This window comes from Lissotriton vulgaris, unplaced genomic scaffold, assembly GCF_964263255.1.
Source record: "Lissotriton vulgaris unplaced genomic scaffold, aLisVul1.2 SCAFFOLD_2326, whole genome shotgun sequence".
Taxonomy (NCBI): domain Eukaryota; kingdom Metazoa; phylum Chordata; class Amphibia; order Caudata; family Salamandridae; genus Lissotriton; species Lissotriton vulgaris.
This window is the reverse complement of record NW_028244456.1, coordinates 150560-294738: the sequence shown is the minus strand read 5'-3', so window position 1 is coordinate 294738 and position 144179 is coordinate 150560. Positions and strand designations below refer to the sequence as shown.

General features: G+C 47.0%; 1 protein-coding gene across 1 annotated transcript; it reads right to left on the bottom strand.

The window, feature by feature from the left end:
* Nucleotides 1-53012: 53012 nt before the first annotated feature.
* Nucleotides 53013-121360, bottom strand: LOC147667241 (14-3-3 protein zeta-like). Its single transcript, XM_086948821.1, has 6 exons — nucleotides 121030-121360; nucleotides 119170-119480; nucleotides 111117-111237; nucleotides 56318-56481; nucleotides 56139-56234; nucleotides 53013-54086 (listed from the first exon to the last, which is right to left on the bottom strand). Exons 2-6 carry the CDS (start codon nucleotides 119467-119469, stop codon nucleotides 54018-54020), a joined length of 750 nt encoding a protein of 249 aa, XP_086804947.1. The 5' UTR covers nucleotides 119470-119480; nucleotides 121030-121360; the 3' UTR covers nucleotides 53013-54017.
* Between the last annotated feature and the right edge of the window lie 22819 nt (nucleotides 121361-144179).

The following is a 144179-nucleotide window of genomic DNA, read 5'->3' as shown; positions in this document are numbered from 1 at the left end:
TCACTCACCAACTGACATTCTCCACACACACCAGGCACACACACATTCTATTCACTCTGACATCACGCACACCAACATTCCACGCAGACATCTCACTCATTCTGGCTGAGCAACCTAAAGGAGATAAATCTAGTTACAACACTCCTTTATCCTCCTCCTCCTCCAGACTCCCCCCTATCCATTTCCCTCAAGGCGATGGCTGGATTACGCAGAATTAAGAAACTGTCGCTTCGTAGACGAGTCCCCTCAAAAGAAGTGGGACTTGAATTACTGACTATATGCTGATTGCAGACAGTTACTTCTGATATTGACACAAGAGGCTGCCCTGTGGGCCTTCACTTTAAGAACAAGATGCGGACAAAAAGTGGAACAGGTAATGAATAATGAGATGGCATGCAGTGGACAGCACTGGCTGTCTGGCTCTGATGAAAGCAATTGCTGTTTGTTGTGCAGGAAATGAATCATCAGATGTCTTCTGTTATTATTTAATCTTTTACACACTAAATGTAAGTCAAGTCTGCGATGTTTAATTAAAATTGTACTTCTATTGCAGGGGCCACTACGTTGCATTTTTTAATATGCAAAATGTCCTTGGACTCACTGTGTGTGTAGACTGCGACTGCATGAACAACATTGAGTTTGCCAATATACCATGATGATGAGTCTTGATGATCAAAGTTACATAATATCTTTTTCTTTACAGTCCCTCACTGGGATGGATCATCATCGTCGGCTTACGGAAGAACTATGGCCATTTCGTGAGTGGCAAACAGGTAAACCAGTCAATAACAACTACAGCAGAACTACATGTCTGTCTAGTCGTGGTATGGAGTGGTCGAACCAGTGTAGTGTTGTTATGCCAGAGTCCAGACAGCAGTTCATGTAAAATTGCGGCTATGTGGCTTGCTGCATACTATTAGATATGCTTTGTCTGTGTCAAAGAGGTATGCTACATCAGGTTGTTTCACTCAGTGGTGCCTGCCTTGACCGTCTGCATGGCCCTGGCCTGCTGTGCGCTAATTACTATCCTTGAAAAGGAGACTCAGAGTACGCACTTTAGAAATGATGTTTGTATGTAATACTACTGTCGCCTCTGAAACTGAAACTGTTATTTTAGCACTACACACACTGTAACTTATATTTTTTCTCCGTGGTGTTTTCTAATATCACTTCCTGTTTTTCCATCAACAATTACAGGCCGGCTTTTACCCTGTGCGATGGGAAAAACGAGTAACTCAGGCTTACCATTAGCGATCCGCAATTCTGCATCCGCCAGGCAGGCAGTAGAGAGTCTGTCTGTCTGGTCACCAAGATTGATCGACGGAGCGTCAGATGGAATGGAGGAGTACCGTGAATAAGAGGAATGGCTGGAAGCATGCAACTTCCCAAATTGAACATGACCACTACAACATACATTTACAGTATCCTCTTCACTTCTCCTTATCTTTTAAATAATGTTATTGTTGTGAACTTCTATGAGTGTGACTCTGTGCGATTGTTTGCTCTCTGCTTCAAATTCATCCCTCCAGCTATTTGATAAGTTTCTTTGCTATTTTTAAAACTAATTTAATGTACTAATAAGTGTTTATTCTCTCTGAGGGCAGATAGGCAGGTGAAATTGCGTAATTACTGCAGCCCTGTACTGTCAAATAATGTTTCTTCATAGTAAGTAAGTTGTAGTAAGTCCTACTTTTCAGTAACCTAACCATCCATTTAGCAAACAACTTCATGCATGCAGTAGTGTACTTCCTTTATGTCCCTTAAAGATTTATGGATATCTTCGTATCCAAAGATTTGTTTTTCTTCATTTGTTGTTTGTCCATGCTGTGTTTTTTTCCTCTCTCCCCAAAACTTTCCCAAAAAACCCCATTCCCATCCAATTTTCAAACCCTAACCCTCTTCCCCCGGGCTGTGTGGTTTTCATTGAGGTGTGACTAATTAATAACAATAATTCCACACACTTGCTGGGGAGCATAAGGTCAAAGCAACAGAAAATCAATTTCAAGGCTGGTGAAGGAATCCGAGGATATATTCTTACTGTGTACTGTACTGTCTATCGTAGTGTTCTAATGCTACGCTCAGGCCACTCAATGTTTCATTCCTTTTTTTTCATATGCTGCTACTGCCAGTGTGTACCACTACTACTACCACCACCACCACCACAACAATGACATTTCATCTGTCCAGGATTCCATAGCCAACCTTAATCACCATTTGCCATGCACCCAGCCCTGTGCCTAGCCCTATACTCAAACACGAATCACAGGTAAGATAAGCATTTTGGGGGAGGAAGAATAATGAAGGAGAGGAGAGACTGACGGTAGTAGTAGTAGGACAATTGAATTCACTACTCTGTCAGTGGCACTTGTGTACAAATTTAGGCGATTAGACAATTTGAATCAACCAGCCAGTTAAGTTTCAGGAAAACAAACGTACAGTTAACCCCCGCCTCCCCACAAAACAGTAAAAAAATGTGTATGCTATGTTTAAGTAGAGAAATAAATAATTATTGGAGCCCTAACAAAAATAAACAATCCCACAAGAAGACCCAACCCACCCACTCCCTAACCCCAACCAATATCCATGAATCAAATCAGTCCCCAAAAGTCCATAAACCCCAACGCCCAATTTCCCCCCCCCCAAAGTCTTTAAAAAAGGGGCAAGGGACAGTTTCTCCTCTGCGTCCGCCAGCGGTGTCCTTTAGCCTGGTGGTCACGATGCTCTCTGCGGAGGTTCTTGAGCAGGGTTTTCAGCCTCACCACCTCCTGCTCAAGTTTGGACACTCTGAGGGTCAAGCGGTGCAGACGAGCCTTGCACCTGCTGTGGGAGGCAGCTGATTTTTTTGCTGCTTGGCATGGCGGGTGGCTGCGGGACCATGGCTCCGTACCGCTGAAGGCTTGCGCTGACTGGATAACCCAGGGTGGGCGGAGGAGGATGCAGCTGTCGTGGATGTTGATGTCGACTGTGACTGCGTGTCCTCCTCCTCATAGGCCACCAGCCGCCGATATTCGGCGACAATTGCCTCCAGCTTCTGTTTCTGGGCCCGTCTAGCCAACTCCTTCCTTGTTAGTTTGGAAGGAGCATCTATATGAAGAAAGAAAACATACTGTAACCAATGCTTTTTAAGATTAACACAAAATAATTTAGCAGAAAGGTGTGTCACAGTAGCACTAGCAACTTGCAAGCACAGTACATAACATTTGTGGCACATATCTATCTAACCTCCCCCTTCGTCGCCCTCTGCTCTAACATTAGTGAGAGTTTCAGGAATTCTACTAGCACTATATGGACTCACTACATTAGACTCAGACAGTACACCAATCTTCTTCTCTCTTGTTTAGCGAAATTGGTACGTAAACTTGTGGAAGCCAGCATAATGCCAGCACAGTCAACCTGCACCCGAAAAAACAGACGCAAGCCATGATGACACAGACTTGCGTTACTGTTACCAGTCCAGTACATGCAGGTGGTGAAGCTTTTACTTTTCTATTATGTGTGGCACTGGCCATACTCTGTTACAAGGGCTACTGCTTAATTAATTTAACTTTCACCCTGCCCTGCCCCTGACTACTACAAAAGGAAAATGAAGAAGATAAATAATATGATCATCTATCCCTTCACAGGATATTTGCTTACATATGGAATGACATTTAGGTGCTTTGTTTTTGATTGAGTGAACACCGATAGGCAACACATGAATGACAGAGTTGTAAACAAATTATTAACAGAGGTAGTGAGTGAGTGGTCACCGTAAATCGCCGGATATATGCTGTGCTTGCAAACTACTGTTACTATTCATGGTAGTATTCTGGATAATTACAACTTCTACTTTCCTCGGCTTTGCTACTCTGGTACGGACGTGCGGTGTTACATGCTCTTCAAAGTAACATTCTTCATCCAGTGACCGTCTACTCTGTCGACATACACCTATGCTTACTATGAAGAAGACTCCATCCATTCAAAGTAAATGCCAATCATTCTTCTTAATGTCTGACTCTCAACTGGACAAACGAACAAGTTACTTACCTTCGGTAACAATATATCTGTAAGAAACAGTAGTTAGTATTAGATTTCTCACCTTAGAACAGGGGTCTCCAAACCGGTCCTGGAGGGCCGGATCCATGCTAGATTTTTAAAATAACTACATGTATCTCAATGGGGATATCCCAAAAATCTGGCATGGATCCGGCCCTCCAGGACCGGTTTGGAGACCCCTGCCTTAGAATATCCCCAGGCGTCAGACTGGATCCGGAAATTTTTGCGTAGCAATACCCCTGCACGTCGTTAGGCGTCGTCTGCGCCGGAATGACGTCATCGGAGTACTTAGACGCCGCCCATGCACGCTGACGTCAGTTCTTAGACACAGCTTTTCCGCGCCTGATACGCAGAGCCATGCTAGAACCAACACTGGTGCCAAGAAACTAGGGCCCTGAAAGGGGATGACCTTAACCCTAGGTATCAGTTCGCAGAACGGGGAGGATGGGTGGGGCGGTAAGGAATCTAATACTAACTACTGTTTCTTACAGATATATCGTTACCGAAGGTAAGTAACTTGTTCATCTGAAAGAAACAGGTTAGTATTAGATTTCTTACCTTAGAATAGATACCCCAGCAATACCAACCCCGGTGCTGGGTCTGCGAACCAATACTCACACCTGAAAGTCCTGGAGGACGTAACGGCCAAAGAAGCCATCCCTCCGGACTTGACTATCCAGGCAGTAGTGCCTTGCAAAGGTGTGCAGCGAGGCCCACGTAGCCGCCTGGCAAATGTTCTGCAGGGGGACTCCCCGACCCAGGGCAGTAGTAGCCGCCGTGGCCCGAGTGGAATGGGCCTGATGCATAGAACGACCCACCAAGAAATGGTCCGCTTATGCCCCGCCCGTCCTTTCTTCGCACCCACGTAGCCCACAAAGAGTTGGTCATCCACCCGGAACTGGCGTATGCGATCCATATAAAATGAAAGCGCACGTTTTGGGTCCTTACGATGGAGCCGCTCTTCATCCTTGGAAGGATGCGGAAGCGGGAAGAAGGAGGGCAAAGTGATGGACTGCGGAAAGCAGAGACTACCTTGGGCAGGAAAGATGGTTTTGTACGCAGCACCACTTTGTCCGGATGCACAGACAGGAAAGGGGGTTTGCAAGATAGAGCCTGGAGCTCACTCACTCTCCTGGCAGAGGTGATGGCAACCAGGAAAGCTGTCTTCAAGGTGAGAAGACGGAGAGGACAAGAGTGAAGTGGCTCAAAGGGAGCGCACATCAGGGAAGTAAGAACCACGTTCAAGTCCCACTGAGGCATCACAAAAGGAACAGGTGGAAACATGTGCGTGATGCCCTTCAGAAAACGAGTTACTATAGGGGACTTGAACAAAGAAGGTTGATCAGGCAGCCTTAGGAAGGCCGAAAGGGCAGAAAGGTAGCCCTTGATAGTGCCCAGAGAAGAGCCCTGCTGGGCAAGAGAAAGAAGGAAGAGAAGAACTTCAGAAAGAGGGGCAGAAAGGGGATCCACAGCCTTTGCTGTGCACCATGCCACAAATTTGTTCCACCGGCAGGCGTATACCGACTTAGTGGAGGGACGCCTGGCTGCCAGAATAACAGTACAAACTTCAGGAGGCAAGTCAAATGGCCTCAAATGCTGCCACACAATCTCCAAGCATGGAGGTGGAGACGACAGGTTCGGGTGGAGGACCGTCCCCTGCTGCTGCGACAGAAGGTCCTCCTGAAGAGGCAGACGGATCGGGGGACCGACTGACATATTGAGCAGCTCGGGATACCAGAACCTTCGAGCCCAGTCCGGAGCCACAAGGATGACTTGGGCCCGGTCGCGCCTGATCTTCTTCAGCACTCTGGGCAGAAGTGGTATAGGCGGAAAGGCGTATAACAGACCGCAACTCCACTCGCGACGAAATGCGTCGCCGAGCGAGTGCCGCCTTGGAAACTCCAACGCGCAGAACTGATGACATTGCGCGTTCTCTTCGGTGGCGAATAGATATAACCAAGGCTCTCCCCACTGCAGAAAGAGGCCTTGCGCCATGTCCGAGTTCAGACGCCATTCGTGATCCTTCGAGCACCGTCGGCTAAGTTCGTCCGCCCTGGCGTTCAGAGAACCTGCCAGGTGTTGAACCACCAGGGTCACGCCCTGATTTCCAGCCACTGCCAGAGCCACAGAGCCTCTTGACAGAGGGTCCAGGACCCCACACCGCCCTGTTTGTTGCAGTACCACATGGCGGTGGTGTTGTCCATGAACACCTGCACTGCACTCCCTCAGACAGAGGGGAGGAATGCCTTCAGTGCCAGACGAATCGCCCGCAGCTCCAGAAGGTTTAAATGGAGCTGGGACTCCGCCGGAGACCAGAGGCCTCTGATCTCCACCTCTCCCATGTGGCCTCCCCAGCCCTGGAGGGGCGCGTCCGTCACAACCACGTGCTCCGGTTGGGGAAGGGAGAGGGATCTGCCATTGACCCAATCGCGGTCCGTGAGCCACCACTGCAGCTGTCTCGCAGCGCCCTCCGAGATCAGGACATGGTCGGACAGGTTGCCCTGATGCTGGGCCCACTGAAACTTCAGGTCCCACTGCAGAGCCCGCATCCGCCACCGGGCGTGATGCACCAGAAGGATGCAGGAAGCCATCAGCCCCAGGAGCCGCAGCGTCAACCTGACCGAAACCCGGGATAAAGGCTGAAAGATCGGAATCAGAGCCTGAATATCCCGGACTCGCTGCTCGGGAGGATAAACCCGAAACTGCGCCGAGTCCAGAACAGCTCCGATGAAGAGGAGCTTTTGGGAGGGGCACAGGTGTGATTTTGGCACGTTGATGGAAAACCCCAGCAGGTGCAGGAGATCCGCCGTAATCTGGAGGTGGTTGACGACTGTTTGGAGCGAGCCCGCCTTCAACAACCAGTCGTCGAGGTAGGGGAAGACTGAAACCCCTAACCTGCGCAGATGAGCTGCGACTACCGCCATCACTTTCGTGAACACTCGTGGGGCGCTGGTAAGGCCAAAGGGGAGCACGGTGAACTGAAAGTGCTCGAGGCCTACCGTGAACTGCAGGTAACGTCGGTGGGCCGGCAGGACGGGGATGTGAAAGTAGGCGTTCTGCAAGTCCAACGCCACCATCCAGTCTTGCGGGTCTAGGGCAGCCAAGACCTGAGCCAAAGTCAACATCTTGAACTTCTCCTTCCGGAGGAAGCCGTTGACGTTCCGTAGGTCCAAGATAGGGCGTAGGCCCCCTTTGCCCTTCTTGGGTACCAGAAAGTAGTGGGAGTAGCAACCACACCCTACTTCTGGCCCAGGAACGCGCTCGATGGCCCCCTTGGCCAAGAGGGCCGTAACTTCCTCCTGCAGAAGTCGCAAGTGGTCCCCCGACACGCGGTGGTACTGCCGTGGCATGGCTGGAGGGGTCGCCTCAAAGGGGAGGGAGTAGCCCCTTCGGACGATTTGCAGCACCCACCTGTCCGATGCGACTGTGCGCCAGTGGCAGAGGTGATGGCGGACCCTGCCCCCCACTGGCGTCACATGGGCCCGAAAACTCGGACTAGAAGGGTTTTGAGGCGGATGCTGCGGGAGCGGGTGCGGACTGGCCTCGCCTTTGACCCCGACCGCCTCCCCGGCGGTTTCCACGGTCGCCACCGCGCTGAAGATTCTGTTGCGGCGTGTGGCTGGCGGTCCGTGTGGGGACGCCCCTTCCTTGGCCACGAAAGGAGCGAAAGGCACCCATTTGCTGACGCCGGCCCGAGAGCCCCAAGGACTTGGCCGTAGCCCTGGAGTCCTTAAAGCGCTCAAGCCCGTGGTCTGCCTGGTCGCCAAACAGGCGACGGCCATCAAACGGCATGTCCAGAAGTGTAGCCTGTACATCGGCCGAAAAATTGGTGCACCGCAACCAGGCGTGGCGTCGGACCGCCACTGTCGTGGCCATTGCTCTGCCTAGTGTATCGGTGGTATCCAGTCCGCACCAGATAGAGTACCGTGCCGCATCTCGACCCTCCACTAGGGCTTGGGCGAGTTTAGCCCTGACCTCCTCAGGGCATTGTGGCAGCACGTCTGCAACCGTGTCCCACAGGGTGTGGGTGTAGCAGCCCAAGAGGCATGCGGTGTTGACTGACCGCAGTCCCAGACTAAGGGACGAGAACACTTTCTTGCCAAATTGTTCAAACCTCTTGGATTCCCTGTCGGGAGGTGCCGACGGGAACGCGGTCTGGGAGTTAGAGGCCTGGATAACCAGGCTCTCGGGGGTAGGGTGGGTCGACAGGAAGCTGGGGTCACCCGGAGCCGGGCGGTAGCGTCTGGCCACGTTCCTGTCCACAGGCTGTCCTGAGGCGGGCTTGGACCAGGTGCCCAACAGAACGTCAGATAGGGCCTCATAGAACGGCAGCAGAGGCTCGACCGAGCTTGACTGCGGTTTGAGGACCTCGGTGAGGAGATTAGTCCTCACGGCCGCTGAGGGGAGCGTAAGGTTCAAGGCATTAGCCGCCCGCATCAGAACTACGCTATAGGCTGCCCCCTCCTCCGTAGCCACGGTAGGAGGGGAGACAAAACCAGTGTCTGGAGAGAGATCCAGGCCGCTGGCCACCCCAAGCTCCTCTGTCCAGTCCGCTTGGTCCTGACACTCCCGTGTCAGAGGAGCTTCAGACCCCTCCCAGTCCTCTTCGTCACCCAATGCCTGGTAGCCAGGATCAACAATCGGGGCCCGTTCGTTAAAGTAGAATGTACCCATAGCTGTCTCGTACGGCGCCCAACGGGGCCGTGTCGACGGCTGAATGGGATCAATAGAAGGACTGGGGCCGGCGTCGACCGAAGTCGGCGCCGGTGGTGACACCATTGGGGACGGCGCCGGCGAGGTCGTAAGGTCGACCGGCATCGACCCGGATCCGGCCGGGGCCTGTGGCGCCGGGACCGAAGTCGCCGGCGGCACCGGGGCCGAAGCCGCCGGCGGCGTCGGTGCCGAAGCACCCGACCTGCTAGGCCACGGAGCCGGACCCACTGGGCCGAAGGCGCCATGGGGCCCGGTGGAGAAGAGAGCGACCTCATGGCCATGAGGTACTGCTCGATCTCCTCCCGCGTCGCATCTTGCTCAGGGACCAGAAGGTGTGGGACAGGATGCGGCGCTAGCGACTTCTGCGGAGCCGCGTGGGTGGTGCCACCTAAAACCCCGGCCGCGTCGGGCGAGCGTCGGGGGCGGTCGGAGGAGCGATGACGCCGCTCCGACCTCTCATGCCTCTCACCTGAGGAACCAGAAGACCGATGCCGACTTCCGGAGCTGCGAGGGCTCCGTCCCCGCGACCGATCCCTCGACCTCCCATTGGACCGGGACCTCGAATGGCGCGGGCCGACTGCCGGAGCTCGAGCCGCTTGCGGGACAGCTCCCGCCTAGCCTTCGACGTCAGGGCTCGACAGTCGGAACAGGAACGGTCGTCGTGGTCGAGGCCTAGGCATTGCAGACACCGGCGATGGGGGTCGGTATTAGACATCAGTCGACTACACTTCGAGCAGGGTTTGAACCTGGGCATCCCTACCGGCACCTGAAGAGTCGAGAACGACTTGAAGAAGATCAAAAATGATCAAAAAAGTTTTAGTCAAAAAGTGACTAACGGGTAGAGCTTCTCTGGATCTGCGTCAGCGCGCATGGGCGGCGTCTAAGTACTCCGACGACGTCATTCCGGCGCAGACGACGCCGACGACTACGCAAAAATTTCCGGATCCAGTCTGACGCCTGGGGATATTCTAAGCTAAGGAATCTAATACTAACCTGTTTCTTTCAGATCTTACTTTTTCTCACTGAAAAACAACCTTTTGCTTTTTTTTTAAAACGCCAGCCATGCATCCGTGCTTGACTTGCTTTTGAATGTGAACCAAAGGATATATTACACACAGATACAGTTTCTGTTTCACCCAGTGGAGAAGTGTGGCTCACTGGTTAGAGGAGGCAGACCTGGAAGCAGCGGTCAGCCCGGGACCAGGGTTCAATTCCCGGCTCGGCGGGGTCTTGAGTCCTAAAAAAACCATGGACTCGACAATTCTCGCTCCGGTGCCTACTCGATTCACGGGTTCACACTTTGCGACTCTGGGCAATAGCTTGCTTAATCTCCACAACGGCCCCTCGAGGCGGGATGCCTGGCTTTCACCTTGCGGATACCCTGCCGGGGCTATCTCACAGGGGAATACCAGGACGGGTTCCCTAAGCAAGCGCTTAGAAACCGGTTGGTGATTTGCGCTATATAAATTCCTGTACATTTACATTTACCCAGGCAGTCCTCTTTTCTTTCTCCTTCCACCCATCCTTGCTTCAGCCTTCAACCGGCCATGCATCAGACCATGCATCAGATTCCCAGCCACCTCGGGCAGCATTCAAAAACAAGTATCATTCTTTGCCAGTCATTATTTTCACTCGCTCGTCCTCCCTTACTCCCTTCTTTCCCTTTTCGTTCATCCCATCCATCAAGTTCATCTCTGATCTGACTTGGCTTCTCGATAAAACGTTCACAGCTGAGTTGAAGTCAAATTTAGAGGAGGCCATTGGTTACTCGTCAACTCCCGCCGCTATTGCTAATGAGAAGTCAAGGATGACTGTCTTCTACCTGGTTGACAAAAACTTAGTTCTGAATTTGTAAGTCTTCTTAACAGTAAAGTCTATTTGTACTGTACAACATATACACCCCTACAGAGAGCCCACTCTGCAATCTCAATAGGTAAGGAATATAATAGCTTACCAATGACTGCCACTACCGTGGCATCCCTCACAGCAGTTCCTGCTGGCTGTGGCACTGCATCCGACCCTAAAGTGCCCACCTCCGCGCTGGCCCCGGCACTGGTGGTTGGCTGTGTTACGCCTAGAAAAAACATTTAGTATTTTTAGATGCCATATACACCACTCCCTATTTTGTCTAGGAATGAAAAAAAGTTACTAGTACTACATAAACAAATTTAATAATTTGTGACTCTCAGGTCTAAACTAAACATTTCCCTTTCTTTAGGGAAGGGTGTTTTTTATTTATGCTTAGCCACAACATGTGATGCTACACTTTTTTACACAACTGATGAATGCTTGCTTTTTAACACGCACCATTTTTCTCATAACAGACAGAAGCTTCCCTTCTACGAACAAGAGCAAGATTTTTTTTTTTTACTTTTTATTTGCGACTGTAGAAGGACATACATCTTGGCATTGCCATCATTTACAAAATACAGTCTTTTTAACTTTTCGCCCCTACTATTCCAAAACCGGCTTACACAGTATCGGCTTCACGCTTGCATTGTCTGAAGTAATCAGGAAAAGGGCAAGGGATCTATATTCTTGGTACAAAGCGTGCAAGAAAACCTCAATTAGAAAGTCATTATTATGCAACACATTATTATACACAAGACATATTTTGCAAATCGTGTAAGAGATTAAGCCCATAACCCGTCCTTCCCCCCTCGAGCCCCCACCCCTCAACCTATAAGTCTCACACCAATAGCAACGGGCAACACTTTGTGTCATGGATAACAGGCTAACTTTAAATGTTGCGAAGAAATACTTCAGGGACCACCATCCTATTTATGAGATCCTGTGCCCACACACTACTCGCTCCGACACTCACAAATAAGTCTCCTACTTACAACCCATCAACCTGCGATAGCCCCAGTTCCATCTCTTCCAATTCTAACAACATAAGTTCCCAGTCTTGTGCAATTGGATACTTCCGCCGTCCTTTCTCATCCTCCCGGCGTAAGGCCGTCCCTTACCCCCTGCTCATCTCAACAGGTCAGCTTGCCACACAGCTACTCCAGGTGATCTGGGGGACTTCCATCGCATTGTTAAAGCTCTAATTGCCAATAATAGAGCCAGGTCTAAGAATTTCAATTGAGCCTTATGGAGTTTAGGACGTTTACGGTGTCCCACCAAACAATACAGCGCCTCCTCTGGCACCGGCAGAGCAGTGACAGTATGTAGGATAAGGCAAATTTCCCTCCAATAACCACATAAGCGCGGGCACGCCCGAGCATATGAAGGAGGCCAGCCTCATCCGCCCTACAACGAGGACAATGGTGGGGGAATCCTGGAACATTCGATGTAGTCTTTGGGGGGTAAGGTATGCCCTATGCAACACCATCACCTGAATAAACTTAAATTTAACGTTCCTAGACACCTTTCTGGGGTGCTCGAGGACAAACTTCCATGCCTTATCTGAGAGAGCCTCCCCTGTGTCTTGTGTCCATGTGTTTCGAAGTGTGGTGAGGGATGTGGCTGCATGTTCCCTAATCCCAGTATAAAGCCACCGCACCAAGTGGCCACCTGCTCCCATATAATAGAGTAAATGCACCAGTTCATGTTGTGCAGGTTTGATCCGCTGTGGGGCCCATGTACATCTTATGTAGTGTGACACAGTGGCATGTAGTAGGTATAACCGTTGGGGAGCCCCTGTAGTTTGCAGAAAGGATTCGTGATCTAGTAAAACATCATCCCCAAAAAAAGCCCCTACATCCTCCACCCCAGCTTCCGTCCAGGGCAGTAGCCTACGTTGGTTCAGTCGTCCCTGCGGTGTTGGAATGCCTAACAGAGGAACGTTCTCTGCAAAGGGCGTAGTCGCAGAAGAATATTCCAGTGCTTTCCTCTAGCACATCACAGCCGTGCGCAGGAGAGGGTGGCAATCTGGGAGAATCCGGGCCTTAGGCAACAACAGGGAGTGTAATTCGCCACGTGCCAATTGATCCGCTGTATAATTAATCTCGTGCAGGTTCCTGCCCGCCACCCATCGCACCAGCCACTGAAGCTGGCTGGCATAATAGCCGCATAGGTCAGGCACTCCAAGGCCTCCCAATCTGGTGTCAAGTTAAAGCTTTCGGAGGCCGATACGTCTCCGCAAAGACCCCCAAACAAGAGTGATCCAAATCATATTTAGGGTATCAAATATCTGTTGTGGAAGGATGACCGGCAAGATAACAAAGTAGTATAACATGAGGGGAGCAGGACCATCTTTGAGACTGCGATCCTACCCATAACGGACAGGGGCAAGGACGTCCAGAACCCCACACTACTGCGGAGGTTAGTGATGGCCCTCCGAACATTACCCTCAATCTGGTCTTCGGGCTTTCTATATACCTGGATGCCCAGATACTTAAACATGGTCTGGGCCACCGGAATCCGGTACTCCCCGAAATGAACTAGTGGAGGGCATGGTAATTCCCTGAAGTAAAAGCCAATAGACTTTCCGGGGTTAATAGCTAGGCCGGAAAAATTCTCAAAGCTAAGAAAAATGTCGGCTATTGCCAAATGATCTTCTTCCAGGTCCCGGAGATACAATAAGATATCATCTGCGTATATTGGTATCAGGTTGTGTGCCCCACCAATAGGAATACCCATCCGCTCTACCCAGGCCCGGAGGGCTATGGCCAAGGGTTCCAGCGTTAAAACAAATAAAATGGGTGACGGGGGGCAACCCTGCTGGGTGCCTCTGTATACTGGGTAGCTATCTGAAATGTAACGACCGGTAGGCGCTCGGGCCGAGGGATATTTGTATAATAGCCACACCCATTTTAACAAAGAATCCAAAAAACCGAAGCGCAGCAGTACCTCAAACATGAACATCCATGATAATGAGTCGAACGCCTGTCTGAGGTCCAGCACAATACAGCCAGCTTGGGGGAGTTCCCGCTGTGTGGCAGTCATAAGTGCGTGGAGTCTCCGCATGTTCTGGGACGTACTCCTACCGGGGAGGAAACAACACTGATCCTGGTGTATCAGGGCGGTGAGGTGGGGTTGTACCCTCAGAGCGATGGCTTTACTGAGTATCTTGTACTCTGTGGAGAGCATTGAAAGAGGCCTATAATTAGTCAGTTTGAGCGCATCTCTACTGGGTTTTGATATAGACACAACCAGGGCCTGCATCGTTGAGGCAGGTAGGTGACCTTCCTCATATGACGTCTTATATATCTTTTCAAGAATGGGCCCCAGGGTTTTGGAGTATGTCTGGTAAAACTCCACTGGGAGCCCGTGCATGCCCGGAGTCTTATTACGATTAAGGGCCCGGATCGCCGCTCGGATTTCCTGTTGTGTAATGGGACCGTCCACCTCATCCTGTATATCTCGTGACAGGGTTGGGAAGGGCAGATCATGTAAGAATTCCCAAATCCGCCCTGGGTCCTCTGCGGGGAAGGGAGCATATAACTCTTGCAGATGATCATGGAACGCCTTATTAATCTCGGACTGTGTAACTACGATGTCGCCTAACTGATCACGGATCTGTGTAATTACCGGGGGGTCGGGCCTATCGCGTACCATGCGAACCAGCAGAGCGCCTGACCTATCAGCTTCGGCTTGTTGACGGTGTAAATACTCTTTATGGTCAATGATCCCCAATGTTTCTAACAGTTCTGCATGTTCTATATTCCCTGCTTGTAGGTCCCCCCTTCTTTCCTGGGTCTACACTCGCCTCCCTTTCCAGTAGTTTTAGGCGGGTCTCAACGTCGCAAAGTCTCTTATGAATTTCTTGTGTGGCCCCCACCAACTGGCCAATGGTGGCAACCCGCAGTACCACCTTCATAGCATCCCACACCACCAAATTGGATGTTGCGGAATCCCAATTATCTCTAAAATAATTAGTTAAAGTTTCAGAGAGGGATGTAGGAAATGGAGCATCTTCCAACAGTGTCGGGTTAAGTCTCCAGGTGGGCACCGGAGACGGCACCCTACCTTAAAGAAGGCCAATCGTCAAGGGTCTGTGATCGGAGAAAGTTTTAGCTAAGTATTCTGATGCATTAATCTTGGACACTAAGGAGTTGGAACACAGAAATCTATCAATTCGGGTGTGTAAGTTGTGTACGGAGGAAAAATAAGAGTACTCCTGGTGGGTCGGAAGTAGTGCCTGCCAAGCATCCACTAGCCCCCATCCCTCAACCCAGGTCTGGAAGGTCTCAGTCAATTTAGTTACCCCGGCCATCTGGAGGGGGGGGGTGGGACCTATCCAGGCCCACATCTAACACCATATTCCAGTCGCCACCCAGGATCCAGGGAATATCCACCCAATCTGACAGTGCCCGTCCTACCTTACAAAGGAATGCATCATGGTCAAAATTCGGGGCGTAAATACTGCCAAGGACCAGCAGAGTGCCATTCAGCGTGCCTTTCACTAAGACGTACCTCCCCATATCATCCACTTTCCTCTCCATTTCTACAAAGGGTGTTCCGTGACATCCCCAAATTGTCGCCCCTCTGGAAAAGGCGGAGTAAGAAGTGGAATAAATTGTGCCCCTCCATCTCTTCCTCAGCGTATGAATGTCAGATGTTGTTAGGTGGGATTCCTGCAGGAATGTAATTTGTGCATGGTGTCGCAGCAAGAACGCATGCATCCTGTGTCTCTTTTGTATTGCACCCAGCCCACGCACATTCCAGGTAGCTAGGCTATAGGTCCCTGTTGTGTAACCCTAATCTCGTTTGGGTTGAACCCGAGGTGTTACCAGTCCCTTTCTAATGCATAGGGTTAAAGTTGGCCAGGAGACGTACCCTTTCCCACCCAAAAACAGAACTAACTTGGCGCAGCTGAAGAGCATTGCTGAGCCGAACAAAAAAAACCTAACCAGAACTATCAAAGTACTGGTGCGTGTGCCAGTGGGCTGTATTAGTCATCACAACTGTTCACTTAGGTGAAGCTGGCTCAACGGTGTGCCAGCCCAGGGGTACCATTGTCATCCATTGTCATTGATCTTCCGGAGGACCCTAATAGGGGAACTGCAATGTCTATCGGGACCCAACAGCCAAGGTTGTCTCACCCTCCTTATATACACAGTCTTAAATCCAATGTATCTGGGACCCACCTCGCAGGATCTAAACTAGAAAAAATTACTCAGTCCCCCCCGGTCCCTCCCGCATTATACATCTACAAGCATCAGCTAGATGTCACAGAAAAAGGATATCAAAGCTCTTCGGGCGAGCCATCTGCTCCCACCCGGGACTCAGAGACTCTTAATTGTCCAATATGTCATCTGCCTCTTTGGGCGTTACAGTTGGGAATAAAAGCACGCTGTTTTCCAAACCCGAATGGATCGTGCGGTCGTCCGTGTCCATGTTGATCTTCTGCTGATCTTCCCGAAAGTTGCCCACTAGTTCAATAGCTCCCAGTTGGTCATCCTTCTGCTGCTCCCGCGATGATCCGAGTCGTCCTGATCTCCTCTCCAGAGAAGGAGAATTCCCAGCTTCACGGTCCGAGCTGTTCGAGATCCGCCAACCGATGTGTCCTGAGTCGCCTCCTGACCACCTTCGATGCCCATCACTTCGAGCCACTCCTCCACACCTGTGGGGCTCTCGAAGAAGTGCGTTTTTTTGTCATACACGATCTTTAATCGGGCAGGGAAAAGCAATGCGTACTTCAGCTTGGCCTTTTGGAGTTTCCTCTTTATTGCCAGGTATGAGGATCTCTGTTTTTGCACCACATTAGTATAGTCCGGTAACAGAGATATGCAGCAGTTCTCAAATTGTATACGTGATTTCTCTCTTACCTTTTGCAGGAGTATGTCCCTGTCCCGATAGTCAAGTATCCTTACGATCAGGGGACGGGGCGGGCACCCCGGTCTAGGCCTTCCAGTGGGGATGCAATGTGCTCTTTCCACACAAAAGTATGGAGACAGATCTTCCACGGTGACATGGTCTCGGAGCCATTGTTCCTTGAAATTCGCAGCGTGGGTCCCCTCACATCGCGCTGGAAGGCCAATGATGCGGATGTTGTTGCGTCGATTACGGCCTTCCGCATCCTCCACGCGGTCCATCAAGGACGCAACCTGTTGTTGCAACTGCTGAATAGATGTAGTGTGTTCCGCCACTGTTGGTGTGAGATCTGCCACCACAATGCCCTGATCCCTAACTTTATCAGCCAGTTTATTGTGGTCCGCTTTGAGCAAGGAGAGATTGGTGGTAAGGGCCCCTAGCTGTAACTCCATTGCTGACCTGGATTCCCTAATCTCCTTTAGGATCAAATCCAGTTTGTCTGCTTGGTGTCCCCCGGCGGGGTTCAACGCAGCTGCCCCAGACAGTGCCCCTCCATCCACAGTGTCCTGCATCTGCTGCACAGCGGCCGTGCCATCCCGGCCCTCCATCGCCCTCACCCCTTTCTGGACCATGGCCAGTCCAATTGAGACACCAACACACTGCGCGTTTGAGTTGACCAGCGCAGGCACTGCCGACCAAAGTTGTCCGTGCGTCCAGCACTCTCCTACACCACACCACTGGCTCCGTTATGTTAAGGCATAGGGCACAGCGCTAGGGTCCCCCACTGCAGTTCTGCGTCAGTGCCGCACATTAACGGGCTCACAGCCGCTCTCTTCTTCCTTTGGAGCACTTGCCCGCTGTCCAAAGAATAGCCAACTATGGCGCAGGCCTCTGATCCTGCAGGGTGCACACTCAGGGGACGTGGGGAGAGGGAGAACTGCGACACTCCAATGCAGTACCCAGCGATTATAGCATGCCCCAGCTCTGTCCTAAGTTGAGAGCTATTATGCTGTATCCACCAGCACCACCCGGCAGGGGGGCCTCCATCAGCGCCGCATCAATAGGGGGGAGGGAGGAGGGGGGGCTGGGAAAAAGGTAAAGAGCCACCCCCCCCCTGAGTATCGCCATCCTCGCCCCCAACCTCCGGGTCCAGGTCTTCAGGCCGCCACAAAGGTCAGCAGGGCTCAGAGCCCCGGCCACTGGCAGGGCCGGCCGGCCGCGTCCACCGAGATTCTTTGAACCAGCCGCCCCGCAGTGACATCCTCTCACCGGGCGGCTGGTCAGCAGGGGCACAGTCGCAGGCAGCACCGCACTTCGACGGCGCTCCGATATCCGAGCGCTGTCGCGGAATCACTGGGCCCGAGACCCGGCACTTCCGGTTTTGCACACCCGGACAGGCCCGGGCCCAGTCAGCAAGCCAGCCCCCGGCTTCATTAAAGGGAGTAGGCCGCAGCAGGCCCAAGCTCTCCCACCACGTCTCGCGGCTCCCTGCGGTTCCCGGTAGCGCCCAGAGGGTAGCGTCGTCCTGGCCTCTCCGCTGGGATCTCCTGGGGCCCTCCAGAAGCGCGTCGCAGGATAACAACCCCCAGGTGGCACCGGAGCACTAGCTTCTTCCGACCGCCATCGCGGCTGGCTAGCCACACCCCCCAAACAAGAGCAAGATCCTCATCATTTCTTAGTCTGAGTCGTCAACGATTCATCCCCACCAAGACTTTAAGTTCCAACCAGGTGAGGGCTCTCCCACAATTAATGTGTGAAATCAGCCACTTTTCAGTCTTCTCCGTTTGTTATATGACATTGATTTTAATAAATGTTTTTATATAATGCACAATTTAAATTTTCACATAGTACACACAGCTACTTGTTTTACTTTTTATAAAGCTTTAAAACTTACATAGACTGGTTTTTGGTCATGAGTGAGCGAAAGGGTTTGCAATTTGCAAGCATGAGTCCGTGACTCTGAGAGGTCGGGACTCTGACTCCATAGTTTTATGTTCTCTGGGTTGTATAATCATTGGGGATCATCGCTGCATTCGGGAGCAAAATAATTACTCTCTGACACACTAGCTAGTCAGTAAGGAGATTGGGGCTTCAACTTCTGGTATGACTGAGGTATGTGGAAAGTCTAACTGCGCCTATTATAATTTATAACCAATACCCTATTTCTTGTCCATAGTTCTGTATGTGCAGAATAGTCCCTGTAACAGTAGTAATATGTCCTCCCATCAAATCAAAAAGTAAACTAGTATCTTATTCTTGGTGGCCATTGACATTTTATTGTTGGGAATTGTCAAAGCATAAACATTTAGAAGATTTCAATAGACATTATGAACAACCCAGATGGCTGCACTCAGTGCCTAGAGCTATTGCTGAATAGGAGTTTTGTTTAACAGTACACCTTTTGCCAACTGTGCAAGCTTAGCTTGCTATACAGACAGACTAATAATAATCTAGTAGTAGCACAGAGAGTGATAGTAGAGGCAGGATAAGAATTCAGAAACAGTCTACAAGAAGATCAAAGACGATTTAGGAAAAAATAGAATTATGAGGAACGTTTAGAATAAATAGGTGCTGTAAAAGATAGGGAAGTATAATTAATAATATTAACAGGAAAACTTACTGGGGCCAGCAGAGGAGCCCTCGGCGGACCTATCCTGGCCTTCCTGCTCCGCCGGCGCCGCTACCTCCACCTCTGTCCTCTTGCCCCTGGGGGAATCTGATGTACATGAAAAGAAAGACACAAACATGGGTGATTGTTGTCAACCAAATCAAACATTTAAAAAAAAAAAAAAAATTATTTCGGGGAAATAGACAACAATTGCACTAAATTTATTGACCTATCTGATGTGGTCTACTAGGATATTAGTATTGCTGGATTCGCGGACAGTCTACTTGGAAAGTTATGTAACTCACTAAACCAACTACAAAACGGTTCTACTAGGACTGGCAGGCAGCACTCCGCAGCACACGAAGTGAGACACAGTCAGTCATGATTGCAGACCACTAAAACGTTTCCTACTAAATAACCAGTCATAATATACTCAAACTATCAATCCACCACCACTATCTCTTGAAAGGAGTACAAAGGAAGGACTGGACTTGAGTCTCTAGTGTCTAGCATTACGCAGTTCTGTAAAGTACTCACTCATACATAATCACTCAGGTAAAGTCGCACAAAATTGAAAACAAGTAAGCATAGTAGCACCGTCAGTGAGCAGGCGAGCACCCTGCAATCACAGAAGCTTTTGAAACATAAAATTTACCTGCAATGTAATAGGCATCATTCTTGCTCTTCGGAAAAAACTAATTGCAATATCATAACACAGAGCAGGAGAAAACAAAGTAGTGAATAAATACTAGCTACTACTACTCACCAAGGCCCGGGATCTCGACTCCAAGCAGGTCGAACAGGTCGAGCAGGTCTTGCTCCCGGTCTAGGATGTCGGAAAACCGGTGCGTCGCCTGGTTGTAGGTGCGCCGGACCCCAGACTCCAGATACACGGCCCGGCACACCTTCCCCCAAACCTGGCGACGCTCCCGGAGCCCATACCCAGCACCTGGCCTGCCGCAACGGTCTTGGGGAGGTGGAGCTGGACGAAGAAAACCAGTGCGGCCACCTCCACCACTCTGAAGATCTCCCGGGCTACTACTACCTCCCCCCTTAAGCACCCGCAAGGGAGCCGGGTACGGGCTGCGGGACCCTTCCCTTTCATGTTCTTCCCGGCTCCCTTTGCCATGGTCCTGGACAGGAAAGGAAAATAAAATAGGAAAGAAAGAATAGGGAAAAAGTAAATAAAAGAGTTTTTTAAAAAAAAGTAGTTTTAAGTAACCAAAAGTAGAAAAAACCCAAAATATAGATGTAGAAAAATAAAGATATAATGAGTAAAAAAAATAAAGTTAAAAGAAACAAAGGATTGCAAAGATTAAGGGAGGATTGAAAAAGCAAGCCCAGAACCAAAGCAATGAATGAAAAACAAGATTGCCACGCCCATTGAGACCGCATGGGTAAGTTTGCGTGATATTTCCCCTGCGACCACGCAAAAACGGACGCAAACACGTAATTGCGGCCCACACGTAGGAAATGCACAACACGAGCATGCAACTGGCGCCCGGAAACGGAAATACGCAACGCGAACACTGAAAAAAAGTTGACCGCGCCCATGAACCACCGCATGGGTAACTTCCTGGTCGCCGAGATGAGAAAAAAACCTCAGAACACGCAAAAATAAAAAACACAAATTCACGGATCGCGAATTTGCTTTCACGCGAATTCGCAAATTTCACCCATATTTACCTGTGTGGTTGCCGCAAATAGTAGGCGGCCATTCAGGAACCAAACCAGGGCTGATTGTTTTTCAGGCGGCATCCCCAAGATGCCCTCTGAGCGCATTTTGCATCAAATCGCACAATGGCATCAGTGTGGGTATAATGTCCTTGGAAGATTGCTACCAAACTTCTCAGGTTTTAGTAAACCCATTATGTAGCTGTGGAGTTCTTAAAAACCAACTCCCAGACTATACACTTTCTATAGCTCTACTGCACTTACAATGTGTTAGAATGGACTTCAACACTGTAGGGGTACAGGGCTCATGCCATTGTACCCTCACCGTAGAGCTAGTGCACCCCGCTAGAGGGGTCAGCTGCCTAGGCTTCAGGCAGTGGGTTGTAGGCATGTCGACTTCACTTTTGTCTGCACGAAGACATGCAGCCAGCAATGGAAGCGTGTGGGTGTTGAGGTAAGGGTGGCACAATAGGTGCTACAGGCCTTCTCTGGTCACAGTGGCCTTGGCACCCAAGGTACTTTTTTACAAGAGGCTTACCTGTGGTCAGAGATGTGCCAATTGAGGGTACAAAGGTACAGTCGTAGGAAAGAACACAGGACCTGGGAACCTGATTGGCAGGGACCCAGGGCACATCAAGTCTGGTTGCATCAGAGGTCAGGCAAAATATGTAGCGGGGGTAACCATGGAAAAAGGGCTTCTTTCCTACAAGCCTTGACCCTAAAAACCTGCCTACATTGTGGGGAGGATGGGTGAGTCTGTAAGCAATCTGCAGCTATATCATGTCTTTACCAGATAAGGCACTACTGAAGGTAAGTAAGTTGTCCAACTGATCGAGACATCTAGCCGCAATTCCCTTACCTTTAAATAGATACCCAAGCAATACCTTCTTTGGCAGTCGAATGCTATCAACTGTATCCGCTCAATCTCCACGCAAGAAGGCAAAGAGTTGACAGGTTCTGGTGGAGGACACTCCCCTGCTACTGCAACAGAAGATCGTCCCAAGGTGCAGCCTGATTGGAGGATTGATGCTCAATTGGAGAAGCTCGGGATACCAGACTCTCTGTGCCCAGTCCAGAGTCACAGAAATTACTTGAGCCCGGTCGCTTCTGATCTTCTTGAGGACTCTGGACAGGAATAGTACTAGTGGAAACACTTATAGGAGGTCTGAGCTCCACTCACAGCGAAAAGCATCTCCGAGCAAGAGCTTCCTTGGAAACTCCAGTGCACAAAACTGCTGACACTGCATGTTCTGGGTGGCGGTGAGCAGATCTAACCAAGTCTCTCCCTACTGTTGAAATAGACCTTCCGCCACCTCCGGATGGAGACGCCATTCCTGATCCATTATGCATCGTTGGCTGAGTTAGCCTACCCTGGCATTTAGAGAACCTGCCAGGGAAATGCCCTGCTGTTTCAGCCACTTATAGAGAAGCAGGTCCTCTTGACAAAGGGTCGACGACCCCGCCCAGTTTGTTGGCGTGCTACATTGCGGTGGTGATATGCGTGAAGAAAAAGTTACTTACCTTCGGTAACGCTTTTTCTGGCAGATACTATATCTGCCTGTGGATTCCTCACCTTGTGAATATCCCCCTTGCGTCAGCAACATTCGGAAATTCTTTTCGTAGCCTCGCGCCGATGTGGACTTGGATGTCATAGAGACACGGCATCGCTCGCAAGTCCGCTGACGTCACTGACGCCTACAATAGGCCCACGCCGGCGTGATGACATCCGTTCTGCCCTTTTTTCCGAGCCATCGAGGCACACGGACGGACCAATGACAGTAGAAATATACATAGTATACACAATACACAATAGCCAAGGAGAAACACACAGTGTGAAGCAAATGCAAGAAAGCAATGGAAACAACTCCTTAGCAGTACAATATATAAACAATACATTACAGTAACTCTGGTAAAGAAGAGTGGACAACGGGGAGGCGGGTGGGTCAGTGAGGAATCCACAGGCAGATATAGTATCTACCAGAAAAAGCGTTACAGAAGGTAAGTAACTTGTTCTTCTGATAGATACATCTGCCGTGTGGATTCCTCACCTTGTGAATAGAGTCCCACAGCAGTCCCCACTCCCGGAGGAGGGTGTCCACTCTTCTAAACCAAGAAATCCTGAAGGACAGAGCGTGCAAAGTGGCCGTCCCTCCTCACTTCAGTATCTAAGCAGTAATGCTTCGCGAAAGTGTGGAGGGAAGACCAAGTTGCCGCCCTACAAATGTCCGCAACAGGAACACCTCTAGCCAATGCTGAGGTTGATGACTTAGCTCTAGTAGAATGAGCCCTTATACCCTCTGGAGGTTCCTTACCGGCCAAAGAGTAGCAGATCTTTATACACAGAACGATCCATCTTGACAAGGTTCTTTTATGGACCGCTCTTCCTCTTTTGCAGCCAGCAAACCCAACGAAGAGCTGGTCATCCAAACGACAGTCTTTAGTTCTGTCCAGGTAAAAAGACACCACCCTCTTAGGGTCCAGACGGTGCAACCTCTCCTCCTTGGATGGATGTGGGGGATAATAAAAGTAGGGAGGGTAATGGATTGACCAAGGTGGAAAGGAGTCACCACCTTAGGAAGAAAAGCAGCCCTGGTCCTAAGAACAATTCAATCAGCATAAATGGTCAAGAAAGGTGGCTTGGAACTAAGAGCTTGAAGCTCACTTACCCTCCTCGCCGAGGTAATTGCAACGAGGAAGACTGCCTTAAGAGTTAAAAGCCTCATAGGACATTTGTGAAGAGGCTCAAAGGGAGCACCCATCAGAAAGGTCAAGACAAGATTTAAGTCCCACTGAGGCACAATAAAAGGAGTAGGAGGGAACTTATTTGTGAGGCCCTTCAAAAGCCTTAAAACTACAGGACACTTAAAAAGAGATGGCTGGTCAGGCAAACAGAGAAAAGCCGACAGCGCCGAAAGATAGCCCTTAACCGAGGCAACAACAAGCCCTTGCTGCGCCAGAGAAAGAGCAAACTGGAGAACATCAGACAAACGGGCTCTCAAAGGGTCAATAGAATTCCCACCACACCAAGTGACAAATTTTGACCATCTATATGAATAGACAGATTTAGTGGAGTAACGCCTGGCTGACAAGATGACATCCACCACGTCAGATGTGAGAGAAAAGGAAATCAGGTTGCCCCGTTCAATCTCCAGGCATGAAGGTGCAATGTCTGGAGGTGTAGAACCTGCCCCTCCATCTGAGAGAGGAGGTCTGCCCTGAGAGGGAGACGGAGCGGCGGGTGAGAGGAGAGGTGGAGAAGATCTGTATACCACACCCTTCTTGGCCAGTCCGGGGCGACCAATATAACTTGGGCCCGGTCTTGGCGAATCGTCCTCAGAACCCAAGGAATCAAAGATATGGGAGGAAACGCGTAAAGGAGTTGATTTCCCCAACTCAACTGAAACGCATCCCCCAAGGCTCCTTGCATCGGATACTGGAGACTGCAGAAGGACGGGCAGTGAGCATTCTCGCGAGTGGCAAATAGGTCCACCTGAGGAGTCCCCCACGTCCGAAAGACGTGACGTACCACCTCCGGGTGAAGCCTCCACTCGTGGTCGGCAGAGAACTGCCGACTGAGACTGTCTGCACGCACGTTCAGAACTCCGGCCAGATGATTTGCCATCAGACAAATCTGGTGGTCCTGAACCCAGGACCAGAGACGCAGAGCCTCTCTGCAGAGACACTGCGACCCCACTCCTCCCTGCTTGTTGATGTACCACATTGCGGTCGTGTTGTCCGTCAGGACTTGGATCGACCGACCGCGAAGCGAAGGGAGGAAGGCCTTGAGCGCCAGACGTATCGCCCGCAACTCTAGAAGGTTGATGTGAAGCAACCTTTCCTCTGGAGACCAAAGACCCTTGACCTCCAGATCCCCCAGATGAGCACCCCACCCTAGAGTGGATGCATCCGTTATCACTGTGGCCACCGATGGAGGTAGTTGAAAAGGCTTTCCTTGTGACAGATTGCCTTCCACGCTCCACCAAGACAGATCCACTGCAGTTTCTCTGGAGATCCTCACTGACTCCCTGAGATCTCCGTTGTGCTGATACCACTGCCTGCGGAGGCACCACTGGAGTGCCCTCATGTGCCAGAGTGCATGGTTGACCAACAGAATGCAAGAAGCCATCAGACCGAGCAGGCGAAGGACCTTCAGGACTGGAACGACCGCTCCATTGAAAAATAAAGGAATCATTTCCTGAATGTCGCGAATCCTTTGAGGAGGAGGGAATGCACGACATACAGTAGTGTCCAGTACAGCACCTATGAACAGGTTGCGCTGGGAGGGCACCAGGTGAGACTTGGGTACATTTATTGAAAAACCCAACCTGAACAACAACTGAGTTGTCACTTGCAGATGATGGAGCACCTTCTCTGACGACTCCGCTTTGATCAGCCAGTCGTCCAAATAAGGGAACACTGGTATCCCCGACCTTCTGAGATGAGCTGCCACCACCGCCATCACCTTGGTGAAGACTCGAGGCGCAGTAGTAAGACCAAACGGAAGGACCGCAAACTGGTAGTGCTGCGATCCCACCGTAAAACGGAGATACTTCCGGTGCGACTTCAGGATTGGGATGTGGTAATACGCATCCTGCAAGTCGAGCGACACCATCCAGTCTCCTTCCAGCAGCGCTTGAAGAACCTGAACAAGGGTGAGCATCTTGAATTTCTCCTGTTTCAGATAGAGATTCAAGACCCTGAGATCCAGGATTGGACGAAGTCTGCCATCCTTCTTGGGAATCAGGAAATACCGGGAGTAGCATCCCTGACCCCTTTCCTGCTCTGGGACCACCTCTATCGCACCCTTTCGTAACAGAGTTAGCACCTCCTCTTGCAGAAGAGACAGATGTTCCTCGGTGCAAAAGCCTTGACAAGGAGGGTAATTCGGAGGGAATTCCCGAAAGGGAAGGGCATACCCATTTTCTACAAGATTGAGAACCCAAAGATCTGATGTAACCGATTACCAATCCTGTAGAAAATGGGTAAGCCAACCCCCCACTGGACCCACATGATCCTGAATAGCGGATCTAGAGCCATACATAGCGTTAAGAAACGCCGAAGGGTCCTGACCTGGGGCAGGAAAGGGCAGTTGAAAACCCTCAGGCCGGTCCTGAGGAAGGATCGGATTCGGCTCTTCGACAGGCGCGGAATCCACATCCTCCTGGGCCTCTTCCTCTTCTCGGGCCGGGGACGGCGCCGAAGACGGATTCGGAGCCGGAGAAGGATTCGGAGCCGGAGTAGGAGACCGCCCATGCGACTCCGAAGGCGAGGCCTCACCTTCAGGCTCAGAGACATCCAGAGTAACCACCTTCGAACGTACCTTCTTCGGTGACCTCGACCTCGAGCCCGACTCCTTACCGGAACGACGTCGGGACTCATGTCTCCTCTTCTTATGTTTCTTCTTCGACTTCGAAGCATGATCTGATGCCGACCTCTAAGACGACCCCTCTCGAGATCCAGACCTCGACTTCGACCTCGCCCTTCGAGAACGAGACCTCGACGATTTCTCTTTCCCAGCCTTCATCTTCGCAACCAGGAGCTTGGCCTCTCTCTCCCTCAGGGCCTTCGGGTTCATCTTCCGACATGAAGAACAATCTTCCACATCATGGTCAGAACTCTAACACCAGATGCAGTCATCATGCGGGTCGGTAATGGACATCATTTTACCGCATTCCCTGCAGGGCTTGAAGCCGGTCTTCTTAGATGACATCGTCGAAGAGACAGGATACAAAGAAGCAGAAAATGGCAACAAAAAGGCAACAAAGTACCAGTTGGCTACAGAGATTCCCGATAACCGTTAGCGTCGACGACGCGGAAAAAAGGGATCTGATATCATCACGCCGGCGTGGGTCTATTGTAGGCGTCGGTGACGTCAGCGGAGTCGCAAGCGATGCAGTGTCTCTATGACGTCCAAGTCCACGTCGGCGCGAGGCTACGAAAAGAATTTCCGGATGTTGCTGACGCAAGGGGGATATTCACAAGGTGAGGAATCCACACGGCAGATGTATCTATCAGAACACTTGAACCAGCTTTTCCTTGATTGAAAGAAGAAAAGATTTCAATGCCAAGTGATTTGGTGGGAGATCCAGCAAGTTGTGGAGTCAGGATTCAGCTTGAGACCAGAGTCCTCTGATCTCCACCTCTCCCACATTGCCGCCCCAAGCTAAGAGTGAAGCTAAGAGTGAAGCATCTGTCACTGTGTGGTCTGGTTGGGGAAGAGAGAAGGCAAGGCTTTACGTGGGATGAAAAAACTAAGGGAACTCTCAAAGGACCGTGGCCAATGTAAATAAGAGCGTAGCTTTAAAACACACAAGCTAAAAACCTGTGCTTAGCAAAATGTGCCGCCAGACTTGTATTTTGCTGTTTGTCATTGCATCCAGATATAGGATACAACAAGTAACATCATACCTACAAGAAGTCAGGACTATTAGCTTTGGCAATGGTTGTTAGTTGCATAAGATAAATAAGCAGCAACTATGGCTTGTATAGAATATTGAAAAGCTTCCACTTAAAGCCCTGGTGCCACCAGGATGATGTTGGTGCTCCTGCGATTCAAAAAGGGGACAGCAATCCAGAGAGAAAATGACTCTTTAAAGGATTTCCCTTCCCCTACAACGCTCACCTGGCAAGACATCATGCCGTAACTTCTCCACTAGTGAGGAGTAGTGCACATCGATGTGCCTGCTGTCACTGCAGTCCGGGAGAAAACAGACCGCCTGTGCCAGGGCCCCAAACAGAGCACAGTAGAGACCCGTTTCGAGGCCCCCTTTAAAAACCTGCAGGTGAGACCCGGCCCACTTAACCCCTTCGCTGCGGCGGGAATTCCGCTGCAGCGCTAAGGGGGTGGGGCGGCCGAGCAGTGCTCGCATGCTCGTGACGGAGCCGCTCCGTCACGAGCCGCGATTGAGCTGTGCTCGTGACAGCGCGGTTCCGTCACAAACGCGCCCGCTCAATGGAACGCTCAGAGCAGGCGCGAAATTCGCGCCGCGCAGGCGCGCCGAGCGGGCCATGACAGAACCGCTCCGTCATGAGCACAGCTCAACCGAGGCTCATGACGGAGCGGTTCCGTCATGAGCATAGAACGGGTTAAAGCCCTGGGAGAGGGGTCTGCCTCTGACCCAATTGCAGTCCGTTAGAGAGGACCAGCAGTGGTGGTTGAGCTCTAGATCATGTTGCAGAGATTCTCCTGATGCTGCGCCCACTGAAACTTAAAGTCTCACTGCAGAGCCTGCATATGCTATCTGGCATGTGTAACTAGCAAGATAGAGGAGCCCAAGAGGCCCAACAGCCTCAGAGTCACTCACAAAAATCCAGGATAGAGGCTGAAACATCGCTATCATAGCTGGATTATCCAGAACTTGCTGTTTGGGAGGATAGACCCGAAACTACACTGTGTCCAGAACAGCTCTGATGAAAGGGAGCATCCGAGAGGGAGTCTGGTGTGAATTTGCTACTTTGATAGTGAACCCAAAAGAATGCAGGAGTTCCGCCGTAGTCTGGAGGTGGGAGACTACAGCCTGGAGATAGCACGCCTTCTACAGCCAGTCATCAAGCTAGGGGGAAGCCTGGCACACCAATCTACACAGATGAGCTGCGACCACCGCCATCACCTTGGTGAACACCTGAGGGGAGCACAGTTAACTGAAAGTTTGTGGCCTATCGTAAACTGCAGGCAGCGCCAATGAGCAGGCAGGACAGAAATGTGCAGATAGGAATCCTACAAGTCCAACGCTATCATCCAGTCACCTAGGTCCAAGGCAGACAAGACTTGAGCTAGAGAGATCATCTTGAGCTTCTCCTTTTTGAGGAAGTAGTTGAGGGCTCGCAGACCTAGGATAGGGCATAGACCCTTTTCCGAAAGTAGAGGAAATAACAACCACAGCCTACTTCTAGAGCCAGAACCCTCTCTTTGGCTCCCTTGGGCAAGAGAGTCATGACTCCCCACTGAAGCGAAGTCATGGGATCCTCCATCAGCCAGTCGTAAGTTGGAAGCATGGAGGGAGGGGCTGTATCGAAGAGGAGGGAGTAGCACTTTTGGACTATCTGCAGGACCACTTGTCCGAGGTGATGCTATGCCAGAGGTAAAGGGGATGGCTGATCTGGCCACCAATGGGCCACCCTGATTTTGAAGGGTCGGACTACAAAGGTTTGGAGGCTGAGGTTGCAGGGTGGGTGGTGGACTGACCCAAACTCTTCCCGCCGTGCCCATAACTGCGCAGAGTTGGTTGAAATTGCAGTATTGTCACTGGGGTATGGCTTGCGTGACTGAAAGCCCCTTCCGTATCTGCGAAAGGCAGACTGGGGTCGCCACGTCTGGTTGAAGACTTTTGTCTTTTTAGGGATGAAATGACCTTTTATGATACCCATCTCTTTGGAGACAAAGCAGACATGGCGCTGGAGCGCTTTAAGGACTCACGGGCTGCGGTCAAGTCCTTGGGCATCTCTTTGGGCATCAACCAGACGTGGCGTTGAATAGCCATAATTGATGAAACCGCTCTGCCCAGCGAGTCGATCATGTCGAGACCACAACAAATGGCAAACTTTGCTGCATCTTCCCATCTGATACTGCTGGGGAGAGGTTAGCCTGGGCCTCCTCCGGGTCTTGTGGCAGCACTTGTGCCACTATTCCCCACAAAGTGTGGGGATAATGGCCCAATAACCATGAAGTAGTCACTCGCCACAATGTAAGGCTAGCGGAAGAAAACGTTTCATACCAACTATCCAGCCTCTTCGATTCCCTATCTGGGGGGCCCGGAAGGTAACACGCTGTGGGAGTGAGATGCGTGGACCACCCAGCTATCAGTGGTAGGGAGGAAATTTGAGTTACCCGGTGCAGGGCGATGGCAGCAGGTAATTGTCCAATTCACAAGAGCCCCTGTACTGGGCTCGACAAGGTTCCTCGAAGGAACTCAGTGAAAGTAGAAGGGGCTCCAAGGAGAAGACACCAGGCTGCAGCACCTCTGTCAAGATATTAGACTCGACTGGCACGGAAGGGCGCTAAAGGCCCAGGACCTCAGCTGCCCTTCGCACCACCATATCGTATGACGCTCCCTCCTCTGAAACCATGTTAGGAGGAAAAGCAGGCCAAAATCAGGCTGGTCTTGTAAAGGGTCCAGCGACTCCTCCCAATCTTCCTCCATTTCTAGTCCTCAAGAATAGGGCTGAGGAAACTAACTAGAACCTAAGGGTTCTGTTGGCACAGTTAGGCACCAATCCGGCTAGTCTAGGATAAGAATAGGGCTGGCACCGCCAGTTGGCTTCGAGACAACCGCCTGGGGAAGGTCACAGTGGTACGACCAGCGTCGGTCCAGATCCATCGCCAGATTGACGTGGGGTGGGGGCGTGTGGGAGATATGGGGGTCATCAGAGCCACCGGCGTGGAACCTCAATGGAGACCCCTGTGAGCCTCTGGGTCCTGAAGGTGCAGCAGTATGGTATGGCCGGCCAAATAGGAGGCACATGGAATCATAAACTTCTTTGATCTGGGCAGGGGTTACTCCAGCTCCCGGAAAGGCTATCAAGTGTGGAGCCGATCCAGGAGCAGATTACAAAGAGGCCTTAGAGTGCCAAGACTCCTCAGTCACATCAGCTGACGGACATAGAGAAGTCTAAGCACGCTTCAACTTCTTGCATGACCGACTAGATGACAGAGTGGGAGGACAGAGTTAGGATTCTCAGAATGGTGCCCAGACCTTCCTCTCAACCAGGACCTTAGAGGAGACCTCCAGGGAGAACAAAGCAGTGCAGAGTGTCGTGCCGCAAACAGCTTTAGGGACTACTCTCTCAATGCTCAGCAGTCGGAGCCCGACTTAAAGTTGTGGCCGCACTACAGGCACCAAAGACAAAGCAGGTGTGGGTCCGTAACAGACATGGTGCGGTGACAGGCACTGTACGACTTGAAACCAGAAGTTTTTCTTGACATGAGGAAATACACAACAAAAAAGGGTCTACACAATGTCAAAAAAAGCCTGTCAAAAAGAGACAGAGGTTGGCTCTCTTCACGGATCTGCACTGGCTGGCGCGAAAAAAACCAGACTCAGTGCGCCATGGTGGTGGTTATTTATTTATTTTTGAGATTTGTAGAGCGCGAACGAATGCCCGTGGGCGTCTCGGCACTATAGACTCAGTGCGTGACTCTCCAGATGCTAGTTCATGAGAGGGATTACTGGTTAAACAACCAGGTCTTTAATCTTTTACGAAATAAAAGGAGAGTGACTTGACCTAATCGACAGTGGAAGGGCATTCCAAAGTCGGGCTGCAGTGACCATGAACCGTCTGTCTCCCCAGGAGACTGTCTTTGTGCGTGGTACAGTTAATTAATGCAGAGTCGTAGATCTCAGTTCTCTGGTAGGGCAGTAGAGTGTTAACTGATTTCTAAGAAACTGCGGACCTTGATTATGTAATGCTTTGAATGCAAGGCAAAGTGTCTTAAATTTTATACGATTTTTAATCGTCAACCAGTGATAATTCCGGATCGTTTGGGCAATTGGTTTAAATTTGGGGGTCCTGGAGAGCAATCTTGCCGCAGCATTTTGTATCGATTGCATTTTGTTGACAACCCGAATTTGTGCATTGGCAAATAAGCTATTGCAGTAGTCCAGCGACGATAATAAAAGTGTGCTTACCAAAGTTTTACCGGCACTGTCTGGTAGGAACGGGATGATTTTTCTTATGAGTCTTAGCTTATGAAAAGCTGTTGCCGCTATTTGATTGGCGTGGGCGGCGAAATTGAGATGTTCATCGAAAACGACTCCCAGATTCCTAACCTTTGGGACAGGATTAGGTAGAGTTCCGAAAGATGAAGGCCACCAGGCGGATAAACATCCTGGGGAGAGTTTCCCAAAGAGGACAACCTCCGTCTTCTCTGAGTTAAGTTTAAGGCAGCTGGAGGCCATCCACTCTCCAATTGCCAGCATGCCTTCCTGGAAGCGCTCCGCCACCTCTTGTTATGTTATGTTACTTTTATTTGTACAGGGCACAGCTGCCCCAGCGAATGGGCGTCCTGGCGCCATGAGAAGGTAAACACAACACAACATCAATAAAAGAGAGGAAGCGATCAGAAGTTAAACAAACAGGAAAGTTTTAATGGCCCGCCTAAACTGAAGTAGATCATCAATTGCCCGAATCTCAGCAGGAAGGAAGTTCCACCACTTCGCGGCTAACACTCGAAAGGAGCGGCCGCCAGTTCTACCAGCCTGAAGCGCGGAACCACCGTCAAGTTCTGGCCCAAGGATCTCAAGGATCGCGAAGGGACATAAGGTATTAGAAGGTTCGCCAGAATTTGTGGGGACATACCTTTGAGGATTTTAAATGCCAGACAGAGCACCTTGAACTTAATCCTCTGGCTTACAGGAAGCCAATGAAGCGAGTGCAGCGTTTTAGAAACTGGACATCGCCTGGGCAGACCTGCCACTACTCTGGCTGCAGCATTTTGCACTCGCTGCAGTTAAGTGAGTTCAGCTGGATTGATCCCCGCCAAAAGCGAGATGGCATAATCCAGCCGGGATAACACTGATGCCTGAACCACAAGCTGTCTGGTGGGGGCATCAAAAAATTTAAGTATTGGCCTAAGTCCTCTAATTATGCCATAGCAAGAAGCTGCCACCCTCTTGGTATGGCAAGTAAAACTGAGTGCCGGGTCGAGCCAGACCCCAAGATTTTTTATCTCCGATACAGGAGAAGGGGTCATACCCAGTTCAGGAGGCCACCAGTTGTCATTCCACAACCCCACGGGTAAGATTTAGATTTGCCGGGTGGAATAGCAACCTGGAACGATCTATCCGTAAGGAAAGACCGAAACCAGCACAGAGCAGACCCCCTAACTCCCACTTCCTCGAGTAGCTGAAGTAAAATCCCGTGCGAGACCGTGTCGAACGCGGCACTCAGATCTAATAGCAAGAGTGCCGCAGTCCGACCAGCGTCAAGCACGGAGCGCAGGTGTTTGACCATGGAAAGTAGGGCTGTCTCCATGCTGTGGCCCGCACGGAACCCATTTTGGGTGGGGTCTAAGATGTTAGCTCAGGCGAGATGGTCTGCCAGGATACCATTCACATGGGCCTCAGCAACTTTAGTGGCCCAGGGCAACAGAGAAATGGGGCGGTAGTTCTCAGGTTTAAGAGGATCCAGGGTAGCCTTCTTTAAATTAGGTGTGACTACAGCCTGTTTCCACCTAATGGGCACAATACCTGAGGACAGAGACAGGTTAATAAGAGACAGCACTGGGGTACGACAAAGCGGCAGCATGTTCCTAAGCTGAACCGGTTTAAGTGGATCCGCAGGGGAACCCGACTGAATTTTTTGGCTCAAGGAATCAAATGCCTCCATAGACAGGGGAGGCAGGGTGTCAAGGCCCACATTATCATCCATTGTACAGCTGGCTAGCTGTGGATTCAGCGAGTCGGTCGGGAAAGTGCGATAAATCGCTTGCACTTTTTCGCTGAAAAAAGATGCCAGACTTTCACAATGGGAGTCCGAGCATATTTCTGCTGCAGTAACCCTTTTAGCCGTGAGGTCTTTTAATACCTTGAATATCAGTTTAGAGGGATTGGGGCTGTTCAGAAACTCTTGAGCATAGTAGGCTGCGTGAGCTCTGCATACCGCTCTATGATATATTTTCATTTTAACAAAGTAGCAGGCTTTAAGCGCAGGATCAAATGATTTTCTCCATCACCTTTCAGCCTGCCTGCAGGCTCTCTTAAGGGACGCTAAAGTGCTGTCATACCAAGGACTATGATCTTTAGAACGACGTTTAGACCAGACCAGGGGAATCAAGGAGTCAAGGGCGCGGGAGATCCACTCACTTCTTCTCCACCATTATTGATGGCGAGGACTAACTGGGTGTCATCGGCGTAGGAAGTAAGGCTCATCCCATAAAGTTTGATAACTCTAGCTAGGTCCGACACATAGATGTTAAAAAGTGTCGGACTTAGGGATGAGCCCTGGGGAACCCCGCACGGTAGAGACGAATCGGCCGACTGGAATGGTCCTAATGTAACTGCTTGAGTTCTGCTGGATAGAAAGGAGGCAAGTAGGTTCTTTGCTCCAAGTTGGATGCCCATTTTTCCGACACGGTCGATCAAGATGGAATGATCGACCGTGTCGAAAGCCGCAGATAGGTCCAGTAGTACAAGTACTGCTGTTCCTCCCTGATCTCTGATGACTCTGATATCGTCAGCGGCTTTAATGAGGGCCGTTTCCGTGCCGTGGAATTTGCGGAACCCAAACTGGGTGTTGTCCAGCAGGTGTTGTTCCTCAATATATTCGGACAGCTGGTGATTCATTGCTTTCTCTACCACCTTTGCCAGAAAAGGAAGGCTAGCTATTGGTCTGTAATTTTTTAACTCATCTTTATCCAGATGCGTTTTTTTTAGAAGTGGTTTTAATAGAGTGTTTTTCAACGCATTTGGATATATCCCTGATATGGTATATGTGATGCGGACGTCTCAGTGGCACAGATGCCACCAATATTATGTGGAGCCGGCCGATGCTATCTACCGGCATGCAAAGGTATTGCTCAAAGAAAATTCTTCCGGTTCAGGTCTAATGCCTGAGAAATTCAAAGGTAAGGAATCTGCAGCTAGATGTCTATCAGGTCACCTGCATCAACCTTTCATTGATTGAAAGAAGAAATGCTTTCAAAACCAACTGGATTCCCGGAGATCTATGTTGATGTCAAGCCAGGATCCACCGGAGACTAGCATCCTCTGATCTTAACCTCTCCCAGGTGGCCACCCCAGCCAAGGAGCAACGCATCGGTCACTAAATTCAGCTCTGGTTGGTGAAGGGAGAGGGGCCTGCTGCTTACCCAATTTCAGTTGGTCAGCCACAAATGCAGGTCTTTTGCAAGATCTGGACTAGGTCAGAAAGAGCCCCTTGATGCTGCATATGCCAATGGGCATGTGTCACTAGTAGAGTGCAGGAGGCCATGAGTCAACACCCTCACAGTCAGTCTGACCGAAATCCAGGCTAGAGGCTGAAACATCAAATACCCCAGACCTCCTGTTCAGGAGAATAGGCCCAAAACTGCACTGCGTCCAGAACAGCTCAGTAGAACTGGAGCATCTGAGCGAGTTAAGTGTGACTTTAGGCCCCCAGTGAATGCAAGCGGTCCACTGTAGTCTGGAGGTGGCAGACAACTGCCTGGGGCCAGTATAGCCAGTTGTTGAGGTGGGGGGTGGGGGAGACTGGAAACATTGACCTCCACAGATGTGATGCAACCACCGCCATCAACTTGGCTAACAACTGAATGGCACTGGTAAGGCCAAAAGAGAACACATTAAACTGATAAAGCTCCGGGCCCACCGTGAACCATGGGCGTTGCTGTAATCCAGTCTCCAGGATCGAGGACCCACAGAATCTCAGCCATCGTGAGGATGTAGAACTCTTCCAGCAAGAAGTTCAGTAGGTGCAGGTCTAGGCCAAAACAGAGGCCTGCGTCCTTTTTTGGCATTAGAAAGTAACAAGAATAGCAACCACAACTTGCTTCTCGTACTAGCAACCTCTCAACAGCTTCTTTCAACAGAAAAGCCAGCATTTCCTGACGGAGCAATGAGAGATGGCCCTCCATCAGCCGGTTGTGCAAAGGCAGCATGAATGGTGGTGGTTGGGGAAGGGATAATGACTTGCAAAACCCACTTGTCCGATGTGGACTGCTAATGGCGAATCCTGCCTCCCACTTGATGCCCATGCTGATACAAGAACAAATTAAGGGGGTTTGGATGCTGCAGCTGCCCGGGGGTCAAAGTGGTTCTATGTTGTCTGTAGTAACCGCGCCCACTGATGGAAGCCTGAGGGTCTTGGAGATGGGGTGGAAAAGGACACAGTTTGTTACCCTTACTGTAGTCGCAGAAATGGCAAAAGATAGACTGGGGTTGGCGGGCCATGGATAGGCCCAAAAACCTGACTGTAGCTCTGCTTTCTTTGAAGCATCCCAGCGTCTGCCTTTTTGTCAAAAAGGCAAGAGCCAGCAAGGGGCATGGCCATGAAGAAAGCCTGGACAACCCACAGATAAGCCAGTGTGTCTCTAGCAGGCATAGCGTCTCAGTGCAATCGGTGACGCAATCACGCAACCTAGCCAGTCTGTCATGTCCAGTGTACATCTAATGGTAAACTTTACTGCATCTCACTTGTCAAAGCTTTGGCCAGTATGGCTCAGGCCCAGAGACCATGAGCAGTACGTGGCCAACCCAACCCCACAGTGTGGATGTATTGCCCCCAAAGACAAATGGTGTTCGCTGACCGCAGACTATGCTGGGTGGGGGTGGGAACATCCTCTTGCCAAAGGTATCAAGGAATCTTGATTCCTAAGGTAAGGAACCTGCCAGGGTTAACATGAGAGGTACAGGCTTGGATCACTGAGTGAGGGGTGAGGTGCTGGGAGAGGAAACTGAGGTCCCCAGGAGCTGGGCAAATGGCAATTGTTCAATGCACAGAAACCCCTGCGAAGGGCTGCCCCAGCCTCCTGCCCACGTATGGAATCAGTGGAAACGAGACAAAGCATAGGCAAAGATCCCCGACTGATTCATCAACAGAGTATTGCTCATGGACTGACAGCGTGAACTTTTCAGAGAAGATTTGGCATTTTGACATTTTCTGCTGCAGCCAATACATCTATGCCTGGGGTGCCCCACCTGCAGAAGTAAGGGAGCAGGTCTTGCAGGTGGAGCTCTCATTGGTGGAGTTTTTGCTACGTTATGCTGAGCAGGTCAGCAAATTGGTGGTCCACCCCTTGTAGGTCCTCTAGCAGAAAATGAACCAAGAGATGGATGGGCCAGCACCAGAACTGTTGGACTATGGCCGACAGGGGAAGCGAGTGCCCCCTGCACCTTTAACATGGTGGTCAGGTTAGTGGTAAGCACCAGGACTACCTTGTATTGAATCTTAAGGAAAAATTCCTTGAAAGCTAGTTGAATGGTCAATAGCTCAAAATGGAGATGTGAAGACCCCCAAAGATGAGATGGCCACAGACCTTGGATTGTCATGTTGATTAAATGGACTTTCCCAGCCAGCTAGGGATGAGTTTGTGGCCATAGTTACTAGTTACCTGCAGAACAGGGTCTGCAAAGGCCCTGCAACACATTTTTGCTGTTCCACCACTGCAGAGAGCAATGGGTGCTGGCCCATACTAACACTAGATCCTCCATCTGACCCTCCACATGTGACCACTGACAAGGCCCTCCTGAAGCAGGCGCATATACAGCCCAAAGCGTGCACTATATCTATGTATGAAGCCATCATTCCTAAGTGGTGCATAAGTATGTGAACTGAAAGGGAACAGTGGTTAAAATCTTTTTTTAAATAGTTGTTTTAAAGGCTGCTCCATTTGTGGGCTGAGGAATGCCTTTTCCACTATAAATTTGACAACTGTCCCTAGGTAGGGTTGGACCTGAAGTGGTTCAAAGTAGGACTTTGTGGCATTTACTGTGAACCCTATTAAAGTCTCACAGCTTGGGCACCGAGGAGGACTAGAGCCAAGGAACTTTTCGCTTTGAAGGTGCCGCTGGTATGTCAGTGCTGACAAGGGCTTGAGTATAGTGGTGCACCTGAAGTTGGCAGCGGTTTCAGCACTGGGCTTGGTGCCCCTCCCCCAGTGGGGGAGCTCAGCTCAGATTTACAGCTGCTTATGAGGGTGGTCAAAGTCTACAATACTCACAAGGTCTGCATCTGACCAAAGCTGATGGGAGAGTCCTCGAGGGAGTCTTCTTCCTGTCCTTGGAACAACTCCTCGCTGTACTCTGAGACCTCAGAGTCAAAGTATTCAGGGCTTGGTAGAGTGGCCGGGAGCACTGGCAACTCACCCAGCATCTCCTCTTACTCTTCTTCAGGGCATGAGGGTGAGGTGGGGGGGATTCCGCTTCACTGAAGATGTCCTATATGACACTATATTTACCAGTACTGCCTAGCTATTCGACCTTTTGCTTAGGGGGAGAATCGTATTGAATTAAACAACATGTTCCATAGACCTCTTTTTCCGTCAAAAATAACTACATTATTTTAATTTGTTTTCACATCTCAAGGCACATTTTGACAAATTTCACAAAATCTACAAATTTCACGTGTTACTTACAAATATCAAAGACAAAGAAAAATTCACATCCAAATTCTAACATTCATCACATTCATTCAACCATCCATTCCGTCACTATACAGTTCAATCCAATTTACATAAGTTTTATACAAATAATTACAAAAATTTACAAAAACAGCTATGGGAATTGTTTTAGTCTTTTTTTTCTAAATAGTTTTTTTCATTATGATGTTCCTAAAGCTGTGCGAATAACTGGTCTACGCGTTTCAAACTCCCTTAAATAAGGGGAGTTCTCATCAGGACCACGTAGCTGAAAGACAGAATGACAAACTAGTGCCAGTCTTTTGGGATGCCTTCCCTTTTTATACTTTTAGTCGCAAAAGGTAAGATTCTCTTACCCTATTATAGCTTTAGTGGCCACCACTACAACAAAAAAGAGTAGGGATAAGATCTTCAGTCACACATACTAAACGGGAACCTCATCAACAAACTGAAAAAACACCTGTCGCTAGACCAGGCAAGCTTTTACTTACAATGGCCGTTTTCTCTACATGTGCCTTGAAACTGGGGCGATGTAAAGGACTTTCCTCGTTTCTGCCGATAGATAAAGTCATGTATTAGGACATCTGTTCTTTTTTATATATGGGGCTTCTTCGAGTTCCTTTGCATGAGCCACTTACTTTTAGGCGGATTCTGTTGAAGATGTGGCTTCAATGGTGATAGGATTAATTATTTCGGTGTTTTTAAGCATAATGGAGACATAACAAGTGTTGTCTGCCGTAGTCCATATTATTATTATTATTATTAGGGAGATTTATAGAGCGCCTGGTTACGCGCACCGGCGTGTCCCCGCGCTATGATAAGTGGAGTAAACAGTCCGAGCCGCCCTCAAGGTCGCCTACCTCCCGTATAAGTGAGTTTTACGTTTTTTCCTGAAAATGGACTCTGAAGGCTCCAAACGTAACTCCATAGGCAGGGCATTCCATTGCTTGGCGGCCAGATATCTGAAAGACCTGCCCCCCATTCGGGCCTTCTTTATTTTTGGAACTTTCAGTAGCCCTGTACGGGAGGAGCGTAGATCACGCAAAGGCTCATAGCGAGTCACCAAATTCTGTAGCGGAGCAGGGGCTTTGCCGCTCAGGATGCAGTGACACATGGAGAGAGCCTTAAACTCCACCCTTCTCCTGACAGGGAACCAATGTAATGCCTGGAGCGCTGCTTTAGAGGGAGATCTCTTGGGGAGCCTCAGGACTAAGCGAGCAGCTGCATTTTGCAGCACCTGGAGGCGGCCTATGGCCTTTCCCGTGGCCCCCAGATACAGCAAGTTGCCATAATCTAGGCGCGAGGTGAATAGGGCATGCACTAGCGTCCGACGCGCTTTGATAGGTAGGAGGTCTAAGACCTTCCTTAAGGTTTTCAGGACACCGAAGCATACCCCTGCCACCCAGCCAATCTGGGGGCCAAAGGCCAGGTCAACATCAAGCCACACTCCGAGATTCCTTGCTTCCTGGCAGGGGACTGGGGTTTCTCCCAGGCAGGGAGGCCACCATGCCGACGACCAAACAGATGGCCCTCCCCCCACCACGAGTACCTCGGTCTTGCTACTGTTTAGCTTCAAACAGTTGGCGGACATCCAGGTTGCCAGTTCTTGCATGCAAACTCTGAAAATGTCCGCCGCAAGACCAGGCATACGTGCGAGGGAGATGACCAACTGCGTGTCGTCGGCATAGGACAGTAGGCGCAGACCATGTCTTTCTACAATTGCCACCAGCGGAGCGACATAAAGATTGAACAAGGTTGGGCTCAGGGACGAGCCCTGAGACACGCCCTGGCCCAAGCTCATCTCCCTAGAGTAGCAGTCTCCCAGACGGACTTGAAAGCATCTGTTTGCCAGGAAGGACTGGATCCATCCAAGCGCAGCTCCTGATACCCCTCCTTCATTCAGACACTGTAGCAAGATGGAATGTGCTACAGTGTCGAATGCTGCGCTTAGGTCCAGAAGGATCAGGGCCATAGTCTGGCCCTCATCCACACCCTGTTGTAAAGCCTCTACTGACATAAGAAGTGCTGACTCCGTCGAGTGTCGAGGACGGAAGCCAAACTGAGAATCGTGGAGCAGGGAGGCCTCTTCCACAAAATTCATCAGTTGAAGGTTCACAGTTTTCTCTGCAACCTTCGCCATATATGGCAGGAGAGAGATAGGACGGAGATTTTCTAATTTTTCAAAGCTGATATTGGGCTTTTTCTGCAAAGGGAGTACCACCGCCCGTTTCCAGGCAATAGGTACAGTATGGGTCTCAAAAGAGGTAGATGACGAATGTAAGGCTCTAATACAAGCAGACTGCCCATCAACCGTTTGGGCATAGTGGGGTCCCTAGGAGAGCCTGACTTTATAGATCCACAGATTTGGATGAGTGCCTCAGTCAGCGGGGCAATGAATGTGGTCAGCCGTTGATCTCCCCTCACCTTGGTTGCCTCCTTGAGCTCAGGACTTTAGCTAGCTTGGTTAGGGAAGGTAGAGTAGATCTTGGCTACCTTGGCGAAAAACTCTGCTATTCGATTACAGCTATCCACCGAGCAAAGTTCTTCAGGGACTTCCCTGCCGAGAGTGATTTATAAATTTAAGAACAGTTCCTTCGTGGAACTTTCTGCTTCTTTAATCCTGATGTCAAAATACGTTGTCTTAGATTTCCTAATCAATCTGTGGTAGATGCGTCTGCTAGCTACGTAATCTGCTTTTGCTTGAATGGTGAAGGCTATTCTCCACGGTCTCTCTGCACGTTTGCATGCGACCTTAGCCGCTCGCACCTCCTCACTGTACCATGGCGCCGTTCTCTGAACACGGCCCCCGCTCTGGCCAAGCCGAGCGGGGCAACACGGTCCAAAGCCTCAGTGATACGCTGGTCGAAATTAGTGTGGACTTCCTCCACACCCTCCCCCCCTGGGTTGCCCCCTATAACGAGTGCCTCATTGAACTTAGTCTGGGAGAAGGCAGCCCATCTACGCCTAGGATGTTTTGGTACAGACTGCTCCAATGGCCTGGCTCCCTGAATATGAATCAAAAAGGGAACGAGATGATGGTCCGACCAAGGGATGGATACGGGGTCAGAGCCTCCACCTGTTCCCAATTGGCGAATATAGGGTCCAGTAAGTGGCCCAGTTGATGAGTGGGATCATTAACTTTCTGCTCAAGCTGAAGTGCTTTCATCGCTTGACAGAGGTCCCTGGCCGCCTTGTCCGCAGGGTCATCTAGATGGAGGTTGAGATCACCCAACACCAAAAATTTGTCTGTGCGCAATGCGGCCTCTGTGATGCCTTCTACCAAGCTCTCGCCAAATTACGCCGCCGTGCCAGGTGGCCTATATATCAAGAGGCCCTTCACTGTGCAGCCTCCATTGACCAGAATGGAGAAAGCGCCTGCTTCACTATCCTCAATCATGGTCTGCTCCAGCTGGCATTGTAGTCCCGGTTTAGCTACGATGGCTATCCCTCCACCTCTTCCTAGTAACCTATCTTGCCTCAGTAGGGAGTAGCCCTCTGGAATGGCTTCAATGATCTCTGGCGTGGAATACGAGTCAAGCCATGTTTCCGTGAGGAAGACTAGATCCCATGGCTTCTCAGTAAGGAGATCATGCATGTCTAGTTTGTGCTTACGTAGGGATCGAACATTCAGTAAGCCGCAAACCAGATCGTGATGATCACTAATTGCCGCATTCCCCTGATTAAAGGTAAAATTACAGTGACTGCAGCCTGTGATATCCTCAGCATTCATGCCGTGCAGACATGAGCAGCGGCACTGGCTGCAGAGGGACAATAAGTCATCTCTACTCCAACGTAAATGTGTCATCGGAGAGGCAGGGGGCATGGCCCTGGCCCGCGCGCAGACGGGCTTAACTTCGGCGCGCTCGCTGCGCTGCCGATAGCACATCCGCCTTTATCCCCCCCAGCATCCCAACAACTAGAGCGCTGCAGGTAGCTGCCGGAAGTAGCTGGCTCGGATCTTCCACGCCCTCTGCTCGAACGGTGCTAGTCACCGGCGTCAGAACGAGTCCAGCGCTTCTTCGAACCGTTGCTGCAACTGCCTGCCTGCCTTCAGGTAACACCTCAGCAGAACAGAGTGCAGATTGCCCCCAGATCAATGAGCAACAGCGCAATTACAATTGAGCAGCACACGGGTAGCGTACATGCTCTCGCTCACACAAATGCCCAAAATTAGTTTAAAATGAGCTCACACGCTCTCGCAGCATAAAAAGTTGTAAAATCACCACTGCGCAGGTGAGCGCGCCGTAAAAGCGGCAAGGACACTGCCACTGTCCACTTACTGTTGCCACATCGCATTTTTGGAAAGCTATGCGCTAATCGATTCTTTTTACAGTCGGCATTCAGCTTCCCTTGGACTGAGAAAAATCACAGTGGCAACGTCCGGAGCGGATCGCGGCGTGTTGTGTGAGCTGCTATGCTTCCTGTTTGAAAATACGTGGTTGAAAGTGAAAGGCAGGGCCACGTTCGGGATCATGGACATGCAAAGTCTTTTGGGATTCGTAGTCCGATCGTTGCGGTGTCACCTAAAGAATGTAATAGTCTTTTAGCCCTGTCGATAGCGTCAGCAATCAGTCGCCGGGGATTATGGAAATTGGAGTCCTATGGTTAATAGCATTTCTTGTTTATTAAAGCTTTCTATTAAAAAACATTTGCTCCATGTACTGTTTGATGTGGTCCATCTATAAATTGGGGGAATTCATTGTACGTGATGGTATCTTCAAAGGCTAGAATGTCAGCATCGAATCACCATCGCCTCAAATTATGGAAATTGAAATACTGAAGTCGGTCAGATTACTATTTATTACAAATCCAGTATAGTCGAGCCAGAATTCTTGATGGGTTAAGAGATCATATTGACCAAGGACGGTAAGATATTTAGGGTCTATAAAATTCTGTGACCTCATTAAGACCGTCCACCGCTGTATTAAATTAAATGATAAGCATTGCTTCGCTCCTTGCAAGTTTATTTTTCCACCTGACCACCTCTCTGGTCACTTTCAATTTTGGCGATCACTGGCACCTCATGTCTTTTTCACTATGGTTATTTGCTATCCAATGGTTTACTAATGGCGCGGTCATGATGTTATTCTTTATTTCGATTTGTGCTGGGTAATCAGACTCCTGATCTCTTGGATCGTTTTCCCAATGTATAGCATCTCGCACGGGCATTTGATGCCATAAATCTCATTACGAGACTTACAATTTATGAACGCTTCATGTTTCCAAAATGTCTGTTTATGTTGGAATAGCATCCCTTCTTCGGTTGTTGAGCAGCACACACATGTGCCGCATTTATGATGTCCTTGTACCAGGGTCAGTCCCAATAGTGATCTAACCGTTTGATGTTTCTTATGGACTGCTGCCCGTACAAGATGATTTGAAATGCTTTGGTCTTTTTTAAAAGCAAATAAAGGTTTTTCTTTCAGTGAAGCATCTACATTCTGTATTAGATGCCAATTTTGCGGGATAACTTTTCTAAGGGGGACAATATGTAGATACACACACTATTCTTGCGAGATGGGCTTTTTCTTTTTTCTCTAAAAGGGCTTCTCTTGGTGTCCACCAAGCTCTTTTCATTTTTCTTTTAAGCAGTTTTTTGGGGTATCCTCTCCATTTCAGAAACAGTCACTCAAGAAATCTAAGAGAGAATTTACAGTTCGGTCAATACTTAAGGATCAAAAGGAATTGTCACTTCAAAGACGAGTATCTAATACAAGCAACTAAACTTACCAACAACTTGTTAGATAGAGGATACCCCAAAAAACTGCATAAAAGAACAATGAAAAGAGATGCTGTACATTGGGAAAACGAACCAAGAGATCAGGAGTCAGATTACCCAGCACAAATCGAGAATAAAGAATAACATCATGACAGCGCCATTAGTGAACCATTGGAGAGCAAATAACCATAGTGAAAAAGACATGAGGTGGATAGTGATCGCCAAAATTGAAAGTGACCAGAGAGGTGGTCAGGTGGAAGATAAACTTGCAAGGAGCGAAGCAATGCTTCTCATTAAATTTAATACAGCGGTGGACGGTCTTAATGAGGTCGCAGAAATTTATAGACCCTAAATATCTTACCATGCTTGGTCAATATATCTTAATCCATCAAGAATTCTGGCTCGACTAAATTTGTAATAAATAGTAATCTGACCAACTTCAGTATTTCCATTGCCATAATTTGAGGCGATGGGGATTCAATGCTGACATTATAGCCTTTGACGACACCATCACGCACAATGAATTCCCCCAATTTATAGATGGACCACATAAAACAGAACATAGAACAAATGTTTTTTTAATAAAAAGGTTTAATAAACAGGAAATGCTATTAACCATAGGACTCCAATTTCCATAATCCCCAGCGACTGACTGCCGACGCTATCGACATGGCTAAAAGACTATTACATTCTTTAGGTCTTTTGGTGACACCCCAACGATCGGACTACGAATCCCAAAAGACTTTGCATGTCCACGATCCAGAACGTGGCCCCGCCGTTCACTTTCAACCACATATTTTTAAACAGGAAGCATAGCAGCTCAAACACGCCGCGATCAGCTCCGGACGTTGCCACCGTGATTTTTCTCAGTGCGAGAAGCCGAATGCCGAAGGTAAAAAGAATCGATTAGCGCATAACTTTCCAAAAATGCGATGTGGCAACAGTTATATGGACTAAGGCAGACAACACTTGTTATGTCTCCATTAGGCTCAAAAACACTGAAAGAATTAATCCTGTCACCATTGAAGCCACTTCAACAGAATCTGCCTAAAAGTAAGTGGCTCACGCAAAGGAACTCTAAGAAGCCCTATATATAAAAAAAGAACAGATGCCCTAATACATGACTTTATCTATCAGCAGAAACGAGGAAAGTCATTTACATCACCCCAGTTTCAAGGCACATGTAGAAAACGGCCATTGTAAGTAAAAGCTTGCCTGGTTGAGACACGGGTGTTTTTTCAGTTTGTTGATGAGATTCCCGTTTAGTATGTGTGACTGAAGATCTCGTCCCTACTCATTTTTGTTGTAGTGGTGGCGACAAGCTATAAAAAGGTAAGAGATCTGACATTTTGTGACTAAAAGTATAAAAAGGGAAGGCATCTCAAAAGACTGACACTAGTTTGTCATTCTTTCTTTCAGCTACGTGGTCCTGATGAGAACTCCCCTTATTTAAGGGAGTTTGAAACGCGTAGACCAGTTCTTCGCACAGCTTTAGGAACAACATAATGAAAAAAACAATTTAGAAAAAAAAAAAGACAAACAATTCCCATAGCTGTTTTTGTAAATTTTTGTAATTATTTGTATAGAACTTATGTAAATTGGATTGAACTGTGTAGTGACTGAATGGATGGTTGAATGAATGTGATGAATGTTTGAATTTGATGTGAATCGGTCTTTGATATTTGTAAGCAACATATGTGAAATTTGTCAAAATGTGCCTTCAGATGTGAAAACATTAAAATAATGTAGTTATTTTTGACAGAAAAAGAGGTCTATGGAACATATTGTTTAATTCAATACGATTCTCCCCCTAAGCAAAAGGTTGAATAGCTTGGCAGTACTGGTAAATATATTGTCATAGTTTAGTGAGGCTTGTCCTTACTGCCATTGAGCCGAAACCATTCTTTGGTTTCACTGAAGATGTCCAGCATCTCTGATGTGGACTGAGCCATCCTGCTGTGTGCCCGTCGATATTGGCACTGATGGCAGACTTCTTGCTGCAGGGCACAGACCAGAAGTCACAAGTCGCCCACAGCATGTAGGTCAGTGCAGAAATTCCTAGCATCATACTGGGGGCATCCGTTCCATTAACTCGCAAGCATCTTCATTCTTGGAAAGGATTCCAGAGCACACAGTGGCCCAAAGGGCCGAGAGTTGAGATGCCCAGATACTCACCATTGATGGGACCAGTACAGCAGGTGAAAAAACGCAAGTCTTTTCTCAACATGAGTGTAAGCTGGCAGACAAAGCCACAGCGAGAACAGGCAAACTTGTTGAGACTGGGAGCAGTGCTATTGGATCAAAGCCGAACCAGATGGTGGAAAAAACAAACAATTGAGTCTGTGACCATGCACATCTACATTGAGAGCCGGAAACCTTGTGACTCGAAAGACTCAAAGAAATACAACTTGCAATGTCCACACTCAACATTAGATGGCAGGAGTATGCAGATAATGTTTTTCTACAGCCACGTGTTAACAACAGAGCTTAAGAAGATTCATTTACAAAGGATATGCAGTAAAATATCTGAGCAGTTGAACCAGAGGGCAGTAGAATACTTCCATAGGAAGGGGCACTCAGGTACTTGCCTACATGGTCAGCAAGGACATGTGAATGGAACTGATTTTGTATGGGAAGTGTCTCCACATCATTTGAAGTGAACACAAAGGTGCAATTAGTATTCTGGGACTTCGCACTTAATATTGTGTATATGTGATACCTGCACAATCAGTCTCATTAGCTGATTACTGCAGGGGGCTTGTCGAACCTTGTTCCTGAGCGGGCATGGTTGGCTGGAGGGGGAATTGGAGAGGAGGGGTCGAGGCCAGAGATCTGCTGGGGTGGACTTGGTTACTATCACCCCATTTCCGATTGTCATTGTAAAATCTAAAGCGGTGGTCATGGTGTCAACAGTGGACTAGATTAAGGCCCTAGGTTTGCGCAGCAGTATGTGACCGATCTCCAGTTATTCCTTGCCAGTTAATCTGCTGATGGCTGGTTAATTGGAGGGTAAAGTACTGGTGATTGACAAGCCCGGTAGTCGATAAGTCTGAAGTGAGTCTAAGAGGGGTGAGTTAAAGTTGGCTCTCAACCACTGACTGTTATGGTATTAGTGTGGGTCAGAAACCTTCTACGAGATGACACTTCCAAGGCGAAACGTAGCTTAGCCCTTAGCTTACCTGTAAGAAGTACACAGCTGTTTCAATGTTGAGTGTATATGTGCACAACTATGTAACCAGACTACAGGCAGGCAAACATTTCAACGTGACAAATATCAAATTGTAGAAATCTTAATTATCAAAATTATAACAAACATCAGCATTTTACATAGTTTTTCACTTCTTGTATTGGATTGTGAGCCCTGGTACTATGTGGTTAAACAACATAGTAAGAATGGTTGTACATGAGCCCCACACACAAAAAAGGGCTTTGTGGCTGTACTTTAAATGTTCCCTCTTCTCTGTGCGTTTGACCCAGTGTTTTGCAGTCGTTTACTTTTAATCATTTGAAATTTGGGTTTAAAACACGGGATGGTAAAGATTTGCTTTTTCTCTATGACAGGGAATCACAAAATCCTCATCCTTGTGCACTGCTTTTTAAATAATCAAGATACAAGCATGTTTTATCAGGATAAGATTCCATCACAGGATTTGTTTCTAAAGCCTTCTCAGACTGAAACTGATGCCTTCAGTCATCATGCTAGTCTTCACTCACAGGAGGCACACCTTTCTCCTGCTAATCAATACGACCAGGCACTGAAAGTAGGGTTTGCATTTCCCCCCACTTGCCAGCCATTTGAAACCTAAACACAAAGGGGGTTGGTTATTTATTTGGTTTACTTTTTTTGCCTTTGTTTCATCAGAATTTCGTAAAGTCAACGTTCCGGAAAAATCAACTTTCAAATGTCAATTTCTTTAAATGCAGCAACTGCAAAGAGGAGCGTGTGGTTGTGCAGATAGAGTAGTAATATCAATGTGCACACTTTGAAGGTCAATGCTTACCATCCAGCCTCATATCATTAAAGCCAAACTCAAATAACTCACTCTGCTACCCCCGTTATACCAAAACGTCAGCAAGTATTTGGTTAATAACACACTTGACTCGGAGATTGACCATCTTCATGAATGTGCTCTTCTGTGAAGGGCTCTCCACTTCAATAACATAATCTTCTTTAAGATCCATCTTTTTCAGCACCTTGTATTGCTCTGCAGTGATTTTGTTTTTGTGCTGTAGTGCAGCATCTGTCCACATTCTAGGAAGGAGGGGGGGGTTTCCTATTATACACTGGCAGCCATTACTTTGAGGAGAATGGCTATGAAGTTTCAAGTTAAAATGTGCAGCTTTGTAGCCCACCATCTCTTTCAGTGGTCCTTAAACACATTTTTGTTTAACACTCCATGAGGGTACTTTGTGACCATATTCTAAATATCCCTTCGATAATTTATCACTTCTTGAACTGAAACACATTACATACAATGCATGTATACTCTAGTCTACATGATACTTTGCCAGCCTGATGTTACAGAGCTGTTGCAGGCCAGCCACAGATAAACTCATGATCAGGTGGAGTCCAGAATCTTAAGGCTGAAAATGTTAAATGCCCCCCCGCCTAATCACCAGCCCCTCCCCCTTTCCATACTTCGGTGTTTATTTTTAATAACCTGCAGATTGTAGACCAGTCCCCAAAAACATCTACGATACTCGAGATTTAAAGAACCCGACTACTTGTCACAAGCGTTGAGCCAGATTGCAAAAAACAGGTCAGAATTTTCAAAATCCAAGTCTAACGGAGGAGAAAGTTGGATATAGGCCACAGTGCAACTCTAACATGAGGCTATAAAAAGTGGCATCCGGCTGCACCAGTAGGCCCTGCTGTAGGTAAAGCAATAATCACATCAGAGCAAATCAGTTTGATAGTATTAAAAGCCCATTTCTAAAATGAGGTAACCAATAAAAATACGCTGGAGGCCACAAGGCCTTAGCCCATAATTTGTGAGAGATAGCCAATTTGTAGCTAGCAGCTCTCTCAGGTAACCGAATACAAGTACTACTTGCGGATAGTAAGCCACACCCACATTTGCAAATACTGGCTTTTATGTACAAAATCCCCTTTTCCACAACTTCGCATACGCAATAAATACTAGTTTGTGCCCATTTTGTGGCGCCTAGGAAGCCATCAAAAGATCCCAATGCATGTTAGTATACAGTTTGTCCACATGAGATTGGGCGCAGGCACTTGTTTAAAGATCTACATACATAAAATGTGAATAAGTCGATGGACAGCAGGAATAAAACAAAAACAATCACTTCGGACAGCACCCGGTGCAATCAGATTCATGGTGGACTCAACTTGAACAAGTTCAGTCTTATTACTTGGGAGCATGGTTATATTACAAGCAGCACTATTTTTAAGAATACACTTGTGCTTAAATTACATAGTTTAATATGTCAACTTAAAATTCATAAGCACTTGCCAAGTCTGTACACCGTGCCAAACCTGGGAGCATGGGGACACCAAGTTTAACACTGCTTTATTTTATGAACTATTATGAAAGATTAAACAAGGTTTTGAACCTAGGCTAGCGTGCAATGCTGTAGTTTAACTTTTAGCAGAACAGCCCCTCAGGCTATAGTACAATTCAAACTGGGTCTTATTTACTATACATGCGGAACCTCCACAAAGCTGAGATTATCTTTAAGGTAGCAATAAGGTTTTGGGTGGTGGGTGAAATCTTAGCACTATATCCATTTCGGGCCCATGTGAAATACCAAATGTTAAACATACAGACATGGAACGGTCAGTTGTTGCTAAGCCGGATGTAAGCAAACAGGTCTTCCTTAGTTAAAGGGGCCTTAACATTCCTTTTTGGAAAAGTGGTACAGCTTCCACAACGTGCTTCTGTAGATAAACATTTACTTTTTGTTGGGAGCATGCCTAATACGAATTAGATGTTTTTGGTGGTATAGCTGGTGGACGAATCAGACAAACCATTCCTTCCAATATTCAGTACCCATGTGTCTTTTGTGATTAACTCCACTCTTCCAAGCAATTGGAAATACTAAGTCCACACAGCACTCCGAGTGGGCAAAAGAAGAAACGAAGTATGGACTAGTTTTGTTTCTGCTGGAAGTTTTCCTGCTTGCACAATTTGGTGACCACCTTTATCAGTTGTTACTTTTGAAGGTGTTAGAAATTATTTTGCTGCTGCCGTTAGCGACTTTGAGGACATTTAAGAGGTTGTACCCTCAGAGGGTTCTAACTGCAATCATAAGGCTGGTAAGAATGTTTTTTTATGCTCCTTACTTTTCTCCAGCCCAACAGCTTTAAGGGTGTTCATCTCAGTTTTAATCTGAGCTATCTCATTGTCTATATGATTTCAAAGTATGGTACCAGAGAAAGGCAGTAATTATCCTCCTGTTTGAGAACGGTCATTCGAAGCCAAGGTTTCATAGAATTAGATATGAGATTTGTAAAATGTGACGTATGGCTGAGGACGTTTTGGTGATAGCAGCTGCAAGAGAAACTGCTGCAAATGGCTAAAATATCTTAACAGTAATCTGGCAATAGCCATGTGCTGCTAAGATTTAAGATGAATCCGCAGCACTGATCATTTGTTTAAATATCATGCCCTCATACGGGACTTCAATAAAAATGATTTCTTAGCATATCGTCCATGAATTGCTGGAGGGAGTCCCATAAACATCAGTGGTACCTGCCAAAAAAGGGCAGTCATACTTGCAGATTTTGTATTGGTAGCTGCTGATCCATATACTTGACACCTACGAGTCAAGTTTTTTTTACGCTCTTTAATGGGACCGTAAACAAAGAGGCATGTACTTCTATTTGCTGATGACATCACCAGAATCAGGAGGATCTGAACAGAGAAATAACAGGTCTTGTTTAGGTCTGTATTATTTCTGTAGCCTTGACAGAGCAGCTTTTACTGAAGCTGGTGTAACGAAAAATTCCAGTCTGTCCTAAAGTTTCTGGAACTAGTGGTAGGAATGGTCTTTATGAATGTTTGTGACAAGTTGAGGAGGGGGGGGGTTTGGGGGGCAACAAAATATTCTTTTTTTGTAGCTCCTCATGAGTATTTGACTGATGAGACTTGCTGGGAAGAGAAAACCTTGCGTCAGAGGATATAGTTGCAGAACGTGCCCTGGTAATACCCCTTGATTTTAAAGAGGAGGCGTGCTTAGAATGTCAAGGACGTCTGGAAGTTGCTCTTGCTCTGCTAAAATAAAATTAGGGGGTGGGGGTTAGATCTTCTTGGTATTACAGGTGGGCTTGCCAGAGAGTGTCCCCCGACGGCACCGCAGTCCGTTGAGGCTGGGGAAGTGAAGTTGTTGCCAGAGGAATTGGAAGATGAGGGAGGAGGTTGCCAAGAATGATGGCATTCTGGAGAATCTGAAATGACTGTTGCATCTGAAACAGGACGTTTCTGATCAACTTTGCCAATTCAGAGTTGGAAAATGCAGATTGTGCGTCTCGACGACATAGGTCTCCGGTCTCAACATCATGGTTTCTCTCCGTGTCAAATGACACCTTTTTAGAGGTTTACCCAGTCCTCGAAGGTGAGCCAACTGCGCCAGTGCCTCGCCTCTACATCAAACAGGATCATCTTTTTTTTCTCAAATTCTCTATTTGGGTGTATCTCTCATGGAGTTCAGAGGGTGGAGGTAGAGCCTTCATGAGTGACTGACCCTCTGCTCACTCGTGAGACATCCTACCCTTCAGATAGCGCCTGATTCTGTACGCACAGCTCCTCTTTTCCACAAATCCGAATTTTATCCATGTCCTTCAGGGTACGTCTGGAAAATGTCAGTGTTGACATCGGATTATTGGGAAGGTAAAGTATACTAAGATAATGGGTATCTAAATTTAACATTTCTCTAACACAGGTAAGCCACCTGGCAAACCAAATTTTCCTTTCGGGATATGACCGGAAAATACTCTAGACATCTAAAGTCTAGTGAAGATATTTAGATAATCGGAAAAAAGCCCCAACAGTCTGATCTCAGTGCTCAAAGAGCCTATCACCAGGAGCCAGACAACAGAAGAGGTAACTTTAATCTGCTGGGCATAATGGGATACTGGGGGGCTGGAGCCCATAGAGATGCAGTGTTAGTTTTCGTACAAGACTAGCTGGAGCCTATATGTCTAGTCAACCATATTAATTCTTCGCCATTTCATTTGAAAAAAGGTTTGTGGATGAGATTTAAAGATCTAGTTTAAAGTCTTTAATTTTAAAAATGTGAAAATCAATAATAGGCCAAGATAAGACTATTTTATAAGCTCTAAACATTGTAAAGTTATAGCTCAAAACTCGGCCTTCCTGAAGTACGGCAAAGATGAATGATGAAGATACATTTTTTGGAGAACTGCTCTGGGATTCCTCTTCCTCAGTGGAGGTGCCCTGAAGAAACTATACTTTGTGCTTTCAAGACCAGTATGGCTTTAGTGGAACAGATGTTTAAGAACAAACAGTTAAGTGCACTACTACACTTAGTTGTCCTTTTTTAAGACTGTGCTGGTAATGGTCTCCGTGCTTACTTTTTTTGTGTTTTTAAATAAGACTCTCGTTGCCAAGTCTTGGAACGGCTTTCCACCGCACCTCCGAACTTCACTCTCTCTCCTGGAATTCAGAAAGGCACTAGAGACCGGTCTTTTTGACACATCCCCACCTTCAGCAGCAGTATCCCAGCACCTGGATATTCCTCGAAGATGATCAGCCACGCTATACAAATCCCTGTTGATTGATTTTTGTATGCAAGGCCCACAGCCCAATGGCGAAGGGAAATTTTCAACGTTTTACCATTTTAAAAGTTGAGGATACAATGGTGGGCATATCAAATTATCCATGCACCAGTTTTTAAAATTTGAACATTTTCAACTATGTAAATGAGTTGGTAAATATTTTTAGTGAGAGGATCAAAGTGTTTTTAGGTAATTCTGCCTGCGCCATGGCTGGCCAAGAACTAGTTCTGCTAGGCACCCACCTCCAACACCAACAAGATTTCCCCCAGCTCACAGCTGCACGAAAAAAAAAAAGTAATGAAAGACTATAATTGGGGTATTCCAGGAAACGGGTGACCTTCTGCAGCAGCTTCTTTTATAAGACAACTTTGCTGTTATACAGAAGTTATTTTTATCAGTTGAACAGCATTCTTGGAGACTCGAGGAAGTGTTTTTTAGTTTTTTTCTTTTTCACTAAAGCAGTTAGGGGGTTTTTATGGCGATTTCAACTATATGGTTTTAGTACTGTTAAAATACCAAAAGGTGCGTCACTTTAAGCTGCAGCTACTAGAGACTAAGCTAAGGATTCCTCACAAGCCTGCTTTACCTAAAATCCACTGAATTATTAACTGAGTGGGAGTTTGTTCTGCCTTCCACCACATCAGTTCATAATCCAGATCCTCAGAATATTTATGCAACTATGAATGGACTCTATTTGGAGCCATTTATCATAAAACTAGGTTGGAAATAATTGGAAAGTCCATTCATAAAACTTTTATTCCACTTACATCAACTTATTACACATGTTCTTTAACAATTATGCTTGGATTGTTCATGAAAATTTCATAAGACATTAAACAAAGCTAGCCATCATCTCAAGTTATTTCCCTGTTAACTATTTTTCACAGCCACATGCATGTTAGGCAAGTATCAAAAAATCACAAAAGCAAAAAAAAAAAAAAAAAAAAAAAAATACAATAAAAAAATAAAAAAGTTAAATACATGGTTTTTAATTTACCGCTGTGCTTGATATTCAATGAAATTGGGGATATCAAGCTATTCATTTTACTGCATTTTTACTTTTACATTTGTTCTTAGGTTGTGGCAACCATTTAAATACAAATAAAATGAGTATAGCAAAATAATGAGAGCAAACAGCAGGAAACTTTACAGATAATGGAATGTGAACCGTTTTTGCCTTTCATAGCTGGCGGGTTACTCAAAAGTTGGCCAATTGTATGACATTCAGTAAAAATATAGGTGTAGACGTGTAAAATGTGGGCACTGTAGATTCACATGCTTGCCATGTACTATGCATTTGGCATAATTTACCTCCAATGTCATGTGTTTAGTCCTAGAGCACCCACTCTAGTCTATGCCTATGGCTGCAACTGTACATCCCTTTGTTCTTCCATTATACAGACCAATAGGCAGGTTTTTTTTTTGCTTGACAATTCAGTTTAAGAATAGCTTTGTGGAAAGCCACAAAACACTATGCCAAACATTTAAAATGTTTTTAAAAAGCCACATTTGCCTTATTGGCCATTTCCAATGGAAAAGAACTCTTTAAACGCCCCAAATGTGAACTGGCTCTACTCCCCTATTAAACACAAAACCACAAGGGAAATATAGAAATCCAAATAGAAGTAACATAAACCTGTCAAAAAATCGTAAACAAAAACTATTTGTGGGACAGTATGGATGACAAACGGTCTATTGGGTAAATATTATAATGAGGCAGACAAAAATGGAAGGCTGGTTAATTCTCCCCTCCCTCTCCTGCTTCAGCTTCATCTCCTTGAGTATCTTGAGTGTCCGATGTCCACAACTAAGAAAAGAAAAATGTGGCAAATTAGTGAAATTGCAGTTTTATATACGTATTAATACTAAACATTTGAGAAAGCATTACCTTCTTAACCAAAATTATGCACTCCACAGGGCATGCCTAACAAAACTTCAGATTTAATTCTCAATTCGGATTCTCATGGGTATATTTTGTCAGGTCTGTCTGTATTTAGCCATGTTTATTTTTTGCTCACTGTACTATATTAAGCCATATTAATTGTATTTTCGTTACAAAAGTGGAATGGTTTAATTCATCTCAGTCACTTGTAATTATAGGCCACATTCTAACCCCCTGTTTCGTCCATGATGCCAATTGAGTTAGGCCAGTCAAATACTAATAAGATTTGGTCCTGCTTCAACAGGAGCAGTAGGTCTAGCCCCAAATGACAGGCCATGCCCCCCTTCAGTTGGAAATACAAGCAGCCCCAATACCTGGGTGCAGTTAGAGTCCAATGTCATAGATGAACCCCAAATAGGCAGAAACCAATCTGGAGTGTGTTCGGTCTACCCATGAAACCATCAAAACTGAAACAAAAACACGCACTTCAGCTATGTAAGGCTTCATCAAGAAACCTGGCCTTAATTGCTCCGCTATTCAGTTTACACAGCTACTGGCCAGACAGTCGAATGATAGAATAGAGGAAATCTCGGTTTTTAGATTTAGAAAATAAATGTAGCCGTCTGTAGGTTTTCGAACCCAGAAAATACAGAAAACTGGAGTTTATCCTAATTGCCTATGGTTTATACTTCAGTTGAAAAACTTTGTGGAAAATGTAATTGATCACAAACTTCATTAGCATGTGCAAAGAAGAATCAATGCAGTATACAAGCCATCTTGCCAGCCCTGATATCTAACGATGTGGCAGGGCAAACAAATTTGGCTTAGTGTGAAATGGCTGACTGAACTTGGACCTGTTGAGACTTCTGCATCTGTATTCGCCCTTAGCACCAAATACTGATAACAATTACTTACCACTGCCGAAGTTCATTCCAGAGAGTAAGTATCGTATTGATACTATTTGTGGGGCCATTTCAGGTTCCTAGATAAAATTTAAACTAAAAACAAACTTTAGGAATGCCTCCCAACCAGACTGCTTGACCGTGGATAGCAGATTTAAGTCACAACCCCTGACGAGGCGTTGACGCACTTTTTCGGCAAGTAGGTAGACGCAATTTTGTTATTACAGCTGTACAAGTAAACTTTACTAAGGAATGAAAGTGAGATGCAGGCCTTCACTTTACAGGAACCTTTCAGTCAAGTATTTCCAAGATAGGTGGTCCCTTAGAACAATTGCTAAATTATTCTTTGTGCGATTTTTTCCATTCCAACTTAACCAAACAATTGAGCTACCAGTCACTCAACCAAATTAGGTTGCAGAAAGGGTCCACACAGTAGAAGAAAGAACCCATAGAGGTATCTCCCTTGCTAAAGTTATGAATCCTGGTTCTGCAAGGCATTTGCTTGCTCAGTAGGATCAGTTGGAGCTGCAGATAAAGACTCCATACCCCTCCGCCTCAAACTAAATTTCCTGACGGCAGTTCAGAGATGAACTATACACAATACAGAATTATCCTTCTATGCAGATTTTTTTAATGGATATGGCAAACGAAAGCATGGCTGGAAGAGTCTGTCAAAGTGGGGACCAACATCCAAAGGGCAAAGTGCCAGGTGAACAAAACAGTTAAGATTTATTTTAAAAAAACAATACGGGAAATAACGCCAAACGAACAGTCTTGCATTTAGAGATCCTCATTCCAGTTCAGAAACAAACCTCCTAGGCATTGAAGAGTACTGGAGCAGCCTGCTTTCTTAAAGTTATAGCAGTGCTCCCCACCTGATCCAATTACCTTAAACTATCTTTTTTCAATTCTAGTTGGATTAATTCAAATGCTTTTAAATAGCCACTTCTTAAAACATTCCTATACAGAGTCTTCAAATAAGTTATGAATCGGTTTATGAATTCAATCTTAATAAAGTGATGGAAAAAAATATGTCATCTAGACATTGATTTCATATTAAAGATGACAAACTCACCGTTAAGTTGTCTCTCAGTAATTGCATTATTAATGTGCTGTCTTTGTACGACTCTTCACTTAATGTATCAAGTTCAGCAATGGCTTCATCAAAAGCCTGAAGAAAAAAAAATCAGACAGCTTATAGTACATGCAATTAAAATAGGTGCATGAGAAAAGAAAAAACAACCAAACACTTACAGTCTTTGCAAGAGTACATGCTTTTTCTGGACTGTTTTGAATCTCGTAGTAAAACACCGAAAAATTCAGGGCCAGTCCCAGTCTGATGGGATGTGTTGGTTGCATGTCTTTTTTGCTGATGTCGAAGGCCTCTTGATATGCTTGCTGTGATTTGTTCACAATAGCTAGCAAAGGGAAAACAAGAAAGTCCTGTTAAGCTGATTATCAAAACCTACTATTGATACATAAGCTGATTATCAAAACCTACTAATGATACATAACAGAATTAAGTAAACACTACACCACAAAGCTTCAGTGTAAAAAGACTAATTGTTGGGTAAAAGCATGGTGGGGTCTTTCGCTGCAGTCAAATTCTATATTTACATTTTATAAAAGGCTAAATAAATCAAAGGTGGTTCGAAGTAAAAATTACTTGTGATCCTAATTCTGCATCACAGATATCTTCACTGAATTCAAACCCATGAACAGCTCCACTCATGGACAGGATCCCAGAAAGGACTATGCTACTTACCAGTATGCATCTGTTCTTGGCATGTAGGGCTGCTGACATTCATATCTGTGCATAGATCGCCGCCTAGTACCTGGACTACAGTGCGCATGGGCATCCTCTCCATCTTTAGATTGTTTTTTCGCCATTGTGGCAGAGATGGAGTGTAATACAGTAAGTGATGACCATGCCTGAGAATGATTTTGAGTGCTACAGCTGCAACAGGCACCGGGGAGGAGGGTGGGCAATATGAATGTCAGCAGCCCTACATACCAAGAACAGATGCATACTGGTAAGTAGCATATTCCGTTCGAGGCATGTGGGCTGCTGAATTCATATCTGTGCATAGAATAAATAGCAGTTACCTCCTTAGCGGTGGTTGCCCGTGCCAGCTGCAGCAGTCTGAAAAAGAGTTTTGAGAACAGCCTGTCCTACAGCAGCTTGCTGTTTGGAGTGTACATCTACGCAGTAGTGTTTGGTAAATGTATGTATGGTGATCCATGTGGCTGCTCTACATATATCCTCTAGGGGAATGTTACCTAGGAAAGCCATGGATGCCCCTAACTTGCGTGTGGAATGCGCTCTGGGGGGGGAACTGTTAATGTGCGTTTAGCCTTTTGATAACACATCTGTATGCACTTAACAATCTATCTGGCTGTACCCGATTTGGAAATAGGGTTGCCTTTGTGTTGTGGAGAGAAGGCAACAAACAGTTGTTTAGTTTACCTGAAATCTTTTGTCCTGTCTATGTAATACAGGAGAGCTCTTTTAACATCCAATGTGTGCAGTGCTCGGTCTGCCACTGAATCTGGATTTGGGAAGAAAACGGACAGTTCTATGGTCTGATTAATGTGGAAGTGCGACACCACCATAGGCATGAATTTAGGGTTGGTACGTGGCACTACCCTATTAGCATGGATCTGTATGAAAGGTTCCTGAATAGTTAGGGCTTGAAGTTCACTAACTCTTCTTAGCGATGTGATTGCTATTAGAAAAGCCACTTTCCATGTCAGAAACTATCTCACAAGAGTGAAGAGGTTCAAAGGGTGGTCCCATTAGTCTGGTGAGAACTATGTTCAGATTCCAGACAGATTAAGGAGGGTGTCTGGGAGGAATCACTCTTGAGTCCTTCCATAAAAGCTTTAATGGCTGGCACCCTGAAAGGAGAAAGATGCGGTCTGTTTTGAAGATAAGCTGCCATGGCAGCCAAATGTATCCTGATGGAACTATATGCTAGATTACATCTGTATAGATGCAACAAATAACATGTTGTGTGGACGCATCTAGCAGATTTATGTCATTATTGGAACAGTAAATGACAAATCGCTTCCATTTGGCCGCATAGCATGCCCCGGTTGTAGGTCGTCTTGCCTCCTTAATGATTTTCATACAGTCAGTAGCCAAACTATGAGCTCAAACTATGAGCTCAGGAGCCATATTGCAAGGTTCAACTGTTGCGGATCTGGGTGCTGAATGTCTCCATGGCTCTGAGTTAGGAGACTGGGCATGAGGCGCAGTCGTTTGTGAGGCACCACTGAGAGTTCTAGGAACGTGGTGTACCAGGCCTGCCGTGCCCACGTTGGAGCAACCAGGATGAGCGTCATGGAGTGCTGCTGCAGTTTGCGTGCCACTAGCGGTATGAGCGGTGCTGGAGGAAAAGCGTACCCAAATCTGCTGGACCAGTTCATCCATATCGCATTGCCCAGAGACTGCGGGTGTGGGAACCTGGCGGCGAAGGTTTGGCATTTTGAGTTTTCCTTTGTGGCGAATAGGTCTATCTCTGGATGACCCCACTGCTGGAAATATTGTTGGAGCACCGAGGGGTGTATCTCCCACTCGTGCATTTGATGGCTGTGCCTGCTGAGCAGGTCCGCCATCAGGTTGTCCTTGCCTGGGAGAGGTTCCGCCATGAGGAACATGTTTCCTTGAATGGCCCACTTCCACATGCTTTGGGCTAGATGAGACAATTGTGGAGAGTGCGCGCCTCCCTGCTTCTGGATGTAATACATGGCAGTCATGTTGTCCGTCCGGATCAGCAAGACTTTGTTGCACAAATGCAATTTGAACACCTTCATCGCCATGAAGATTGCCATCAGCTCCAAAAGGTTGATATGCATCTTCTGCTGCTGCGTCGTCCAAAGTCCCTGCACTGTAATGGAGGACATGCGCTCCCCAGCCCTGGAGAGATGCGTCCGTCGTCAGCACTATTTGTGGTACAGGCTCTTGGAACGGTCGTCCCCTGCAAAGGTTTTGTGTGTTCCACCAATGCAGAGAGTTGTATGCACGACCGGTCACCAACACTAGGTCTTTTAGATGTCCATGAGTCTGGTTCCACTGTCGTGCCAAGCACTCCTGAAGCGGACGCATGTGTATCCTCGCGTGCGGGACTATGAAGATGCAGGAGGCCATCATACCCATCAGCTGCATAAATACCTGCGCTGGGAGTGAGTGTTGGGGGCCTGAATTTCTGAATTAGCAAGTGCATGCTGTTGACTCCGACAGCAACTGAGCAGCCAAACTCTGCCAGAGTGTTGATTGTCACACCTAGGTAATGTTGTACATGTGGGGGTGCGGGTTGAAGGTGTGATTTCGGGTAATTTAGTGAAAATCCTAGACTGTGTAGGAGGTGAACCGTGCAGAACATGTGGCTGGCACATTGCTGGGCTGACTTTGCTTAGATAAGCCAGTCGTCCAGATAAGGATAGACATGGATGTGTTGTCTCCGAAGGTGCACAGCCACTGTCGCTAAGCACTTGGTGAACACTCTGGGGGCAGTAGTGACCCCGAAAGGCAGGACCTTGAACTGGTAATGCTGGTTGTTTATGGTGAACCTGCGATATTTGCTGTGTGGATGGGAATGTGGAAATATGCATCCTTTAGGTCTAGGGTTGCAAGGAAGTCCCCCTGACTGAGCAATGGTAGAACTTGCTGTAAAGTTAGCATGTGAAAATGTTCTGACAAGATGTACTGGTTCAGGGGTCTGAGGTCTAGAATGGGCCGGAGAGACCCGTCCTTCTTTGGGATTAAGAAGTACAGTGAGTACACCCCTGTTCTAAAGGCACGAGTTCTAAGGCCCCTTTTTGCAGCATGCAGATTACTTCTTGCTGCAATAAGTGCATGTGCTCTGCGGACATAGGACGGTGCCTTGGGGGTATGTTGGGTGGAGTGGAGGTTAGTTCCAGACAATAGCCATATTGGATAAGTGGTCTCACCCACCTGTCTGTGGTAATGCCTTCCCAGACTGGCAGGAACGGCTGAAGTCTTCCCCCGACTGGTGTTATATGGTCTGGGGGCAGTGACAAGGCGTCCGTTTATTGGTGGCGGAGGATCTGGCATTATTATTTCCACCTCCTCTGTCTTTGGTGCTGTTCCCACGATATCCACCCCTATTCTTGTTATAAGTGGCCTGCGTGCTCCCCTTGTTGTATTGGGCTTGATGTGGTGCTTGACTTCTAGAGGCTCCCCTGTTATCGGAGCGACAAAAGGAACTGCCCTTGAACTGTTGTGACTGCAGAGCCCCCATGGATTTTGCTGTCTGTCTTTTTTAATCTTTTCAAGGGTCGTGTCTACCTCAGGACCAAAGAGAAAGTCAGGGTTAACTGGCTGATTGAGTAAAGTTGTTTGGATCTCTGGCTTAAAGCCAGAGATGTGGAGCCAGGCATGCAGTCTAAGCATTACACTCGTGTTGATGGCCCTAGCTGCTGTGTCTGCTGCATCAAGCGCACACTTGATGGATGCATTGGAAATCAACTTTCCCTCCTGTATCAGCATTTCTGCTCCCTCCTTATAAGCATCAGGCAGGTGTTGTAGTAGCTGCTCTAACGTGTCGAAGTGAGCCCTAGCATATCTATGGCTATGTGTATTTGAGATCCTCCAAATATTAGCCGCTTGAGCCGCTACTAGTTTGCCAGAAGCTTCTAAGATTTTGGATTCTTTGTCCGGAGGAGGAGCATCACCACTTCCTCGCAAGAGAGCAAACTCTCAAACATTAGCCACCACTAGGGAGTCCAATGGGAGCTGGCCCTTGATGTACGTAGGGTCCACAGGCGCAGGCTGGTATTTCCTTTCAATCCTTGGGTTTACAACCCTTGCGGTCTCCTTGAAAATGTCAGTAGCGTGTTTAAGGACACCCTTTAGCATAGGCAATGTCTTTACTGATCTTTCCGAAGTCGAGAAAGTATCAATCAAAAAGTCTTCTTCCACTGGGTCAGCGTGCATTTCCACGTCATGGTTATTGGCCGCCCTTTCAATCAATGAGTTAAACGCAGCAGTATCTTCAGTAGGCGAGGTCTTGACGGTATAGGACTGAGTGTCAGGCGTGGTGTGTGGCTCACCAGGGTCAACAGGGTCAGTCCAGGGTTGAGGTTCCTCCTGATCTGTGTCAGCAGAATAAGTGAATTCATCCTCATTGTATCCCTCCCCCACATCCTCATTGGTGCGTGTGGGAGAATAGGCATAGTCTTGTCCATAGGACTCCACAGGTTCAAAAAGAACAGGTGAGGTGGCAGAATCCCTTTTGAGAGGGATTTTGTATGACTCCAAAGGATTTTCTGGAACGATCATCCGTTTGTAAATGGTCAGTCTGCCAGAATCCGAGTCGATGAACAGCTTTGACTGAGGAGGGCGCTTGGACCACCACATCCTACTCAACGGACTGAGTCCTCGAAACTACCGACACCTTTTTGGACGTGTCGGTGCTCTTCTGCGGCTCTAACGCTTTGGGTCGAAAGGTCGGGGGGGGGGGGGGGGGGGGGGGGGGAAGAGTCCGAATTTAATTAGTGGTGTAAGCATTGGAGACTAACCGACCTTCGCGAGTGGCGCTGTCTTCGATCCGATCGACTTAGTCGGATCACTAGCTTGCGGCCTTGCGTCGAGCTCTTGGTGCGTAGCAGGCACGCTCTTTTGCTTCAACGTGACATGCTCCTTCGGGTCGGGTTTGCTCCTCAACTCGAAGGCCTTGCTTAATATTGGCATGGAGGCTGTAAGCTTCGAATCTATAGTCTTTTTCGCCTCGAGTTCTTTGCCAGTGTCGCCATGTTTGGACATAGACGGCGTCAATGCGACGTGCTTGATCGTAGACAGAGGCTTTGGCGCCCCGCTCTTCGTGCAGACGCCCCCTTGTGACCCCGAAGAGTCGATGACACTTAGATCTGATCGGAGCCGATGAATCAGAGGCCGTCGATCCGAGGACTGTCTTTAGCAGTTTCGATTTTGCATCAGTCGGTGTCGGTTTAGATTTCGCCACCGAGATTGGTTGATCGACCGATGGCTCTTTAGAAGTATTCTTAGCCGGGCCTTGACGCGGGGCTATAGAATGTGGATTAAGATCTTGGCTAAGGCCTTTCCGGCAATGCTTCTACCTGAGCCATAGAGAGTACAGTGTCAGTATTGGCCCGGCGACTGCGGGTGGGCCTTGCTCATCGCTCGAGTCATAGACGGCTCCGATGGCCTCTGCGTCGTCTCCTACCTCGACAAAGTCTTCCTCATGGACGTAGTCTTCTTACTTGTCCACATCGTAGTTAGAGTCGTGCTCCGACGCAGGGTCGAACTGCTGCTCAGGATCCTCTTCATCGACGCCGTCATCGGCCTCGAAGATGTTCTCTGGGTCGGGTGCAGTTTTCTGCGCCGACTGTCGGGCAGCGCGCCGAAGCGTCTTCTTTGACCAGAACTTGGAACAGGCCATGCAGCTGGCCTCGTCGTGGTCCGGAGATAGGCATTTATTGCAATGTGAGGGTATTTGGAGTTGCAGACGGGGCATCTCTTGAACGGGCTCCGTTCCATCGTCGATCGTTGTTGGGTCCTTCGGTGTCGAAAAAGGCAAACTGCCTTAGACGTCCTGTACGAAGAACTGGATCAAGTACTAGGCACCGAACGAGCGAAAATACAGACGCCCCGAAGGCCTTTTGGCCTTGCGAAAAGTATTTATATCGATTCTGAACTTTAGTCAAGAAAGTACATCCGAACTCAATGGCGGAAAAAAACAATCTGAAGATGGAGAGTATGCCCATGCGCACTGTAGTCAAGGGGAGGAGCCACCTATCTCGTGATACTTCGAAGACTCTTCCAGGACAACAATGTGCAATCATCCGGACCAAACACTAGGCAGCGATCTATGCACAGATATGAATTCAGCAGCCCACATGCCTCGAACATAAAGTTACTTACCTGTAACTGTAGTTCTCCGGTATTGGAATCTCATGGATTCACATGAATGAATCATTCAGCGTCGTCGAGATGGAAGTCCCTGGTACATCAAAATAGCAATGCAAAGCCAACATAAAACAATTTCAGTTTTGTAACTTCTCTATTCTTTAGTAAGAGAACAAGTCAATCCTGAACCAATCTGACCCGCTCATGCTCGAAAACTGCTGAATGAACTGCAGCCCTCAGGTTTTACAGCACACGTGCAAAAGGTACACCTGCAAAAATCCAGAGGGGAGCATCTCAGGTGAGGAGGGTGGGTCACATGTGAATTTATTAAAGACTCCAATACTGGAGAACTACAGTTACAGGTAACTTATGTTCTTACTCCAGTATTGGAACGGTCATAGATTCACATGCTTGAATCAGAGTAGCTAGTAGTTACCAAATTCTCTTGCATATTTCCAAGTGTCAAATCGATAGTCAACATTTAGATGAGCCGATATACCTTAAATCTCGTAACATTGACATTCAGAAACATTTGTACAATTTAAAACATAAGTAAGAAATCATAAGAGTAGAAGATATATAGATATATAGATAGATCTATATATTTGTGATCAAAATAATGTGCGCAGTCTTACAGTAGTAAGGGTGAACGAGGGAGCCCACTGTCACTGAAAAAGGTTCCTCAGCACTGCCTGGCCTACTGCTGCATCATTGTGAGCTGTGGCATCCAAGCAGTAATCTCTGGTAAAGGTGTGGGTACTCTTCCAGGTCGCAGCTCTGCAGATGTCCTGCATAGATACACCGGCAAAAAGCAGTAAACGTAGAGATAGTCCTTGTAGGGGGAGCACGCACTTGTGCCCGCAGAGGTTTCCCTGCAGATTGATGGCAATATTGGATTGCACTCGAGATACAACCTGTAATCCCCTTTTGGATAGAGGATAGCCCTTTCAGGGAGCACTGAAGGACATGTAGAGCTGGGTTGATTGGTGAAAGGCTTTAGTTCCGCAGCAGTTGGTGGTTTTTCATGGTTTTGAGGATAAGAGGCTCGTTCAAATAAAAGCCCAACGGAACTTTGGGGATAAACTTTGGGTTATAGTACAAAGGACTACCGGTCATCCCTAAAAATTGGAGAAATGGTTCCTGAATAGGCAGAGCCTGAATTTCACTAAATCTCCCGTCCGACAAACACCAAAAGGACCTTGAACGCACGCGAAAGAGCTGCTTGGTTCATTGTGGTGTCCAACATCACTCCTTAGAAGGTGATGCTAGGGGAATGGGCGCAAGGTTGATTTCCTCTCGTTTAGAGTAAGCTTAGCTCAGCAGAGAGTCTTGTACATGACTGTGGATTACTGGACTGTTGACTGATTGTGCTGGTGCATTAGCCAGTCGTCCTGGCAAATAAACACTTGATGCATTGTTTCCTTAGGAAGGCTGGTACTGGAGACAGGCATTTGATGAATAATCTTGGAGCCAAGCTCATGAGTAAAATGTCCTATATTCTTGGAGCTAAGCTCATGAGTATAATGTCCTATAGTGTGACCAGGCAAAAGGACTGTTATTTGAGCTAGGCATGGAGTCCTTAAATCCAGGATTTAAGTCCATGGTCTTAATTTTTCCGTACCAAAAAGAAACTGGAATAGAACCATTTCCCTCTCGGACTTTGGCACTGGTTCTATTGCTCCATTTCAGAGCATTTGTTTTACTTCTGGTCTACCTGGGGGGAGTAGAATGTGGGATATGAAGGAACTTTAAAGTATGGCTGAATTGTATCACGTTGAGGACCCACTGGTCTGTTATTTTTCGCCATTGATGAAGGTGATAAAAGAAATTTGCCAAGGAAATCTGTGGATTAGTTGGGAAAGAGATAGCCTGGGCCTGAAACTAGTCATTGCCAATGAGAGGCATAATTTCCTTGATGCCATACCCCCAGAGGGAGGGCAGATCTTTAATAGGTCCAAGATAGTGGTTGCCACAGGACATACTGCAGTCGATATGAATGGGAAGGGGTAGTGTAGGAGGGATACCTATACTGCTGATATCCACCTCTGTAGGAAGGCCCCTTCCTCTTGCTCCCCTAAAGGGTACCTTTCTGTATTGAAGCGTCCGTGTCTTTCTTTATATCCTGCAGTGCATCTATGTGCTTTACGAAACGCTTCTCCGTCGAATGATCCTGATCGGGTTGGGGTATGCTATTGCTCTTTCTGTGTCTATAGTAGCCCCCAGGTATTGCTGAATCTGGTTTGGTTGCAGGTGTGATTTCTTGTAGTTCACCGTAAACCCTAGGTGGTGCAGCAATTGAATTGTCTTCTGTGTGTTGTGAAGACATTCTTCTTGTGACTTGGCCTTTATTAACCAATCGTCCAAGTATGGGAAGACATGTATTTGTTGTCTTCTCAGGTGTGCTGCCACCACAGCTAGGCATTTTGTGAACACTCTCGGTGCCGTTGTGACCCCGAACGGAAGGACTTTGAATTGATAATGTTGTCCTTCCACTACAAACCGTAGGTATTTCCTGTGGGCTTTGTGAATTGGGATATGAAAGTAAGCGTCTTTTAGATCCAGTGTAGAAAGAAAGTCCCCTTTCTTCAGTAAAGGGAGTACCTGTTGGAGCGTGACCATGTGGAAATGTTCCGAATTTATGTATGCATTGAGAGGTCTTAGGTCTAAGATTGGTCTTAGGGACCCATCTTTTTGGGGGATTAGGAAGTATAGAGAGTATACTCCTGTCCCTTGTTGATGTTTTGGAACCTTCTCTATTGCATGCTTTTGTAGCAGTGCTAGTACTTCTTCCTTTAACAATGTCATATGATCTTGACTCATTGGACGCTGTTTGGGGGGGTGTTTGGTGGGGTAGCTGTGAGTTCTAGGCAATAACCATGTTGGATAATCTGTCTCACCCACTTGTCTGATGTGATGTTTTCCCAGACAGGTAGGAACTGTGATAGACGTCCCCCGACCGGTGTTATGTGGTCTGGGGGAAGTTCTATCAAGTCACTGTTTTGGGGTTGAGGCGTTACGGTTATTATTTCCGCGGCCTCTACCTTTGTTGTTGTTACCCCTGTAACTACCTCTTGAATTACCTTTGGGTGATGTAGGTGTGAAAGAGGTGGCTTGCTGATTTGTTCCTGTATTTTTTGAGCCTCCTCTATAGGTGGATCTACGAAAGGAACCTCTGTGTTGGCTGTTGCAATGCTCCCATTGACTTAGAAAAAATGAAAAAAGATACAGAAACGGCTAAGGTCTCATCTGTGCTTGAGCCAAAAAGTGTTTTTTGATCAAAGGGTTGGTTCAATAAGGACGTTTGTACTTCCTGTTTGAATCCTGAGATTCTAAGCCATGCATGTCTCCTTAGCATGACACTGGTGTTGATGGATCTTGCTGCAGTGTCTGCTGCGTCTAGGGCTCACTTAATGGAAGTATTAGTTATTATCTTTCCTTCCTGTATTAACTGATCTGCCCTTTTCTGATGTTCTTTGGGGAGATGTGTGATGAGTTTTTCTAATTCATCATAATGTGCCCTGTCATAATATGCAAGTAGTGCTTGTGTATTGGCTATACGCCAGCTATTTGCCGCTTGTGATGCTACTCTTGCCTGATGCATCTATTAATTTTGACTCTATCAGGTGGAGGAGCCTCTCCTGTAGATAAAGAGTTCGCTCTTTTACGAGCGTTTGAAAATACAAGCGAGTCCAGAGGTACCTGTCCTTTGATAAATATTGGATCCTTTGGAGCCGCCTTATATTTTTCATCAGTTCTTGGGTTTAACACCCTAGCCCTCACTGGGTCTTTGAATAGTTCTTCTGTGTGACTGAGAAGACCCTTCAGCATAGGTAGAGTACCTGATGTTCTTTGTGCATTAGGTAGCGTCTAATAGGAAGTCCTCTATTAGAGGTTCTGTATGTATATCTACCTTATGATATTTTGCTGCCCTATTAATGAGCTGTACAAACCCTGTGTTATCATCAGGTGGTGAAGGCTTTGAGGGCTATAACTCTGGGTCGTTATCGGACCCTACGTTATAATTTTCCCATGGGTCATCCTCATCTGGGATAGTTTCATCATCCCCTTGAGGTTCTCCCTCCCCTGGATCACTGTCTACATCAGACTGAGGTGTAGATGGTCTTGGTGAAGAAGGTGCAGGAATGTTTGGCATAGTGCGAGGAATAGGAGAAGAGGGTGTGACTTTAGGTCGAGGAGAAGTAGGAGGACTTGTATTTGTCCCCAGTGTTCTCTTTTTTGAAGGAAGAGATTTGTCTTTTACCTGTTCATTCTTCCTCTTCTTCGTCACTACTTTGCCAGTTTGCGGATCGATAAACAAAATCTTTTGTTTAGGATCTGTTTGCTGCTCCTGTATCGGTACCGAAGGCCTTGGTTCCGAAAGGTGCTTTTGTTTTCGATCGTCAATGTTCGGTGTTTTCGGCACCGAGTGTTTACTCGATTCCGACTTCTTCGGTGTTGAGCGAGTCTTCGACGTCGAATCATGTTTCTGTTTCGACATGGAATGTTTCGATGCCGAGCTTTCCCTTGCATGAAGCTTCGGTGTCGAAGTCGATGTCGACCGTTTCTCGGATCCGACATGGTGGGAGACCGAGTGTTTCGGTTTCAGTTTCGGTTTCGTTGCCGGGCCCGAAGGCGGGGCGTCGGAAACTTTTTTCTGCGGTTTGACCGGGCTCGAAGGCGGGGTCGTTACCACACGGGGTCGGTTTTTTGGTAAGATGACGTCGTCACTCACGGTTTGTTGCACGTCGAGTTCTTCGACCTCCGACTCGTCCCCTTCCGACCCCGACTGATCCTCATGATCCTCTTCATCAAGTTGCTCGTCTCCGAACAGCTCCGGGATCGCCTCCGACTGCATTCTGGAAACCTCGTGTCTTCGAGCTCGACGATTTCTAACCGTCGACTTGGAGGAGAATGCTGCGCAGGCTTTGCAGTCCCTGGATTCGTGTTCAGGCGATAGGCAGAGGTTGCACACCTCGTGTAGGTCCTTGTGTGGGAACTTAGCACCACACGTTGGACATTTCTTGAATGGAGTCCTTTCCATGGACTCCAGGCTTGACTGCGTCGAGAAAGGCATCCTGTTCGTCGACTTAGATCAAAGTTTTTTCTTCGATGTTGAAGTCGAAACGCGCCGGAATGGAAATGAAACGCGTTCGATAACAATACTGTCGAATTGGAAAGGGAATACGCGCCGATAAGTCACTTCTTTTCGAAGTCGATCTGGAGCGTCTCAATCCTCATCCGAACCCGATGGCGGAAAAAAACAATCTAAGGATGGAGCCGATGCCCATGCGCACTACCAACCAAAGGAGGAGTCACCAAGATACAAAAGACTCTCCAAGAGAAAAACAAAGTGCAATCATCCGAGCCCAACACCAGATGGCGATCTATTCATAATGTACCATCTGCAGCTCATATGCCTCGAACAGAGGAGTTACAAAACTGAAATGGGCCTAAGCCTTGTATTAGCTTTGCATTGTTATTTTCATGTACCAGGGACTCCCATCTCGACTGCGGGAATGATTCAAGCATGTGAATCTATAAAAGTTGCAATAATGGAGTAACACGGAGCGTCTAACTGTGCCAGAATTAAATTTGAGAAAGGAAGGGTCATTGTTTGGAAAATTAGGATAGCCCGCCCTGATGTATAAATAAGATATAGACACCTTTCCTTCTGCATCCCACTATCTTCAGAGATAGTCCAACCCCAGACTAATAGTAAGCTCAACCCCAAACTCCAGTGGCTTGAGAAAGTAAGGGTATGGAGCAGTCAATGCTCCTCTGTTCCTGACCTCATCCACCCCTAATGGAATGGGCTTCAGAGACTCCCTGTTAATTTATTTTACGAGTTTTATATAGCGCTGGCTAGACCCGAAGGTATCGGAGCGCTTTACATATAGTTCCACATAATTGCATCAGTTACAAATTACAAAAAACATACCATTAAAAACATTTAAAGAACATAAAGGGTAAGTAACTATGCAAGTCAGGAAACCGTGCATGTAGATGCTTGATGAGGACGGACCATACTTCAGAAACAGATTAGATTTACAGAGGTATCTTCTAATATCCGTTGTGCATTAGATTGCTCTGCCAGTAATACAGGTGTCCATAACATCACTAGCAAAAATCGTCTAATTAGCGTAACAATAAGATTGCAAACAAGAAGGTTGAATTAGCCCTCATGACTAAATGAAAAATCATGCAAGTTTTGTGCGGATTAAGCCCAAATCTAATTTACCATATGGACAGAAGTGATACCCATTTGAACAAAAAGCAGTCTGCACCCACCAACCAAAAAAATTAAATACACTAACAATAACAGTCAACATAGGGACAGTTGTGTAGGATTCTCGATCCTTGCTAAGAAATACTTTATAACCGGGACAGTGGCTGAATTTAATTGTAGGCAGTAACAGCAGCCAAATGTTCTCTGATGAGAACTAAGTCAGGTAAGGAAGTAGTGACTTGTGTTAAAAGGAATTTGGATAAAAACCTCACGTATATGCTGCTTTGTTTTGTTACATGTGCTTCTTTAGGAAACGTCCATCGGGTGTTTTGGAAGTCTCAAACTTGCATAATGAACATATTTGGGGCACTTTGTAATCACGTTCAAGGATGGTAGAGATAGAAAACATGGTCCTGAAAATTGGACCGAAAGGATGGCTTGCACAGAAACCTTATGCAAGATTTTTTTTTTTTACTTAAGGCAAACCATCACCACTAACCATCCTGGGGCAACTTCATTAGGGTTGCTGGTATCAGTGGAATTGGAGGGAAAGGACCTGAGAAGAAAATGGACCATTTAATAAACAAGCATTATCAACGCCAATAGGTCTCGCCTTTGGGACCTTATAAGTGTTTAGCTATGCAACAGTTGTTGCATCAAGGATATTGTGCTGCATAACTAAATACTTATAAGGTCCCAAAAGCTAGACCTATTGGCTATGCCAATGCTGGTTAGGTTTGGGCTCAGACAGCTTCAACCACCTGCTGGCATGCATTACTGCTTTCAAAACCGAGGGCTTTGGGTCAGCCTGTTGGCTCATGATTGGACTGCTTCCAATGTTACCCTCTCACTATCCATGTGTATACATACTCCGCTAGAAGCATTTCCCTCTGTTCCGACTGGTTGGCTTTGATCCTTCCTAAACTGAATTAGTTTGAACTCAGTAAAATGTTATTCTACAAAATCACCGTAAGCCATGATGCACTTTGCCACCAACCTACGATACTGCACTGCCAACAGACAAGCAAATGTCTAGGAACCAGACGGCCAAACCTCTTTAATGTCACAAAATAAACCAAAACTTGCAAAGCCATCCAAATTCAAGAGGGAAGAATCACAAACCTACATAGAGGCACTGTGTGAGATCGCTCAATCACAGACAGACAAATGAAGTAGAGTCTGCAAACTAGTTCCCACCAGCGGTTCTACTGGATGAGAGTAAGCAAAGCATGGCAGACAAGGCTCTGAAAACCCGATGATCTGCGGATCTGACCACAACAAAAACGAAACAAAAAAGTGAACTTAAAAACACCAGGATAGCACTGCGGTGCAGCGCAGGTGAGAAACATGATTCACACCCACAACGACAGTAAAACCGCACTTCCCTGCAAAGACTGAGGACAGGATAGAAGAATAACTTGACAGATGAATATCCGTACGCTACAGGAACACAAATCTGCTGCCAAACTGAGCACCAGTGAAGATTAGCGTGTGACGTTCAAGCACTGGAATGTTTATATGACTCGCAGATGACAGCGGGTCGTGACGCAGATGACAGCGGCATCTGGGACACCATAAGGGAGACGGAGATCAAAGAGGTGGGGACAAAAGGCAATCATTTCGCCTCAATCCATGACAAATCAGAAATGTGTCCCAAGTCATACAAACCAAACAACTCTAGCATGAGGGGCATGGTCGATGAACTGCACAGGCTTAGAGGCTTGAGAACCCATCACTGGGAAGGTTTTTACTTTCGGTGGGTGGACTGCCCTTTTCGTGTAGCCAGAGATACAATATTTAGCAGGGGGTGCAAACCCAACACAATGCAGGCTGCACATAATTTGTAACTGCACGCCACTAGGACTGAAAGGTGGCCAAAAAAAAAGAAAATTAAGAACATTACAGTAGAAAAATAAATGGCGGTGGTAAGTTTTAGCACGCACTTAAATATACCTTCAATTTCATTACGCATTTGCAGCTAAAAAAATAAATTAAAAAAAATCACTTCTTGGAGGAAAAGCAGCCTTCAGTCCAGCCCTGCTCTTCCCAGCGTCTATTGTCCTCAAATAAACAATCCCCTTTATAGCCTTCCTTGCAGTGAGCAACGGGAGATACCCTGCACAGTTAGAATATTATGTTTAGCACACTCAAAGACAAGGGGTTTCCAAAAAAGTGCTTTCAAGACAGTCTAGGGGTGCACATGGTCCAGTATGTTTCAGTAGCAGAGAAATGCTAGAGAGGGCTCGAGTCACAAGTTCACATCAGAACAAGCCCGCGAGTGGTGCATGGGCAACAGCGTGCGATCTGTTTTCAATTACCGCGCACACATCTGTGCAAGATTATTGAAAATGATAATGCTATTTATAAAGCGAAAAAATACCAAAAATGGTGTCTCGGCGCTGAGGACAAGTAACCTGCAATGCGCCCCTCACCGAAACAACCAAGTTTTCAAGTTTTTTTCTAAAAAACTCAGGAGGGAGCTGGCATTCCTGATCTCTAATGGAATAGAGTTCCACAGTTTGGATGTACTGTAAGCTCCGCCCACCCCAGTGCAAAATCAGAATTTTGGGCACCACCAGCAGCAACGGAGCTGTCTAGCTGGCTGATACCACACCAAAAAAAAAAAAATAAGTTCTGAAGAAAAGCTGGACCCTTCTGCATCAGAGCTTTGTAGGCCACACAAAGAGCGTTAAATTTGATTAGTTGTGCGACTGGAAGCCAGTGCAGCTTCCGAATCTCCTCTGGAACAGACTTATACCGAGGTAGATTCAGCAAAAGACGAGCCGCCGAATTTTGAACTACCTGGAGTTTTAGACACTGCTTTTGGGCATTAAAGATAAAGCCCATTGCAGTAATCCAGCTTTGACTGAATAAGGGAGGTGACCAGTTTTCTGCGTATGGGTTGGAATGTAGGGTAGCACCTTCCTGATTTTCTTTATGAGGAAGTGTGAGGCAAGACACAATGGCATTAGTTTGTTGACCAAACGTAAGTCTGTTGTCTAACACACCCACATTTTTTATCTTCGCCGCTGGGGTAGGCGGTGCACCCATTTCTGCTGGCCACCAAAGATTGCTCCAGGTGGGCTATAAATTGCCGAAAATCAGAACTTGTGTCTTATCGGAATTTAATTTAAGGCAATGCCTACTCATCCGATTGTTGATCGCAACTATGCAATTTTGAAACTGCAAAGCAGGAGAGATCTGTTTTTTGTACGCTGCCACCACAATCTGGGAATCGTCGGCGTATGATGTTCGCATAAAGCAAAGTCCCTAATCAAAGGGGTAAGTTCAGAGACAAACATTAAATAACGAAGGACTAAACGAGCTGCCCTGTGGCACTCCACATGGCAGCAGGTAGGGATCTGAATTGAAGCCATCAAGATACACGGTCTATCTCCTCTCCTGCAGAAAGGATGCTAACAAGGCCAATGCCATTCCCTCCACACCCAGATTTTTTAATCTACGTAGCAGGAGAGTATGATCAACAGTGTCAAACGCGGCAGATCGATCGAGGAGCAAAAATGCGGCAGATTCTCCACCATCCATGACTGCTCTAATCTCTTCGGTTGCCTTAAAGAGCGTTGCTTCAGTACTATGTTCCCTGCGGAAGCCAAACTGAATGATCCAGCAGTCCATTATTGATAAAGTGAGTCAGTTGACGGGTCATGATTTTGTCAACAATCTTTGCCGGTAAATGGAGACTAGCAATGGGACGGTAATTACGCGTGTTGGTAGCATCTAAAGTAGGCTTTTTTTTTTGCAGTGGAAGAATAGAAGTCTCCTTCCAGCTAAAGGGGAAAATGCCTGATGAAAGCATCCTATTAACCAGTTCAAAGCTGCGCAGATTCCCCTCTGTGCGCTGACATTTTCAAAATCCCATGTTATGTGACAAGGTCAACTCGTCATAAGCACAGGGCAGGTAAAAACCATGACTAGTTGACCTTGTCACAAGCGTGGAAGTGGTTAAAGATCTCTGAAAGTACAGGGCTCACCAAATCCGACAAATCTTTTAAAAAGGCTGGTGGACATGGGTCCAAAGGAGAACCTGCCTTGGAATCCGATATAAAGAGGCTCACAGTTGCAGCGACACTGTTGAGAATTTTGGTAGCCTGCTCATGCCAGAGTCCAAATCCTGCCCCTTAGGTGTCCCATGTGAGCCTGAACTATCCTTAAAAACGCAAAAATGTCCATACCTTTAGTTTTAAAAGTGGAAGTCATATCATTAGCAAATTGTTGGCTCCCCCAACTTACCCAATGCTTTGGGAACAGTGAGTTTGTTGATAACCGCAAATAATTCTTTAGAGGAATTTTTAGCGGACTCAATCCGAGCTTAAAAGTAATCAGTAGGTGTTTATAAGTCATAAGTACCGTCTTATAAGCTGGTTTGTCAGAGTCAAGCTAGTTCCGTCGCCACCGATGTTCCAAACGGCGGCATTGGTTTCTCCTTACAAAGGAGATCAGAGAACCAAGGTGCTGATGGGACAGACCTGTTGCAAGAGATCTTTTTAGTAGGGACAGCTAGGCTGATTTTTAACAGCAGTATCCCCATTATGCGAGCATTGCGGGTAAGAACCTTCCGGATTTTATAAAATCCGGAGGGCTTTTTATCAGCTTTGCAGGAAACGGTCGGTGGTGTGACATTGCTAACCGGACCAAAATGGCAGCTAGGAAAGTTAAAACTAATAAAAGAGTGGGCGACCATAAAAGAGGAGACACCTCTTTAATTTTAAACCCCTTGACCGATGAGAAAATCCCATCCAACGTATGGCCAGCCGCATGAGTGGGAAGGCACACTTATTGAGCTAATCCAACTGCACCTAGTGTGTCTAAAAACATAGCTGTCTCGTTATTGTCACGGTCCTCTAAATAGAAATTAAAGTCACCTAAAATAGTAAAATCTTTAGACAGAATGGTTTCTAGCAACCAATCAAAATTCGCTAGAAAACTGGATTTAGTCCCTGGAGGGCGATAGACTAAAATGCCCTTAAAGGTTAGATTTGCACTAAGTCTAAACGTAAATTGAAGTGCCTCGAAAGAGAGAAGAGATGGGGTGAATAGGGACTAAAAAGTATTCTCTAAAAATAAAAATCGTTACTCCTCCACCTCTTTTGCTCGAAGGCCTGTCCACTCTACTCTATACCCCACCGGGGTAGCAGTAATGAAATCCGGGTCAGAGGCAGCATCTGCCCAAGTTTCCGTTATGAAAAGCCTGTCCAGCCCCGCATTTTCCATCATTTGCGCTATTTCATACCTATGCTTCCCCTATGGAATCTTGCATTAACGAGCCCGCCTTGCAACATAGTTTCATCCCGAGAGTTAAACACATCGGGAGACTGATAACTCAAAGAAGGATCTAAAAAAAGAGAGATCATCCACAGGAGTGAAAGCGAAGCCACAGCCTGTGCAGCTACTATTATCCCTCAGTATCTGCCTGTGGATTCCTCACCTTGTGAATATCACCTGCGTCAGCAGCAGTCGAAAACTTTTCGTAGCTTTCCATGCAGACGAGGACAAAGTCACAGAAGCATGGCTTTGCTCGCGGCTCAGCTGTCGTCACCGGAGCCATAAGAGCCTCGTCGCCCTTTTGTCCGTGCCTTCGAGGCACACGGACGGACCGACACAAATATATACAGTATACAATATTCAAACCAACAGTGTGAAATCAATGCATTAAAGCAAAAAGAATACAATTTCATTAAAAGAAACAGATAGAAACTATCACCATTGCAGGTATATAAGGGTGGCCAACAGGGAGGCGGGTGGGTCAGTGAGGAATCCACAGGCAGATACGGAATCCACAGGCAGATACTGTATCCACCAGAAAAAGAGTTACCAAAAAGGTAAGTAACTTGTTCTTCTGATGGATACATCTGCCAGTGAATGCCTCACCTTGTGAATAGAGTCCCACAGCAGGCACCACCCTTCTATACCAAAAAGTCCTGTAGGACGGAACGCACAAAGTCCACTGGAAGCTTTTGTAAGTGTGGCGATAAATGGTACTGGAGATGGAGGTGGTACTAGAGGGATCTGTGTAAGGAGGGGTATGACTACAGACCACAGGAGTGCTCTCTCGTGGGAGAATAAGTTCCGGATTACTCCCAGTCAGGGGACCGCAGCACTCCTTTTTGAGATGGAAAAGCCACTAATATTTTAGACCTTAAAGGCAGTAGACGGTGATGGCCCCCTGCACCTTGGCTAAGAAAACGGTTGCCCACTTGGAGCTGGTCTCATCAAAGGAGGTACTGATGTAGTGACATCAAGTAGCTTGGTAATGTATTCGCTTTTGACATTGTTCTAAAGTTAAGCAGCAACGTCCACGCCTCTGCAGACTCTTAACCCCTTCGATGCTCATGACGAGCTCAGCTCGTCATGAGGCACGGTTGAGCTGAGCTCATCATGAGCTGAGCTCGTTATGAACAATGGTAAATCAGGGAATGCAGCACAGGAGGAAAATACCTTTAGCATTGAAGGTGTTAAGGAGACGGAGGTAGAGGGCACTCGTGCTCCTTGCCTCTCAGACCACCTTGAAGTCACCAGCTGAAGTCTATTCTTTAAGCCATTCTTCGCTTGTACTGTAGGACCCATCTGAACATCTGGCAGTGGTGGCAGTCCTCAGGGTGGTGATCCACATGGACAGGAATATAAATAAGGGTATTTTCTTGAAGAAATTACCAGTCATATAGGGATGGTGGGACATTGGAAAGTTATTATGGCCTTAAAAGGCACAGTAACACTTTAGCTCCTTGCTTTTGCTATCATGCACCATCCTTCATTCGCATTCAAATGTATGTTCCCTGGTCACTTTTCTTAATGTAGGACCATTTATTTTAACTGGAGGCCATTCTTTAAAAAAATATATATGACACCCCCCCTTTTTTTAATACGTAGGGAAAATGTTGTTAGGCCTCAAGCACACTTTCCTACTGCAAAGCCTTTTAAATATGTACAGGTGTACATTGTGTACATATTTGAAAAAGTGCTCTGGGTGGGACAATTTAGTGGTCATCATAGATTAGGATTCCCGGGAAGCGAATCGGAAGCTCCCAGCAACCTACTCTTGCTCTATCCAGTCACATCTTCAATTAAATACAAGGGAACTTACCGATAACTGCACCAAGATATCAACAGGCTAACACCAAATTCTAAATATTACCTTGCAAAAGCGCTCTAAACCAGCATCCACTATTTCACAATCGGTCGTCCAAGCCCTACGTAAACTGCAACTTGATCAAGACTGAATGATGCCATTGTATGACAGTTCCAGAAATTGCAGTGTTTGTCTCTGGACAAGAATGTGGTGAACTGCTGCCGAAGCAGGTTACACAAGTAGGTCACCACATAGCAATGCATATGGTTTCACTAACGCAAGTACATACTGTAACGTTCCTATGGCAACTTCATGAATATACTCAAACATAGGAGAGACAGACACTAGTATGATAAAATATCATGAATGAAAACAATTGTATTTTTCTAATAATCATTGACATAAGGTAAAATTAACGCAACCACATTAATCTATCTACTCATTCATACTATGTTAGAGAAGTACAGATTTTTAGAACATTAGAAAATTCATATGTCAGTGATACTTGGAGTAAATTCTAATAAGTTTGTCACAGTAATACCAATAATTATCTCATAACTATTACACATGTTCTGAAAGACTAGGTTCTTTTCATGATTCAACAGGTCTGTATGCAGTTCCTGGGTGGTTTCTCTGCATACGTTTTGGCAACATGCCTTCTTTAGGAAAAGCCACCTCAGATGCAAGTAATTTCTAGACCAATACTTAATAGCTATCCTAGAACGTGGATCAAACCAGGCACATTATATTATGATGAATTACTCCAATAATCAACATTTTTTTATGTTCAACGCGGTGGTGAAGTCTGCTCTTGGTGCAGACTTTCAGAAGGTAATAGTGATGTATATTCTTTTATCAAGTCTTCCAGTGCCGGGTTATATGTACAGGTCCCTTTATGTAATGTCAATAGATATGCAGGCGGCACGGTCACATCTCCATTATGGGCAAAACGATCAATCCAAAGGCCGCAAGTGTCAGGAAAGCTTGTCTGAGAACACCCACCATGAGACAGTGAAAAATAGAAGCCTTCCAAAATAAAGACATTTGATGCATGGACTGGAAAACTGTCCCCTTAACAGCTATATTTGGCACCTAGTATAATGCTTAGAGTGTACAAACAGCATGCTTGCAGAAACAGAACCTGAAGATGCTGGCGTGTATTACCATCTGGGACTGGCCTATAGTAGTTTGTTTCTGGTTGCACAGAATGCTTATAAAGGAGTGGTCTTAGACAAACCGTAAAGCCTTTATTCCTCCTGCTGTCAAGAATAGAAACTTTGGCGCGAAGACGGTCTTTGAGGTCCTGGAGCGGTCAGTGAGTAGTTTTTTAAGTTAAGAAAATATCACTAGGCGCTGGACCTTTACAAGCTGTGGCTGTCCAAGGATAGGACAACTCTGTACTCCTAAACCCCTTTGTCACATGCCAGACGAGGAATTAGACGGTCTGCTAGGAGAACAAATAAGGCCCAGGGAAGTGAATACAATGCCTCTTCACTAATCTTGGTGTAGGTACACCAATCATGGTATGGAAGAAAATGTTAAGTCATTTAGACTTCTGGGTGTCAGTTTCCATCAGAGTTCACACTGGGGGCATTTTTTGAACAGCTTCCTTTCCATGAGCTGTAGGCCCAGCAGCATTGGCGCGCAAAAGTTGCATCCGAACCCAATGGCAGAAATATTATGGATTGAGTCAATGCCCATGCGCACTATCGTCCAAGGGAGGACTCCCTTATCTTGGGACTACAAATACTTCTTCCAAGACAACAAGGTGCAACCATCTGAGCCCAACACCAGATTGCGATCTAATGCAAAGTGTGTGATCTGCAGCTCATATGCCTCAAACACAGCAGTTTCTAATCTTGGTTTTCTGAAATTTCAGTCGGGAACTTGCAGTCTCCAACATAGAACTTATAAATGTGGTGACCAGATAGGTCTGCTCTAGACTAAAATTCTGTACAATTACAAACGTACCAGGGGGGATGGTGCTGTTGACTAGTGCTGGATAAAACACTTCAAGATTCGAGGTGGCAATTGCTATCCCCATCACAGAAGATGCTGCTTTTATTGCTTAACCTGTACCAGTTCAACTTTTATAGACTCAGGTGGGTCAAGACCCTCATCCAGTTCAACAAAAAGACAGACAACGCCACAAGCTGCATCTATTTTAGAGGGCAAAGGTAGGAGACACTGACCATGATCTACCCGAGCAGAACACCGGAGAGAAAAACTGACATGCAATCGTCACATCAGACTGGAAAATGGTGAGGGATAGTGAATACAAAAAGATAAATTCATGCAATTGCACAGTACCAGCCAAAGTTCCAAATTGACAAGTATGATGTTCTAGAAAATAGGCCAAGAGGAAATAGTATCAATTTCAGAAACCATAAAGAGAACAAAATAGGAGACACCTGACACTTAGTAGCTCACTTGGTTGGGCATGGACACCCTCAAGATAGCCTTCGCACTAAGTGCTTGGACAATTTTTAAGTGTTAGTCTGGTCTAGGTGTGGGCTACCCACATAATAAATTAGATTTGTTTCTATATGGAGTGAGGCCAGTTTCTACTTACTGCTTAGGCACCAATGCCACTAGCAAATTGCACAGCAGACCCCTTTTGGCTCATTTTTGTGGAGGATTGGTTAAGTAGATTTTAGGCATGTCAATTTGTGTGTGGGGTTGGGGGGGGGGTGAAAAGAGGAGGCAATGGGTGTTTGGTTACACAAAACAAGGAAAATTCAAGCTATCACAGTATGTGTATGTTCTCAGTCCCAAAAGACAAGTTTTACCTAAATTCAATAACAGGTTTCCAATTGTGTTTTTTTTTTTTTAAGACAAATGATATCAAATATAGTACTGGTCTTTACCGACAATTAATACAGCAGTGGTTGCAATTGGAAGTAAACGAGACCGCATTCATCGCTGCCACCATCCATTACCTCTCCTATACAGGGGCGCAACCACAGCCTTCATCCTACTGGACCTCTTGGCCACCTTACACACTGTCTTCCACCGCTACATCACGAGATTCCACGACGCCAGCATCTGTGACAAGGCACTGGACTGGATCCCCTCCTTCCTGACTGGACAAACACACAGACTACCCCCGTGCCTCTCAGAAATTACAGAGATGAGCCCAGATTTCGTCAACGTCTTTACCCCCCGCTCCCCCCCCCCTCTAGCAGTCATTGTCGGGAGCCAGGGCCTAACAGCCTCCTACGCAGACAACATGCAGCTGATCATCTCCCTCACCAACGAACTTACAGTGGCCAAAATAAGCTCTCAACAGAATTAAGTCAGTCACTACCTGGATGAAAGACAGCGGCCTGAAGCTCAACTCTGACAAGACCGAAGTACTCACCACAAGATGACTCCTAGTGACCCACTGCACTTGGAAACCCTCCCACCCCTATGGACCATGCTCACAACCTCGGCATCATACTGGACTCTACGCTCACAATGAACCGCCAAATCAAGGTTCCCCGGGCTTCGCAAGACATTCAGATGGTTACCCACAGAATCCAGAAAGACTGTCACATTTTTTTATGTTCAACGCGGTGGTGAAGTCTGCTCTTGGTGCAGACTTTCAGAAGGTAATAGTGATGTATATTCTTTTATCAAGTCTTCCAGTGCCGGGTTATATGTACAGGTCCCTTTATGTAATGTCAATAGATATGCAGGCGGCACGGTCACATCTCCATTATGGGCAAAACGATCAATCCAAAGGCCGCAAGTGTCAGGAAAGCTTGTCTGAGAACACCCACCATGAGACAGTGAAAAATAGAAGCCTTCCAAAATAAAGACATTTGATGCACGCACTCCTCACCAGCAGACTACTACAGCAATTCACTCAATGCCAGGTTCACCCAGAAGCAGCTCAGGGAAATACAGAACGTCCAAAACGCTGCAGTCAGATTGGTCCTAGACATCCCCGCTACAGCCACACGACAAGACCGACAAGTCCCCTGGATCACAATCAGTAAGAGAATCACCTTCAAGCTCCTCAAACAGCACCTTCAAAGCACTCCATGACCCAGGGCCAGAATATCTGAGCCACTGCCTCGCATTCCACACACCCAGACAACTCAGATCAACTAGCCCCAGCCTCCGTCCCATTGAGTCAAAGGACCAGAGGAAGATCCTTCTCCCTTGCCGCCAAAACTAGGAACACCTGCCCCCACCTCAGACCCAATTCAAGAAGGACCTCAAGACCTGGCTCTTACATGGAACCTCCACACCCAGACGAATTAGCAGCCCCCTTCGCGCCTTGAAATTCTCACAGGTGAGTAGAAGCACTATACAACTCCTCAACGTTCAATAAATCTTTATAGACACCAGACCACAGTTTTCAGTGCAGATCAGAGAGGAGTTAGGAAAATACCTGGCATTCACTTTAACAAATCACAAAGGAGGGACTGAGGACTTTAGACTGGTCCAGCATACATGCCCCAACAAAAATGAAGATACAAAAAAGGTATGCTGCTAATTTTGCGACAAGACGAAACTGGTTTTGTGTGACCATGAAGTGTAGGAGGATGAGGATTCATGAAGTGTAGGAGGATGAGGAGTCCTCCTCTTGGAATAAAGTGCCCTCACACAAAAGGCAAGGTGTCATGATTCATCATATGGGTTGCTCCACAACGGGTCTGCGCTGCAATACTGGACTGGCTCACTTTGAGGGGCTCTTTGGGGGAGATTTTATTCCAAATGCCATTAGGAGCCATGTGTGTGAGGGGCCTAATCAGTGTAGATTAAGGTGTATAACCTGAAAAAAGTATTAAAACAGGTCAGAGAGTACCAGCGAAACCCAATAGTTTACCCGGTGTAGTTCTGTAGCTTGAAGATCTTTCTGGATTCACTAGGCTGTGCATTATTCCGCAGTCTTGTGGTTGGGTCCAGAATCGTAGTCTTTTTTTATTTGTAGCCCAGGTGGGCGTCGACGTCCCACCTTTTGGTGTATTTCCGGTGACGTCGGCACGCTTCCTGCGGAAGCTCCCACTCTTGGGCGCCATCTTCGGATTCTTTTTTCTCGTGTTCGTTCTGTTGCGGAAGTTATGGCAAGGTTCAACTAAGTCACTCACCGCTTTAACCTCCAAGGTTTCTTTTCAAAGTAGTGTCTCTGTTTCAACCCTCCCTTTTCTCTCCAGCCTTATCTTTTTGGCGGAGGTGGGTGGGTTCGGTAGTGAATCCAGAAAGATCTTCAAGCTGCAAAACTACACCGACAGGTAGACACTATTCATTTTGAAGTGTGAATCTTTCTGGATTCAATATGCTGTGCATATACTTTGTAGCGGTTTCTCATGTTTGTGGCGGCTGGGTGGAAGATGAGCGTTTGTTATTGAATATGTGTTGAAGGACCTTCTGTCCGACTTGTGCTTCCTTGTTCTGTATATCCACACAGTAGTGCTTCGTGAACGTGTACACCGAAGCCCATGTTACCGCCAGGCATATGTCCTGAATGGGTGTGTTAGCCAGGAAGGCTATTGTAGCTCCCTTTTTCCTGGTAGAGTGGGCATGTGTCCCCACTGCTAGTTCCTGTCCTGCCCGCTTGTGGCAGAACTGTATCGTTTGGGCAATCCATCGCGCTATTGTTCCTTTAGTTACTGGTTTCCCCATGAAACTGATAGCAAAGGTCGCAAAGAACTACTTTGTTTTCCTGTGTTCCTTCGTTCTCTCAATGTAGTGCATTACTGCCCTTCTGGCGTCTAGGGTGTGCAGAGCCGGTTCAGCCCTTGTGGCCGGTTTCTGGAAGAAACTTGGTATATGTATTGTCTAGTTCATGTGGAATCTTGACACCACCTTTGGCATGAAGTGTGGGTCCGTTCTCATCACCACCCTATAGTTGTGTATCTGGATGTAGCGTTAGCGCCTGGAGCCCGCTCACCCTGTGCAGTGAGGTGACTGCTACCAGAAAGGAGGCATTGTGAATCGGTTCGAAAGGTTCTTTCATGAGTTGTTAAGACTAGGTTAAGGTTCCATGCAGGTGGCGGCACCCTCTTTGGTGGTGCGATCCTCTTTGCTCCCTCCAGGAATCTCTTAACCTGGGATGTGAAGAAACTCTTGCATGTTTCTCCTCTTGTGTAAGCGACTATCGCTGCCAAGTGAACTCTTAAGGAGGATGAGCTTAGATTTTTGTCGAGCAGGTGCGAGGTATTTTAGCACGGTTAAGTCCATCTGCATCTTTTTTTGTAGCTTCTCCCTCCTGCACCACAGTGTAAATCTCTTCATGTGCTGGGCCTTCGTGCCTCCCGAAGTACCATCAGGGTGCTTCCTGGCAGTTTCAGATAAGCAAACTATGTCCTCAGGAGCCACGCTACTAGGCTCAGGGTCTCTGGCTCTGGGTGTAGCATCTCTGTTTTGCATGGAGAGCAGGTCTTTCCTTCTCCCGAATCTGTGGGGTGCACTCTGTGCCATCTCCATGATCTGTGAGAACCATGTCTGCCTGGCCCACTGCGGTGCGACCAGTATCAGGGTCATGTTACTCGTTCTGCACTTGCCGAGTACCCTGTGAATCAGCGGTATCGGGGGAAAAGCGTAAGCAAATGTCCTCGACCAATCTATCCATAGAGCATTCCCCAGGGACCCCATCCCGGGCAGCCTGGATGCGACGTTTCAGCATTTTGCAAATAGGTCCACCGACTGTCCCCCCCACCTGTCGAACAGCCTACTTGTTTCTTGTGCATTGAGCTCCCACTCGTGGGATGCTGATGTCTGTCTGCTGAGCCAATCTGCTTCTACATTGTCCTTCCCTGGTAGATGTATGGCTCATAGGTCTATCTTGAGTGGGATGGCCCATCTCCATATCTCCTGCGCTAGCTTTGAAAGCGGGCCGATTGTGCCCCACCCTGCTTGTTGATGTAGAACATCGCTGTTGTATGTCTGGATCAACACTCTCTGGTTGTACAGCTTTGTCAGGAATGCTTTTATAGCGAGGGAAACGGTCCTCAACTCCAGGTAATTGATGTGCCTGACCGTATCTGCTGGTGTCCACAGACCCCTCACTCTGAGTTTCTCCATGCGAGCTCCCCATCCTTTCTGGGATGGGGATGTGTCTGTGGTGATGGTCACTGTTGGAGTTGGTGGCGTCAGAAGCTTCCCCCTTGTTATGTTCCCCATGTTCCAACATGCAATCTTTCTGCACTGAGTGCGTTACAACCACTAGGTCCTCCCAACGACATGTAGCTTGTGACCATTGCTCCTGTAGCCATTCCTGTAAGGGTCTCATGTGTAGCCGTACATTTGGCACTAGGTGTATGCATGATGCCATCATGTCTATGACTTTGCTCGCTGTCCTCACTGTCAGAGCTTGCCCCTTCTGGTAGAGCTGAGTCTCCTTCACCACTGCTACAGTTCTCTTCTCGCTCGGGAACAACTTGCTTTGTAAGGTGTCGATATGTGCTCCCAGGAAGTTTTCTATTTGTTCTGGTTCCATTGAGGATTTCCCCCAGTGGATGGAGAATCCCAGGTTCATCAGTGTGCGAGTCACTCTGTGCGTGCTGCTTGCACGTTCTGTATGAGCTTGCCTTTATTAGCCAAGCGTCCAGGTAAGGGTATAGGTGTATTCCCTCCCTTCGTAGGTGTGCTGCAACTGTTGCGAGGCACTTTGTGAAGACCCTTTGTGCCGATTTGAGGCCGAACGCCAGGGTTGTGAACTGGTAGTGGTCTTCTCAAATGATGAATTGGAGCAGATGCTTGTGCCCCCTGCCCATTGGGATGTGCAGGTAGGCATGGTGACCATGAAGTACCCGCCTTGCAATTGAGGAAGTACCTCTTGTACGGAGGTCATTTTGAACTTTTGCGTTCTTATGAATCTGTTTAAGAATCTTAGGTCCAGGATGGGTCTCATCGTTTTGTCTACCTTTGGTACCAGGAAGTATGTTGAGTACACGCTCTGTTCCTTTCTCTGTAAGGCACTGGTTCTATGGCCTGCTTTTGCAGGAGCTCGTTTGCTTCCTCTTGAAGGAGCTCTAGCGCTTTCCTTGCTTGCGCCCTTCTTTTCGGCTTTCTGCCGATTGGTTTCCCTTCCAACTCTATGCAGTACCCGAACTGTACGAGGTTGAGTACCGATTTGTCTGAAGTTATTCTCTTCCACTCCTGGAAGAAGTGCTTTAGTCTTCCTCCCACTAGTCTTACATGCTCGCAGGTGTTCAATTTGCGTACCTCCTGTCTGTTGTGCTCTACCCTGGGAGTTTTTGGGTGCACATGGAGCTGGATTAAGTCACTTAGAGGGGGGCTGTTGTCCCCTCCTATTCTGTCCGCGCCCATTCCCTCTTGCGAAAGGACTGGCCTCTTTGCTGGTACTGCCAGGACTGCTTTTGTTGCCCTTGCTGTGTCTGGGTGTCTGCCTGGTGGGCTTGATGGGACGCCTGGTGCGATGTTCCTGGCTGGTTTCCTCCACTCAGGTCTTCGTGATGGGGTGCCCCATGGATCTTGCAGTCTCGTTATCCTTCTTCAGTTGGCTGAGCTTCTCATCTACTGGGGCACCTAACAACGTCTCTCCGTTGAACGGGGTGTTCAGGATGCTGTGTTGCACTTCTGGATGAAGCCTGAAATCTTGAGCAAGGCTGGTCTCCTTTCCGTGATGCCCATCATCATGAGTCTTCTGGAGGTGTCTGCTCCGTCCAGGGCAGTTTTGAGGCATGAATTTGCAACATTCTTCCCCTCTTCGACAAGGTTTTCAGCTCTTTGCCTGAATTCCTGAGGCATGATCTTTATCAACTGGCCCAGCTCTTCCAGGATCTGGTACTGGTGCCTGTTCAGCAGCGCACTGGAATTTGCCATGCGCCAGTGCATTGCGGTATTCCGTTCAATTCTTCTCCCCACGAGGTCATTCTCATGCTTTCTTTGTCTGGAGGTGGCCCTGAAGTAGTAGGCACATGGGCCCTCTTCCTTGCCGTGGCCGCGATGATGGAGTCTGCCGAGACCGAGCCCTGTATGTAGGGTGGGTCCTTGGAGGAATGTTTATACTTTCTCAGTTCTGGGAGTGAAGGCTTTTAAGGTTGCAGGCTCCTTGAAAGCCTCTTTCCCACGTGCCATGACGCTTTCGAGAATGGGCAGGTACTGGCTCCTGGTTTGTGTGGGGAGCAGTGTCTCTAGAAGTAAGTCTGATTTCTGCTTCTCTTCATCAAGTTTTACCTTGAAAACTGCAGCTGCATTTCTGATGACTGTTGTAAATCCTGATGTCATCAGGCGGCGAGGGCATCGAAGGATACGCGTCAACGCTTTCTTCCGGGCTCTGTGTCGACGTCTTGCCAATCTATTTCCAGAGTCTCCGAGGATGCAGACTCGAGGAGCGTCCTGCGGTCGTCGTCCCCTTCATAGTCGTAGGAGGCCCCCCTCTTTTGGTTCGTCGAATGCCTTGACGCTACCAGACTGTCCTTCGACGTCGTAGTCCTCCTCCGTTATCTCGACCACCTGTGTCTTAGGTTCTGTCAGGATCATGAAGTCTTTCATCCTGGCGTCAAATTCTTTCTTTCGCTGCAGGATGTTCTACATCTGCCTCGAGCCTTCTTTTTTTCTCCATTTCGGCAGCGTGGTCTGCGTCGAATGGTTCGGCCGAAAGGCCGAAAAGACAGGTCGGCGCCGAATGTTTTGGTGCAGAGCTCACTTGCGGGTCCTTTGCCGGCGCCCTTTGCTCTTCGGGTCTTTTTCCCCTCTGCGTCGAACGCTCCTTTTCGGGGCGTTTGACGTCTTTTGCTGTTCTCCAGCTCTCCGCGCCGGGGAGTCCTTCTCAGAGGATCCGCTGGGCCTGGGAGTAGCTGCGGACGCCGAAGTCCTCTGTGCCGGCGCTTTCGAGGGTTCCCCCTCGTTTTTTGAGACTCAGGGTCTCTGGTGTCTAGGGGCCATAGAGTTTCCTACCTTCTTCAGAGTCTTCGTATTATCTGTCTCCACGACTGTGTAGCCGTCGTCTTCAGCGGCGTTGTCCTCTTAGTCGGATGATAGCTCCAGGTCTCGAAGCGACGGTGGCTGGCCCTTGCCCTGCATGTTGGCGTTGGCTACCCTCTGTCTCACTCCAACTCGAAGAGTCTTCGGCGTGAAGGCGGAGCAGTCCTCGCTCTTGTGGTCGACTGGTAGGCAAAGGTTGCAAACCAGGTGCTGGTCCTTGTGCGCGTACTTTGTGGCAGTTACGGCAGAATTTGAAATGAGTGTTGTCCACCTCATGTTTTCAGGGGGCCCCCGGAGCGTGCATTCCCCGATGGATGTCAAAGTTCTTGAAGTTCTTCTTTTCCTTAGTCGTCCTCTTCGATGATATTGTCTCCCAATATCTTTTCGTCCAAAAATGCGTATTTGTCTTCTTTCGGAAATGATCCGCACCCCAACAGCGGAAAAAAGAATCGTGACGATGGCACCCAAGAGTGGGAGCTTCCGCAGGAAGCGTGCCGACGTCACCGGAAATACACCAAAAGGTGGGACGTTGATGCCCACCTGGGCTACGAAAAAAAATAAATAAAAACTACAATTCTGGACCCAACCACTAGACCGCGGAATAATGCACAGCATAGTGAATCCAGAAAGATTCACGCTGCAAAACTATTTTAATCAATGGGTCCCCCACCCCGATTGAAACAAAGGCACATGTCTGAGATTATGTCTCGGGTAGGGTGCTCTATGGTGCGGTCAACACGTTTCTCGCCTGCTAGTTAATCTGGTGCAGATTCTTCAGGACCTAATAAAATCAAATCTATCTACACTGATACCGGCAGAAGAGGTTAGGTCGGCTGGCCTTTTGTGGATTTTGAAAAACCACATAAGGGAATTCCTTGTGAGATACTGTGAGAAAGTACCATCTTTCTTGCACTGGTATGCCCCCACTGTTTTCCGAACTGCTGATGTGCTTTGACTGAGTGTGCCCTGGGACCCTGCCAACCGTGGCCTGTGTTCCTTCCCTAAAAGCTGTGTTGAAACTAAAACCCAATTGGCATCTCGGGCCAGCTGTCAGCCCCTAGTAAATGGTACCCTAGGTACGGTGACCAGAAGACCCCTGAGGATTGCAGCACTTATTGTGCCACCCTCAAGAGGCCCTGTACCCAGACACCCACACACTGCCTTTGCAGGCTGAGTGTCTAGATACAGAGCTAAACCAAGAGTCAACATGGAATACAACCCTGTGCCATGCCCACAGAACCCACTGCCCTGGCATTCTTCAGTCACCCCTCTAGCTGGGTGCCCTATGCCAGAGGTGTGGGCACAGGTGCATGAGCCCTTGGCCCCTACAGTACCCAGGGCCATTCCTGGGCACTGTAATTGCAGTGATGCCATTAAGAGTATATGGTGCTGGGAGGTCGTCATTACGAACTCCACAGCACCATAATGGCTACACTGAAGACTGACAAATTTGGTACCAAACTTCTCAGCACATTAAACCAGTGTGCCAGTGTGGGATTTAATGTAAAATGCACCTGAGGGCATCTTAGAGATGCCCTCTGAAAACCTAACCCTACAATCCACGTGTGGGCTGAATGGCTGCAGAGGCTGCCACACAGCAAACATGTTGCTGGACCCCTGGGTGGAGAGCCCCCCCCCGCGCTCTCCTGGGCCTGTAAAAAAATACACATCCTGGGCAAGGTGCTAGGTCTCCTCCCCCAGGATGGGCAGGGGGAAGCTTCAAAGGCATGACCATTTGCTGTACCCAGCAACTAGCCCCCACCAGTTCTGACCACCACTCTGGCAGGAAGATTGGAAGGAAAAACTACGCCAGGAAGGGGGGGGGGGGGGGGGGGGTGCGCCACCCCACCCCTCAGTTGGGGGGAGACTAGGTGAAGCACGACCCTGAGCTCCGGCCATCTTGAAGAGGGGGAGTCCTGCCTAATCCCAGCTAGGCTCCTGCCCCCCTCCCACAGGAGAGGAGCAGGGTAGGGGGTGTACTCACCCCAGGACAGGGACCTATTGGTCTCTGCCCTTGCCCTACCTGTAATGCCCTTAAATTCAGTATTTAGGGGCTCGCTGAACCTTCCTTCCTCAGATCCAGATACCAAAAGAAGAAAGATCAAAAAGAATACCTGCCGCGCAGCTGCTAACAGGACGACAAATGACTAGGCCCCAGCCCTGCCGGCCTGTTGATCCTGGAACCTGCTCCTGCCTAATTCCGGTGACTCCTGCGGACAGCAACCTTGGGACACCCAGAGGACCTGCCTGCCTTGACCCTCTTAAGGACTGGGACTCCCATCAGCAGAGGCTCTGCTGCAACAACCCCCCTAGTGCCAGCCAGGAATTCTGGACCAGCCCACTCTGCACCCGCCGAGCCCGGTCTGTGCCAGAGTGATCCAAGACCACGAGGACGTCCCCCGTCAACTGGGACCCAAAGTCCAGCGCCCAAAGATTTGACGAACCAGACGCCTTCAGACTCAGAACCAGCCCCGCCCCATCCCCCACCGTGACCAGCTGCGGGTAAGCTTTTCCAACACCCAAAGACACCCCTGCACACAACAGCCCCCTGTGCCTCCCTTTGGGGTACCTACCTGTGCTCCAAGATCCCAACTTACCTCTCGATGTGCTGGTTACCCCATGGAGAGTCTCCGCCCCAGAGCCTGCAGCCATTGTTCTCTTTTGACCTTTTCCATTGGATAACAGTGCGCCCGAAGGCTCAAAAGCACCCTGCACCCAGCCGCCCGAGTACTGCTGGCTGTGCCTCCTTGGTCCTATCCTGCCTCCCGCTTTGCCCTGAGAAAGTGACCAGGAGCCCAGCTCCCACAGCCGCGTGGCCTGCTAGCCAGCAGCCACTTAACGGTAGGCCCCCCGTCCCCCATTGGATAACATTGGGCCTAACTACCTCGGCACCCGGCCGCCCCTGCGCCGCTGAGGGTGTACCAACTGTACCTACCTGACCCTATGCCCAGAAACACAACTTCACCAGTAGAGTACTCACCAGGAAACCGGTAACTCACTTACCTGCCATTTAATATTGACTGGCTTGACTCAAAAAATCTTCCAAGTGTCTACTTTTGAAAACTTGAAATATTCATATAAAATCTGAATTCCAAAATCTGAAATACTCATCTGTGATCAGGAGAGGAGCCAGTACTGTACCTTGTAGCCCAGTGCTGAAACGCAAAAGTAATCCCTAGCGGGTTTACTAGCAACTTGTATTTTCTCCATAGGAATCCATGGTTTGCTTTTCTGTGAAATTTCTTTCAAGTGCCTACTCTTGAAAACTAGAAATATTCTTTAAAAATCATACATAATACTGAAACGTAATTACTTGTTTTGAGTTGAGACACCAATGCTGGCCCCAGGAGACCAGTACTGGATTACAAAAGTAACAAGATCGTACTTTACCTGTAACCTGAATTTTCTCCTATTGGATAACATTGCCAAATTTCTGTTGAAAAGTTTCGAAGTGTGAATTTTTAAAATAGCTTTTTATTCCTGAAAAACCACCACAATACCGAAAACGTTTTTGCTGAACTGTTTCCATCTTATACCCCAGGACTGAACCTAGGAGCCAGTCCTGGAATTACCAAAGTAATCTACAAAGTAATCACCTGTGTTTATACAAGTTAATCCATTGAGCTCAATGCTAAATTGTGTGTAAAATTGTGTTGCCTGCTGCAACCCCTGTACCCATTGTTTTTACTAAGTTTATTGCCTTTCTGCAAAGTACTCATCTGAGACCTCTCATATTGAGAACAGTATATTTTTTATGCCCGTTTGTTCTACAAATACAATTTTAAATAAAAACAATTGGCCTGGAGTTCAGTCATCGAGTGTGTGAAACATTTTGCTGACTGAGTGTACAACAAATTCTTTACACTGTCCTCTGGTACTGCCTTACAGCTCGACCAAGCTACCACTTTATAGAGTAAGGTCACACCTGGCTTTAACCTCAGTTATACCTCTGGGGTTTGTGGACTCTATACCCACTATACCTTACTCTGGTCCAGTATATATAGAGCCACTTTCTCAGAGATACCGCCGGGTATCGATGATGTAGACAGAGAAACCCAACTAGGGTTGGTCTTATGCTATCAGGTACTATACATAGCATGTGTTAAGATTGGTTTAAAAGGCTAGATAAGACCATGCAACCACCCACGTGCAGATGGATTTGATTTTATTAGGTCCTGACAAATTGCCACCAGATTCATTAACTACAAGGAGAGAAACATGTTGACCGCACAATAGAGTGCCCTACCCGAGACATAATCTCAGACATGCGCCTTTGTTTCTTTGAATCAGGGTGGGAGATCCATGGATTAAAATAGTTTTAGCTGGTACTCCGACGGTTTTAATACATTTTTCAAGCTATGCACCATCACTGATTAGGCCCCTCTCCACCACGCACCAAACGGCATTTGGAATAAAATATCTCTGCCATAGAGCCCCTCATAGAGAGCCAGTCAGGTATTGCAGCGCCGACCTGCTGAGGAGCAGCCCATATGATGAAGCATGACACCTTGCTGGGTGTGTGAGGGCCCTATATTCCAAGAGGAGGAATCCTCATCCTCCTACACTTCTTGACCACACAACCAGTTTCCTCTCGTCTCAAAATTAGGAACAGCATACCTTTTGTATCTTCATTCACTTTAACAAGACATGTGAGATTTTATAAGTCAAAGTTCCTGCTCACAAAACGCATTTAGACTATACTTTTAGGACCTATGGTACACTTGACAACTACACCCAGCTCACACATGAGGATAATGTGGGCAACCCTACTTGCCACGCATTTCAAACTAGAACAGTAAATGTGCTTGGTATTCAAATTTAGTCAGAAAGGAGCTGGGTTCAAAGGGGAAACTGAGAAGCAGAGGGCCTGCAAATAATTCGTCCAACAACTTCAAAGAAAGGCTAGATCTTTGAAAACCATGAGTCATTTACAATACTGGTTCTCGTAGTGTGGCATGTGGAGCGACTGACAGAAATTGCTGCATGTTTCACAAGGTCTTATTTGACAATTACAGTAAATCCCAGGACTGAATAGTTTTCTGCACGTTTCTAAAAAACTATCCTCCAAGTTGACCAGATAAGTTAATATCGCTTAGAAAAATGGGATCACTGCCACCATAAGGGGATATAGGTCTCACATGGACAACAAACTGGGAAAACCCAGAATATGCTTCTTCCATGCAAATAGCCTTGGTTCAGATGTCAATAGCTTTCCTAAAAAGGTCAAAAGCTTTTAAAAACGGGAGTTTTTTTTGTTGTCCATGAACAAAAGGAGGGGTTTAAGAAAGAAAGGGGGGGGGGAGAGAGAAATAGGACCTTAGATAGGTTTCAGACTTAATGAAATAGGAACCTAGCCATTTTAGCAGATGCAGAAAAGGCATTCAATTTTACGAGAAGGGATTTCCTTATTGCAGTAATTGGAGGCAGGCATAGGTTCAAACGTGATTGGAAAAGTTTAACAGGAAAAAGGGATCTGGAGCATGTCCAGAGGCCAACAGGCTTTTCACCACGGAGAAGAACACTATGTCCACTGCCCACTGCCGCCTTTTGCCCTGCCAGTGGAGCCTGCGGCCATTATCATTCAGCCACATGCAGAAAGGAGATTCCTCAAGGGACAGAGGAGTCCCACATGTGCCTTTATACATATGTATTGCTAACATTATCAGACCCCGTATGTTTTTGTTACAGCAGCTCTTTATGAACTAGACAAATTCTAAAGGATCTCTGGTTTCAAAATACACACACAAATCAAGGTCTATCAAATTATAGTGTAGCATGGGTAAAACCGATGAGCTCACAACGGGGATGAATGCTGTTAACTGGTCAAACTGAAGACAGCCTGGGATTTTGTGCGATGCAAGTCCCTCACGCAGTTTGGAACAATGCAACAACAACGAAAATCTTACCCAGGCTGCTTAACTGGACGTTGAATTCTTATACCACAAACTGAAAACCAGACTATTCAGCTTGAAGGACTAAAAATATGCAAGTAGCAAAAAAAAAAATCCTGCCAGGACATAGGATGGGGCAGTCTGGCATGCACGGGAAAACGTACTAGTCAGTACAGGTAACAGAACGGACAACCAGAGAATACAAGCTTTTGCAATGCAATAGGTCTCATTTCTGAGAGCTTAAGCTGTTGTATTATAAATGCCAATGCCTTTTATTTAATCGGTTTTGCTAATTTGCACATAAAAAGGCAGTCATTTACAATGCCAATAGCTCAAACGGTTGTAAATGAGACACCTATTCAAAGAAGCGGCCGCCATTGTCCTGGCTGCTCAGAAAGTGAAAGAGCATGGCGCGCCAAAGGTTGCAGGAAAGCATGTCATGCCTGCAGTAGAAGAAACTCATGGTGCTTACAGAGTAAAATAGACGTACCTTGCAACAACCAAAGTAAAAGGCCCTCATGGGAAGGTTACAAATGAAGACAAGGAGGGACTAACAAGCCTATGAATAAATCAGAAGCCAGCATTTACGAAGGACAATGACCCAAGTCAATAACATAGGCTGGGAGTGGGTGGGGCTTCTATTCCATACTCCAGTACAGCATGCGGCAGAGCAGCACATGCGCGGCTCAGGCACGACCTAAAAGTGGATGGCTATGTACTGAGGAGTTGTGGGTTCTTATGGGAGACCGCAACAGCTGGAGACGCACCGCTCAGAGGCTGCACTTCTATTTAAGCGCCCGTCTACACCCAGCCTGGGATGCCTTTATTACCCAAGACTAGTTCTGCCATAAGTGCCAATGCCACACAGCAAACTCATTCTAAGAGGTTATTGGTGCCACAGGCCTCTGTAGTTAGAGGGGCTACCGCTGGAATGCTGAACACAACCAGCCGCCACCACAACTACATCCACAGTGAGGAGGTAAAAGTGAGGACTAAAGTGGAACAAGAGAACTCTGCAGTATGAACTTAAGACTTTACCTAAGTGAATTAAAATTAGTGAAATCTATTTGAATTGGTTTTATGCATCTAGCCAACTGGGTACTTTCGAGTGAACTGTATCTTAACCTAATCAACACATACGACTGTGCTATACACGGGGGAGGGGAAAGAAAGAACAGAAAGGGGGTAGTAAATCGCTGCAGATTGTAATTAAGATTACACTTTAATAGGGTTCTCATTTACAAGGGTTGTCTTTCATTTTTCTGAGAGAGTAAAGAACTGAAAAATAAGCAGTGGGCTAGATAATACCTGATGTCCGTTGGTGGACTAGAGTTCTGAGGTGTTTTCTTTACTACCTCTACCTATTACTGCTACTTTGATACATCGGACTGCTCCCCTGATAGCCAAGAGTGATATGTGGAATTGGTGTACCTGACCCAGCTTGTAGAGCCACAGCAGGAAAGGCCACAAGACACCAGTGGCAATCAACCTGAACCACCATGGATGTTCTACACCCTCCCCCCACCACCTGATCTGCAGTTGTGACACTGAGCCAATATTCCTATTGCTCTATGTTAAGTGGAGATACACTGGTAAAACGCTATTGAAAACTAGACTTCACAACCTACTTAACACTGAAGATAACTTGGCTTTTAAAATACAAGAACTAGGACTGCAACCTAGAGGTGAACCATGACAATTAAGCATTCAACATTGAGATACCCCCATTTGAAGTGTCGAGTGACATCCCTAGTCTCAAAAGGACATCTCTAGTCTCTACATTCTTTGCCCTATAACTGATGCTTCATTACTATATTACAGGTTCCGTCAAACACTTGGAGGAGACTGATCAGCCAATCTGACTCCTTGTTGATCGACTCAATCGGATGGCTGAGCTTCTAGAACTTTCTATGAAGGAAGGGACAAACCACCCTAGTGGATACAAGATAGAATTCTTTTAATATATACTACTCCAAGAAAGAGGTACATTGCTGAGGGAAACATTCGTACAAGCACAACTGACCGTATACCTCCATGTCACACCCATGAATAGCACTGAGTGACAACTTCAGTGTCCTATGGTGTACACTGAGGCTCCTGAAATAAACTTCAGGTGGCTCCGAAAAAACAAGTTACATCATCTTAAAATGTCCATAAAAAAATGACAAAAGCTAAAGATATTAAAAACAAATTATATTTAAAGTGCTCTGGGATACTGCACATGGGTGGGACTAATGAACAGTCACTTTCAGTAACATTTGTTACTGGCAGAAATAATCGCATTTTCCACACCTTAGAATATCCCTCGGCATCAAACTGGATCGGGAAAGTATTGAGCAGTACCTCTGCGTGCAGATAGGTGGCATCGATAAGCTCTGCATCAGAAGTGGCACCAATGTATGCGCCACCCTGTGACTCCAATGTATGCGCCACCCTGTGACAGACTATTTTTGCACCAAAATGCGCAGCCTGTAAAAACCAATGTTGCTCCAGTATGCAGTATCTAACGAGATCTTTTGGGTGAAGAGTCCAGTGTGCAGAGTTGAGAGAGAAAAAAAGCAAAGTTTAGTAACTTGTTCTTCTGATGGAAACTTCCAACTGCAGATAACTCACTTTAGAATAAAAATCTAAGCAATACCTTCTAGAGGGGTCTTCAAACTGGTTTACACCAAAACGTCCTGATGGTCTGAGCAGGTAAAATGTTCATCTCGATGGATCAGACTATCTAAGAAGTAGTGCTTCACGGATGTGTGGAGTGACACCCGTATAGTGGGCCAGTGCAGTACTGGTAGCAGCCTTCGTGAAATTGTCCTGCAAGCCCTCAGGAGGCTGCTTCTTAGCCAACACGCAGATTTTAATGCCGACAATTCAACAAAATGGTACCTTTCTGCACAGCATTGCCCTTCTCTGCTCCAGTGAACCAGATGAAGAGCTGATCTTCCACCAGATGGTCTTTGGTGCGATCAATGTAAAGAGGGCTCTTTGGGTCCAGGTAATTTTAAGTCTCCCCAGCTCTTTAGAAGGATGAGGTGGCTTGAAAAATGTAGGCAGCAAAATACTCTGATCAACATAAAGGGGGGTGACTACCTTCAGCAAGAAAGAGGCACACGCCTGAAGAACCAGTTTATAGGGAAAACCAGTTTATAGATGTACAGAGGGTAAATAGACAGCTTGAATGTCACTGATACTCCTGGCTAATGTAATTGCAACTAGAAAATAGATCTCTATGGTCAAGAACAGCTGTGAAGGAGCTCAAAGGGAGAACCCATGAGAACCAAATTGAGGTCCCAATGGGGCATCACAAAAGTGGTAAGAGAAAAAGTTGCAAAACTTTCAGAAAATGAATCACAACTGGTGACTTGAACAGGGAGGGTTGAGCCTGCAGCCAAGCTGAAATAGCCAACAGGTAGTCCATAACAGTGCCCAGGGCAAAGCTAAAGATAAAGCAAACAGCAGCACATCTGACTGACAAGCAGGAAATGGCTCCACATGGTGTGAGGAACACTAAGCTACAAACTTATTCAAATGGCAAGAGAATATAGTCTTAGTGGAGGGGCGTCTCGCTGCCAAAAAGACATCACAGACCTGGGGGTGAATATTGAAAACCCTCAACTGTCGCTGTGCAATCTCCATGCATGAAGATAGAGTGAGCAGGTATGGATGCAGGACCTGTCATATTGCAACAGGAAATCAGAGGACCGATGCTCAGGAATTTGGAATACAATAACCTCCATGTCTAACCCAGAACCACCACGATGACTTGGGCCCAGTTGGTCCTGATCTTAAGAACTCTGGGTAGGAGCCATATTAGCAGAAAGACTAACAGAGTTCCACTAGAGGCAAAACGGGTCCCCAAGCGAGAGAAGCCTTGGAAACTCAAACGTGCAGAAAAGCAGACATGGTGGGTTCTCAGCCATGGTGCTCTCCATTCTTGGAAGAGACCATGTGCCTCCTCCAGGGGTAGCCGCCATTCATGATCTGCAATACATCAACAGCTGTGTTAGTCCACACTGGCGTACGGGGAGCCCGCCAAGTGCTGCACAACCAGGAAGATGTCCTGGCCCTCAGCCAAGTCCAGAGACGCACAGACTCCTGGGACAGGGATCACGACCCCACCTGGTTTGTCACAATGCCAGATGGTAGTGATGTGATTTAACAAACACATGAACCAGATTTTCCTTGCTGGAGGAGATGAAGGCATTAAATTCCAAGTGGATGGCTCCTGACTTCAGCAGAATGATGTGGAGCTGAGCCAGAGAGGAGAGTCCTTTGTTCTCCACCTCTCCCAGGTGGCCGCTAACAAGTGATCACTGGTCACCGCAGTCAGATTTTTTTGTGATGTGAAAGAGGGTGTGGGGGCAGGTGAGGAATATGCCACTAACCCAATAATAGTCCATCAGCCAACACTGCAAATCTTAGTCACCTTAAAGTTTGAGAATCCTCTGGTGGTGTCATCATTGGAACTTCAGAGCACGCATGTTTAATTTGGCGTGCATCACCCGCTGGATGCTGGAGACCATCAGACCCAGCAGCTTCCTGGACTCTCCATTCCAGCAGACAGGCATGGTACTGGACTGCATAAAGAATGGCTCTCATGAAAGGAGAGTATGTATCCTTACGGCTAGAACTGCCGACTTTGGATCTGGTGAACCTGGTTCTTGTCTCAGCGCCCGCTCATCCTGTGATTCTGGACAAAATCTCCCCGCACCTACCCAAAAAATTAATATGTCCTTGTGTAACGTAACTGGTGCTTGTCTAAAGTGCTCCAATACCATCGGGTCGAGTTTGCACTATATAAAATCCGCAAAAAAAATAAAAAAGGAGCGCCTGGGTAGTGCGTGTGACTACAGCATGTTATCATTCAACTCCAGAGTGAAAAGGTTTGCTGTATTCTGGAGCTAGAGAAGGACTGCCTGTGGAGAATCTGCCTTCAGCAACCAGCTGTTGAGGTGGGGGTAGACTGGAGCCGCCCCCGACCTCCTAAGAAGTTCTGCAACCACCATAATCACTTCAACAACCGGGCTTTGGAAATATGCATCCTGCAAGCTCAAGGCTAGCATCTTGTCTCCAATGTCTAGGAAAGACGGCACTTGAGCCAACGTGAACATCTCGATTTCTGCAGAAAATCGATGTGGGCACAAATATTGAGTGGGAAAGAGGCTATCGTCCTTTCCTGGCACCAGAAAGTAGCAGGAATAGCAACCACACAATCACTGGGTGCTCGAATGGCCCCTTTGACCAACAAAGACTGCACTTTCTGACGAAGCCACGAGACTTGGTCATCCATGAACAGATTGTGACAAGAGTGGAAGGCTTATCCATGAATGTGAGGGAATTACCCTCCTGTACAATTTGGAGACCCCACTTGACAGAGGTTATGTTGCTCCATTGGGGTAGGTGGTGCCGAATCCTGCCATTAACGCAGGTGTGGAGTAGAGATCTCGCTAAAGCAGTTTGGATGCTGCGGCAGCTAGAGGGTAGGCAGAATGACAGTGTGCTGGGTATACCTCCCGCTTCCTTTCTGGGGTCCTCAACCACTGCAAAAGAAAAAAAAAAAAAAAAGGCTCTGCACTGGTAGGCTGGCTGGTCAGGCTGACAGTGCGAATGCCCATAGGAGTTCGGAGGGAGCAAAAGGACTGTTGTGGTAAGCCTGGGAGAGTCCAAGGGACCCATTGGTGGGTTGACTTTCCCAAACCTGCTCAAGCTCCGTATCAGCTGTGTGACCAAACAAGCATGATCCATTAAATGGCATGTCCACGAGTGACGCTTGCACCCTCGCCCCCATACCCCAAAACTGCAACCAGGCATGGCAGTGGAGAGCCACCATAGCCTGGCCCTGCCTGGGGAACCAGTCCACACCTGATGCTGAAATTCACTGCGTCCCGACTATCCACCAAGACTTGGTTGAGGATGGTGCTGCCCTCTTCAGGAAGCATGGAGAACAGCTGTACAAAGGAGTCCCATACAGCACGGGAATATCAGCCTAAGAGACATGCTGTGTTCACCGCCCACAAGGCCAAGCTGACAAGAGAATTCTCTTTCCAAAAGTATCCAGCCTCTTGGATTCCCCATGCAGTGAGATGGAAGGAACGCGTTTGGGTGGACCTTGGCTGTGGAGACCTGTACCACCAGGATGTCAGCAGACTGATACTAGGAGAGGGATCTGTGGTGGTGTCAAATCAGAACAGAAGGTCTGCTTTGCAGGTGGGAGTTCAGGAGCGGGTCATCAAAGCACGACATTTGAATGAGGAAGATGATGAATGCTTTGAATACTTTGTGGACTTACCCTACTTGGAGGAACAAGTCTTGCAGAGAGAAGTTTAACATCCTCGGGAGCAGCTCCAGGAATGGCCCAGAGATCTATGTTGGGAATGATGCAGAGCCATCTTCTCCGTGCTGCAAGCAGTATCACCTGCTTGCATATTGCTTTGGGATGCACAGACTTGCAATCAACGCAGGTCTTGAGGTGTTGACCTCACCCTGGCACCGGGGACACAAGTGAGGATCAGACGTCTGACATTACCCACTAGGTATAAACCCTGAAAGTTTAGCAGGGAATATGTCTGATCACAGTAGGAGAAATTGTTAAAGCACAGTTGACAAAAAAGGTGATCAAAACATGACCAGATTCAGCAGCTCAGGATCTGCAGTGGTGGCATGGAAAGAAAGGAAATTAAGTCAGCTCACTAAGTGGCGCATATATGGGCACCGCAACATCACTTCTGACATGAACGACGCACATTGATGCTACCTATCTGCCTGTACAGGTACTGCACAAGATTAGTCCAGTCTAATGCCTAGGGAATATTCTACGGTGAGGAATTTGCAGTTGGAGGTCTTCACCAGAACAAATACTTATGGCCAATATTGAACAAATGATGGATAACCTGCAATGCTTTAAGAGGAGTGCTGTCCTGCCTTAACCTTAGTTATCCTTCATGGTAGTCAAAGCACGATAATAGACAGACATGCTCCTGTAGCAAAAGCCACCATTAGGCTTTGTACTCCAAGAACTGTGGTCATAAAGTGCCCAAGGGTTTCTAAACTAGATATTCAGCATTCTAGCATGAGCAATTTTTGGGTCAAAGCTGGTAAATCTGTCTGAAATAGGGTTTTCACCATTTCCCCATAGTATCTAAAGGCTGAGGGACTAACCGCACACGATTAGTGTGCTGCCATAGATAGCCAACTAATTCAGAAGAGGAAAAAGAAAAAAAAAGGAGAAAAAACACTGAAAAAAAACCTAGTGAAGCATAGCACCAATGTTTTCAGTTATGGAAAAATAAATTTTAACAGAAAGACAAGTAAACATCAAGAGACATTGTATGTATACGAGGTGGCAGCATAATCAAATTCTAGGTAGAGAGCTAAAGAGTTTTAACTGGCTTCCCTTGCAGGGAATAGTGTGCCTATACACTAAGTTCCGTAACCACATTGGGAAAACAATTTTAAAGGTGAACACTAACAAAATGTATAGGGAAAGCCTATAGGTATGAAAAATATTAACAGGACCTTTTCTTCAATATAAAAAGTATACTGAAGCCGCACAACCGGCCACTTTTAGGTTAACAATGTGAGGTTATGGGTAAGTGCACGGCAAAAGAATAAAAGAAAACATGTAAATCTGGACAACACCAACCACTGTCACGTGTCTGTGGGGGGTGATAGGGGAGGGTGGGGGTGTGGAAGAGTGATTGTGACACTCAAATGGTGCACAGCATTACTTGGATGTAGCTTAGGATGAAGGAGCAGCAAGACATCCAACTATCAGGCATATAAAGAGATGGTTTTACGTGTTTGAAGAAGTATGCATTCCATTTACCGAGGTTTATGAGGCAAGCATTAAAGTTTATGATAAACACCAAATTTTTCCAGGTACCTATTAACCCTTTCGCTGCAGTGGCAATTCCGCCGCAGCGCTAAGGGGATGGGGAGGCCGCGCGGCGCTCCGACGCTTATGACGGACCTGCTCCGTCATGGCCCTTGGGTGGGCTGTGCTTGTGACGGAGTGGTTCCGTCATGGCCCCGCCCGTTCTTTAGAACGTCAGCGCAGGCACGAAATCGGCGCCGCGCAGGCACGAAATCGGCACCGTGCAGGCGCGGCGAGCGGGCCATGACGGAACCGCCCCGTCACCAGCACAGCCCACCCGAGGGCCATGACGGAGCGGTTCCGTCATAAGCGTGGTAGGGGTTAAGGAAAGCAAAAAGCAGTTCACGCTGTTACAGTAATAGGGATAAACAAATCCGCATTCACAGATGGCGGATTCAACATGACTAAATTGCACCAGTTAGTCACATGTATAGGGTGTTTTTAGTAATTCATATGTACAATTACTATGGAGAGGAAGTTGATCCCAGAAAACAGGAGTAGCAAAGATTGATTGATGCATGACTATTAACCAATTAGAGGTCAACTTAAAAAAAACGCAAGTCGTTCCTTTTGGTAAGAAACGACACACAGGTGGTGGTTGGTCATTCAACAACATAAGCCTCGTAACAGGCCAGTCATATAAATATCTAAGCGTCCACCTGGATTCTAAATACAATTTTAGAAAGCAGCGTAACGAGATCGCAGTCAAAGCAATAACCCTTGCGGTATCACTAGGCAAGCTTGCGAAAAATCTCTCAGGCCCAACCCTATCGCCTCTTTTGGAGGTGATGAGAGCAAAAATTGGCCCTACTCTATCGTATGGCATAGAGTTATTTGGGGGGAAAATGAATACAGCCTTGAACCAGCACACAACCAAAATTTATAAAAAGGTTCTCCAGCTGCCAAAATCCGCATCTGCTGCACAGATAAGACTGGAGATGGGACTGATAAACTACGATGCCTCCAACATCGGGGCATATCTAAATCTCTGTCACAAACTAAGACAAGCGGACCCCAATACATTAGAATCCCTAGTCTGGGAAGAAATAACCCAGAAAAATCCAGGTGGAACATACGGCCGTCTCTTTAAAGACGCCATTCAGCAAATGTCAGCAAGTGATTTGTGGGCCCTGAATCCTAGTCAGACAGCATTCAAAATAGGGATCAAAAAGGGTGTGAGAATGAGATCAAGTATCATGGATAAAGCACTCTTTTTGAAACGCAGTCACGCCTGGGCTCTTGTAAACTCTTATAGACGGCTAGCCCCGCCTCCTATCTGGCCTGTACATATTCACTCCATCTAAAGCGCAGCCTTATCGCCATTAGAATGGGCGACTGGCGATTCCTGAAAGATTTACCCTCCTGGCGACGCACCTCTGAAGATTTAACTTGTAGAGGGTGTGGCAAAACAGCTGAAACTATGTCGCATGTGATCTGCCTCTGCCCAGCTTTTAATTCAGAACGCAGGCGGAGACTAAAACCAGAATGGAATAGGCTGGGTGCCAGGACTTGCAGGCAAGCTATCATGGTAGCTTTAAATATGGAAAACACATCCCTAAACATAAGACTCATAAACTTCATTCTGCAAGCATACCGTAATTTCAATCAAAAGAGGCCCTGCTAAAGTGCCCCTCCCACTTTCCAACTCTTAGGGAGGTTAAAATAAAACGACCAGTAACCTCAGGAATGTCGGCTGCTTCCTAAAAGTAGGATACCATTGATGCCGAGTACAATATAAAAGGGAGGAAGAGACAACTTTTTTCCCTATACATCATGCTTCAAGCTACTCTATTTTATTTAAAGAGGCTTAAGAGAAGACAATTTCCATTTTTATAATGACTGTCAACTGACCATGTTTTTATTCTTCAAGATTTTTTAATCTTATTTATTGATACACAATGTGAATTTTGTAACCTTCTTTTAAAGATATATGTGTTATATCTAAATAAAGATAATTGATTTGATTTGATTGATGCATGAAGATGTAGTGACGGTTAAAATGAGGTTATACAAATTGACCGAGGAAAAAGGTTATTTGACTCAGAAATGAAAATGCACGGCCAACAGCCGATTAGCAATACTTAGTGGAATCTATTTCCATAGAGACCAATAAAAAAAAAAAAGACAAGATCTTACCCAAGTAGTGTTTTGTGGGTTGACTGCCTGTCCTAAACCCCACTGGCAAAACCATGTAAATTTGGATTTCCTATTTCCTGGTGGAATCCTTTTTAGCTGCACATTAAGACGGACAAGTATTTCATCCAGTGCATATGTTAATTTCTAAAAATGTCCCTGCAGTTCAGCAAGTTAGGCAGAGGTAGGTAATCAACCAGCTCATCTGACTCAACAGGGGTGTGGAATTTAATAAAAAGGTCTAGTTCTCCATGTGACAGGTGGCTTCATGACCTGTAAAAAAAAAAAAAAAAATCCACTTGTCCCTTTGGAGCCATTAAGTGCAGTGACAAATTATGCCACAGGGGTGTGGAACTCCTATACCCATAATGCCCATGACACTGTTTGGGGGTCAAGGACAGGAAGTCTTCCTGTATTTTGTCCCTGGGGCAAGTAGGCCCAGCCCCCTGCAACACAAATCCTTTGGATGCCCTCATTATGGATCAGGGAAGGGCATAGTCTGCAGTTAGAAATAGTTGTGCACGTTAATGCTGTTCGAACTTGTATTTAAGGTTCATTAATATAAAGCCATAATTATTATTAGGGTGAGCGCTCTAAAGAAATCAAAGTTTAGACTGCACTATTTACAGTTGTTCCAGTATAAAAACGTGTACAAGCTTTTACAAAGTTTACTTTAAGGTTACATATAATGCTTCCAGGATGCTCGGAAGAGATACAAATCTATGCAAAAGCTTGAAAGCAAGATTAATTATTTGCCTTCAAAATATAAGTCATAAAAAAAATGCAACTAGGAAAACACCGCTTTTGCTAAGCTATGGTGAAATTGTAGGTACCATTCCTTTGATGCATCGTTTAGCAAAACGTATTGATGCATGCTAGTAACTCCCAAAAGTATTCATAATGGAAAATCAATGTAACCAGTTGCAACAATGTTATAGGGAACATCAAAATAAACAAACACTGGCAGAGCCAATAGGTATGACTTTGGTGGTTAGCCTTTTGGTTATTAGGTCAATGTGAGCCTTATTTTGATGTGGGTTTTGTAAAACTTTGTGGAAGCTTTCATGCCATCATAACAAACACTTGCGAATGCAAAAATATTTTTTGCATCAAAAACCAAATATTGCTACAGTACTTCCGGCCAATGAACAAAACTACTTTGCGTACCAATATGCTCCTTGTGAAGGAGCAGAATGTGGTCACTCACAGTTAAGCCAGCCGGTAGATCGAGCATTTTAATACAAACAAAAATACGCAAGAGCTAAATAGGGTCTCAATTCTTAACCCGTTCCATGCTTGCGTCGTCCAATGGCCGTTGAATGCTACCTCACTAGTGTTGCGCTTGTCCGTTGGCCGACGCGACCCCACCCACTCATTGGAACTCCTGCACAGCAGCGGAATTTGCGCCGCGGTGGAGTTAAGAAAGTCACAAAAGTGCACCCATGATATAAATCCTTGCCGTAGTGCAGATTTACGGCTTTAATTACTTCACAAAAACTTAGACGTGGAATGGCGGAATCTCCAGCGTGTCTCCGCTGTCTGACTGCGAGAGGCACGTTTAGACATACACTATGGGAATGCACACGACTGGTCTCTAATAGTGAAGGAACTAAGTGAAGTCCTAGGGGCTCAGCTACCGATGGATGCCAAGTATGCATTGCTAGAGATACCCTCAGACCTAAACCTACCAAGGCAGAGTCTTAACCTTTGTAATCTAGCCATGATAGCAGCCAAAAGGGTCATAGCTAAAAAAGGGAGAGCGAGCGCACCAGAGATCCCAACCCTCAGTAAGTGGAAAACTGGGATGGACATGGTTATGGGTGCGGAGCAGGTGACTTACAGAATGCGAGGGTGCCCGTGTAACTTCATGATTTGGCACCCCTTGCTGCGATACTACCGGCTTGAACTTTAAGACACACAGGGGTGGGGGGCAAACAACGTAGTATTGCCCTTGGAGGGGAGAGGCCCCGGCAAACTGTTGCCCAAAGACGGAAGGGGAGTAGATCATAGTGGTAGTCCACCGCCGTGTACATTAGTATCATCACGATGAGCAGACAAGAAAGAAGCATTTACTGTATCTGCATGAGAAATGCGTGGTGCCCGTTGACCATATTTGTACCATATGTGAAACTGATGTGTCTTGCAAATCATGGAGAAGTTTCAACAAAGCTATTAAAAAAAATAGAAAAAAGAATTTACAGAAGTAGATCAGAAAATGGTACTCCTAGAAAATTTGTGAACTACATCTTAGCATTGGCAAATGATCACACGTAGATTTCCTCATGCGAAAGTGTCACTTTCCCACTGAGCACATTTTTCCCCACAACCCTGGAAGTAGTTTTACCTCGGGCCTTGTCAGGTGTCTAATTTTCAACCTCTTTCTAAATGGGAAAATATTAAAAACAAGCTGATGAAAACCCATAAAACAAGCCAGTTAGTAGGTTTGCACAGACTCAAAAGGGCATTCAGAACTACTATGGCAAGGTCTGGTTTTTGAGACCAAAAATACTTTTGCTTTAGTCAGTGTTTGTTACAATGAGGAGTGCCCAGAAGCTCCCACAACAACAAAGTTTTACAAAACCCAGATTAATGCATGGACAGAACCAAAAGGCTGACCAGCAAAGTTGGTATTGGCGCTGTCAGTGCTCGTTTATTTTTTGGTTTCCCCTATAATTTTGTTGCAAGTAGTCAGACTAAATGTTCCATTATGAATATTTTGGGAAATACTGGCATGCGTCACATTTTGCTAAACAACGCTTCGAAGAATTGGTACTGAATAAGTCACAGTAGATTAAGAGAAACGTTTACTAGTGGCATAGATTTGCATCCATTCAGAGCATCCTGGAAGCATTATACATAACCTTGCATTGTTAAACATTTAAAACTGGTATACAGATTTTTATACTGGAACCACTGACTGTAGTGCAGTCTGAAGTTATATTTCCTTAGAGCGCTCACCCTAATAAAGGTTTTGCATTAATGAACCTTCATGACAAGTTCGAACAACATTAATATATGGGCACAACTATTCCCTTAACTGCAGACAATGCTCTTCTGTGATTCAAATGTGTTAGTGTAATCTGGCAGTCAAAGGATTTGTACTGCAGGGGGATGTGCCTACTTGTCCCAAGGACAACACAAATAAGAAAACTTCCTGCCCTGACCCTAAATAATATGTCATGGGCATCGGGCTATAGGAATTCCACGCTCCTGCTCTAGGAGGAGGAGAAGCAACCTAAAGTTTAACGAGTATTAGGATTATAAATCACAACCATGTAGAGGGGTGTTTTCCATGGAATCCATACCTTTTTAGACGCACGTTTAGTAAAGTACAATTCCTATTAAGAGGATGCTGGACAACCAGTCCCCAAAGCTGAGCCACCAAATCGAAGTGGGCAGGTTATTAGACCAGTTTCCAGAACCATTGTGCTAGTCACAGGAGAGCTTGAGAACTGATGAGACCACCACTTAAGACCAATAGGCACTCAGCTGGTGTAACTCCAAGGCAACAAAATCTGGCAGAGCAAAAAAGAATGAGGCTGTAGATTATGCTGCAGCGTTTTACTTCTCATTCATAATTTTGCACTCCATGTCTGCATCATTGCAGAAGCCACGATATTGCAAATCAAGAACATGGTAGATTCGAGTAGGGTCTCTATGTGCAAGAGACTATATCAGCAGTGTTACGCTATACTCTCAAAGAGGGAAGTCCGTAAATGAAGTTAAATCCACATTATCATGGGGAAACCAGGAAACGGATGTGACAGATGTGCAAGTTCAATTATTTAAAAGCACTGTGCTGTAACAAGACTATGGCACCCACACAGCATGTGCTTTTAATAAACTGTAATTTAGCAATCTAAATAAGGGGTAAATACATCAAACAATGTTTTAAGCGACATGTTTTTATCGGTAGTCACAATAAAAGGCCTGCTTCATGGCAGCATCACAACCCCTAACTGGGAAACAATTCAACATCCACAAAATACTAGGGCCTTGATAGACAGCAGCCCGTCCAAAGCCTTGACAACTATTTGTGAGAGCATGGGGTAAAAAAGGGTGAGGAAAGGGCCGTAATTTGTTTTTTTAAGCCCCATATACATGGAAGAAAGTGGTAAGGTCATCACAAACAAAGTCCACTGTTAATTGTTCAGTTTGACAGCCAAACTATAGCATACCTTTAAATTTCAAACGGTGTTGTGCCGGATTCTTGGGTGGCTAAAACATAGCAAAACACCTGTTTCAATGGTCTACACTTGAAATGCACTGGCTGCACTTTTAAGTGAGTCTCAGAGTACATCATAAGGACTAGTGCTCCATTGCAGAGTATTTCCATGGTACAGGACTACACACAACTCCATGATTATCCTGCTAAATATTGTCCAAGATACAACAGAAATGTTTCAAATTCACTCAGTGAGGGGGGTGGAGTACTATGTTGCACCTACGAGTTTGGGGTACCCCGAGCTGGGAAACCTGCAATGTATGCAGTGCAGGATTGAGACAGGAGGGAGTCTGGCGGTGACTTAGATAGCATATGCCTTAGGTAGTGATCCCTCCATGTCCTCTGCGCATCAAAGCACTGCTCATTCATCTCTCTATCCAGGCCATTAATGTCAGGTAGTTGTGACCACTTTGGGACAACAGATTCTCCAATGGAGCATATAATCAGAGAGCATGGGATGTAAATAACCAAGATACTGAAATGCACACTACCGGAGAAAGAATCCCTGGAATGGTCTCTGGTCAGCTGCAATGTAGGGCTGGGAAAAAGCCCTGTTCTGCCTAGAACTCCGATTAGATCTTTAATTTTAAAGGATCGTCTGCAATAGAAGCATGTCGCCAATCATTGTGACTGAAAAATGGAGTAAGGGAGCAAGGCCACCCAAGGTAAATATGTGCATATAAAATGCATGACTACATAGCCACATCAATACCGCAGAAGCATGCAAACCTCTTCAGCTGACTGCAGTAGTGATTTTGACCTCCGAGGGAAGCAGTCAGATACCATGAACAAAGTCCTTTCCCAACCATACACAGTTGGGATTCAGAAATCCCCAAAAGTTCTCAAAGAGAATGTTTCTTTAGCCTTATTCCAGATGTGTTCAGAGTCCACTAAATAGTATGATTGAGCTAAAAGAACAGTCACAACAGGCTTTGGGTCATAAAATAGAGGTGGATGGGCTACTTCTAGTCTACAGCGGTGTTCAGGTTTTTCAATGTCAGTTACTAAATTTGCATACTGCTCTTGTAACGACTACAGAGTTCCCAGCTTGATGCTGTATAATAATCCAAGCTTTTGTATCTATGAAAGGTCCAATGCGGGAGAAACAGTGCGACTTTACTAGCAAGGTCTGCACCATGTAGACAGAGCTCGAAATCCCTACCAGTTGGAAATAAAGCAGTAGGGAAACGTGGTGTGAGGAAATGGAGAGAAATCTAAAAAAAATAGTAGTAAATAAACCATACACCCAACCAATTCGAGTACACTTTGAATAAAGCAAAAATAAAAAATAAATAGCATTGTTGCCTGAGAAACCTGTTTACCAAGTCTACAGAAGGAAGAACAGCAGTGTTAACTGCCAGTACCGAGAGAGGGTCTTTGCTCCCTTAAAGTAGAAATGAAATTCTTTAGATTAGCGTTACATAACTGTTCCAAGCAATTAGGTTCTTTTAAAAGAAATTTAAAAAAGGGCTAGTTAAGAAACGCAATATATGAAATCTTGACGTGTATTGGCTGGCTTTACAGCTTCTTTGGCGCCAACAAGATAGCCTAAAGACAAATGCAATTAGAATCACGCTGTTAGCTGAATATGGCTAAAGTGCATGATCGTGTCAAGTTTCATTGTTACAGGTCAAAAAGAGGTTATCTGGACAGAGTCAGGGGTACCAGAATGCAAGGTGGTATGGTTTTATCTCCAAAGATCCCAACGTTTTAAACTAAAAAGAATAAAACACAAGGGTAAGACACTGTATGTCCCTTCTAAAAACTGTAGACCTACCACAAAAGTGAGTACGGTGGCATCAGTGAGGGTGATATCACAGATCTCTAGCCAGTTGCCAACTTTTTGTAAGAAACAGAATAGAAACTAAAAGTTCGTACTGTCCTTTTCTTGGATTTAAGCTGTGCTTTGCAAAGAAAAATCATAATTTATGGAAGAGGAAACCTCACACGCAATAGTGTCATGCTTAATCGGCATCCTCTCCCTACCTGGTAGGTAAATACCACCAAGGCAGACTCGACCTCCTCGAAGAATTAAAGGGTAGGAGGGACTCCTTGGATAAGACTAACTGTATAAAGACGGGATCCAGATCTTATTAAAAAATATCTTGGTGTTGCCACCTTGATTCAGTGGTACACATGGTATATCTAAAAACAAACCTGGGTTTTAAAAGAACACATACTTTGACATCTCTACTCGCAAAAACCAACAGACCTGCAGCCAAGAACACTAACTTACCACCAAATACGCAGGGACTTGGTGCATTCGTACCCTGCTGCGTATTTAAAACATAACACCCAGCACTGCTAGTGTGCCCCAGAAGTTTCAATTAGAGCAGTGAGTCACACAGTTCTGGAGACTACAAATAGGTTCCTGCTTCACCAGCAATTGACAGTAAAGCAGCTACGGACAACACAAAAATGTGCAGATGCATCTGAAGTACCTGTAGCAATGTGATGCTGAAGAGACAGCTGCCTGTCCTGCAGTGCAGCCTAGGAGCAAGCCATGGGCTGTCCCGCGGAAAGGGGCCACCTTAGAAGCCACCAGCACTTTAACAAATGGGGTCTGAGAACTGCGCAGCAGGCCAACCCATCCACCGGAGGGCCCAGGCCATCACTGAAGCAGGGTTGAGTAAGGGTGGGGCTGGGAACGATAACAGGACACTTTGAACCCCCCGCCCCCACACCCATAATGCCCTGCAGCCTTTCAAGACGCTGTATTGACGCTGTATTACCAGATTAAAAAGCAATGACTGGGAAGAGCCACTGTAAACACAATTCGATTTATATTTCTGTGCAATTTCGCACAAACTTGAAGGTGGCCCGATACTAAATCAACTGTTGCGCATAATACATTTTTTTTAAATTAACTCTTATGAATGTGGCAAAACAAGCAATGACTGGGAAGGGGAGGAGGGACGGACACAAGGTTGGGCGAAGCAAGGACATGTACACAGCATCGGGAAAGCTAACCTGGAGGAGCAGTCATTGTGGTATTGAACTACAGTTAAAGCCCCTGAAATTGGTTGGGTGAAAAGAATGCGTGTTGCAGCAACGAGCCAGCCGAGCACAAGACAGACTACACAAGACAGACTACACAATGGGTTATTTACTCAGGCTCAGTTTGGGGCATTATGTACCCCTGGCCCTCACCTCTGCGGAGAAATTCAGAGAAGAGTGAGCAACTGGAAGGAGGTGGTGTAGGGACAGCGTTAGATAAGAGACAAAAAAAAAAAAAAAAAACACGAACAAAAAAAAGACCAGCATGAAAAGCAGCAATGGACAGGTATTAGTGAACGGACTGCGTGCGAGTTGAGGCAAAACAAAAAGGTATGCGCCATAAGTGGTTAAAAAGTAAACTGCTCCATGTAGCTGGGTCAGACGCCAGGGCGGAAACAAAACCCAAAAGGCGGGACAAAAACAAAGGGACCATTCAAATGCAAGATTTTGCGAGAGACACTACAAATAATCTCGCCAAACAAGCATTGCTAAAGCAATGCTATAGCGAGACCTAAAAACCAACTACAAGTGAAGGGTGTGGCCAAAACGCCACAGAAAAAAATACACCATGCCCCACAGACCAGCGCATGCGCGATGCCTAGGCTAGACCTAAATAAATGTGACCTGCTATGAGGACAAAGGCTCAAACCCAACTGGTCTTGAAGGGGTGGTGTCCTTTGTAGTTGCACTTTCCTCAAAAGGTACACCACTTGTGGTTACCTATGCATGACCTGCTCTGGACCACTGGTAGGTAGTGTACCTTTTGAGGAAAGTTAGACTACAAAAGGACACCACCCCTTTGAAACTAGTTAGCCGGTATCCCCTAAAAGTCTAGGGAGTTAATTGAACACTAGAACCAGAAGAGAGTCACCTGGGTTAAAAAGTTAGTTTACACTTTCACTACTCTTAGATAAAAAAATATTTTAGGAGAAGCTTAAAAGTCATTCACTCTAGTTATGGATCCTCCAGCCCTGAAGAATGCCCCAGACCGTTGTGGCTACTAAGGGCAGAAACCTGGTGACAGTTAAACAGGTTTGAGACATTGTCCTCATAACCGTTGACATTTAGATATACCTGGTGTACCAATGAATAAGAGGTAAAAACCTGGCAACATCAAGTTATTTGTAATAAGATCTGGATCCCGTATTTATCCATTTAATCTTATCCAAGAACTCCCTCTGCCTTTTTGGGGGGGGGGGGGGGGGGGGGGGGGGAGTGTACAGTCTGCCTTGGTGGCATTTAGCATTTACATACCACGTTTGGGAGGAGGATGCAGATGTTTGAAGCATGCCACGATTAAGTGTGTGAGGTTTCCTCTTACATATAAAGATTACTTTCTTTCCAAAACAAATCGTAAGCCAATGAAAAGAACAGTACGGTATTTTGGTTTCTATTCTGTTTCTTAGAAAAGGTAGACAACTGGTTAGAGAGACCTGCGATATCACACTTAATGTCACCGTACTCCCTTTTGTGGTAGGTTTTTAGATTAAAATGACACTGAACTTGGATCTCTAGTGATCAAGAAAGTGGTTATTCAACGGAGGAGCTCTGCCAAATGCCATCATCCTACTTGTGATCCTCACTACTAGAGGTAAGTAACCAGTGAGTTAAAGTTTAACAAGTTCTGCCAATTCCTGGTTTGTGGGGTCATTATTGTTCAGGGAAAATTATCACAGTGCACACCATCATCACAACCATGTTCTCACCTTTAGTGTTACAATTGTATGACAAATATACAGTCAGCGTGTTCCAATGGGGTTCCTCCAAGCAGTTAAACCAATCTATATTCCAGAACTGGCGATGGCCAACGTTTTCCACAAGAAAAATAAAATGGTAAAATGTACATACCTTCCTTATCGTCACCAGCTACTTCAGCTAAGTAACGATAATAATCTCCTTTCATCTTCAAATAGAAAACCTTGCTTTCCGATTGTGTAGCTTTAGGAACCAAGTGGTTGTCCAAAAGACCCTAAAATTAAAAAACCGTGATCATAAATCACACTTAATGTTCTCCCTTAGCGATTTTATAAAACATCCAATAATCAAAAAAAGGGAACACAGACACTCACGTTCAACAGTTAATGGAAGACCGGATTAACAAATAAAGGGTTGCCATAATTTTATCTTGAAAACGTCCAACAGCCTTACATCATACCAACAGGGCGTTTGCTTCTATAGCTAATAGGACTATCTACCATTCTCAAAGACAGAAATCAAGTTCATTAAGGTACAAAACAGGTATAGCGTCCTGAAAATGCGGGAAACTTTCACAAGTCATATTTTGTTCGAGGTCTACCTCAAAGTAGGTCGTACAGGACGTACTTTGTGAGAAAGTTCAGAGGAAACTAACGTTAGATTTCTGACTTCCAATGAGAGCACTCCATCTGACGACTTAGTTTTCTTTTTAACAATCTGGGAGCCAGAGGACCACACTTTTACCCTGACGGAAAAAGGCCAGTGGGTGCAAAACTTATCCCACCAGTAAAATAAAAGTAAGCTATGGCCATATGTGGCATTCAGAGATTGAAAACGTTCCTATAACTACCGTTGTGGTGGTCTTAAAGACAATCGATTTCTAAACAGGAATCAACTTTCAGTATGGGAAACTAGAATTCCACACAAAGGTTATTTCACCATGGTATAAATAAGAATGCTTCCAAAACATTTGTGATGAGTCAGCAATGAACAGAAGCCAATAATGTTTGCATCACAGGAGAAAAATGAAATCTTAAGACACCACTGAATGAGGACCTTGGCTAGTGAAACTTTGAATGGAACGGTTCAGTCACTAACCCGGGCACATTTAGTAGGACAACGATAAGCAGGAAGGTGTCAATGCAATGTTAATGTGCTGCTCACTCTGAAAGAAAGCTCTTGCAGAAAGAAACATACCACTGCACCATTGGTTCGTCCTTTAGTGTGCGCATTTAAGATGTGAACTATCCAAGCCCCACTCACTAAACCAGCTGATCATTTAACGACCCCTCAACTCCTACTATAGACAGCAATATTAATTTACAAGTAAAACTGGTACACTATGGTTATTCAGGATCATGCCCTTTAACACTTCAGCTCTAAGAGCCACTGTGGTTGCACTGGAAAATTATGGGTCACAGGGATACTAAATGAGGTTACAGTGACAATTGAAATACCGCCACTCCATGGCACAAGATGCCAGCAGATGAAGACTTGATAACACATCTTAAATAGCGCCATCCTCGAGTAACTCGCCAAAATGCTAACCATAGCAGTAGTATGCAAGGCTTCAAGAACCAGTGCCAGAATCAATAACTGGATAACACCAAGTGCATTGAGGCCTCAGGACCCAACTAAAGGGAATGAAACTTGGTTAAAGAGGGACACCACGAGCTGCACAATTGTAAGCGCTCATGGAAACACGTCTGACAATCAAGTGAATAATATTCACTATCCATTCAGAAACCCGAGAGGAGGGAGTACACCATAAGGATTAGTGTTCCCCTGAAGAGTATTTACATGGTACAGGACTACACACAACACCACCACTTATTACACTTCGAGGCGGTTCCCAAGATGAATGCTTCTGACTGAGGCCGATCCCAGCTCTCCACGCAGACTCTTCACGCCCCTGCTCGAGCAGCATGGGGAGCCGAGGCACCGGGGGCCACAGTGGCCACAGAAGCAGCGGACACTGAGAAGACTTAGCTGATGCCCGGTGGAGCCGCTTGGTTCGGCTATTGGAGAGTCTGGCCTGGGTTTTCCCCGAGGCAGTCTCCTACCATGCCGGACATGGATTACTGCACCGATGATGCCGCTTTCAGACTCTTCCGCCTCACTCTGACCGTACCGTCCTCCTGTTGATTATCCAGCCTTGGAGGAGCTCTGGCTCCTCCAGATGACTCCGGATGGTGTTGGATTGCTCTAAGGCATGATCTCCCCTCTTCATGGGACTTCGAGACATCTTGGCCGATGTCCAGAGGAGCCGCTTGGTTCGGCTATTCAGGAGTCCGGCCTGAGTTCTCCCGCTGCCATCTCCTACCTAGCTAGACATCTGGGAAAGACATTCCTCTTCCCATTGCTGCTTCTGGACTCTTCCTCCCCTTACTGCCTCGGATCGAGTCACCGCTGATGAATGATAATGTTGCCAGCCTTGGTGCCGCTTGGTCTTCGCTGCTGCCTCCCCATGCTGGCTATCTACCTGGATATGCTCCGCCTCGTCCCCGACTCCTGAGACCCAAGAGATATTTTTCCAGATACGGAGGAGCGGGAGCCACGGCCAGCTGATTGTCTACTCCAATCCCCCAGTGGACCCGAGCCTGCACGCCTCCTCTCCCTTCCTCCCCGCCTTTGGAACTACATAACAACCACCCCCCCCCCGACTTCTTTTCTGCACTTTAAATCACGCTCCCTGGGTCACTTACATACATTACTTTATGAATTTTTAATCTTTTGCCTTGCCCGCCATTTTGTTGCTATTTTCCACCGATTCCTCTGGACCCAGACCCGCCACCTTGTTGAACATTTGTCCTTTTCCCTCCCCCCCCCCGCTTGACTATCACACATTTCTCCCTCTTTATGATTTGCCTTTTCTCCATCCCCTCCCCTCGTATTCGTGCACCCTCTCATAACTCTACTTTCGCCCTCCTCTACCTTCTCTTCCACCCCCTTTTGAGTTTCTTTCCACTTCCTGTTAATTTCCGTGCAACTGGTCTTAATTTACTGTACCTTCACTGTACTTGCTTCCATGTAATTATGTAACTTATTTAAACTCTTAACTCGCAACGTTAGCCGTGATTAGACGACGACATACTAACTTTTCTGAAATTTGGATCTTTTAACAATGCAACCACTACTGAAAATGAACAATTTTATCGTAAAATTGTGTGTTGCTGGAATAATATAAATAGCCTTGAAAAAGCCTGGTGCCACTCGCCACACGGGGCGAAACACGTGTCTGCTGTTCTCTCTTCCTTTTACAACGTTTTCTATGAAACACCTACGAGTGAAATGGACTAAATTAAGTGATAAATAAAAAAACACTACCTTTACTCCAACCTATGTTTACTGTGTTACATCCAAAAATGGAATTAGCCTACTAATTTGGCTTCATATACATGTCTGGAAAGGAGTAATACATGCTCACAACCTTCTCTCAACTCGATGTGGTGTAACCTAATCGAAAGCGTTCCGATACCTACGGGTCTAGCCAGCTCTATATAAAACTCAAATAAATCCTGATAAATGAGAAAGGTTTCATGTTTACTTAGTGAGGGTACGAGTACTGTGGTGTATATGATTGAGGTACAACAAGCTGGGGATCCTGGAATATGTGTAGCCCAAGAGTAGGTGGCATGAGGTAGTTTGGGGAGGGTAACTTATTAGACAGTATATGCCTTAGGTAGTGATCCCTCAGGGTCCCCTGCATGTTAGAGCACTGCTCATTAATCTCCCTAGAAGGCCACGGCAGTAGGTTGTTGCGCCCACTTGGGTTCAACAGATTCTCCAGCTGAACAGGCATTTGGAGAACTTGAATCTTATGGACAACAATTTTCATGGTTCTCAAGTGTACACTAACAAGGAACGATTCACACGAGTGGTTTCTGGTCAAACGTAGAGATGGTGAAAGCCTTGACCTACAGGAACACTGATCAGATCTAGAAAACTTAGGAGTTTAAACTGATAGTCTCCAATACAAGCCTGTCGTCAATCAGCCTCTGAAAAATGGGGTACAGCAAAGCCAACATTAACATTCCAAACCGCCACCACCAAACCAATGTTTGACAAAGTAAATCACAAGATGCTCAATTTTATGAACAGTGAGTACTTAAAAGCAGGGAACGCTTCATAAATTAAGTCTGGGTTTCTGTTACCATTAGTGCGCAGGTAACTAGGACTCTCCGAGTGCAGCCAGTTCCTTTTGCATTTTTAAATGTGGAGAACCGGCGTTTATCAGTAAGGTTCCTATTCTATTGAGAAAAGGCAGCCCAAATACCCCTGAAGAGGATACGAGAACTTCCGAAACGGCCACCCCTCTTATTCCCATTTTATAAGCAATATGTAGTACTGGACTAAGGTCAAGACTGTGGTTAAATAAATTGCCTAGCTAGGAGTCCTTTTTAGAAAGATAAGGACTCCTGATGAGCTATCTTGAGGACGTTAGCAGAAAGCATCATACTTTCTTTCGGGAGGTATGACGACCGACATTACATCAACACCCAGTGAATCCACTCCATTTCCTTTGCTAGCTGTCTGGACAGACGGCACATACAAACATGGAAATTATTCCAAGGAGTAGACAATGACACGTGCAGCTGCAGCAGAGCACTAGGACCAATGAGTATATGCTTGCCAAAACACTTATATGACTAACATAGAAAATTATGTCTGAAAGCCCTCCGAGTAGGCGGTACACCCCTCGTTTAAGAGCCCACCGGCGTGCAACCAGGTGCGGTTGAACAATCCCCAGAGGCAGGGAGTAATGTATTTCACTAGTGCACCAACTTATTATGCACATAGACAGCTGCGAGCGTAAAGAGGGATGAGCAATAAACGACAGGCCAGGCCCAATCCATGCAAGTTAAGGCACATCCCAAAAACGCTGCAGGAAAGGGTGGGTAACAACCGTATTTCAGAATGAATTCTCCTTGGCGTCTGGCACATCCAGTTTAACGGGAAAAGGCCACAGGAGCCGCCTGCAAATACAACTTCACAAAATCAAAGTACCACTCGGGATAGGGGTACAGGGAGATTTGCAAAGGTCCAAAACATTACCGAGAGAAGGCATTGCATTCAACCCGGCAGATTCGTTCACATGTAGGCCATAGCATGCCACAAAACATCAAACCGTAACCAAAACTCCAGCTTTAACAAAAGACGCCACGAAGGTGCCAAAATCAGACATTTGCCAGAACCTGAGGTGGCTGAAAGGGGGCAATGTTTCAATGGTCTACGCTTGAAATGGGCTGGCTGCACCCTCGTTGTGGTGAGTCCCTCAGTACACCACATGGATTAGTTTTCCATTGCGGCGCATCTTCGAGGACTACACCCAACCAACCCCACCGCGGTAACTCTGCAAAATATCCTGCCAGAGAAATGTTTCAAATTCTCCAATATCTACCTAGATACCCATGTTTATGAGGGAGCTCCATCAGCAGAGCCAGTCCATGCTTGTACACCCACAAATAGTTTGTAGTAGGAAGGTCAGACATCTGCATCTCAGATACCCAAACACGAAAACAAAGGGACACTTTGTATACCCAACTCCGCAAACAGCGTGGACAAATGGTGCAGTCTATATGATGCACTAATAAGCTCCCCATACGAGTGACTGATGCCAAAGAGCTGTCCTACCAAGAATCAAGGAGAAATGAACCGTAGTGCCTATAAAAAGGACCCCCCCCCCCCTTCTGAGGGTCTGGCTGCCTTCGGGGTCTCTTCCGTAGAGTGCAGTGCACCGCAAGTGCCATTCATTTCTGAAAGAGCATGAAACTCATTCCAAAACGGCTGGCAGTGCAGCATTCAAAGAGGACTGCCGGCGAATATGCAGGTGCACGTTCAGATGGCCAACTTGTAATGTTTCTGTACACCTTCATTACGAAATCAATGACTGCAGTCTGAGTGTATATGGGCATTCATTATTGATATTTAGGCAAAAAAGGTTTAAACACTTTTCAATAAAAAAACTGCCAAAGCCAATCAGCTGGCAGCCAACGCCGGGCTCCTGTTTTGCCAATTGTCGACAAAGGAATAAACTTTCTGAATTAAATATTTTATAACAGCCTAACGAGCAAATGTGCACGTGCATTTAAAATCCCAGCTTAACGTCCGGTCTGCTCAAAAGATGGCAGAGTAAGAACGGTTCAGATTAACAAACCCCTAAAGCAAACACTGACTCTGGCCTGCCACCAGCCCACCAATATGAGACGAGATCCACTAACTGCACCAATGAGAATCTGAGGTCTAGACATTTCGCAAAGCAATGCATAACATGTATTTCCTGTGTTGATTCAAGAGGACTGACCGAGCAACGGCAGTTTCCCCTCTCCATCATCCACTGCTAATCTTTCACTAAACACCATGACGTGATTACTGACAAACTTTTAAATTCAATGAATGCACCACACTGGTTTTAGATTTCACGTGCTTACAGCATTCATATTCAACTTCCTCCAAAATCAACATTGTGCAACTCCGCCTGCATACCTGATAGAATCAGGAAGTAGGGCCTACATCACTGATCCCAGATCTGCTACAATGATCTGTACATTCCCACTAAAGCGATCTAGCCAGCGCCCTTTCCACCCATTTCAAAGCAGTCATTCTCAAACCAAATCACGCATGGAAACCCATAGTTATATTTAGACTTGGGCATTTCCTAAATTTTTTAGCACAGAACTACAGAGCCTAACATGCCATTTTAGTGTTGAAAAGACCACAAAAAACAGCATTTTGACGAGTTAAGAGTCCCACAGGTTGTTTTTTAAGGAGCGTTCTAAAACAAAGGTGACAAGCTTCCAATGTAGTCATGGGCTTGAGATTTCCTAAAGTTCCATGTTCTGGAATCTCATATTTCACGATGCTCGTGTCTTAATGGAACGTTTCTTGACCAAAGGAGTAAGACAATAACAGATTCCTAGCTGGAGAGCAGTGGTGCAGCACTCTAAATAAGACCAGAAACTCAGAGGGCGATTTGTACACAGCAGAATTCCAGCTTGTATAGCAGGTCTGAGTTGCAAATTGTCTCCAGGCCTCCGACCATTATCCAAAAGTAAGCATAATCAGGGCACTTAGTAATGCTTCTTTGCATAGTCTTCTAAACGTCTGCATCATCCACGGCGGAAAGGAGGATTTTTAACTGATGCAGATCTAGTACTCAAATTTGTCGACACTGTGGAAGGGGAGTCCATTTAAGTGCTGTCCCCGATACCACCACCGGACAACAATGGAGCCTGGCAAATTAGATAACAGGGACTTCCCGATTTTACCCATCATTGAGAACGTCGGAAGGTCGTATCCAATGTTTGAGAAAGCTGGTGCTACGCCTCGGGCTGAACCCAGACCAGCAATTAAATACAGAGGTTCAGTTCGGCATACTCTCACAGCCTTTCAAGAGTTTGCTTGTACACGAGTTATACATTGTGTGGTAGATGGACATCACCTGGGAGTCTACCAGAGGATTATTAAGATTTGGAACAATTGCAGGCGTTAAGTAGTTGAGAACTATATCAACCAGCAGCTACTCATAACAATGTCAACTACAAAGAATTGTAGAACATTCCTGAATGCATGTTTTGCACTTGGAGGCGACACTGGTTTTCTTGACAAGATGGTAAAACATCGCATTCCAACACGGTTTAAAGGAAAATAATGATTGAACTACAACCATCAAGACATAAAAAACAACCAGGTCGTTGTGGGTGTATTCCTATCAACATGTTACAAATTGATCAAAGGTTACTTCTGCATACATATCAACTGCTACAATGTTAAGGTAAAAATCGATTTCACTGCTGAAGAAATTCTTTTAATTCAGTTTTCGTTTACTGGCACATAGCTATAGTTCACATTACAAAGGTGCTTACGGCATTAGCGACTTCTACCACATGGTAAAGCTTACACTACAGTAACGTGCTACACAAACTTGTTATCAATTCATGAAGCATGTCTACACCATTTCAGACACATCACCAGAAAATTTGCTATATAAAAGTGCCTCTAGACCAGAGTATTGCAAAAGATGACTTTCCCAATAATAAAGTGGATTGAAAACCTATGGCATCAACTTATAACCAAGACAGCAGCATTAACTACACAACACCCAATAAAAGCAACATGTTCGCATAACATGCAACGAAAACAAAACAAAACATTTGGGAAATGCAACAAACACGACCAGCAGAGAAATAAAACCAATTCATCTTACCAGTACATCATTGCAGATCTCTCTTAGCTCGGTCTCTATTTTCTCCCGGTATTCTTTGGCCATTTGTTGTTTTTTTTCACTGCCTTCCGTTTTCTGCTCGATACTAGAAACGACCCTCCACGACGACCTACGAGCTCCTACCACATTCTTGTAAGCAACAGACAGAAGGTTCCGCTCCTCGTTGGACAATCCACTTTCACCACATTCCTCCGTTACCTTCTTCATGTTCTGTGCCATGTCATCGTATCTCTCGGCCTGTTCTGCCAGTTTGGCTTTCTGCACCAGCTCGTTTTTATCCATGACTGCACTAGCTAAGTAAGAAAAATTAGGAAAGATTAAAGATCGCTCGACTTAAGAGGAGAACAGAAAGCATTACATGTGTGACATTGCCGTGGTTTCATAAGAAAGAAAAGCACATTTCTGTACTGTCTTTGGGTTGAAAGGAACATCAGTCTTCGTTAAAAAAAAACACTACGATGTGAATGACAAACCTCACTTTCACACAATCAACGGATTACGGTTTAATTGTACTTTAGGGCAATCAAGTACACAAATAGGGTAAAGGTTACAGGCCAATAAAACATGTCCAATTTAACAACTCTGGAAAATCGGGTTTCTGGTGGAGCCAGTCCACGCCAGCTGTGCGAGGAAAACCATTTTGAGAGGACGGAATAGGTGGTGAGGACGAAATGATTAAAAAAATAATAATAATAAATATTAAAAAAAAGGTAAAAGTGACATTTTACAAAGGCTTTTTTGTGCAGACGAGAACTCACAAAATAGTCTGCCTTGCACGCATTTTACCTAATCGATTAATTTGTGTGCAAAAGGCTGCGACTGTCGATAGCGCACAGCATCTGCGTCTGACTAAATGACACAGTTTGGGGCGTCGGTAGGGGAAGACAATGGTTTTGGGGCAGTAATGCTAAAAAGTAGAGAACACCACGACTCGAAAGCGGTAGTGTCCGAGCCCCCCCCCCCCCCGCGAACCATGACAGCCTTACAGGGTGGTCCAGGTTAAATTGGACTTGCATGTTGACACAATGGGGTGGGGGTGTTAGATGTCTACGCGTGTGCTGATTGAAACCCTCGCAATAACACAATGGTGACAAGGACAGGACGCAATCCATCCCCCACCAGTTTCTCGGAAACCGGTTGCTGGATCCGTGCAAGGAGCAGCGTGCATAACGTGCCCCGAGCACGCTTCGAGAAAGAGAGAACAACCCCCGCCCCCCACCGGAGGATCCGGGGGCGGCAGCATCTTGCAGCGGAGGCGGCTCGAGCATCTGCCCAACTGCGGATTGTCCTCGGTATGGAAAGGCGGTGGGCCCCCGACACAAGGCGGCGACAGGCACCGAAAGACTGCGATCACGCAGCCACACCCTGTACGGGGAAGCCCGCAGACACAAAGAGCCGTTCTTATGCGAACCAACATGGCGCAGGGCTTGGTCTGCCCCCTTCATTCTTGCGGGCGTGCCGCCCGGCTCCCTAACCTCGGGAAGGACACGGGGTGTAGATGTCGCTGTCACAGAGGACAGCCCGGGCCCGGCGGCCTCAGCACATCAGAGCGCGCCGCAGCGGGGCCGCGCGAAGCTCAACCTCGGCTACGTCACCACCTGGGACATAACGGACATTTTGTAACCTCCGGACCGGCTCCATCACCGCCAACACGGAAACCCCTCCACCCCCACGCCTTTCGCCTCCCCTCACACAGGGCCTCCGGGTCGCATCACAGATACAGGGCGCTGGCTCATCGGGACACAGTGGGAGATTGGACACTCCCGTTGCCTCACTGCGCACTATGACCGAAGAAAGAGCGACAAAACGTGTCACGGCTGCCCAGTGACCGCCCCATGATACCTGTTTCCGCGCTGCTACAAGAGACAGGGGTCTGGCTGCTCTTGGCGTCCCTCCGTCCGGGATAGCTGGGGAGCGGTGTCTGCGCGTCTTCTCTGTGCTTTCGGCTGCGCCGCCCTCACCAGTTCTGCCTCCGCCCCCTCTCAGGCTCCCTCAGCCGCGGGGTTTCCTCCAATCGCTAGCCGGGCTGCAGGGAGCATGACGTAAGGGCTGCTATGGCAACCGCTGATTGGTGGCCGCGCAGCACACAACCGTCGGATCGCTAGGGCGGTGCTCGAGCATGGCGGCCGCGAGCGGGGCTGAGTGCGCGTGGCCGACTTCTCTCACCCCTCCCGCTTTCCGCGGTGTTCTTCTGTAGTTGAAGCTAAACCGCCGGGCCGTTCAAAATGGCGTACCAGGGAGGGGGTTCTGCCTCTGTACGCTGGAGCGCGATGGACTATTGATGTTTCTTTCGCTTTCGCATAAATAGGACAACTGCCTGCGCGTGGTCAGACCAGCGTGAATAAGTGATGTAATTGGGTTCATGATGGGCCCTTGCGCCCTCGCCCTTTCAGGCGTTGCCCTAGATATGAACTCAAACGTCATTTTCTGTCCCAACATAACCATTTACCTGCTGCTCTCACAAAGGCCTCATCACCTTTATCCCCTCCGCTTTGGTGGAATAACCTATAATTTTTATGAGCCATCAATAAGTACCCACCAGTTTAGGACAACTCGGAGGAGTATTGTGAGATGCCTTGTTTTTTGTACGATTGTATACATGGGAAAATATCAGAAAATGTTGCATGAAATGAAGACCTCCCACAGATAAAGAACGAATTCAACTGTCAAGTCCCCGGCACCTTATTGACCCCACCACCTTGAAATAGGATTTCTGAGCTAGTATATTTCAACTTACTTTATTTACATGATGTCACCCTCCTTAGAATAGCAAATATCTAAATCTAGTGACTATCTTTCCACAGCGGCCAGTCGTAGCTAAACACTTACAACCACTGACACAGATATTCCAAAATCTGATGCACAGAATAAAGTAATTAACTGTACCGCTTCTTCTAAGGATTATATTTTGGTATCAAGTTAAGATAGGTAAGAAGGTGAGAGGAGTGTGCTAGGAGTCCGTGCGTGTTCATGTTGCCAGTAGAATATCAATGAAGGGAAATGATCGAGCCAGCACGTCTAAACTTTGGACAGTACTCGTATGTTTGATTTTTGAAATTTTACACAGGTACTGTATTTCACTACATGAGGTGACATATGTCATGTTGACTGCATTTTGTTTTTGTATAAGGTGAAAACCCTTAATATAAAAAGGCCATTGAAAGGGAGCAACACATCGTGCCATGACATAATCTCCAACTTCAACAGAGCCCAATACCATCAACTACAACTCAACAACAGCAGCAGGTGCATCACAGCATTCTCCACGCACCTGGGTTTTAGGCGGTACAAGCGTCTGAACTTTGGAATATTGTCCGCAGCACAGGTGTTCCAGAACATCTTTCGGGAGGTCCTCTCTTGCCTCCAGGTGGTGATGAATGTCAGTGATGACGTCTTGATATATTCCACAGACCATAGAAGATCATTACCGCTGACTCAGGGCCACCCTGCAGTGACTGTAATCAGGGCATAACCTTTCATCGAGCAAAATGGTCCTTCTTCCACACAAGCACCACGCTCTTTGGCTACATATTCACAAAGGATGGCATCCAGGTTGATACCAAGTGTAGGAAGGTACATCCTGACTATGGTTGCCCCCAACTTTTTGCCCTGTGTTTTAGCTGGTTTTGGACATAGTCGACCTGGGACCCTGCCAATCAGGACCCCAGGCCTACTGCTCTCTCTTTAAAATGGATTCCATGTACCCTAGGTGCATTTCCAATTGGTACTGGGCCCCCCTATCAGACCCTGTAACTCAGGGCATGGGTGTACCCAGGGCTGTCAGGGGCTGCAGCATGTATTATGCCACCCCTGGCTGGCCTCCTAAATTTGACACAACTGGCTGCTTGACAGCTGGGGCAAAGTCGTGTAATCACCCTTTGCTGTAGATATAGTATACCTATACCTAACCCTAAAATGGACACACAGATTCCTATCAGTCACTCCTATGGCAGGCCTTGACAATCCTGAAGGCAGAGTGCTTGGAATCGTGTGAGATGGTGCTCTGGCATGAGCTGAGCCTGTCTGCAGCTTGCGGAATCAAGTCCTAATAGCTGTTCCATGATATCGCATACCATATACTCTTAAGTGCATTATAATCCTCGCGGTTAAATGCTATCTTTGGTATTGCTTTATCAAAACATGTCGAGTAAGGTGTCATACGAATTGGAATACTAACCCCTCGCCAATTCTGGCGACAGGGTTAGCATTCCACCCTTCTAGAGGGACACGACATGTATGTAACTGTGAACCCCGGTTAAAGTTAACTGAAGCCTCAGCTCCACAAAATGGATGCTGCCACCACAGACACGAGTCTGACCCCCTGCAGCTGGGAGTCCTTCCAGTGAGGGGAGCCTGGACAAAGGGTTTCCTGTCAGGGGCGGTGCTAGCACCGTCCCAGACATGGTTTTGTGTATCCTGGGTAGGCAGGGCTTTACAGGAAGGTGACTGCTGAGTGGCACCCCGGTGCTCACTACGCATAGGCCAGTCAGAACCAGTTCCAGGGGCACACCAGCCCCTGGCCTGGGGAAGTCCGGCAGGGGAGAGGGGTGTAACCACCCCCCTCCTGGTCCCACCCATAGGCAGGACCTAGTCACCGGGTCAGCCCCCTTTTTTAGTATAAAGATGGGAGCGGGCCCCCTGTTAAAATTAGATCATCTTTGGAATCAAGATACCACTTTCTTCGAAAGGACTTCACGATTTCTTCTTCAAGATTCTCCCTTGTGGCTAAGGAGTAGTCACCCTGCATCCGCAGGCACCATCCTAAAGAACACTGCGGCCTGCTGCAAGTCCTTCATCACGAATCCGACGACCCAGCACGACGAGACCCGGCTTCCCTGGCACCTCTGACCTCTACTCACCTCTACAGCCAAGCTGAGAACCGTGAGTGCGACGAGACCTCAAGGGACCGACGATCGCCAAGACTGCACGACATCTTTATTGCAAGCCCACCGAGTCTTCCACTGGTGAGTGCTTTGGGGTCCGAGAAGCCCCAACCCTGCGCAGCTCCAGCACCCAAGATCAGCCTCCCTGCATCTCCACGATCGGCGTGGGGCCCTTCTGCTGTTTGCTGTGCACCGCGTTGTTTGGCTACTAGCCGGCTGGCTTGTGGCCTTCTGAACGACGCCCGACGACAACACTTCTGCTGGTCTGGTTGCTCCAGGCTGGCCCTTGCTTCCTTGTTCAAGAGAGGCACCCCGGACCCTCCTGGTCCACTCCAGACGCCATTTTAGGTCCACCGCGTGGGCTTGAATTTGCCAAGGCTTTGTTGCCCAATCCTGGGTCCAGCGACGCCGACAGCTTCCATCTTCGTGGGACAGCTCGATCCTCCATCCTGGTCGCCGACAACGCCTCCTGGTCCGTGAGATCTTCGAGTCAAGCGTCACCCACTCACCTAGTCGAGGTGGCTACCATCCGGTGCCCTCCTGGTGCCCACTGACTACTGGCTAGTAGTCTCGAACTTGGTCCCCTCTGCTTTCAGGTGTCATCTATCTTCAAGATCCAGGCTTGGATCCGACTGAACTTTCTTCACTGGTCACCGGCCAGCATCTTTTCTTCCGGCTCCTGGTCCGTCTACGAGGATTCCCGACGTCTTTTCAGACCTATGCAGCTGCAGCCCCTGGGCTAGGTAACTTCGGCATTTCGGTGCCCCAGCATAGCCTCACTATCCAAGGGTCAGAATCTACTTTCGTTTTCTCCCTACCAGGTCGGGTTCGCCCGAGAACACTAACTTTCTAATTCCTAGCTACCATAGACTTTTGTCCCGCATCTCGCGTGAGAGTGCACACACTGCACCCGAGTCCCCTAGGCCTCCTAGAAGTAATCTAACGATTCCCTAGTCAAGTCCTAGCGATTCCAAAAGCTATTAGTACTGTACTTACCTGCTAGTAATTTCGCATTCCACTTTCAGAGTATATGGTTTTCCGTGCCCCTCGGGCATTTGTATATACTGTGCTAACTTAAGTATTTTTGTAAGAGTTTTGGTTTGTGCTTAGTACCCTGTCCTCATAAAGAGTACAGGGCTGTTGTGATCTTTAAATAAATAACTGTTTATTTTCATAACACTTGTGTGGTGTCCTTTCACTTGGTATTCAAGGGGTATATGTGTGGTAAACAGCTGGCTTAACGCGCCCTCTCGAGTCTTTAGCCTTAGACTGCTCGTATCCACGCTACTAGGATAGCTGGTCTATAAGGTTGACTTACAACCAATCATCAATAAGGGTTGCTGGACTGATACATAGTGTTCACTAGAATAGTGAGCACTGCATATCAGGCCACCTTCTCACATTGGTGAGCAGCGGTTGGGATTTGAGCTTGCTGTTGTTTTACCACACGTATCCTAAGAATATCTTGTTGAAAGATCACATAAGTACTGTTAGGTACATATAACTAAAGCTTAGAATACTCTGAGTTCTACTGAACCAGCTGTTGTAGCTCCTCAAGGCTTAGCACACCTTGGCTGCAACTCTTAGCAAGGGATCAGTAGGTAACACATAGTGTAGGTAGGTGCATCACTTACACCACACTAGAAGCAGTATGTCGGCCACAGGAGGAAACACTGAGTCTCCCCTTGTGTCAGTTGACCCTCCACAGGTCATCCCTTCAAAATATACTGCTCTTAGCTTCCATGAGATGAGACAAGTGTGTACTCTCAGGAAACTAAAACAGGGGTCTAACCCCACCACTTCCTTTCTGATTGGTCTCTTAGAGGCTTATGATGCCAGTAGGGCTGGTAACCCAGACCCTTCTAATCCAGATGGAAGTTTGCCCTCCTTACAGGGTCCCTTTGATATCCATCCCCTCCTTGAGGCAGATGTTGCTGAGGATGAGGATGAGTTATCAGGGGAGGAGGCAGATAAGGGACAGCTAGAAGTCAGTAGACTAAGCAGGTCCAACTTAAGCAGGCATGAGCTTGGTACTGGGGGACTCCTGGGCCCACTCTCAGGTCAGCTTAACATTGGGAATGGACGAGTTAGGTCTCTATCAAGAGGCTCTAGCAGATCCTTTCGAACCAATGGCTCTCTCAACTCTTCTCACAGAGGAATGTCTTCCCCTAAGAGGAGAGTGTATGAAGCTGAAGAAAGGGCAGTCAAACTGAGGATTGAAAGGGAAGAACTTGCCCTGGCCAAAGAGAGACTTGCCCTTGCTAGAGAGCAAGAATTATGTGGGCTAGTTCCCACTGGTGGCAGCAATAAACCTAGCAATAGGGAAAGGAGTTTTGATAAAAAGCACCTGAATAAGATAGTGCCCCCCTTTAGGGAAGGGGATGACATCCACAAATGGATTACTGCTTTGGAGAGAGCCTGCACTGTGCAGGGTGTTCCCCAAAGTCAGTGGGCAGCTATCTTGTGGCTCTCCTTTGATGGTAAAGGTAGAGATAAGCTCCTCACCACAAGGGTGGAGGATGCTAACAATTACCAAGTCTTGAAGAATGTACTGGTTGATGGGTTTGGTTTAACCACTGAACAATACAGGATGCTGTTCAGAGACACCCAGAAAACTCAGTCTCAAGATTGGACTGACTTTGTTGATTGTGCCACTAAGGCTTTTGAAGGCTGGCTACTGGGTAGTAAGGTTACTGATTTTAAAGGATTGTATAATCTAATTATGAGGGAGCAAATCTTAAGTAATTGTCAGAACCAGCTATTACATCAGCACCTGGTAGACTCTGAGTTGACCTCTCCACAGGAATTGGGTAAGAGGGCAGACAAATGGGTCAGAACCAGGGTTAGGCCTAAAAACCAGGGTGGTGACCAGAAAAAGGAATCAACCAAGCCTCAAGAGAAGGGTGGGGATAAATCCACAGAGAAGACTTCCCAAGGGCCCCAAAACTCCAACAAGGGTGGTGGGTCCCAGAACACTCCTCCAGAGCAAAAGAAACCTTATTGTCATACCTGTAAACAGGTGGGCCATTACAAAAGTGATGCCAGTTGCCCTAAAAATGGCAATAAGGGAAATGTACCCCCAGGTAATACTCCTAAACCTCCTGTTACCACTAGTGGTAATCCCCCAGGTGGTGGGAGTGCCCCCAAGAATGTGGTGGGCATTACTTTGGGCAATCAGGAGGACTATGGCTTAGCCAGGTTCCCTGACCACACTCTTGTCTGTGAGACTGGCATGGGGTTTGCCAACTTCACTACTGGACCCCACATTTTGGGCAAGTATAGACAAGAAGTTTTAGTGAATGGTCAGAAAGTTGAGGCATTCAGAGACACAGGGGCCAGCCTCACCATGGTGAGTGACCATCTGGTCCCCTCTGCTCAACTGACCCCTGGTTTTACTTATCAGGTGACAGACATTCATGGAATGAAGAGAAGGCATCCCATGGCAGTAGTCAAGCTCAGCTGGGGTAATGTCACAGGGCCCATGAGAGTGGCAGTGACAGATAACCTACCTGTAGATTGCTTACTGGGGAATGACCTGGAACTCTCAGCATGGGCTGAGGTGGAACAAGAAACTCATTCCAGAATGATAGGCCTATCCAGACAGGTTAGTGGGGCAGTAATAGCTACAGCCCCAGTCCAAGCACCATTCCTCCCTGAAAAGGTTGGAAGGGCAGTGGTAGCCACTGCCCAGGCTCAGACAGACTTTTCAGAACAGGATAGGAGGGCTGTGACAGTCACAGCCCAAACACAGACTGAGTGCCCTCCTGAAAAGGTTGGCAAGGTTGAAATGGTCTCAGCCTCTACTCAGACAGATAGTGAGGTTGTGAAGCCTGAAACAATGGAGCACTCCACTCAAACAGAGAGCATTGAGGAGGAAGAAGAGTCTTCCCCCTCCCAGACACTAGGTGAGAGCCAGCCTCCTCAGGGAACTGACTCTACCCCTGTTGAAGGAACTGCCCCAGAGGTAGTCAGGCCTAGCCTGGCAGAGCCCCTGATGGCAGTGGACCCTTCCCAGGTGGGACCCAGTCTGGAGCAGGTAACCTGCACCTCTCTACCCTGCCTCAGTCAGCCCAGGGCTGAAGAGATCAGGGAGGCCAGTGGTGGACCCCAAAGGGCCCCCTGTCCAAAAGAACCCCTTAATCAGCAGATTAGGATCACTGAAGCTGGTAACCCTAGCCAAGTGAAAATAGAACAGACTCCTGAGGGATCCCCCTTAAAAGTAGTTAGGGAACTCCCACAGCTGGACACTGTTGGGCACAGCCAAACATGGGGCCTAAAAACCCCAGACCTGACTTGTCCCTCCAGTAAGCCAAACAGAGGGACTCAGCCTCCAGCTTTAGGTAGCCAGAGGCTGACCCTGAGAGCTCAGTGCATCTCAGCTAAAGAAAGAAAGGCACACATAATGAATGGTGATTGGAGGAAGTTGAGCCCAAAGGTAGAGGAGCCTCACTTCAGTACTCCATCCCAGCATCAGCCTTCTTCTTTCCCAAGACACACCAGAGACAGAGATTCCCTATGGTGGAGACCCTCAGATACCCTTAGGGTGAGTGGTTGCCTAGTGGACCATGACACAGGGGGAAACCAAGCCAGAGCTGGTCCTTCCTTATATGGCCACTTAGGTAATAGAGGCTTACCTGGACAAGGATAGCCTTATCTCCTTTCGTTTGGGGGGGGGTTGTGTAGGAAGGTACATCCTGACTATGGTTGCCCCCAACTTTTTGCCCTGTGTTTTAGCTGGTTTTGGACATAGTCGACCTGGGACCCTGCCAATCAGGACCCCAGGCCTACTGCTCTCTCTTTAAAATGGATTCCATGTACCCTAGGTGCATTTCCAATTGGTACTGGGCCCCCCTATCAGACCCTGTAACTCAGGGCATGGGTGTACCCAGGGCTGTCAGGGGCTGCAGCATGTATTATGCCACCCCTGGCTGGCCTCCTAAATTTGACACAACTGGCTGCTTGACAGCTGGGGCAAAGTCGTGTAATCACCCTTTGCTGTAGATATAGTATACCTATACCTAACCCTAAAATGGACACACAGATTCCTATCAGTCACTCCTATGGCAGGCCTTGACAATCCTGAAGGCAGAGTGCTTGGAATCGTGTGAGATGGTGCTCTGGCATGAGCTGAGCCTGTCTGCAGCTTGCGGAATCAAGTCCTAATAGCTGTTCCATGATATCGCATACCATATACTCTTAAGTGCATTATAATCCTCGCGGTTAAATGCTATCTTTGGTATTGCTTTATCAAAACATGTCGAGTAAGGTGTCATACGAATTGGAATACTAACCCCTCGCCAATTCTGGCGACAGGGTTAGCATTCCACCCTTCTAGAGGGACACGACATGTATGTAACTGTGAACCCCGGTTAAAGTTAACTGAAGCCTCAGCTCCACAAAATGGATGCTGCCACCACAGACACGAGTCTGACCCCCTGCAGCTGGGAGTCCTTCCAGTGAGGGGAGCCTGGACAAAGGGTTTCCTGTCAGGGGCGGTGCTAGCACCGTCCCAGACATGGTTTTGTGTATCCTGGGTAGGCAGGGCTTTACAGGAAGGTGACTGCTGAGTGGCACCCCGGTGCTCACTACGCATAGGCCAGTCAGAACCAGTTCCAGGGGCACACCAGCCCCTGGCCTGGGGAAGTCCGGCAGGGGAGAGGGGTGTAACCACCCCCCTCCTGGTCCCACCCATAGGCAGGACCTAGTCACCGGGTCAGCCCCCTTTTTTAGTATAAAGATGGGAGCGGGCCCCCTGTTAAAATTAGATCATCTTTGGAATCAAGATACCACTTTCTTCGAAAGGACTTCACGATTTCTTCTTCAAGATTCTCCCTTGTGGCTAAGGAGTAGTCACCCTGCATCCGCAGGCACCATCCTAAAGAACACTGCGGCCTGCTGCAAGTCCTTCATCACGAATCCGACGACCCAGCACGACGAGACCCGGCTTCCCTGGCACCTCTGACCTCTACTCACCTCTACAGCCAAGCTGAGAACCGTGAGTGCGACGAGACCTCAAGGGACCGACGATCGCCAAGACTGCACGACATCTTTATTGCAAGCCCACCGAGTCTTCCACTGGTGAGTGCTTTGGGGTCCGAGAAGCCCCAACCCTGCGCAGCTCCAGCACCCAAGATCAGCCTCCCTGCATCTCCACGATCGGCGTGGGGCCCTTCTGCTGTTTGCTGTGCACCGCGTTGTTTGGCTACTAGCCGGCTGGCTTGTGGCCTTCTGAACGACGCCCGACGACAACACTTCTGCTGGTCTGGTTGCTCCAGGCTGGCCCTTGCTTCCTTGTTCAAGAGAGGCACCCCGGACCCTCCTGGTCCACTCCAGACGCCATTTTAGGTCCACCGCGTGGGCTTGAATTTGCCAAGGCTTTGTTGCCCAATCCTGGGTCCAGCGACGCCGACAGCTTCCATCTTCGTGGGACAGCTCGATCCTCCATCCTGGTCGCCGACAACGCCTCCTGGTCCGTGAGATCTTCGAGTCAAGCGTCACCCACTCACCTAGTCGAGGTGGCTACCATCCGGTGCCCTCCTGGTGCCCACTGACTACTGGCTAGTAGTCTCGAACTTGGTCCCCTCTGCTTTCAGGTGTCATCTATCTTCAAGATCCAGGCTTGGATCCGACTGAACTTTCTTCACTGGTCACCGGCCAGCATCTTTTCTTCCGGCTCCTGGTCCGTCTACGAGGATTCCCGACGTCTTTTCAGACCTATGCAGCTGCAGCCCCTGGGCTAGGTAACTTCGGCATTTCGGTGCCCCAGCATAGCCTCACTATCCAAGGGTCAGAATCTACTTTCGTTTTCTCCCTACCAGGTCGGGTTCGCCCGAGAACACTAACTTTCTAATTCCTAGCTACCATAGACTTTTGTCCCGCATCTCGCGTGAGAGTGCACACACTGCACCCGAGTCCCCTAGGCCTCCTAGAAGTAATCTAACGATTCCCTAGTCAAGTCCTAGCGATTCCAAAAGCTATTAGTACTGTACTTACCTGCTAGTAATTTCGCATTCCACTTTCAGAGTATATGGTTTTCCGTGCCCCTCGGGCATTTGTATATACTGTGCTAACTTAAGTATTTTTGTAAGAGTTTTGGTTTGTGCTTAGTACCCTGTCCTCATAAAGAGTACAGGGCTGTTGTGATCTTTAAATAAATAACTGTTTATTTTCATAACACTTGTGTGGTGTCCTTTCACTTGGTATTCAAGGGGTATATGTGTGGTAAACAGCTGGCTTAACGCGCCCTCTCGAGTCTTTAGCCTTAGACTGCTCGTATCCACGCTACTAGGATAGCTGGTCTATAAGGTTGACTTACAACCAATCATCAATAAGGGTTGCTGGACTGATACATAGTGTTCACTAGAATAGTGAGCACTGCATATCAGGCCACCTTCTCACACCAAGCACTGCTTGCTTTTGGAAGAGGGGCACTCACCCTAACGGAGACCAGATACATCCACATAGAAAGTGAAGCATTGGCCATAAAGTAGGCCTTTGGCCATCTCTAACTCAGTGGATGACCCTTCTTTGTGGTTATCAACCATCAGCCACTGATCCCTCTATTCAAGGATACAGCTCCCCATCCCCTGCCCATGATAGAAGGGTGGGCGACACAGACTGTCGCATCATGGGGGGGGGGGGGGGCAGTAAGAAACAGATGCATCACCTCCCAACACAGTAAGAAACCAACCCATCACCACCTCTCCAGTAAGAAATCGATGCATCACCTTCTCTGCGCAACAGTAAGGAACCAACGCACCGTCCCTGAGTGTAAGGAACTGATGCATCACCTTTCCTGTGATGCTTTTTGCCAGTAAAAATGGGTGACAAGCCTTTCAAAGGTCTCGTATCGCCCCAAATGCCCTGCCAAAGGCACATCATGAGCTAGCCCCAGTTGGAAGGCTCTGAAGCGCTGGGGTACTGCCAGCACACAGGCTGACCCAGGCTCAGCAGCCTTCGGCTCACTATACAGAAGACCATTCTCCCAGTAAATCCAATGTGATCCAGACTGATCACTTGCTGCCTGGTTTGCAGCCTGCTGCTGCATACCAACAAGAGAAGGGCATTTCTGCTGCTCCTGGCAGTATTCCTCCCTGGAGGGGTCCCCTTCCTGCTGCCAATGGGTCACCTCAGGCAGGTCCCCCAGTTCGACCACTTGTTCCCCTGTAGGCTCCAGGGCATCCCCTTCAAGGTTTGCTTCCTCCTGGACCGTGGGAACTTCGGGGCCATTTTATCACACCCAAGCCTCTTCTCTTTCTGGCAGGTGCCTGGGCCACTGTTTCAGGCTCCAGGTCTTCTTGATCTGCCCTTACCGGCTGCCGTAGACCGAATGGTCACATACGCCCACTCAGGCAGACCCAACATCTTCAAATGAGACTTACTCTCCACCTTCTCCCAAGGGGAACTCTCCAATTAGTTTCCTAGCAGACAGTCAACAGGCATGGCTGGCCTCACAGACACTTTCAAGGTACCAGAGACTCCCTCCCAATCAAAGGGAACCTGTGCCACTTTGCAGAGGCACTCTAAGTTGTCAGCTGCAACTACTGGGTAGAATGTGTTGGGGACCACCTGCTTCTCAGACACTAGCTGACAATTGACAGCTGTGACACTGGCTCCAGTGTCTCAGAGTTTTCACATTATGGCAATTGATGGGCACCCACTGCCTGTACTTCTTAGTGTTATCACGCAGATGAGTTCTTGGGACCATCTCACGGTCTCCTAAAGAGACCAGGGTAATTTCTGCAGCACCCAACTCCTGCCCAGGGCTACACTAGCCATCTCCACGGGCAGTGCACCAGTGGGTGCAGTGGTGGCCTTCTTGGGATACCTAGGGTCCCCTATGAAGTGGCCCACCTGACCACAACCACAGCATGCCCTGGGGCCCTTCTGGACAGCCTTACCTGTAGGGACCCATGGCTTCTGTTCACGGGGGGGAAACTTTCCCATGGTTCCCCTGGGAAGAACTTTGGGGACCTTTTTTGTTGGGGACAGTGCCCACCTTTGTTAGAGGCTCCCACACAACCTTTTTGGACTCTGGTACTGACCAAGCGGTCCGCCTCCATAGCAAGCTTCTTCGGGCCAGTCAGCCTACTGTTAATCAAGTGCTGGCATAGCTCTGAAAAACAATTATCTGACAAGTGCTCCCAAATCATAGAGCCCCTGAAAATCATTCACCTGGCTAACCTTTCCCCATCCAGTCAGCGCTCTGCAAAAATAGGACATATACTCCACCCAAGTGCTTGACTTCAGCTTCTTACAGGCCATCAACTTCTGCATGCATAGCTCTGGGGTCAACCCATACCTCCTTACTAAGGCTTCCTTCATGGGGCATAAGACATCTGATCCTCAGTGGACAATGCTAGCAAAGTTTCCCTCCCCTCAGTTAGAGAGCAGCTCCACAACCCGCTCCCCGGGGACTCTCAGGGACTCTGTAGGACCTAATTGCTACCTCATATGCTTTAAACCACTGACCAATGTCCTCATGCTTCATAAAAATCCTTAATAACCTCCTTGGGATGTATACCTTTCCTTCTCCAGGCGCTGGTGGTGCGCTGCCACCATGGGGATTGGATTCTATACTTTTTGCTTTTAGATCCAGTTCCCTTAAACCTCTCTGCTAGGGCTAATTTCTCCATTTGAAATGCCAAATTCTTATCCTTTTGCCCCAGCTTGAGCTTTGTGAGCTCCAATTCATGCATCCTGTTTCTCTCCCTGTCCTCCAGCTCTTCAGCTCGAGACAGCCCCTTTGAAGATACACTGCTGCGCCCTGGGAAGGTAACCTCCCCCCAGGCAGACTCACATTCCTATCCTGCTGTCCATCTAAATTCTCTGTCTCCTCCATAGGCTGCTCAGCATGCTCACTGGCATTTCTTGACTCCAACCAGGCCTTCAGCGCCTTTTGAATTCCTCCTTTCTGGAGAGGCCGCTTACAGAGATTTAAAACTTTTTGCAAATAGCTTTCAACTGTGGCACAGTATAGGTTTCAACCCTATCCTCTTTAAACTAAAGATCCATGGATGCAATTGATGCTGGCTTTGACATGATGAAGATTGGCAGTTCTCAGTTGCAAAGAAAAATAGTTCCAAAGAAAAAGTTCCACCAATTGTATGTGGTTGCGTGATGGTCTGCACTCTACTAGTAGTGTACACCAATCACTGTATGTAAGACACAAATGCAAGTCCAGATCCTCACCGCTGACCACCAATGTTAGAAATAGGGGTCTCTTGTTGGCAAAGGTTGGGACCTTTGTCCAAGTAGGGACCATGCTTCCTAGTCAGGATAAGGAGACACACTTCTAAAAATAACCCCTGCTCACCCCCTTGGTAGCTTGGCACGAGCAGACAGGCTTATCTCAGAGGCAGTGTGTAAAGCATTTGTGAGCACATACAGTAATACAGTGAAAGCACTACAAATGGACACCACACCAGTTTGGAAAAATAAGTAATCTTTATCTAAACCAAACAAGACCAAAACAACAAAAATCAACGATACAGTACTAAAAATATGATTCTTAAATGGTAGAAATAGTTCAGTTCAAAGCAAATTGCTGATGCAACACTTTTCACACAAAGTTCCTTGGATGCGTTGCGCACACTAACAAAAACAAGGCAGGTGATGCGTTGGTTCCTCACACTCAGGGAAGGTGATGCGTCGGTTCCTTACTGCTGCGCAGAGGAGGTGATGTGTTGGTTCCTTACCGGAGAGGAGGTGATGCATCGGTTTCTTGCTGCGTGGGAAGGTGATGCGTTGGTTTCTTACTGCGTCCCCCAATGATGCGACAGACCTGGCGCCTCGATGTGAATCGATGATCCGGGACGATGCGTGGGTTCTTGCAGTCACACAGCAGGGCTTGCATCGGAATCAGTGCGGTGATCTCAGACTACGGAGACCGGTGCACTCGATGCAGCATGCATCGATTTCTTGAGCCGTGGGCAGGCGCTGCGTTAGTTTCTTCGGCGATGCGTCAGAAACAGGTACGGATGCGTCGCACTTTTCGTCATTGCGTTGCTTTTCCAGCTCCCACAGACAGAACAACCTCCAGAGGCCCAGAACAGTTACAGGCACCTCTTGGTAGGTCAGAACTCACAGCAAGGAAGTTCAGGGGAGCTGGGGGTTAAGTCTTTGTGTCCTCGAGACTTCAGGAATGGAGGCTAGCTCTTCTTCAAGCCCTTAGAGTTCTTCCTCAACCAGGGGACACAGCACACAGCAAAGTCCCTTACCCTTTCTTTGGCAGAAAGGAGCCACTGCCGGCCAATCCTAGACAGCAAACAGCACAGAGGCAGTATTCCTCCTCAGTCTTTCGAACTCTTCTCCTTGGCAAATGTTCCTCTTGATTCCCAGAAGTGATCTAAAAGACTGGGGTCTAGGCCCCTCTTTTTATACAGTAAAATGCTTTGTTCTCTGTGGCAGACAAGCCCTTTGCCCAGCCAAAACCAATTCTGTCCTCTCTGGTGCAGCTTCCTGGCAGGAGGTTGAGTTAGCATTGTCCTTTGCAGACCAGACCCATTCAGGTGCAAAAGCAATCTCCTCCCACTACTTTGAATGCAATTTACAAAGGGAGCGCTTGCACTTTGGCACTGAACAGCAGTGGCAAAGTGCCCAAAGCATCTAGCCCTAGACCAGCAAAACGAAGTCCACACCCAGCAAAATAACAGGAGGCAAAGGCAAAAATACAGGGGAAACCCATGCCAATCATGCCAGGTCTAACAACCCCCCACCCACCATAAGATGGCATGCTACATCATAGGGTTCCTCCTCAACTGTGGGCTACAACTCTTAAAATTAGGAGGAGCTCTTTGGATGTTTTAAATGGTAACCTATGTGAGTAAAATGTAAAAGTGAGTTAAGCAGTGTGAAATTAATACTGTTGCCTAAAGAGACTATTAGGTAGATTCATCAACACAAATTGCGATCGCAATAGCTGCGAAACAGCTATTGCGAACGCAATTCAATGATCCGCAATTCATGAAAAGAAAAGAAACCAAATTGCGAAATCGCAAAATATATTTTGCGACTTCGCAAATAAAATCGCAGAATCAAGGTGGAACCCCCTTTGCGATTCTGTAATTGCGATTTCCCAATGATTCTGCGATTTCATTTGTGAAGTCGCAAAATAATCGCAAATGCAATGCATGAAAAATTGCAATTAGCGAAATAGCCGAAAATCGCTATTTGCGAGGCGCAATTTAAGGAGACCCCAAACCAGGTGGTAACCATAAAGTAAAAAAAAAAAAATGTAAAACATTTTTCCTAACTAGCTACAGGTGCGGGGCTGAACAAACACACTTAAGGAGACACAGTAGGAGCATGAGGACATTCACAATGCCAGGACTCTACATGGTGGTCAGGCGGCGAAGGCTCCAGGCTGCAGCAAGGAACAGATGCCGGATCCAGGAGCGAATATTCCGCCAGCGGATCACACTCCTGGGCCAGACTGAGGAGGAAATCTACTCAAAGTACAGGCTGAATGGGGCAATGATTACCAAGCTAATCCGGGACCATGACCCTCTGATGTGGCACCCAACGAGGAGGACCAATGCCGTGCCCACCCATGTCCAGGTCTTGTGCTGCTTGCACCTCTTGGCCTCCGGAAGCTTCCAGGGGATAGTTGCAGTTGCAGGGGGGATGTCCCAGAGCACACTGTCCCGCTGCCTAAGGAGTTTCCTGGCTACACCATTACATAACATTCCCAACCACCTAACAGGACTTGAATCAAACCAAGCTACAATTTTACAACATTGCGCAATTCCCGCATGTAATTGGATGCATTGACTGTACCCACATCCACATCTGCCCACCCGCTGAGACAGAATACATGTACCGGAACCGCAAGTCCTACCACTCACTGAACATCCAGATGGTCTGCAACGCTAAGACAATCATCACAGACATAGTGGCATGCATGATTCCTTCAAATTCCGGCACAGCGGCATGCACACACGCCTGGCCAGGGGAGACTTTGGCGAAAGACACCTTCTAGGTAAGTACACATGCCAACAATTACAAACAGTACATCGAGACCATGTAGCTGCGCTTAACAGGCACTCACCCTCTGCTCCTTTCATTCAGGTGACAGCACCTATGGCCTCTGTGAGTACCTCCTCACCCCATACCTCAACCCTGCCACACCACAGCAACGGACATGTACCCCCCTCAGCGCGTGTTGAGACGTCGCACTGCTGCCTCATCATTCCGCTGGACTGGGATCGCACAGTGGCTGTGCACCGTGTCTGCCTCCTGGGTGGTGGTGGTGTGGCCTGTACCACTGCCATGGGTGTTACATGGGGTGGTTGCTGGGCTCCTGAGGCTGCAGGGGTGGCCCTGTCCACATGGGGAGGTGGTGGTACTGCTGCTGCTGGCTGTGATGGTCCGGGCCGTGGGGCAGGATGGCCCTCTCCCTCGGTGTCCTCAGGGTTCTCCTCTATGTGTAGGGCCTCGCTGTCGGTGCTGGGTTGTTCAGACGCACCTGTGATGTAAATGGGTGCATGATTAATGATATTTATCTTGCACATGGGATGTTGCTGCATGCATGCAGGCTTGCATTCCCTGACTGGCTTTAGGAATAACCTTCACTTGACAGGTATGGCTGTGTGTGGCTATCCGGGATTTGTGGTCAAACTACAGGTCCCACAATGCAATAGGGCATTTCAGGTGTGCATGGCCTGCATTACTGGAGTTATCAAATGGCTAGCTCTATAGTCATGGGCATTGTTAGGGGACGGGGTCGCAGTCGCATGGCACTTACCATGGGATTGTTGGGTGGGTCGGGAGAAGTCCAGCCGGGAGACCCCCACGCAGGGTGCAGGATTGAGGGTGTCCTCCACCAGGTCTTCCAGTGGAGTGTTGGGTGCAACAGTGGGGTCTCATCCTCCGGTGGCAAGTCGCTCCCCCAGCCTCTCAGCGATGCGTTCTTTGGCACGCCCTCTGAGGTCGTACCACCTCTTTTTTAGTTCATCGATGGAGCGCTGGGTCACTCCAACTGAGTTCACCTTTGCGCGGATGCGCAGCCAAACGCGCTGCTTGTCGGCCTCAGGCACCCTCCGGGACTCCTTTCCAAACAGCCGGTCATGGTCCTTTGAGACTCCCTCAATGAGGTACTCCAGTTCCTGCTCAGAGAATTTTACTTTCCTCTTTCTGCCTGGTGCACGGCTCCCTGCTGCTTCCTGGGACATTTTAAGTTGTTCTTTGTGTCCTGGTGTGGTGCTGCAGGTAGTCTGTTGTGGAGCTCTGGGCTGTGCTGCTTCCACTCTCAGGCTCTGTGTTCTGAATGAGGGCGGGAACTGCCTACTTTCTGGTTGTGATGTCATCATTGTGCTCGAAATACGACTTCCCGTTTTTGCGATCTCGTAATTAGCGAGATCACAATTTGCGATTTCGGTAATTGCGAGTTCACAATTTTTACATGGAAAACAGGCGATTCTGCGAATTTTATGCGATTTTGCGAAAATTGCAATCGGCAATTGCGGCAGATTGCGATTCGCTTTTTTTACTCGCTTTTCTTGATGCATCCCATTCCGCGAATTCTAAATTGCGATTCAGTGTTTTTCGCAATTTAGAATTCGCAGAATATGGGCTTGATGCATCTGGGGGTTACATCTTTATTTTTGTCTGTTAGGGACAGGATTAAAAACAAAACAAGTGATGTACGCGTTATCACAGAATTTACCCTCCTTGGAAATCCAACTGTAGAAAAGATCCCCAGGAAAGTTTTCACTACCACTCATGCAGTAATGCTCAGCAGAGTGATCCACCAGAAACAGGATATACTTATTGCCTGACTGTGTGTGTGTGGGGGGTCGAAGGGACCAACTGTATCTACTTCCACCCGCTCAAATGGAACACCTACAACTTATAGAGGTACTAACGGTGCCTTAGTCCTCCCTCCTGTCTTATCCCTCCTTTGGCAAGCAGGACAGGTTCTACAGAACTGCTCTGTGTCTCTGAGCATCCCATGCCAGTATAACAGAGGGTCAGAACTATCCTCGGTTATTCTAATCTCTAAATGTCAGTGACAACAGGAAGTTCTTGTGAAATAATGAAACAACTAGCCTCTTGCTAGTCTCTGGCTCAGGATTTTATGGCTCACTATAAAGATTAATCACTGAACGTGAGACCACTAACCGGTCCCAGGATGCACTACAAAATGTCTTGTAGGTTCGACAATTTTAAATGCAAACACCAAAGTTATTCCCAAATGATCTACTCCAAATTCATGACTATTCATTCATCTTTTAATTATGTCTTCATATCATTGTCCACTGTTAACTTCACAGTAATATATCTTGTATGTGCCAGATGACTGTGGCCTTGAATTAAATTAATTTGTGTGCTGCCTTCCCCTCTTCTCTCGGCCCCTTCACTCAAACCCAATGCATTTCAGGCCATGAGACCCTTGTCAGGGGTCACTGTAACACAATTGAATAAATTGCGCTGTGAGAACCACTCCTCATCCCTAACCACACTCTAAAAAGAACTGAAGTACAGTCTCACCCATATCCAGCATGGGTGATATAACCAATGACACCATGTGCCCTAAACTCATGAAAAAGTCCAGTCATGCAATAAGCCTCTAGAAAAAAACTCAACCCCTTCCATGTGTTCAGAAGTGAAGGTAATGCACTAGAGTCCAAACATGACATGCCTGCCTGAATTACATGTGGCATGCTGTGTGAACCATATTACAAATATATGTCAATCAGCCACCATGTGCACCTGGAAGTTCGTGCATTTTCACTCAACTGTGGATTCACATGCATACCACATAAAGCCTGAATATTAAAACACCTTACGAGATACAATCCCCAAACGGTAAATGACATTGAACAAACAATGTAATCCCTGTGCCTCCACAAATCGATACCAAGTGTTTAGTAAAAATTAACAATGCATGCCTTCCCATGCAGTGCTAAACCCTAAAGCAACCCTATCAATACCGTGATACAATCCACTCACCAAATGCGTGCTCTCTAACTTCGATTCGCGTGGTAATCACTGTCACTGGGTAAAATCCGGACGTGCGAAAGTCTAACATCTAAACGAGCTGCTATTTCACTTGTCAGTGGTCACAATAACATTAGTAAAAAGACTATCCCATCTCCATGTCTATCATCCAGTGCAACCATGTATAAGGACGGTAGCCAAAAACATGAAGCAGAAGTGACAGTGATCTTAAAACATAATCAAACTACAATGGACAAAAAATATGCTGAGAATTGCCAAAAGTAATATCTTAATGAACACTATAGTGATGCTCACGACATACTCCTGAAAACGTAAATAGTGACTAATGATGCTGCCTCTGTGTTGAAATATAATAAATATAAACATGTGCCATTGATTTGAAACTGAGAAAATTATGAATTGTTATATACCATATATGATGGAAAGTGGTACAAGATATATATATAATATATAAAGAGAGCTTCAAAATAAGAAACATCATAACCAAATATTGGAATGTGCTTAAAAAGGACCCTGGCATTGGAAGCCTAATAGGTGATGGACCTGCAATCTCATTCAGGAAAGCACCATCTCTTCAAGACACACTAGTCAACAGTCACTTCTCCAACAAAAAGAAACGTGGCTGCAAAAGAGACTGAAAGGATTTACGAAATGTATGTCATGTAAGGCCTGTAAAGAAGGTAAAAATCTCAAATCCATCAAGGACCCCAAAGGACATATCTTCGAAATCTTGAACAAAATCACCTGTGAATCACATTTTGTAGTATATTTATTGGAGTGTGACTGTGGAAAGCGATATATTGGAACAAGAATTTGTGCCTTAAGGAAAAGAATACTGGAGCACATACGCGCTATTCAAAACAAGGATACAACCTATGCAATAGCTAAACATATGTTGAGTCACAAAAACAAATCTTGGCTGAACATAAAGTACTCTGGTATAGCGATGGTGCCGGAACACGAAAGAGGCGGCAATCGACTGCAAAAATTAAGACGGCTAGAATCAAAATTAATCATTCGATTCAAAACTAAGATCCCAAACGGATTAAACGGAGACGAGGAAATGCACGTACATCTTTGACTAGAGAACATTGAAATCTGTAACCTGTAAATAATCTAAAGGAAACAGACATAAAAACTTATAAATGGAGAATTGAAGCCTATGACTCAAATACAACTAAAAGATTAACTTTTTTAGAAACTCTCACCAAACTGTTATAGTGTAAATTACAGGCAATTAATAATAGAAACAACTGGAGAATGTGCTTGACGTATGACTCATGTGCCTTGCAGGAAGTATTTCCATCAAATGTGTTAGCCTCAAACAAAAGTTTTTGAATTAGATAGAAATAATCGCTTATGAAAAAATGTAAATAGAGGCAGCAATGTCTTCAAAGTGTTTAAATAGTGTATATAATTTGTAAATATTTGGATCTGCGAACCCTGTTTTGTTGGTGAGGGAAGAGAACATCGACCTAAAGGACCTATCCAAGCACTCAGCTTTAAGAAAAAAACTCATTTGACAGGAACAAATGTTTTTACATTTGGTTTCTACTAACTGCAAGGGAAGCAGATATGTAAGCGGCAAAAAGGTCAATTAGGCACTCAGCCTAAACCTTTGCCACCATAAAGTGGAGACATTGATAAATTATTTGATGAAATATGCATGAAGCATAGTAAAATATGTCCGACGGTAATGTTCAAAATCCTCCGACAAAATGGGAACGCAGATAGGCTATTAATTAAATAGATAGCCATGCCTTGAACTACTAAGCCCACAAAGCACCTTAAATGTATAAGTGGTGACCTAGTATAAATAACCAAAAACAAATGAAGGACTTGTTACTACCATGATCAGGAACTGCTGAAAGTTACGAAACGCGTAGGTGAAGGAGGAAGATTCCGAGTGAAATAAATCGTGTTTAAATCATCCAAAGAGAGTGCGTCGTATTTGTTGAACCTTGCTCAGACATATATATTTTTGGCCAGCTCCGTTCCGCTCTTTCCCTGGGGGTGATTGGTCAAGCGGGGGCTGAGAAAAAAGGGGGTCCCAAAATGTGTTTTCCCCATGCAATTTACCAAAGGGACCTTTAGCCACGGCTACAGCCCGAACGCCTGAACGGAATTACACCAAATTTTGCAGAGAGGTAGTTCTCAGTTCCGACTTGTGCCTTTGGCCTATTTGGTGTCAATCTGTTCAGTAGTTATTGAGAAAATTTTGGTTAAAGTCATTTATATATCTATGGGCTCGGAGGATCCGGGGATTGTGTGAGGAATGGCCTCATAGGATAAGCACACCGCCCCGATCACGCGCTCAATTCTAATTGGCTGTCAAGCGGTTGTAAACATTCGAAACCAGGAACTGTTGGCAGCCATTTTGTGCCTCAGTAGAAGCAAGGGTGAAGAAGAAGTCTGTGAAATATGTGTGCAAACTGCGCCAAGGGGGCAGGGTAGACACATCCTAACCCCCTAGGCCTGTGGGATGTGCGGATCCTACTCGCATCCCGCGATATTAAAAAGAAAAGAAACGCGGTCTCCAAAATCCCGGGGGCATTGTTGAAAAAATAGTGTGGGGGTCCCAATCACCCCCACACTGCCCAGGGGACCGCCACCCCCTGGGGCTCTAATTTAATATATGCGGGGTCTCACAGGGGGGGGGCTCTCAGGCCCCACAGATCCGGGGACCGTCACCCCCGGGCTCGATTATATTGTATGCAGGGGGCTCGTGGGGCCCCCCCCCCTGCAGCCCCTGGGACCACCACCCTCGGGCTAAGAATTTAATATATGCGGGGGGCTCACGGGCCACCCCGCAGCCCCGGGGACCACCACCCCCCGGGGCTTGAAACAAATGGGTGGGGGGCTCTGAGGCCCCCACGCCCCAGGGACCATCACCCCCGGGCTTTTAAAGAATGTGGGAGGGGGCCATGCGGCCCCCCTCCTGGAGCCCTCAATGGCCCTGGGGACCGCCAACCCCCAGGGCCGGCTCCTGCAGTGTCCTGGGGTGCCCACCCCGGGACACTGCTGTTTGCAATGACAGGGCGGGAGCTTCCCGGCTGCCACCCTGCCATTGCAAACTGCTTTGCTTCATTGAAGCGAGAGCAGGGAAACCTGCTCTCGCCTCAATAAAGCAAAGCAGATTGCTTTTCCATATGGGGAGCAGCATGTTAGCTAGTTGCACCCCGGGGACCCTCAGTATTCAAGGGGAGTTAATCCCCCAACTTAAAACGTGCCACGGGGCGCGTTTGCACAGTGGTGAAGGGAGGTGCCTGAGTTCACATGTGTGCAAACACTCCCTGTGACGTGGTTTAAGTTGGGGAATTAATTCCTTGTCAATACTGAGGGTCCCTGGGGGCCAACTAGCCCACCAGCTACCTCCAGTAAGTGCCACGGAGCTGCGTTGCAGAGTGTTGTAAAATGGGACATGGCTTCTGAACACCTCTCTGCAACGCATCCTCGTGGTGCATACTGGAGGTACCTGGTGGGCTAGCTGGCCCCCAGGGGACCTCAGGATTCAAGGGCACTTAATCCTGCAGCTTAAAACGCGTCATAGGGCGTGTTTGCACACGTCACCTCAGGACCTGCCCCCTTCCTTCACCATTCTACAAATATTCTTCTAAAATCAGCCGAACTACGAATTCCGATTTACTCACCTGTTATCAGGAGAGAACCCAGTGCGACATCTTTTAGCCCAGCACTGACCCTGAAAAGTAATTCTAAGCGTACCTACAGTAACTTGTATTTCCTTCCATAGGAATCCATTGTGTTGTTTTCAGCAGAAAAGTTTTTAAGTGTTGATTTTTGAAACGTACAAATATTCCTCTAAAATCAGTCGAACTATGAATTCTGATTTCTGAATCCTGTTATCAGGAGTGCCCTCAGTGCTGCTTCTTTTAGCCCAATTGCAAAAAGCACAGTTGATGGACAGAATTCAGAACAATGTCTTACATTCACCCCAGTACAAAGATCTGGGCCTAAATCCATTGTTTTTTTGCTCTCCACACCACCCTAGGTCGGACACTGGCTATATGCAAATCAGCCTTGACCCTGTGCCTCATGGGAACAGTCCAGCCCGAACTACCAAGCCATGTCTTTCCTAGACCGGAAACAAGCATCCAAGTACCGGTTTCTGGCTATCAGCGTTCCTCAGCC

What these genes read in the sequence shown, in the direction of transcription:
- LOC147667241 (XM_086948821.1), bottom strand. Translation starts at nt 119,469, where the DNA reads ATGGATAAAAACGAGCTGGTGCAGAAAGCCAAACTGGCAGAACAGGCC. An exon ending in AGCTGGTGACGATAAGGAAG is followed by an intron (nt 56,482 to 111,116) that starts GTATGTACATTT and finishes TCCCTTTGCTAG; the next exon opens with CTATTGTGAACAAATCACAG. An exon ending in TACTGAGAGACAACTTAACG is followed by an intron (nt 54,087 to 56,138) that starts GTGAGTTTGTCA and finishes TTCTTTTCTTAG; the next exon opens with TTGTGGACATCGGACACTCA.